The sequence below is a fragment of the Chenopodium album genome, chromosome 26 (assembly GCF_948465745.1).
Source record: "Chenopodium album chromosome 26, dcCheAlbu1.1, whole genome shotgun sequence".
Classification (NCBI taxonomy): domain Eukaryota; kingdom Viridiplantae; phylum Streptophyta; class Magnoliopsida; order Caryophyllales; family Amaranthaceae; genus Chenopodium; species Chenopodium album.
In genome coordinates, this window is record NC_137859.1 from 31,575,983 (window position 1) to 31,688,558 (window position 112,576).

Genomic DNA, 112,576 nt, shown 5'->3' on the forward strand with positions numbered 1-112,576 from the left:
AAATTAGAATAGCAAAAAAAAAAAAAAAAAAAAAAAAAAAAAAAAAAAAAAACTATACCATTAATCGCATGGGCTAACATTTATTTTTAGTAATCACTTTGTAAATTGATTATTTTCAGTGTTCCAAAATAAATACATTTATAATATATTTTAATAAGCTACTTTAAAGATACTCAATTTATCATTATTTTCTCCGTGTTTTAATAAGATGTTATACTTTGACGGTACATAATTTTACTGTTGGAGTATTAAAAAATTGTAAAGAAATATAGTGAGATTAATAATTTATTAAAAAGTAATGAATGTGAAAGGAGAGATATAATAATAATAATAATAATAATAATAAAAAAGTAGTAGTAGGTTTAGATAGATATTTTAGGATAAAAAAAAAGTTTTATTTTTAATCAAATTTGAATTTTAAGAATAAAGTTATTTGATTTTAAGTTTTATTTTCAATAAAATTCCAAATTTTCATATGTATAAATTAAAATCTAAATTTCAATAAATTTGCATACATAATAAATTTGTTAATTTTGATGTTGTTATTTATATGTAAATTTGCAGCATTATATCTAAATTTGCTAGTATTTTGTAGTTTATATAATTAGTTATTTGTGTGATACTAAGGTCATGTTTGGCAAAACTAGCGATAGCGGATAGCTTTTAGCTATCAGGTTCCGAGTAGCTATTCGAGTAGTGAGTAGCTGTCAATTAGTAGTGGGTAGAGGTTAGCTATCAATGTAGTGGTTAATAGTATAAGGGTCTGTTCTCATTGACTGAACTCAGCTGAACTGAACAGAACTGAACTGAAATGAATATTTTATAAGAGAAGGAAATTAGGAGCTGAACTGAACTTCAACGTATAAGAATAGGCCCTAAGTGGTTGACAAAATTAAGGTTTAAATGTTAAAAAAACAACAAAAATACATGCATAATAATTAAAAAATAAATAAAATTTGTCAAAAGTTATCCCTACCTTTTAAACGCTAATATTATTAACGTTTGACAAAAGCTACCTAAACACTACCTCTAGCACTAACCGTTACGTACACGAATCCCTACCATATCAAACACACTTTATTGTTTTTCCTACTAGTGTTTGACTTGGTCTAAACGTTAATCGCTACCGCTAAACAGGCCTAAAGATCACACATTCATCAAGGTGTGTCAAAAATTTCCACCCCTTGGATAAAAATTTTAGCACCCCTGTCATCAAGGCGAGTGAAATATAACCACTTTTCTTAAGGCGTGTCAATTTCCCACCCTTTGATCAAGTTTCTCACTCTATTCATCAAGGCGTGTCAGTTCACCCTTTAATCAAAATTTCTCACTTCTTTCATCAATGCGTGTCAATTTCCCATCCCTTTCCTCAAGGCATGTTAATTTTCCACCCTTAAATCAAAATTTCCCACTCCTTTCATCAAGGCGTGTCAAATTTCACCCATTTATTCAAGGCGTGTCAATTTTCCACCCCTTTGATTAAAATTTCTCACCCCTTTCATCCAGTCATCCAGACATGTTAAATTTCACCCCCTTCATCAAAGTATGTCAATTTTCCAAATTTCTCACCCCTTCACAAAGATGTGTCGATTTCCACCCCTTTAATAAAAAAGGAACTCTATTGTCAATGTATAGATATGATGAATAAGATAATATGTTCATAATTTATTTTAATTTTAATAAAGGAAAATTTGTAAATTATCACCCAAGTAGCAAACCTATTTTTAAATAACCACCCGTTAAATATGTATTTTTATTTTACCATCCCTTTAAATTAAAAACGCATTTATTTTCCCACCTTTTCAAAAATCTGGTGGCTTTTCCGTAGTGGGTCCCACCTAACGGCTACTAACAGCTATATTGAGCCTTTTTACTGTTTTTTCCCTCGATTTTTTTCTTTAAAATGGCTCTCAAATTCAATTCGCCTTGCCTTGACTAATTTCCACCAAATTCTCATAGATTTTGCTACTTAGTATTTGAAGACAAATCCCCCACAATTGAAGACGCTCAATTTGCAGTAAGATATGATTCCTTTTTTTTTCCTTCTTAAATTACGGTTCTTCGCCCATTGCAATTGGGGTAAATTGGTGGATTTGTGAATAAAAGTTATTGGGACAAATTAATTAGGGGTTTTCCACAATTAGGGTTCTTGGGAAAAATTAATTGGGGGTTTTCCACAATTAAGGTTCTTTGGACAAATTAATTGGGGGTTTTCCACAATTAAGGGTGGTTGAACAGTTGACAGAGAATTTATGAAGAAAGAGGGAGAAGATTGATGATTTTTCAGCAATTTATTGAAGAAATTGAATGAGTGAAGGGTTTAGTTGAGTGCAATAGAATTGTAAGAGGGTGAAATCGAGAGAAAAGAAGAAAAAAAAAACAGGGAAATAAGTTAGGTGGGGCCCACTGACGGAAAAACCATCGTTTTTTTTGAAAAAGGTGGAAAAATAAATGTGTTTTTAATTTAAGGGGTGGTAAATAAAAAGAAAAACTAGCTTACGCCACGTGCCATGCACGGTAATTTCAATTTTTTTTTAAAAAAAAAAAAATTAATTCTATTTAACAAATAAAATTTGATACAATACACACATCAACATATTGAAAATTATGTTGTAATAATCCATATAAAAACGCAAAGCAAAAGATTAATACGAAACATATAATACCATATTTTAGATAAAAATAATAATTATAAGGGTTAGTTGATCAGTGTTATAAGGGTTATTTTACTCTTTTATAAGCGGCTCTATAATGTAATATGCTAAAAAATTTAAGTGACGCTAGTTTTAAAGTAATTTCGCTAAAATAATTTATAATCAATTTTATTACTTCCTCCGTTTTTTTTATTGCACCATAAGGACTTTTACACTATTCACATAATCTTTTTTTACTATGTTTTGTGATTTATCCATTAAGAAAAATATAGTCATGTGAGATCTAGTTAGATTTGTCTCAAAATCTACTTTTCAAATATCAATTATTTATAATTTTTACAAAAGTATAATTTAAGATATTAATAGCCAAATTAATGCATTGGCAAGCGTGAAATCCCTCATGGTGCAATAAAAAAAGAACGGATCGGAGAAAGTATTACTTTTTTGGAAAAAATCTAATAATAATCTGTTTAAAAGAAAATTAAAAGAGTTAGAATAATATTTAAGGTAAATGTATATGGAAGAATTAAGAACACTAAATAAAAAATTAAAAATAAAAAAAATTTACTACAAAAATATTATAAAAAGTTGGAGTAATATTATTATAGTTATATTATACATATGAAGGTTTTCTCCCTGGGAGAGTTTTTTGGTTCCCTCTAGGTTTTCCCTTGGGAGGGTTTTTCTAGCCTCTAATGCTAGATTTTTCCTGCTTTTTTAAAGGTTTTCCTTCATTATATTCCTTATCTCTCTTTTTCTTTCATCTCTTTTTTTCTGATCTCAATTGTAAATTTTTTTAGAGGCTTCCACCGGTATTTTTATCGGTGGTAAGCCCCAAAAAACTTTTTAATTGCTTTCAATAAATGGTTCCCATCTTTAAGATGATGTTTATTCAATTAGGGTTATTTTCTTTGTTTGTTCATGTGCTTAACTTTGAAGATTTAGGGTTTCATCGTTTCCGAAAGTATCTAGAAGGCCGTATGAATTTTTTCACCCAAACAATTACTCATCCGTGGATCCCAAGCCGAATTAGTGCTAACTCACAGATTGTATTGCTTCGGATGAAGTTTTTTTATTAAGGCGATCGTTGATCGAATCTGCGATGTAACTAGTTCTAGGGTGATTTGTACTTGTGTTGGAATTTTAGATTTCAGGAATTGTTTGTAACTGCTGTTTAACTATCTTTCATAAATGAAATCATTTTTCTTCTCGTCAAAAAAAAAGTAATACAAATATTATAAAAAAAGATTTTCACTAAAAGGGAAGAGAAATCTATTAACTATTACTAAAACAAAACATGCTGACATCATTTGATGACACATGTCAATTTCTTATTAAAAAATTTCCTGCCTAAACTATTTTTGACATCATCCTTTTTTTTGTCTAATTTTTTCCTCATCTATTCCAAAACTAAATAAAAACAATGCTTCTTTCAAAATAATTAATGGATTATGATTTCAATTTTTTTCGAATATAAAATTGACAACTATTTAAACAAATAATAGCTACATAATCCGGGCAACGCACGGGGATTAAACTAGTTTGAAGGGAAAAAAAAGCACAAGGATGTGACATGTGTCACCCCGTTTTAGTATTAAGTTATTGATGATTATACTTTTCTTGCTTCTCGGTTACAGTCTGCTAGGTTGCAGACACATCTTTTACGGCATGTTGGTATTGTTGGTGTTGGACGAACCTTTGAGTATGCGTTGAGTCTGTTTACTGAGACGGTGGAGTAAGACATCTTGAGTAATCCTAGTGAGATCGCTGCCCCTAAAATTATAAAGGAATTTGCAGATATATATTTCACAAAGGTTACCGCTTCGAAAGAATCCACCTATTCTTTAATTCCTCGACAATCAGCGTTGTAGAAATCACAGCAGGGAGATCACACCCCTGTTTGGCTTCGGGCGGTCCCTATTTCGAGGTTAGGTCAGACAATGAACGCCAAGACTTACCGATGTGTGTTGTGCTACCGGTTGGGTATTCTATTGTTTTCTTTCACAACGTCGTGCTTTGCTTGTTCAAGGGTTTTTACTGGGGATATTTTCGGTGATTACACGGTATCGTGTGTTGGTATGGTGGGTATTAAATATCGGTATAATGTTGTTCGGGATACTCTTGTTAATGTTTGTTATCGATCCGGGATTTCAGCTAGAAAGGAGGTTGGCATAGGGTTGTCTGGAGGGAACGACGTGGCCCTCAGACCTGCAGATTTGTTACTTTATTCATGGGATCGTGGTCGTGATGTCTGTGCTGACTTGACAAGGTCTTCTCCTTTGACACAGTTTGGGTTATCTGACTTTGTTCCTGGACGGGTTGTGGCTGATGCGGCTCATCGGAAGCGAGTTAAGTACGAATCCAATTGTCTTGCCATTGGATATGGCTTCCTCCCTTTCTCTTTCTCTTCACTTGGGAATTAGATAAGGAGGCGGTTGCATTGCTGAAGCGGATCCAGATGTTCTCGAAGACTCAAGACATTGAAGCACGTGTTGCTGCTCATATCTTCACTAGGATAGGATTTGCTATAGCTCGAGGAGTGGGGGCCCAGATTGTATATCGGCTTCCCACTAATTTTTTGTAGGTTGTTTGACATTATATGTTTTTAAGATATAATAATAATAATAATAATAAATAGAATAATATTTATTATTATTCATAATAATAATAATAATAGTAAATATAATAATAATAATTCTTTTAAAAAAAAACTGACCTTAACCATGGTCAATCGGAGCTGGAAAGCGGTTACCGGCTACGTTACCGCATTTGACCATCGGTTAACCGTGGCTGGTAACCGATTTCCAGCTCCGGTTAACCATGATAATCGGCGCACCCAAAACCGATTATCGTGACGATTGACTGTCGTCACCAGTCACTTTTTACACCAAAATTCAACGTTAAATGTCGAAATTGTACTTGTTCAAAAGCTGACGGTGGAGATTGCGGTTGATTTTCCAACGAGCCACCGTAATCATCATCCATTTCCGTCGACTTTTCCATTCATGGTGGTGGTCCAATCTAGGCGGTTGACGCGGTGGTTTTAGTGGATGAATTAAATTTAGAAAAAAAAATTGGATAAATTTTTATTAAGGGCTAGAAAGTCCTTTTTTACTTGAAATGATGACAATTTGATAATATTTGATGGCGGTTTGATAATGTTTAGCAATCCACTAATTAAAGGGAAAATTGGCTTCAATAGCACCAACTATAGGTTGGGTGCAAAGAATAGCACAACCTTAATTGGGTGCACTCTACATCACAAACTATAAAGTTCGATGCAAAAAATGTCATACAAGACATTAGAGATCGAAAATTCTGTCAGAAAATTAAGCGTATTTTTATCATTCAAATATATTTAACAAATTTTTATTTTTAATTTTGTCTTACTTACTAAGTAAATGACTCCATTATTATTATTGTTATTCAGTAATTCACCTATTATCCCAATTAGTAATATTGATACTACTCCTTGAGGAACACCTAAGGTATATAATGAAGAAGACAAAGGCCAATCCTAAAATCATAGGCGATATTCTTTAAATTGTACTTTTTAAATTTTTTTTTAAAAATCGATAAATTTTAACATTCCATTTCTATCTCTGTGCTAAATACATGCATTTGATTAAAAGCCTTTTTTTTTTTGCTTCATTAAATTAAGATATTAGTTGGTGTATTGTTATGATGATTTGTTGAAATCGATGTGTTGTTTGGATGAATTTTTAATTGTTTGGTTAGATTTCGATTTATTTGCCAAACATTATCTATTCGTTGTAATTTATCATGAACGTCATTACAACATACGTTATTAGGGAGCACGTGCTAAGTATAAAGTAATTAAATAAATTAGAGAAGATTAAAAAAAAGCATGAAAATTGGAATTGTGCTATTTTTTGCATCTAACCTATAATTGGTGGCTTAGTGCTATTGAGATTAATTTTGTCCTAATAAAAAGGTACTTTTTTTTTTTTTTTTTTTTTTTTTTGTGAAAAAAGGTACTCTATTGTCAATGCATAGAGATTAGATGAATAAGATAATATTTTCATAATTCATTTTAATTTTAATAAATCCAAATAGTAAAAAAAGTTTAACGAAAATTGGAGTGCCTCCTTAGCCCCGTCCTAGGTGATCTCGACTCAAACCCCCTATATTCTCAATCCTTTCAGTCTTTCACTCAAAGCCCTAACAATGGCGAAACACGAGAGAAGCAACAGCAGAAGCAGAAGAGACAAACCATCTTCCTCGAGTAGAAGAAAACGCGACGATTCCGATTCCTATTCGGCCGACTCACAATCCGAGTCCTCCGACTATGACTCCGACTCCTCCCGCGACCGCAGCAGACACCGCCGGCGAAGCAACAGCCGCCGCCACCGCAAACGAGAATCCTCGCCGGAATCCTCCGAAGACTCCGGCGACCGGCGGAAGAGGAAGAAGAAGGTTTCGGAAGAAGCGATTAAGGAGTACCTCGCGAAGAAGGCGCAGAAGAAGGCCATGAGAGTAGCGAAGAAGCTCAAGACTCAGACCGTGTCAGGCTACTCGAACGAGTCGAATCCTTTCGGCGATGCGAACTTGAACGAGAAGTTTGTTTGGAGGAAGAAGATTGAACGAGATGTTGGTGAAGGAGTGCCGTTGGATGAGTTTACTGTGAGAGCGGAGAAGAAGCGGCAGAAGGAGCGAATGGCGGAGATCGAGAAGGTGAAGAAGAGGAGGGAAGAGAGAGCGTTGGAGAAGGCGCAACGAGAAGAGGAGATGCTTTTGTTGCAGAGAGAAAGGTCTAGAGCTGAAGCTGATGATTTTGAGAAGAAAGAGGAGGAGTTTCATTTTGATCAGAGTAAAGTTAGGTCTAGGATTCGATTGCGCGAAGGGAGGACGAAGCCGATTGATGTTCTTACTAAGTATCTTGATGAATCCGATGAATTCGATGTCGAGTTGGATGAGCCTTACATGGTTTTCAAGGTAACTATGAATTTGTTTTGGTTTGATGAATTTGTTTTGTTGATTGCTATTCAAGTAGTATGTTATAATTTCGAATTGTCTAATGCAATAACTCAAGTTTTGTTGATTATGTGTTGGAATATTGTATTGCCATTGTAGTTTGGGTGAGTTCTGTACAAAGGTATAGAAACTTGTATGATTAGCATTTTTAGGCTCGGTTTGGTTGGACGGAAAATGTAGTTGAAGTTCATCTTTTGATTGTTTTGGTGATAGATAAGTTAGAGAGAGATAATTAGAATGAAGTGAGGACAGATAGGAATTGGAATTTTAAGGATAGAGAGGAAGATGTGGCATCGTTTGTTACGAGAGCCTAGTGTTATGATACTTTGGAGAAACTATTTCTAGTCTATGGAAAACTGTTTTTCATCTCTTTATAAACCATATGTAGAGAAATGGAAATACTGAGTATTAGTTTTCCCTCCCAATCAAACACACTTTTAGTTTGCTATATTCTATCAAACAATAGTTCTACAGGGTTTGCAATGATGTAAGTACAGTGAGTCATTGCTCACTAAATTTGCTGTTTGAACCATAAACATTTCATGTATAAACATCCATGGACCCTAATTTTACCCCCTTAGCAAAAACATTCCCTTGTTTGAATGATACTCATCAAGCAAATTTAGGGACATTCCTAAGAAAATGACCCCATCAACGTTGACATTTAGTTACCACATTTGATGGTTTTTGCGAGTTGAAAATTTGTTAGACATTATCTGAAATCATAGAATTTTCAACTCTCATATCTGGTCATCTTATTGTTATATTCTTAGGGATGTTTGGGGGGTAATGGGTAGATTATAATGCTGGGTTTGTATTTGTTACCAGGATTCTACAGGACATTATTAGAGATACAATTGATTTGAACTTGTATTTAAAATTGTGTCTGCAATTGCCAAGTATGCATGAAGTAAATTTGCTCTGAATTTTTCTGTTTTGTATATTGTTGAAATCTGCTGCAGTTTTTCATGTTATTAAAACAATGCTCTGCAAGTTGTAAGACATCTACTTTGGTTAAATATTGCCAGTTTTGAAATTGGTGATCAGTTATTTGTAAAAATCTTGTGATTCTCAAATATTCTATCAGATTCACATGCTATACATAATGTCGTGGACGGTTTTTGCAAACCAACTAATCGTATTGTTATTATTTTGGATGATACAATCTAAGGCTGTTGTTTTGTTTCTCCATCCTGTCTCTACTGCAATTGATAGTTGCTTGTAAAGCTAGTTATGGCACTTAATTACATCCGATTTGAATTTGAGAAATGAGAACTTGCAAACCAATTTTCTCTATGGTCCCTGTCCATGCACAATCCTGCCAATACCACAGGTAGAGATACAGAAACCATAGACACATTGAAATTGATTTTAAGTCCTTCCTATTTGGTGGGGTCCAATAGGGGTAATGTAGCTTGATTAAGTTAGGCATTAGCGTAGTTTGGATAGAAAAGAATTCAGAAAAAGCTGAGGTGTGGATTTGAACCTAGAGATAAGAGAATGGGCTTTCCTTTGGAATGACCAGTGATTGTTGAGGAGCCATTCATCAAGTGGTAAGCTTCCTAGGCAGTGTCTAAAAATGAGGAGGGTGGAATTTGGACTGTTAGGGAAAAAGGGGCAGCTATTTGAGGATTCGAGAAACCTCTTCTATAGGTGAAGGTTTGCTGAAATGGCCTAGCCAGGTGAAAAGTTTTAAATTTTGGGAAGAGAGGATTTTGCCAAAGCCAATTAGATTTAGGGAAAGGTGAACCAGGGGCCTAGGGCTATACGAGTCATCAATCCATAAATACTCATATGCTTTTAACTTTCTAAGCCTCTTTGGTGTCCATAGTTTTACAGAACAATCAAACTAATCCTCTCTTATAGAAGGTATAGGGTTGATTTGCAAGAAGATAATGCTATGCGGCAAAGAATAGGTCTGGACTCTGAACGAAGAAAATTCCAAGATCCTTTATGAATGTAGATACAGGGATAGTTTATTTTATTATTGTTATGGGTACCCTGTCATAGATTGATAAAAGGGCCATGTTTGACTAGTAGTCTTTCCATAAACGCCCATCAGCCATTTATCCCATCGCCTAAGATCCATTCTTGAAAGTATAAATCCGAGACAGGACCACCCACATCCATGCCTTTCTACTTATGGATCCTTTTTCAAAGTTGAGGACCTGTAGTGAGGATCTGAAAAGCTATATTATGATAAAAGTTCATCTTTCAATAAGGCTTAGTTATTTTAAAATGAAAAGCTCTATCCTGTACAATAGCAGATGCAAGTCATGCAACTCTTTCTTCTTTGACCCAGAAAGTTTGAGCAAATTCGAATGATATCATGACATATTTTAAGGTAGAGCAATACCTTGCATGGAAATTAATTACTTTGAATTGTTGTTTTTTGAAATTGTGTTGGCTACACTAATTTAGTGATCAAGGTTACTTAATATGTAATACACTCCAATACACGGAACGCAATACACTAGGTATAAAGGTTTTATTATAAAATTCGGAAAAATTGGTTTGAAAGGCTTAATTCAGGAAACAAACTGAAACAGCCCCCCCACCCCAAAAAAAAAAATCTATGGTGTATGGTTGGAGTAATGGAGACAAATTAACAAACGACACTCCTTGTTGATCTATTCTTACTCTCTACCACTCCTCGTCAAATCCTATCTTTGTGCATTGAGATATCATAATATGGTGAATATGCTGATTAGGGAGTATTAATATACAAAAGTGATATCATAATATGGTGAATATGCTGATTAGGGAGTATTAATATACAGAAGTACTGGAGTATTGGAACAAAAGTACTTACACTGAATAGGGGGGGGGGGGTTTATTGGCTTAGAGGTTGACTTTTTGGATTGTCTCTGCTTTTCTTTTGTGACAAATTTGTGTGATTGTTTGCTTCACCTTATTACTTTTGGTGGATCAGACAAGCTTTACAATATTAGATATATACATGAAAAGTTAGTTTGTATGAAAGTGTTTCTTATGGTGTTTTGTTTGTGCTAAATCTTATACAGGGCTTAACTGTTAAAGAAATTGAGGAGCTACACGATGATATAAAATTGCATCTTGGCCTAGACAGAGAAACACCAACTCATGTGGAATTTTGGGAGGTATTTTTGCTCTACTCTGTCTTACATATGCCTATAAAATTTGGTTATTCTGCTTTTGATAATTAGTATCATTTTACGAGGCAATCTCAATAACTCTATAATATTTTTTGCGTTGAAGCTGTCAATTTAAAAGTCTAAAAAGTAAGCATCACAGAAGTTGCATCACTTTTTAAGTATTTTCTGGATGGAGTTGGGAAATTGAATGCCCAAACCGATTTCTTGTAGAAGAGACAAAGGATATTTCTTGCATAGCAAAAGCTACAAGGCATTTGGGCCTTTTTTTTTTTTTTTTTTTTTTTTTTTTTTTTTTTTTGTTGGGGGGGGGGGGGGGGGGGTTGGTGGGGTGTGGGGGGATTGTACTTTTTTTTTTTTAATATATATTTTTTACTACCTTTGATCTTTGTTATTTGCAACTTTGGAATATTTCATATCTCACAAATAATACCCCAAAGTTGCAAATAATAAAAATCGGAGTTAGTATATTTTTTTTTTATTACCGTAATGGGGGTATTGCTTTATTATCTAATAAGTGCATCTCTCCTTTTAATTTGCATCGCATACTTTTCCTTAAAAAAAAAAAAAAAAAAATTGCATCGCATACTTTCACTGTTATTCAATTGGTTTAAATAGTTATCACTGTTGCTTTCCTTAGTGGCTTCTGTAGTCAAGCTGAGCCTATTTGAGACATATATGTTTGAAGATGAAGTACCTGCAAATTATAGGCTTGGAACTTTGGAAGGGGACTCAATATAAATGCTGGATTAGATGTCCTGCATGTAAAGTGCACATGATTACATTCATATCTTGCTAATGATTTAGTGGTTGTTTGGTTCACATTAGGGAAAGGAATCAAGAAAGGAATTTTGGAAAAGGAAAGGAAATAGTATCCCAAATTACATGATTTTGTTTGGTTTTGAGTGGGAAATGACAGGTATTCACTTTTCATTCTTTTGTTGTTCAAAGAAATGAAACCCACTTTGTTCCCTTTTCCCATATATGTCCATCAGCAAGGTAAAACCCAGTGGAACAAACTTTTCGTTCTTCCCTCTTCCACCTTCCATCCAACACTTCCCTTCCCTGTTAACATCCAATGTCACTCATCTTTCTTCTCAACTCTCTCTGTTTGTGCCTATTTAGAATTTATAGCAAATTGGTCATTTGGTGGTCGAATTTGGTCATCAAAGCTTCGTTTCTCAAGTTTTGATGCTTGAATCAATCATCATATAGTCCATGATTATGCTTTCTCAGATTTTCTCACAATTCACTCAAATATAATGGCTGTCGAATTCGGTAAGTTGCAGTTTTTTCTCTGATTTATTTTCTCAGACTCCTAATGTGGTGGACTGCCGTTTAAGGAGGCAGTAGTGGTTTTGGGTTTTGAAAAGGGATGAGTATAGTGGAGACAGGGCTTATGACTAGTGGCCAGTATCTTTGATTTCTTCTTTTTCTACTTAAAACATCAAGTCAATAATGTGGTGGTTGAAAAGTAGCAAAGAAGATGGCGAGACTAGGTTTGATGGAGGCAGTATCAATGACCTATGGAAATGGTCAGTGGCAAGTTGGTATTTATGGTTTAGGATGGTTCTTGGGGGCGGATTTTTTTTTTGTTTGTACTGACTTTTTAGTTCTTTGGTTGCCAAGGTTGGGGAATTTTAATCTGGGTGCAAGATGTTGAGAAAAATCAGTGTGTTGTGGTGTGTACTGTGTAGAAGGTACAAAACAATGAACCAAACAAGCACTAAGGGAATCAGGGCATTTTATTCCATTTCCTTTTCTTGAGAAACTCCTCTGTCAAATAGCCCCTTAGAGTTGTCAGCTATTTAAAAGTCATTGTAATATTTTCCCCTAATCTAACCTTTGACATCATTATTGAATTTAAAGCATCTTTATCCATAAATTCTTTTGTCCATGAGACCATGACATTGACAAGTATCACCTCTGCCTTATAGTTTGCCGAAGATAATAAGACATGCCTAGACTGCAATCCCAACCAATTCACGTATCATAATAGCCTAGCTTCTTAGACTCTCGATTTTAGTAGTTTTAAGATGCAAGGTAAAGCAACTTTATGTGCTGTTAATATTTGGGTGATTTTTCTATGGGTTGTTGATCCCTTGATATATCAGCTTTCTATGCCATAATTACTGAGGTAATAGGGATTTATGATATTCGAATATTTTATCATTTTGAGAAGTCATTTTTGCATTTTCAGGGCTAGAACTTGAAACACAATGCAATGAACCGAGTTATGGGAGGGTTATCATGGGTAGTTTTGTTTGTTAGTACTTAGTAGTCATCAACTGTGTTACATAAGAGAAAATATGCAATGAACCAAGAGATGTCACCTGTGCACATGAGTCAAAAGCTAAGCCTAGAATCATCCTAGGGATAGAGAATGTAAATATAAGAGATTTATTGAGAAGGTAGACAGAAATTTGTAGTGGGAAACCTTAGAGAATTATGGCCTAAGGCCATTGTTAGAGAGTGATAGCCTCAAGCTATTTTGAGAGTATTAGCCTAAAGCTATTAACCCTATCATTTGTAATCCTTGCGCCATTATTTTTCAATATTCAAGCTTCCATCTTATTAATTCTTCTTATTAAAACAATTTACCAAAAATCAGATTATATATTTTAATCAAAGAACCAATCTTTTCTCTCTATTTTACTATTATTTGTGTAAGTTAGCAGTAATCCCAGTCTATTACACACGACATATTTAAGGAGGAAGTAATTTCCCTTTCTACCTCTCTAATCTCTGCAAGGAATCAATATTTGTGGGAAGGGCATGTTAGTCATAGTCTATTAGTAGTGACTTGGTGAATAAGTTAGAGGTTGGTTAGGACTTAGGAGAGATTTTCTGTAAATAGGCCTCATTAGGTAGAATAAGAACATGTTGAATGTTGTGAGGTTACTTATTGGGAGAGAGTGAGCCTGTCAAAAGCTCACACTTGGAGAGATTCCACCTCTCGAAAGTGGAATTATAATTCGATTTAGTGTAATTCTCATATTATCAACATAATCAACATCTTTCTTCTTATTTTCTGCCATTACTAGTGCTGTAATTATGTTAGTTCTTAGCAAATGGTATCAGAGCAGTACGATCCCCGGTGAGAAGTCCAGCTCCGGCGAACAGTGAGTTCACTGACATGGTCTCACAGTCAGAATTTAAGGAGAATAGATGAAATTACAGAGAGACTGTGGAAGAACATAGAGAAGGTAGTTGATAATGCATTTTCTCGAATTAGAGTGGAGCTAGGTCTGATTCAGGAAGGGCTCAAAGAGGAAGAACATCAAGTCAGTGCTAAGGAGCAGTCTGCCACCACTGAATTTTCACGTGATGAGGGAGAAATTGCATCATAGGAGGTATAGAAGGTGGAGGAGAAATTGTAAATTTCCAGATCTGATCGGTGCTTTTACTCCGTTGTTAGCAACTTCTCCGGTGGCACGATGATGGAGAAATCTGGTGGGGGTGCTGGTGGGTGATGTGGTTCCCCTGAAAATTTTGACGGTTTGATTGGCTGTGGAGTTGAGGGTTTTGCAAGAAAACTCAAATTTGGGGGAAGGCTTGTCGATTTTGGGGATGGGTTTGCCGGTGGAGGTCACTGTGAAATTGTCGGCGAGCTGGGTAGGTCCGTAGGTGGATTTACCGGTGCTAGTGAATTTGGTGGAGAGTCGAGCACGGGTGTGGTAGTATGGGTGGATCATTGGGAGATTGTTTCAAGAGGGGAGGGGCTGATGGCAGCTGGTCAGGAAGTGGCCCAGGTTTTTACGCCGGCGAGACTGACAGTCGTCTAGGTTGTTGGTGCGGTGAGCGTGGACAAGGAGCTGGTTGGGGCCCAGAAATTATGAACGTTGATTTGAGTAGTGGGGTGAGGAATGGTGATTTATCTGGTGGGTTTTCCGCCGGTGGTGATCTGGACGAAGGTGGTGGTCAGCAGCCGTACAGGGTCCTTGGTCAGCAGCGGAATCAATGGTGGAAACTTGAACTGTTGTTGCTTGGTGTTTTCCAGAATGGTCTAGAAAGAGAGGAGTATGAGAGAAGCTTGAGTGGGTCTCTTGTTGGCCTGGAGAGGAAGTCAGAAATGGACTATGTTAGTAAGGGTATTATGGTCATATCACTTGAAGCAATTACAAGTGAATATTATTAGCTAGGTCTTGTACTACTGAAACAGATAAAAGGCCAGCAGACCAATACAAATCAACACATTGGGCTAATCAGATTTATTGGCTTGCTTACCTAAAAAGCCCTTTTGCTTACAAGAAGGAAAGGCACAAATATGGACCTACTGACTAAAAGCCCAACTATCCTTCTCCAACACTCATTGCCCAATCTGTCATTTACCATTTTTCAACTTTACAACTTACCACTCCACTTTTTATACGGCCAACTCTTCAACCCGTAAAAGCCAGTCTTGTACTTTGTCAATTTTTAGAGAACATTGCAGCCCATTCTCAGTTTTGGTCTATTTTAGAGCCAACTTAGCAATCACTGTTTCTGAGGTCGAGAATCATTGCCAAGGCTGGGAATCCATTTCTGATTATAATCCACCTTGAGGACAATGTGAAAGTTTGGGAGGGGGGGTAATGCAAGGAATCAATATTTGGGGGAAGGGCATGTTAGTCATAGTCTATTAGTAGTGACTTGGGGAATAAGTAAGAGGTTGATTAGGAGAGATTTTCTATAAATAGGCTTCATTAGGAGGAATAAGGACATGTTGAATATTATGAGGTTAGTTATTGGGAGATAGTGAGCCTCTCGAAAGCTCATACTTGGAGAGAATCCACCTCTCGAAAGTGGAATTATCATTCGATTAAGTGTAATTCTCTTATTATCAATATAATCACCATCTTATTTTCTGCCATTATTAGTGCTGTAAGTATGTCAGTTCCTAGCAATTTCATCCTTCCGTGTAGGGATGTCAGTGGGGCGGGTCAAGTAGGAGACCCGCCCCATCCCCGCCCCAGTGGGGCGGGGATGGGTCTCGGTTTGGCGGGTGGTGGGGCAGGGATGGGGATAAAAACCATACCCGCCATGGGTGATGGGGCGGGGGTGGATTTTAAGTTGTACCCGCCCCATCCCCGCCCCGCCCCACTTCATACCCGCCCCATCCCCACCTCATACCCACATCTATATATCTTTTAAAGCAAAATTACATACTTTTATACTATTTATAAAATAATTACATGAAATACAATATTTATTATAATACTTTGTATGACACTTATATTATAACATAAAAATGTGTGTAGAATGTTTTATTTTATAATTCGTATTAATTATGTAAGATTGTTTATTTGAGATACGGAGATTAGGTGGATCTTGGGTGGGGATTAGGCGGGTCTTTGGTGGGGATAAGGTGGGGATGGATATCCAAGTGGGGGGTGGGGCGGGGATGGTTTTGGAGTTGTACCCGGTGGGGTGGGGATGGGGATGAAAATTGGACCCGCCACGGGGATGGGGATGGGGATGGGGATGGGGATAAAAATATTAGGTGGGGATGGGGATGGGAAGGCCAACATCCGCCCCGCCCCATTGACATCCCTACTTCCGTGTTAACAAAACAACCAACCACCACCATCCCACCTACCCCATTGACTGTCAACACTTGATAGTAAAACCATCCACTACTACACAACCAGTTCATCTTCCTCCCTTTCTTTTCTCCACGACCTTCACCAAATGACCAATTTATCTTCTTATCCCCCTCATCACCATCATCATTCTTCCCAACTTTAAATGGAGAAAAGAGAGCATAAGAGAGAAAGGATCAAGAAAGAGAAGTACAACACACCCTCCGCAGCTTTCACCACCATCCCACGTCATCACCTCGTGCAGCCACCATCACTGTCCTTTTCATCGGCATATTAGAAAAAGAAGATTTGGAGAGAAGGTAAGAGCAACATATGGCTGTATTCAGTGCTCGGATATTTTGTGCTCTCTCTTCTCAATCATTTTGGATTTGTGACAACTGACAACATGCTGTGAGCTATTGTTATGGATAAAGGAAAATTAGGTTGTGGAAAAGGGGATGAGTGGTATTGATGGTTGGCTGGTGTTTTAGGTGGGGGAGGGAGTGGTGTTGGCGGTTGGTCTGGATGTTCAGATGGAGAGAGGGAGTGTTGCTGGCGGATGGCTGACGGATGGCTGTGATGATTGTTCAGGTTAGTGTGGGAATGGTTTTGGGGATTGAGTTTTGCTGCCATGGGGAGAGTGGAGAGGACACAGTGAGTGAGAATTACAGGGCATTTAATCTCTTTGATTAGTTGGTTGCAATGGTAGAGATGTTGCAAATCTATGTATACTGCAATGCCTCCCTTCATCCTTTCATTTGGTTATGAACTGGAGTTTGAAACTCTTACCTACCAAATGACAAAACTCATGCCCGCCAAATAATGATGAACCGAAACTCGTACCTACCTAAAAAAAGCAGTGTGCACTGTTATTTTCCATCTTTCATATCTAATCGCTGTATTAATTTCTCAAACAAGTCACAAGTGTATGAAGGTTTAGCCAAAAGTTCAATTTTTTTTGGAGTGATTTGAAGGATCAAATGAAAGATGGGTAGATTATAATCCAACTTTCTTTTTTCAGACCACCTTTCATGAGACTTTAAGCTGTTACAAAAGATGCAATATTTACAATAATGTCATTATTAAAGGACCGAAAGAAGAAGATGCAATTATTTATGAAAGTGCCAATAATGAAATGAGTGGGGTTTGTATCTCCTCTCCATCTCAACTTGTTGGTGTATTTTGTGGAAACCAGCCTAGATCCTCATTTTAAGCTCCTATTTCAGTGATTGACATTACTTAATTGGGCTTTATTAAGTGTTTCAGTTTCGTTCTATGCGCCTAATCTTACTTGTTGGGCAGATTTTGTTGTCGACCCTTGACAGCTAATATTTTACGAGGTACCTGTGGTGTGTCCTCACTCATAGCTTTTGTCTCATTGTGCTTACCATAAAGCTTTGCTACTCAATTGTGGGAAATTGAGCACTAGTGTAGAAGGGATATGAAGGAGTTTTCTTGATAGGTCAATCAATATTTTATGTTTGGATTACTGTGGCATACTTAACTCTTTTGGCTGTATGATTTGACAGGCTTTGATGGTGGTTTGTGAGTGGGAGCTGGGTGAAGCTAGGAGAAAGGATGCGATTGACCGAGCTAGAGTGCGTGGGGAGCAACCTCCTGCCGAGTTACTTGCAGAGGAAAGAGGCATGCATTCAAGTATAGAAACAGATGTTCGAAATTTTTTGGAAGGCAAGAGCTACAAAGAGTTGTTAGAACTACAAGCACAAATTGAGTCAGAGATGCGCTCTGGAAAAGCCAAGGTGGTTGAGTATTGGGAAGCTGTGGTTAAACGGCTTCACATTTACAAGGCAAAGGTGTGTATGCTAGTTTCTCTGACACTAGGTTCTGAGTTTTAGGTTTGTTTTTGAAATTGGTGAACAGTTCGTTCAGTAGAAAATGATTGCCATTAATGTGCAGGCTTGTCTTAAAGAAATCCATGCCAAGCTGCTTAGGAAACATTTGCACCGCCTTGAATGTCCTCTTCAAGATGAAAACCTGAAATCCGAGGAGGAAAAGATAGAAGAGGAGGAAATTCAGGAAGAAGTTGAAGGTATGCATCACTTGCTAAGTATGGTAATAATATTAGATAACTTCTGCAAGACAGTTATCTGAAATATGCAGCATGTGTTGTAGATGTTCGAGCATTTTCTCCAGAACCCATCATTCGTGAGGAAGCTCCGGAGTCAGAAGCAGAGGATGGGTCCTTTTCTCCACAGCTCTTACACGGTGAAGACGCTGAAGAGGCCATTGATCCTGATGAGGATAGGGTTATGCTGGTTAGTTGACTGATCCTATGGTTTTATAATTTTTCAGCTATTTATTTATACCTTTGCCTTAATTTGTACTTACACTAGTTTTACTGCATTAACAGGAAAAGAAGCGTTTGGCGGTTACAGAGGAACAAAGGCTGAAGGAAGCTATGGCTTCGAAACCACGTGCTCAGCCAGAGGATGACCTTGAGGTCAGGGCAAGGAAACTTATGGGAGCCGTGGAGGATGGTGATGTGGTATTTGGTTCTGGTGCTGAAATTAATCTAGATTCACAGGTATTTACGTGTATCCTCTTACTTTACGTACTGTAACTTAAGTTTCCTTGAGTAAGAAACTCAAATGGATGTTGTTGCAGGTGTACTGGTGGCATGATAAATATCGCCCGAGAAAGCCAAAGTATTTCAACCGTGTTCATACCGGTTATGAATGGAATAAGTATAACCAGACGCATTATGACCATGATAACCCTCCACCAAAGATTGTTCAAGGCTACAAATTCAACATTTTCTACCCAGATCTTGTTGATAAAACTAAGGCACCCACATATTTTATTGAGAAAGATGGCGACAGCAGTGAGACCTGTATTATTAGGTTTCATGCCGGCCCTCCTTACGAGGATATCGTATGTATCTGGATTTCTGTGTTTTCTTTCTTTTCTCATAACTTGGATTTACTTCTTAATGTCTGCTACCAGAATACGTTTCCTAAGATATTATCTACTTTTGCAGGCGTTCAGGATCGTGAATAAAGAGTGGGAGTACTCCCATAAAAAGGGGTACAAATGTACCTTTGAGAGAGGGATATTACATGTGTATTTCAACTTCAAGAGATATCGTTATCGTAGGTGAAGATATCTCCACTCTGCAAGTGCATGTGGAAGTTTACAGCCTGATCTGCCCAATTTTGATACAAGTAATGTTCAAAGATGCAATTGTTCGAAGAAATGTAAATATCATATTAACAAGTTTTGTTTAGGAACTGTGACTCGGTGTTCTTACTGTTTTACCAGTATATGTCGCTCACTGACTGTCCTTTTTTACACCAAACAGTTTTTTTTTTTTTTTTCCGTCAAGTGTTCAAGTGATAGTGATTTCTTAGAAGCTCTAAGGTGCTGTTATTTAATCATGTTTCAATTTCCTTGAAACTTCTTCAGTTTTCACAAAAACTGTATAAATGAAAAAGAGAAATTAAAGGATATATGCAGAAAGTTAAGACAATCTTTATGACTGAATCTAGAGCCTTTTTAAAACAGGGTGTATTTTTTTTTTTTTTTTAAACTTTTCTGATATAGATCCCATTTTTCCTTTTTGGGCGATCTTAAATGTGATTCCTATTTCATTTCTTTCCTTTTATAGAGACACTTTGAAATACGGAGTAAATAAGTGTCTAAGTTACCCTCAATCCCTCATCTTTACTTTTCTTATCGAATCTCAAATACCTCCGACTTTTTGTGGCTTTGTGCCCCTTCATTTATTTTTCCTGGCATTTCACCACTTCATTGTACTTGTTCTGATTTTTATGTACTACACACACTCCCTCCTCTCTTTCCCGTGAAATATTACAATCAGGAATAATGTTTTGTGACGGAGAGAGAAGAAGTTACATTACTAGTTCAAAATTACAATATTTGCGTGATAACTAAATCATGACGAGTGAGTTGTTACTCTTGTTAGGTGTATCTCATGAGGTTACAGAAACAGGAGGTTTTTTACACTTACATCGATTATGTCTGTCATCAGAGTAAGAATGCGAGACTGGGTACGTTAAATTTTAGGCTTTAAAGGGAATTACTGTTCAAAAACTGAGATTAGACCAGTTGATATACATTTACAGTTCGATTCCATTGATTGTGGAAATTACATAAAAGATAATACAAGATATATAGATTGTATATATTTATGCATTTCGAATTTTTCAAAGCTTATTACGAAAATAGTACTGTAAGGAGATCAACCAGCACTTTGTCCACGAAAGTAGAAGAAATAATAAAGATAGGTGATCAAAGTAATTCAGAAGTGAATCCTAGTCATTCTGATAATCAAGCAAGAACGCAAGGAATTTGCATTATACTTTGTAGATCACAGTAGATTAGATCACCACAGTTACAATTATAGGTATATACGAAGTATTTATTTTTGTTCGTAGTCATTATGGGTGATCTAGATGGGATTTGATCTGAATAGCACACTACCACCTCAGAAGATTACAAGGCTTAGTGAGAACGAAGATGTTGAAAACAGTGATGAAATGTAACTATGTACACACACAGATGACCATAGGTATACAGTGGTACTGGTGTCTCATAACAGTTTAGGCGTTTAGCTGAGGATTAAAGATTACTTCCCTAATTTCCATATCTGTCAGTTGATAGTCCACGAAATCGAGAAACCTTAGATTCAGTTGCAGTCTGCAAGCACTTATTATATAACACTTGCAGGATTGGAGAACACGCATTAAGATCAAAGCGTTACAATTGTGTTGGCTGAAAAAGATGAAACACCCTACAAGAGGAAGTAGAACAAGATTAAACAGGATGATTTTGAACTTAGATACATAATAGTAAAAAGCTACGTTGATGCATAATAATAAGAATATCCAAGTATCAATTCTTAAATATTGGGAAGAAACTTTATACATAACAGAGAATTTCGCAAAATTATCTTTTGCCATCAGGCCATCTTAGTAAGAGATTGCACATAGAATAGCACCACTTCATCCTTCCACAAGCTTAACTGGCGACCTGCAGTTACAAAATAAAAACAAAACCAATTATGAAGATACTAATAAATAAAAGTAGATGGTTCAACAAGAGTTGGGACGATGGCGTACCCAAAAGGACTTTGCTTGATGGACAAAAGTTCCACATCCAGCTGCACATAATTATAGAAAGAGTATGATGGACAATTATTCCAATTGTAAATTTGTAATGCAAGGGAAAAAGAATCTAGTACTAAACATCAGAAAATTATCTCGAAAATAAAGGAGCACGAGTATAAAGGGAAGCTCAGAAGCACTTCGTTTCTAGTTGGATTCATTACCTAGATTGATTGGCTGAACCGGTTGAAGGTTATGTCAAGGACTTTTTATTATTCAGAGTTCATTTAATTCTTTAGAATAAAAATTTTCAGCTGCATGAATAAGTCCTGCTTAAAAGTAGAAGACTAGCAAGATTCTGAAACTCTTCAGTTGGGCGATACTCAAAATAGTCAGGTTATCAATGAACAGAATGTGGAATCCGACATTTTTACAAAATTGGGGTGTACAGAGAGAAGGTTTTCTGTATGCCTAAGAGTGAATTTACTATTTTAAGGACAAGCTGTTTTCAAATCCTAAATTGTTTGTTAGATTAGTTGATCAATCATAGCCCTGAATCCTGATCCATTGAATTCAATACATAAAACCCTTAGTTTACATCTCATAAAAGAAAATGTTTCACATACAACCAAGGCAAATCAGCGCCATATATTGCTTCTTACCTATAATCAGAACTTCAGAAGTTATAACTTTAGATGCTAGAGTATATCATACCTCTATTGTTGCATTTGGAGGGATTTCTTGGACTCCTCTGCTTCCATATGCTAGTTCAGGAGGAACTATCAACAGTCGCTGCATTTCGCAGTGAGCTCCAAAATTAGCATGGAAGAATTGAATATAATAACACTTGGAAGAATAGAAATTAAATCCATAAAAATCTGCAAAATCATCTAAGGATTAATTCTATCAATCAAGATTTTATATAGCATGAATGCATTCCAAAAAGCAAGCTCCACTTCAATACAGAAGAACCTAACTGTGAAGGTATTCCTGTCTCTTCTTGGCATTAATCGATGGCAGACAAGTATATAAAAAAAGGTCTCACCTGGCCACCCACTTTCATTCCTTGGACACCAAGATCTAGCCCCTTGAGAACATTGCCTTTTTCTGACTGGCCAACATCAAAACCGTAAGGCTGCAAGCATGAAAAAAGGTTCCAAAAAGGAAAGAAGAGTGTTGAGATCTTGACAAATTATTAGAAACATGTTTAAGCATTTGAAGAAATACTATAACATCTAAGCATATTCATAAAAAATGAACCCAAGAAAAGAACGTACAACTTCAATGCACGAGAACAACTCTAAGAGAAACATGATTTATCAGGATTGCAGTTGCATGAAGCACAACAAACCACTGTTAAGTCATGTACAGAGCTGTCAAATACAAGATCCTTATCTTATCTATACATGGTGTACAAAGGTGCAAAAACTGAGTATAATTGTAATTCATTTGCCTTCGATATTTCAACTAGTTTCATCACTTGGCTAGGTCTTTCTAGATAGGTTTAAGAGGAATAAAATAAAAATTTGAGACCACAAACTTCCAATTAGATAATAGGAACAATTTACAGTAGAAACGAGGCACCGGATGCTAAAAATTCAAAGCAAGGAAAGTGAAAGCCACTGAGGGAAGGTCATTTAGCCAAGGAAAAATCATATATACAAAAAGTAGTGCATATGAAAGGGATGAGTACGTTAGCCATCCATTACTTGATTTTAATCGTTTCTTCTAAAGAAAATTACATGTAACAACTCAGCAACTTTAGATCTTACCGTTCCACCACCAACTCCCATCCCTTGCCTACTAGTCATAAAAGTGATGTTCTTCCACTTTGCAACATAATGCACCTACAAAAGTTTCATATGATCAAGTAGAGCACGCTGAAGGATATGACAAATTACTGCATTTTCTGTAAACAACAGAAAGCAACATGAGAAGAGCTCAAAGAATTTGCAATACAACACCTAAAAGGGTTGCAAAAACTGGTAACACAAATTGTGAGGGTTAATCATCATCATCATGCATCACCAAAGCAAAGCCATAGCTTATACATTATAATGTTAAAAGCTTTTGTCAAAATCAAGAGTCAAAAGCATTACAATCTTCAATATTATACAGCACGTCCATTTTAAAGATGATAGTTACTTTAGCAAAAGCAATTAGACTTTAGACATACGATGTTTACATTGAAAATTAAGTGCTAGTAGATGAATTAGATTCAGAACTATGCCCTAGTTCTAGATATTATAAGTCCTTATGCTTTGTTGGTCCTATAGAGACTGAATAAAATATTGCATTTCTAACAACTCTTTTATTGTTCATATATATTCAGTCATAAACTATTTATACCCTTTTTATACACCATTCTTCTTATACCTTTTATAAGTTTATCAAGTGATGGGCATTGAGAAAATGGAAACATATATAACAAACCAAATTCTACTAATGAGGACTTTGTAGAATATAAGAATTCAGGGTAGCTGGATAGGTTGACACAAACTGAGTTTATTTTTTTTAATTTTATTTATTTATTTATTTTTTTTTTTTTTTTTTATGATAGTATGAATGTGCTAAAGATATGACAGTAGAACTTTTCTAAGCATAACCAAGTCAATATACAAAATTAAAGATGTATCATGCTTATATAGCAATAGCGACATAAAATTAAATTGAGTCACAACCGTACTGCTACACGAGATCCCTTTACAGCTTCTGCTCCACTTCCAACCTTCAAGTCATAATACCTACAAAATGTATCTTTAAAAGTTGAGCAAAGCAGCAAGAAAGAAAAGTGAACTAGTAATATGGATTTAGAACAAGATAAGCATCTCATTACATGTCAATAAGGATTTAACTATGACAGCCTTTATCAACTCAGAGATTTCTAGGACAAAGAAAAAAAAAATCTTACTGATTCAGTAAGTCAAGATTCTTAGACAATTGGCATTATATACCCAAAACTATACATAATGACACAACAAAAAATTCGTCAAAAACGACAAGAACAGATATGAAGATCCACAATAGAGTTTGGAGGTAGGGAGAAAGGTATAACAATAAAGAGATTTAAAGTGGATTCACCAACTTTAGACCGTTGGGAAGGACTGTAAATTCGCTCTCAGGTATTTTTGCTCCTTTAAGCTGTAAAAAAGGTAGAAAAAAAATCTTAAATACTATGGTAGTGAGATGCGCTAGTAAAAATAAAATTTGTAAAGCATACAGAAATCTTACAGCTCTTCTACTTGTGCTGACAGCCCCAGCCAGATCAGTGATACACAACCCAGCAGCTGTAACATAAAAGAATTAAGTCAGGGTGACATCCTAAATAACAAAGATCAACCAAGATAGTACAAAAAGACTATCAAACATCCATCATGGATGCAATACATACCCCAAAAATGCACATAGAGATATGCAGGGTCATATTAGACTTATACATTGAAGAAAAAAAGTCTAGTACAATATCTCAAGTTAGTACACGGTTTTAACAATCCTCTTTAGTTTCCTTTTCGTATCTGCTATTTGTCATTTAACATAGAAAATAGATTAAAGAAGATAACTACATTCATTTATTCACTCTGGACAACTTCCTACCACATTACATTATTCTTTATTTCATTACTGCAATTCCCTAATTCCTATTTCTCTAGGATTTTCCCAATTTTATCACTAAAACTCTGGGTATCCAAGTAAAGCACATTTATTTGTAAACCATCTTGCCATACCCCACTACAGTGTGGTAGCCACGCCTTCTGCAACAGCAGCGATCAGTCCTGTTAGGACACAATCCCAGCAAGCTCATCCTGTAGGCAGCGCGACTGCACCTCCATCAACCACCTAATATTGAGCAGTCTATGCACATTAAGTCTCTCAACCCTATAGTCCCTCCTGATGACAATTGGTACATGAATACCGCCACAACATCTCTTATGACCTCGAATGCAGGTACTCTCACATCATGTTACTTTGATGTGAGCAAAATTAAAGATATAATTGTTGGCAGTGGTCATGATATTCCAATTCATGGTTTCAAGTCAGACAAGCTACATAATCTCTAATACCACCATTAATTATTATCTACCAAATATGTATAAGAAATGAGAGCAATTAATAAAAGGAATCACCCATATGTAATTGGGTGTTCACAAATTAAATGTCAATTGCTCAAATTAAAAAAATGTCCATTTTGATAACAAAATTTCAGAGATATTACTTTTTATAACAAAATTTCAGAGCTTTTACTACACTGCGGATTATAGATTGAAAAACATAACCACCCAAATCACAATAGCATTACATCAAAGTAACCCCAACAAAATTTGACACAAAAATGAAAGCAAAATTCATGAAATTTAAAAAAAAAAAAAAGGGGGGGGGGGGGGGGGGGGAGAGAATTCAGAAATTTATGAACAAACCAGCTATGAAAAAACAACTGATGAATGCCCTTCTTCCCTCAATAGCCATAGATGATGTTGTTAGTTTAGCAGTATCATTTGATGATGATGATGAACAACTGCAATGAAATAGTTTTAAATTTCTAGTATTTGGTAAAGAATTCCTACTAGAAGTTGAAAAGAGGGTGGATTTGTATAGAAATTGTGAATGGTGGTGAGAGAAAAGGGTGAGTTCCATGGATTCAGTTGAAGTTGCAGTTGGGAATTATCCAAGATTACAAAATGGGGGGCTTTGCTGTGATAATGGAAAGAGTAATTATTCAAAGTCTCAAATTATGGTCCACAAGCCAGAATGTTTCATTTTAATCGTATTTATGAGTACGAGTATTATACTTTCTCCGTTTTTCTAAGACGTATAAAAGAAAATGAGGATACATGTACTCCGTAATATGGGAAAGATTTTTTTTTTTTTATTTAGAGAGCCATGAGGGTGGGGGTGAGAATCTGCAGGAATATACTTCCTGCCTTTCCATTATGATTGCCATAGTTTATATACAAATTACCTAGGGAAATATACGTGAACCTAGGGAAGGACTATAGACATGATAGTAAATGCATCATAATAATTACATAGCTAATACACCCCTGCAGTCGTAGCGGGAGGTAATCGAACGCTAAGGCTGGCACGAAACTCTTCGAAGAGGATTTGCGGCAGTCCCTTGGTGAAGATGTCGGCTATTTAGTAGCGAGATGGGACATGAAGCACACAAACTTGGCCACGGTCACCTTTTCGCGGACAAAGTGGATATCCATTTCAATGTGCTTAGTCCTTTGATGTTGAACGGGGTTCCCTGATAAGTACACAACACTTACATTATCACAGTAGACTATTGTGGCCTTTTTGATGGGACATCGAAGCTCCAATAAGAGGTTGCGCAACCAGCCGGATTCGGCAACTACATTAGCTACGCCGCGGTACTCGGCTTAGGCACTAGAGCGGGATAAGGTCGGCTGTCGTTTTGCGGACCACGAAATAAGGTTGTCGCCATTAAATACACAGTACCCCGAGGTGGAACGGCGCGTGTCTGGCCAGCCACCCCAGTCCGCGTCGGTGTAAGATGTTAGCCCCGAGAGAGAAGAAGGATGGAGTCCAAGCTTATATGAAAACCGATGTTAACATAGAAATTTCATTAAACATGTACAATTTATAGTAGTTATCATATGTCGATCTACAGATACATTAAGGGTCTGTTCGGCAAAACTGTCACTTGATATTAGCAAACTAACCTTGCCAATTATTAGATTTATTAATTACCATTTCAAATCAAAGTTTTAATTAATTGCAATTTTGTTTAAGAAAATTTAAAATAAAAATCCCAACTTTCATCAATTTTGCTACAATAATCCCAACTTTGGATTATTCTAGAATAATCGAACTTTGGGGGTTCCTCTTTTTCTTCAATCCCTAACCGGTTAACAAAAGTCAATGACCTATTATCAGGTCACTTGACACGTGTCAAGCCCAGATTTGTCTAATTTTTAAAAAAAAATTAAAAAAACAAAAACAATAAATTAAAAAAAATCACTAAACCACCAGTCAACCTCCTCTTCCCCCACTGGCCCATCCTAAACCCCACCCCACTGCCCAGCCTGACGCCCTTTTCTGGTCGGCCAGTCGTGTGAAACAATCTGTCGTGTCGCTGTCTTCCTCCCACCCCGAAACACCCTCCATTCCCCACGAAACCACTACCCCGAAACCACGAATCCACCAATGAAACCCCTCAACATTGCCAAAATCCTCAAATTGTTCCTCCTACCCCAAAACCCTAAGCGGTTAGGGTTTTTGACGGTGGGGAGGAGTTTTTAAGGGTTTTCGGGAGTGGGAGAGGTGGTTTTAAGGGATTTTCGAGTGGAGGAGGTTGGGGGTTTTCGATTAAGGATAGTTGGAAAACGGGAAATGGAGGATTGGGGAGTGGGGATAGGGAAACCGACATAGGGGGAGGGGAATTAGCGGCGTAGGGGGAGGGGGAAGGGCAACAACCGTCGCCGTTTGGGGTTAGGCCGGTGGTTTGGCTGGTTGTCGGGATTTCGGGGTTTAGTTGGTTTTTTTTATTTTTTTTATTAATTGTTTTAGCCAATTTACTTGTGACACGTGTCATAAAAAAAAACCCATTCAACCGGTCACCGGTTTTTGGGATTGAAGAAAAAGATAAAACCGCAAAGTTCGGATTATTCCATAATAATCTAAATTTGGTATTATTGTAGCAAAATTGATGAAAGTTGAGATTATTATTTCTAATTTTTCCTTTTTTTTTTTAATATATAGCAAACTATGGAGTATGTTCACTAAACTACTCAAAGGATTCTTACTAGCTCTAATGTTATACAGATTATAGATAAAACACATATCACATAGTTAAAGATTGAAATAATTAATACAATCTTTCAGATGAAAATTAGATAATACACCCGGGTGCACCATGCTCATGGTGCACCCGGGTAAACAAAAAAGGCGGAAAGAGCATATAGTAGTGTTTGATAAAGAACATACCTATGTTTGACAAAGAACATACCTTTAATATGTTCTTTGAGTGTGATCAATGTGTTCTTTGAGTAAAATTATATGTTCTTTACATTATAACTTTTGTTATTTAACATATGTTGATAAACATATATGTTTTTTTGGGTTTAATAATACATAGTATGTTCTTGGAATTTGGTGTGTATGTTCTTTAAGCTCATAATGACGCCCAAATTCTATTTTTATTAGGAAAAATTAGAAAAAAACAATCCCAACTTTCATCAATTTTGGTAGAATAATCCCAACTTTAATTTATACTGAAATAATCCGAACTTTGGGGGGTCTTCTTTTTCTTCAATCTCTAACCGGTCAACAAGTCAATGACCTATTATATCAGGTCACTTGACACGTGTCAAGCCTTGATTGGTCCAAAAATTTTAAAAAAATAAAAAACAAGTAAAAGAGAGAGAGAAAAAAAAAACCAGAACCCAGCCAACCTCCCCTCCCCCACCGTCTCACCCTTATCTCCGCCAGTACTGCTATGTCTGCCTCCGACCGCCTTGCTTCCCCATCGACCGCCTATCTCCCACGTTCTTTTCCCCCTTCCCCGAAATACCCTCCAACCCCCTGCACAACCACCTACCACAAAAAACCCCTTTCCTAATCCCGAAAACCCCAAAAAGACCTCCTCCACCTCGAAACCCTAGCGGCTAGGGTTTTCGATGGTGGGGGAGGAGCTTTTGTGGTTTTTCGCGAGTGAGGGTGGAGGTTTTAAAGGGTTTTCGTGAGTGAGGGTGGAGGTTTAAAGGGTTTTTGAGGTGGTTTGGGGTTTTCGCGAGGTGGTTTTTTGGGGGTTTTGAGTGGTGGTGGTGGTTGGAGCAGGTTGACGTAAGTTTGAGGGAAAATTTGAGGGTGGTGGTTCAAGGGGGAACGACGGCTGGGGTTTTCCGGGATTAGGGGCGGCGGGAGGAGGGTTGTGGACGGCGGGCAGAAGGTTGTGGGATTGTGGTGGCTGGAATTTCGGTGGGTAGGCTGGGTTTTTGATTTTTTTTATTTTTTTTGGCTAATTAGCTCTTGACATGTGGCACTTGTAAAAAAAAAAAAAAAAGAAATTAACCTTTTCAACAGGTAACCGGTAATTGGGAGTGAAGAAAAAGAAGACCCCCAAAGTTCGGATTGTTCCAGTATAAATCAAAGTTAGGATTATTCTATCAAAATTGATGAAAGTTGGGATTATTTTTTCTAATTTTTCCTTTTTATTATCATATGTAATAGAAAAAATTGAAAAGAATAATCCCACCTTTCCCCCATCCGCTCAAAATAATCCCACCTTTTCGAATTCCAGAAATAATCCCACCTTGTAACCCCATCTTCCCAAAATGAACCTTTTTCATTTAATGACCGGTTGTTTGAATTGGTAACCTGTTTTAAAAGGTAATTTAACACGTGTCACCTTTTAATTGGGTTTTTAAAAAATTAAAGAATTATTTTAAAATTAAAGAATTTAAAAAAAACCCTTTTTCTTCTTCCTTCCCTTGCCAGAGCCCCCTCGCTAGACCACCGCCGCTCACCAGTCAGACCCAACCATCCGCCAGAACGACCAGACCCAGCCGGCCAGCCGCCGTCCTTGATTCCCTCCCACCCAATTCACCAATCACCACCACATCGTTTCTCCGATCCTATTCCCGACTCACCCACCTCCAAGAGCTCGTTCTCGACATCAATGCTCTCATGGAGTCATGGGTCCTATCCCACCAAGCTTTTCGGAGTTAATCGCTTTAAAAGAATTGGAAATTCAGGGGAATCAACTCACTGGCGAGTTCCCTGAGTCAACTCAGTTCCCTCAACTCCCAGCGAGTTTCTTAACTCGCCCGAGTCTACTCCAACAACTCTCTCCATCGTCTTCTTTATTCACTTGAATAACAACTCAGAGGTGGGGTGAGAGGTGGGAACGAGGTTGACCTTGGAGCTTGACCGCCAGAACAACAAAGACGAAACTCGAAGCTTGACGTTGGAGCTTGACCGAAATGAAATCAATGGTGATGGGTGGGAACGAGGTTTCCGATTCAAACCTTGGAGCTTGCTGTTGAGGAGACTTGTGGGATTTGGGTGGGTGTGGCTCAGGTGGTGTGGCGGGGCGGGGCTGGTGTTGCATATAAGGCAGTCAGTTTGGTGGTGATAGTGGGAAGGTGGTCAGCGTAGTGGTGGTGGGTGGTCATGGTGGTTGAATGATGGGATGAGGTGGAAAAAGAAGATTAAAAAATTTTAAAATAAAAATTTAACCTGTAAAACAGGTAGAAGGTAAAAAGATTCATTTTGGAAAGATGGGGTTACAAGGTGGGATTATTTCTGGAATTCGAAAAGGTGGGATTATTTTGAGCAGAAGGGCGAAAGGTGGGATTATTCTTTTCAATTTTTCCTATGTTATATTTAAATTACTTTTATTATCGTATGTTCTTTGAGTTTGATTAATGTGTTATTTAGGTATTAACTATATGTACTTTGCAATATAAATTAGGTTCTTTTAACATATGTTATTTTGAAATTTGATATTGAAATCTTAAAATATTTTTAATTGAAAATAATAATAGAGTAAAAATACTAAATTATTATGGGAAGTTGAATTTTTTTTGGAGAGATAGAAAACTATTTTTTGGGGAAATGATATATTTGGTAAGGATTTTTAAGAGGTGATCAACATTGGCATGACTCGGCGACTCGCATCCCGACCCGATCCGGCCCGAAATAGGGTGGGTTTGGGCAAACCTAAAAATGCATTTTTAGTTAAAACTTGAACCGGGCTTGAAAAAAGCCCGAAACCGCTACTTTTCTACGGGTTTGGGCACGAGAAATTATGATATGGCCCGATCCTACTCGATTTTTTATAACCTCTAAATTTTTTCCGTTAATAATGTGTAATTTTTCAGAAAATTTTATTAAGTTTTTATCTCGTTCTTTTTATTAAATCTTTATGTTCTTTGGTAATGCATGTTTTTGTCAAATACAAACATGTTCTTTGTCAAATACATGTATGTTTTTTATGAAACATTGGATTTTCTTTCCGCTTTTTTTTTTTTTTTTATTTATTTATCCGGGTGTAGGATGAGCATTGTACACCCATGTGTATAAACCACAGATTACGTTCAAATAAAACAATGGTAAATAATTAGGGATAGAGGGAGTAGAGTCTTAACTTCTAAACTTGTAGTGTTTGCCAAAAGTTTAAAGATGCACAAAATTGACAATGCTACAACTGCAGAAATAGAAAGATGAAAGTTTGTCTGCAAAACCCCGTTAAAGGTAGCAGTGCAAGATCTCTAAACAAAACAAAATGGACATATTTTTCACTCCACTAACTTCCTCCACGAGTGGATGATAAAATCCAATGATGTGGCATAATTTAACTCAAACAATATTTGTAACAAAGGTCAAGTCAAAAATTGAACTATTATTCCTTCCTTTACCTAATTTTTTATTTTATTTTTTTCACTTAAAAAAGGTCACTTATTCAACGTAGATTTTCACCTTTCAAAAAAGTTTGAATGTTAAATGTTACTTAGTACTTACTACTTCTTTTCCTTTTTCTTTCTTCTTTTTTTTTTTTTTTTTTTTTTTTTTTTTTTTTTTTTTGTGGTTTTTAAACGTTTCATTTTTACTTTTGTACTAATCTACATACATACGTCTTTTCTCCATACTTGTCAATGCATAGTTTTAATCAGAATAAACGTGGCTTTTAATAAAAAATTTCCAAAATCAGGTAAGTTTTGACAAAAATAAAATAAAATTATACTGTGATTTTTTTACTAAATTTATGTAATTCATGACAAATTTTCCTAATTTAAAGACTAAAAGAGGAGAGTAAAAATGGGTCTTATTGTATAAGTAAAAAAATATAATTAAATCAACTCATTTTGTACAAATGAACAAATACAATAAAATTTTTTGTACATTGTAAGGTATAACCAGTTGTATAATTACATTGTATATATGATTGGTACATTTGGCAAAATATTGGTCATAACGGTGAATGTAAATAGTGAACAAGTTTAATTTAAACAGTGAAAAACAAACAGAGGGAGTACTCACTCACATATTAATTATCCACGGAGTCAAACTTATAAAACTTTTTAACCTTTAATACTATATAATATATATCAAACAAGAATTATTACACGTGATCTTTTCGTTATCATTTCAATGTGTGGTATACAAATACTTTGTATCAAATTTTCAACAAATTACAATAGTATGCAATTAGAGATATGTCAAACTTACCTTCGTGAGGAGGGCTTCCTAATGTTTATTTCTTCTTACCTTCTCAAAAAAAAAAAAAAAAAAAAAAAAAAGAGAGAGATGTGTCAAACATGTGTATTGGACACAATATAAAATGCAAGTGCATAGAACAAAAAGGAATGAAGAGAGTATAATTAAATCAAGACAAACCTAACAAGGTCACTCATGACTATTTTTTTCGTTTTAGCATATAGTTTAAGAGTTCTAAGTCAAAGTGTAACAAATTAAAAAGATAAAAGAAGTATGTGATTAGGCAATAAAGTTGATGAAAAAAGTAAAACGACCGAGAAATAAACCTGCATATGAAAGAAATAAACCTACATATATGATAAAGATGAAGGGATAAAGCATACAAGAAATTAAGAAGTGTAGGTATTGAGATCAGTGAAGACTATCCTAATTTCTTATTGTTCACCTTTTCTTACGTGCTTCGTTTTAGTCTATTATTATCTGTAAAATCTAATAGGTAAGATAAGGTGAAACCAAGCAATAATGCTTGGTTGATCGAGTCGAAAGGTTTTCATCTCACAACTTATTGTTGTGTAGGATCAAACCCCACTAGTGGCCCGAACTTTGGAACGGAAATTCCCCACATAATTTATGATGAATAAAAATTGAGTGAATGAAGAGAAAGTGCCCTTAATTAAATTCGTTGAAAAAGTAATTTAGGGAAAAAGAAACTATCAACCAATCATACTGAACTAAAATATTAGTTATCCAATCCTATTGATGTATTAGTAGGATTACAAATAATTTTTAAGTTCGAACTATTTGCAATCCAAATTTGATGATTAAGGGTTTGTTTAATTCATCTTTGTTTAATTTTCTTACTTATTATTGACAAAATATGTCCAGACAAATATATTTTTCAAACAATTTCAAGCAAAAGCACACGTACTACCTTAATTTCCAAACGTTCTTAATATTTATATTTTATTTATACCCCAAACGCCTAAACCACCGGCCGCCGCCCACGACCCTTCCTCTCTCTCTTATGACCGAGCACTCTCCTCCCACCGGTCACCGACCACCGCAACTACAACCCTCTTCTCTTTCTCCTTCTTCCACCGCAACCTCCCTCTCCTCCGCTAAGAGTTAGGGTTTGCAGAATGGCGGTGCTTCGAGACGAAATCAAGCATTTTCAGAGGCCATGGTTCTAAATTCAGCGACGACCGATTTCGAAGGTGTGGGAAGTGCCAATTAGGGTTTTGACTAATGTTATAGTTAGCTTAATATAAACAATTCGAATATACCAAAGATGATAAGTTTTTTTACAATTCACTACTGAGAAAACTTAAAACTACTGAGAAAACTTAAAAATACAGTTTTACCAAAGAGAACTTCCCTAAATAATTTGGGGTAACAGGGGTAAAGTAGCAAATGGAATTTCCCAAATTAGAATCAAGTGAAAACGTTAATAACTTTTGGGAACGTAAAAAAAAAAAAAGAGAAACTGTTAAGAACTTTAAGAAACAAAAAGTAGTATAAGATAATTTCAGACAAAACAAGATATATTAAATAGAAATAAGCTTAGACATAAATTAAAATAAGTACAAATTAGCACGCGGATAAAATAGTTTCAAACAAAATAAGTTAAACAAAAATGAGCCTAGTTATAATGAATAACCGGTACAGTGTTTTGAAATAAGTTCACACACAGTAATAAATAGAGCCCAATCATCATAAATGATGACCAATGTTTCTATATATTAGGTGCAATGTTACCCCTTGTATATATATATATGGATTCTTTTTGAAATCTCGTATATATAAGGATTCTAATTAACTGTACACAGTCTAGTCTCGATAATTAATAGAAAATACAGATTCATTTGAATTACGAATGACTAATGTTTTCTAAACTAGGTGTTACCCCCAATAATATGAGTATCAGAGTGGATTCAATCCAAATAAAGCCTAGTCATAATTAATGAATTACCAATGTTTTAAAACCAGGTGTCACCCCAATAATATATGGATTCTAATTAAACCTATAGAGTTTTGTCATAATGACTGACCAATGATATTAAACCATGTTTCACCCCCAATAATACATGAATCAGATCAAGACCACACAGAGTCTAGTCACAATGAATTTACCTCAGTTTTTAAATTAGGTGTCACCCAATAATACAAGTATTAGATGTAAATAAAAAAGAGTTCAATAGCAATAAATTTACCAATATTTCAGAAACAGGTGTCACACCCAATGAGATATGGATAGGATCGCATTCACACTATTCATTGGTCAATTAGGTAAAAATAATCTCAATTACATAGTAACATATCTTTATAATTATGAAAGATAATCACCATAATAATAATAAAGATATTTAATAAAAACTAGAAAAAAAATCAATAACATTTTAAAAAATAAAATAAAATAAAATAAAAAGGTAGTTTGGGTGTAGAATGTTTGGTTAAGGAGAGAATTGAAGGACAAAGGCAGCCCTCACTTCTATATATTTGGCTGATCCCATGCGTCTTTGTAATACTCTCTTGGAATCTCTTGGGAAGTTCTCAATTTTCTGTCTCTTTTCTCCTTCATTCTCTCTCTATCTCTAACTTGCAAAAACACATAAAAATATTATGTTTTCTTCTCATTATTGTCACTCTTACTCTACCCCTTCTCCTTCTCTTCTCTGCCTTTCTCCCACCACTCCATCTACTGTACCGCAACTCCCTAGTAAGTCATCATATATATATAAATATATGTTTATTTCTTTTTTGTTTTCGATATAAGTATTTTGTTACTTCGTAAATGATCAACAGATACATACATACTCACTAGTATGTATGCCGTTTATTTTAATCAATTGAAAGATATATAGTTCAGGTGGATAAAGCATCTATGTTTTCCGAATTTTAGGAGAAACTCGGATGTACTATGTTATTTCAAAATTATATGTTATGTGTATTGGTTTGATCATCACCATTGGTATTGTTGTTGTATATATATTCATTCACATGCATATTGTATATATGTAAGAGTTTAGTCATTGATAAGTTAAATATATAATTATCGATATTTGATCCATTTGAATTTGGTTTGTTTTATATGCAGGTGTTTGGTCACTCAAGAAAAGAAACAACAATCACCAACTTGGTTGGGCACTCAATCTGAGATGTAATGCAATCTCCAAGCCTACCACCCAAGGTACACATGATCATTTTTTTTTGGGAGTTTGCATTTTTTTTTCAATGAAGGGACCATGAGCGGGAGTTTCTGCTTCTTTTGTTTTTCGCCCTTTGAATTTATGTTCGGATTTTTTCTAGATTAAAAGAGATTTTTAATTCTTAGAGGGTAGAGAGAGTAATAAAGGACAACAATACCTTATCGGGTTTCTCTAGATACATTTATCTAATTCACCGCTTACCCAACCTGCTACTAATTAATGGGAGAAAATCCACTTTTTAAAAACATTTAATATACCTGTGTTTTAGAAGCTATTATAAATATATGTATAAGACAATCGAATTTAGCGGTTATTTGGTTGATTAGTACGCCGTATATTATTAACACTTCTTTTTTTTTTCAAGATACTAATGATATATCTATAAAAGTTTACACGTCCCATATCCGGATGATCCTTCCACATTTTCTTAATGTCATTAATTTAAATTATAAATGAGGTTATGTATATATTTAATTAGATGAATTTAGACACGCATGAATGACAAGATTAAATGTATCCACCAACAAATTATATTTTGCACCCGTGGATGTCTTTGAACTTTTTAATAAATTGATTTATTAAACCACATTTATTCACTAAAATTTTAAATTAATTATGAAAATACACTTCGAGGAAGAAATTACTAGAAAAGTTGAACAGTATTACTGATTTATTATGTAGTTTTGACTCTTTTTAGTGAAGGAGACAAGATATAAAGAAGTTATATTTTTCATAAAAAAGAAACATAACTTTTTAATGTGTGGGATTCTCATGTTTATTTTTGTTTTTATAAAGTTTTAAGGATTATTAACAAGGACATATCTTTTTTAATAATGGTTGAGTTGTCAACAGATTATCGAGAACTTCTTCAAGATGAACTTCCTTTGATTCAGAGGGAGCTTGAGATTGTGGAGGATGACGTTGAGGGGCTAGCTATCGAGGTACAACTATTTTGACGTGTGTTTATTCTTCTTTCATATATTTAGTCCATCACGACTTCGATTCGATTCGATCCGATCCCGTTTGGGTCAATAATCGTATACCCTTTGAATTACGAGGGAATATCAACTGTCGTGGAGTGAAAATAAATGATACTATGTTTTGAAAAAGTTTTCCGTATTTATAAAAAGAAAAAATATATTATTTACAATACGTGTGTAATGCAATGAACACGAAAAAAGTCAAAAGTTAACCATTTTATCTGTATTATAGGATATTGTCTATACTTACTAGATTTAATCTTTTTTTCCATATATGCATTCCTCATTTGGTAAAAATAATGTCAACAAAAAATATATCCGTTGTCCAAATTCATAAGTTGGTTTTCTTGCATGGATGCTTTGTATGAATGTGAAAAATTATATTAAAGTGACTCATAAAACAATTTGAAAGTGATTTTAAAAAATCTTTAAACAATAAGTATATAGGATAACAATCAACTTATAAAAAAAACAATTATAGAGAATGTAACTTAAAAAGGTGATTTATTATTATAGAGATTTTCAAAAGATGATGTACAAGAGTCTACAACTCTACATTTGATTTTGGACGCACAAAGAAAAAATAAATTACATTTTTTCTTTTTACAATTTTAATTTTATACTTATTCTTGATGGTCATTTTTTTGTCGAGAAAAACAAAAACATTTGATCTTTATAAAATTTTAAAATCAAAATCTAAAGTGATTCTAAAAAAACCCTTTTTGGATAAATCCACTAACTTAGCATCATTGTCTTTTTGCGTCTTTCTTTAAAGGGGAACCACAATCGAAATTAATTCTAAAACCCTCTTTGGGATAAATCCGTCTACAAAATATCATTGTCAATTGAAAACACAATCCAAAGAAATTCGATAAATTTGTTTTTGGGATATGTCCAACAATTTTGCATTGCCTTTCTTTACATTTATGCTAGAACTATATATTTAGTCACTTTCTAAGGTAATAATTTGGGTAAGAATTCTTTGATTGCAAAATCTCTTACAAAAATAAAATAAAAGCAAAGTTCACGCATTTAATGATCAAATGATATTTTTTTCTATAAGTGGTATAAAATACGAAATGATTAACTAGGGGAAAAGTATAATCTTAAATTATTATGAATAGCTTAATATTATGCATCAGCTTTGATATATTGCATTTGAAATTACTTGGCTATATTTAGAGGATCTCTTAGAAATTATCAAATTTAAGTTTTTGTAGAGGTGAACCAAAAAAAAAAAAATTTATGCGCCAAATTAAACACGAAGTATGTTGCTAAAACCAATGAAGTTGAATTTTTGGATATTTTTTTTTATGGTTTTTCGGACAACATTTAAATAACGTTCCTTATGTAACTCTTTTCTTATGAGCATCTTTATTACCTCACTGGAAATTGTTAGCCAAATCATTATTCTAACTTCTAAAGACCCAAAAAATATAAAATTATTGGTCCAAAATTTAAGGGGGTTTTTTTAAAATTTTTTTTTAAATTTTCTTTTTATTTTTATTTTTTGGACAAGAAAATTTAAGTTATTTGAATTACTTAAATACTCAATTTACTACATGCACGCTGAGAAATATCCATTGCGAAGGGAAAACTCAATTACGTTAAATATATTCCTATGCTTAACTTATATAATTTGTCCTGTTGTAAAAACTCCTCAAAAAAGTAGGTAGATTACCGATTAGAATGTAGTAACATTCTTACGGAAATATGCACCAAAATTAACTTGCAAACGTCCATAAAAATAGGAAAAAAAAAATTAATTTGGAAGAATGATCGGTATAGATTGAAGTCGAAAATGATAATATAAGGTCTAAAATAAGGTTTACCTTTGTTATTTAGTTTTAACAAAAGAAAAACACTAGCAATAAAACAAAAGAATACAACAAATGAAGCTAATTAGACTATTACATGCTACCTTAAATGTTTTTTGTTGTCTATGAAAAGGGAGAGATAAGGTGATGTCAAATTTCATTTGTCGCCAACACAAACAAAGATAAAAGAGATAATTTACTTATTTATATAGATAACTCGCATACTTTAGTATTGTTTGTCTTTGTGTCTATCTAAATATATGTGTATTTGTAAAAAATATAGCTTGCGCAACTTACATACTACCTAACCTTATATGCTTAATCAGAGTGTTCAATAACATACACATATAGCTATTTTTGTGCATTTATAGATATATTCTTTTCATTTGTCACTCGCGATTGTAAACAAGAGTTAATATGTCTCAATTGAAATTACTATTCATGGAATAAGAACTTGATTTTTTTGTGTAAACATTAGGTACTCACATCAAGTGAAATTAAGGAAAATGTGGAAAGAATTAGGGAAATATTGAAGTCTATGAATGATGGAGAAATTAGCATTTCCCCGTACGACACAGCTTGGGTAGCCCTAGTGAAAAACAGCCATGGCAGTCCTCAATTTCCTTCGAGCCTTCAATGGATCATCGATAATCAGCTCTCGGATGGTTCATGGGGTGATGATACCTTATTTTCAGCTCATGATAGGATAATCAACACATTGGCTTGCTTAATTGCACTTAAATCTTGGGAAATTCATCCTGAGAAGTGCCAAAAAGGTATTAATTTTATTGCCAATCATACATGCATTACTATCGTTCATTCTATGAACAACATGTTTTAGGTGAGACGGATTTATAACAGTTCATGCTTGACGGAAAAAGTTATTGCTTTAGCTTGTAGGAGTAATTGTTTAAAATTTGACATTAGTGACATTACATGATTATCTCAATAAGACTACCTTAATTATAAGTTTGATTACATATAATGATTTGAATATCTTTTGATGTTGATTAGAAAAAAAAAAAAAAAAAAAAAAAAAAAAAAAAAAAAAGAAAGAAATTGTAGGAGACAATTATAATCGGTTAAGGGAGTACTTTGAATTTTGATCGCATAGAAAAGAAAAAGTACATTCATCAAATACTTGAATTTCTTAGTAGATTCTAGCTTAGGTGTCGAACTCCATATTTGTCGTGCAAAACTTTCAACATTAATATGAGTGAAACCCCTTTTATAGTAACTAAAGTTGTACATTTATGTTGTCTTACATGCTAATTGAGGTAATAACTTTTTATCCGACAAGCAAAAGTGTTTTAATTTAAATATGTATTTGTATATATATTTTGAAAGGTAGCAAAAGTAATTGTTAGCTTCAAAAGAGCAATTTTGATATATTCAATTTTAGGTGGTAATTATGAATTAAATTATAAATACAATTTCTTAAGTGATTTAATGTTGAATTCATGATAAAATTACTTGTGAATCACCGCTATTACTAATGTTTGATTTAAATCATACGATTTAAAAAAATTTAGAGCAATAAATGGCTTCTTATAATTCATTTATTCGGGTCGTTTATGTTATATACCAAATAAATAATGCTTGTGTTTATAATATTTCCTTGAATTAGGGATTACATTTCTGAAGGAAAATATAAGCAAGCTACAAGATGAAAATTTTGAGCACATGCCAATTGGATTCGAAGTTGCATTTCCATCCCTAATTGAGGTAGCTCAAAACTATGGAATTGAAGTGGCTCAAGACACTCCTGCTATGCAAGAAATTTATGCCAAAAGAAACTTGAAGCTCACAAGGTACTTGCAATTACTATAATTTCGAAAACTAGTCGAGCTCATATGGGTGATAACTTCATTTTTGGAGATGGACAAAACTTACTAATCACAAAATCGACCATTATGATCGAGATTTAACAAATATAAAAAACATGTTAGACTGAATGATTTTGCCCATCTCTGAAATAAGTTAGAATGAACTTATTGACTGATCCAAATTACTCAACCCCAAATGAACTACAAGTATTATGTTTGTTTTACTACTTCAGTTACATGATTATATGAATGAATGAAGGAAAAGGTAAGCTTTAGCTTTTGGCAATAAGAAAACTATTTATTTCATTAATAATATAACACAGTAGTAAAGTTCAAGGCCCCAATATAATGCATGTGGTGTCATGTCCTCACATGTTTGCAATAATTGTGTAAAATCTTTGGTAGGATACCCAAAGAAATCATGCACAGAATGCCTACCACTTTGCTCCATAGCTTGGAAGGAATGGCAGGGCTAGATTGGGATAAACTTCTTAAATTGCAAAGCAAAGATGGTTCCTTCTTGTTCTCTCCTTCCTCAACTGCCTATGCTCTCATGCAAACCAAGGATCTCAATTGCTTCACCTACTTGAACAACATTGTTCGTCGCTTTAACGGGGGAGGTAATTAACCTAATCATATCGGTCAATACAATGATGCTTAATTAAAGTCACCTTATCATCTTTTGACTCAATAATAGTACATATCGATCTTGTTATATATAGATCAGATTGACTATTGTCCGAATTTAGTTGTTATACTGTATTGTTACAATAAGTCATGTTATCGATCGTATGTAGTTGGAAATCAATCAATATGACAATTAATTTTAGACATAGGTACATCATATCATATACAAGTATAATTAAGTGCATCTATTTATTGTTTAGGTTGGCTAAAGTAGGTTTGTTTTCCACAGTTCCTAACGTGTATCCAATAGACTTGTTCGAGCATATTTGGGTTGTTGATCGATTTCAGCGGCTTGGAATTTCTCGGTATTTTCAACATGAGATTGACGAATGCATGAGCTATGTTAACAGGTTTGTTTCTCTTGTATATTTATAATTTTTTCTTATATCTCCAAATTTTTTTTAATATAAATATATTTTGTTTTGTTTTATGTAGCCTAGACTACGTAACCAAATTTACACTTTAGTACCACCATTAGTATCTAACACTTTTTCATTGTACGGAAATTGACAAAGTATCATAGCAAACTAGTACATCATCTCCACTCAAGATTATGATTAAATATAATATTTCGTAAGAGTTTGTGATAAAGTGCAATTAAACAATAATTTTATTTAAAAAAGAGCCTTTCTAAAAATGATTGATACCGAGGGATTTAGCAATTAGAAGTGGCATGTCTGATTTTGAAATTTTAAACCTATTTTTATTAATTTTCGCTAGTGATACTATATGATTATACAACCCTCTCATAATTAATAAAGAGAAAAAGAGATAAAAAGGGGAGAAGCCAGGGGCAATGTGTTTTGAAATTGTCTGATTGATTAATAGATAGTTGATTGTGTCACGTAGAATTTTATAAGATTGGCCAGTTTAATTTATAACACTTGAGTAAGATATGGTATGAATTATATGAGGAATCATGTACAAAGGCTCCTTGATCTTTCATTTTTTTTAAGCCAATCATATTTTCTATGTCAAGATAATAAACATCACTATTCACAAATATCACAATTACTTTATTGATGTTGTATGTATCATCTCACCGGCCTATTTCTTGGCACATCAAGATTGTTGTTTAGTGGAGAAACTTTAAGCCTTGTTTTTTTTTGGCCAAACACCCATTTTGAACCCGAGCCAAGGCCTTGCTTCATCCTCTTTGTTACTTCATTTTCTATCCCATGCATTCTCATTATTTATCTCATTTTTACCCCTTTTTTGTTTGTTTTATTAAACATTCAATCATATTTCCATCTTTTTCAATAGCAATGATTTTGCTAGGATAATCTTTAGGATGTAGGAATCTATTGTAACTCTTTAGCATGTACGAAGTTATATTACTCAAATTGGTAATATTTTTGGACGCTAGTGTCCTAAAATGATAACCTTGTTAATTCTTATATGTGCATACATGTATTGTTGTCGTTTGTAGCACCTTATATACCCTTCTCTAAGAAAAGAAAAAACAAAACATGGTATTGCTTCATATTCAATGCATGTTTTCAAGTTTGTCCGTTGCTTTATACTTCGTATTGTACTTTTACCTACTTTATTTTATTCTATAATAAAAGACATATCTATTTTGTCTATAACCTAGAGTGGGTTGATCGACCTGTGAGAGGTTTCGGCTCAATAGGACCTTCTCCTTACCAAACAAATAATTATAATTTTCAAACACTATTACTCTACGTACCAATAATATTAAAACAAGCAAAATTTCAGGTATTGGACAGAGCATGGAATATGCTGGGCTAGAAATTCAAACGTCCAAGACATTGATGATACAGCTATGGGATTTAGGCTTCTAAGATTACATGGATATCAAGTTTCTGCAGGTATTTACTGGATTAAGTACACTAAACCTGATCATTTGAATATTTATTTGTAGACTAGTTAAACCTTACTAATTCCTATGTATATGCTTATAATGGTATCATATTTGCACTAAGGGCATGCTTGGATTGGAGGTAATACATTAAGGGGGTAATAAAAGTCAAACTAAGCAAAATGAATGTGAAAATAGGGAAGAAGGAGATAGTGATGGTGTGATTGTAAGAAAATTATGTAGTGATGGTATGGTGTGAGGTGAAGAAAGAGGAATCAATACCCTCATTTTGGGGGTAATAGTTACACTAGGGGGGGGGGGGGGGGATGGGTAACTATTACTCTCATTATAAGAGTAATAATTCCTCCATCTCTCTCTTTTCCTCATGGCACAACTAGTTTAATTCATTTGGAAGCACCATGTCTCCTACAACAACACCTCTAATTACTTTTGTTTTTTCAAGTTTGACTTTTATTACCCCCTTAATGTTTTACCCCCAATCCAAGCATGCCCTAATTGATACAATAAATAAGGCCATTAGGCTAATGTACAGGGAAAATTGATATATAGATGAAAAGTACGTACGTGTCAAAATTTAACCAAAGATCTAAGCTAATGATTAAACGCTAAAGATTAGTTTTATACCTTTCACGTCTTCTGACACATAAGTGACCTATGTTTCAATACCATGACAATGACAAAGGATTTACACAACCAAAAGTCTAAACTGATGGTCAAAGTCACACGACTGGTTTTAATTATATTCTCTACCAATCATTTATTTTAAATGACTCTCAATCATTTATTTTAAATAATTCTTTTTATTTTCACTTTGCGTTTATGAAACCAGATGTATTCAAGAACTTTGAGAAAGATGGAGAGTTCTTCTGTTTTGTTGGACAGTCAACTCAAGCAGTGACAGGGATGTTCAACCTTCTTAGGGCTTCTCAAATACAATTTCCTGGTGAAAATATACTTGAGGAAGCTAAAAATTTCTCTTCCAAATACTTGAAAGAAAAACGAGTTTCTAATCAACTCTTGGATAAGTGGACTATAACCAAGGATCTACCTGGCGAGGTAAGTATATATATTTACAACTTGTATTAGATACGATGGAATTAAGTTAATCCTTCTATACATACAAAAAAAAAAAAAAAAAAAAAAAAAAAAAAAAAAAAAAAAAAAAAAAAACCTTGATTTACATGGAAAGAATCTCACCGTAGATTATAAAAGTTTAGGGTTCGAATATAACCAAATGAAACTAAATAAAGGGGGGATCTCTTTATCCCCCGCCCCTACTTCTACATCCGGTCTAGTAATAAGTTGAGTTGGGAATGCCGTAGGATATTTATCAATTGTCATGTAATTTAATATGACATACCTAATTGGTTAACATTAGGCTTTTAGTGTTTAAATTAGAGATCATAATTCTTATACAAGAATAGGTTACACTAGTATAAACCATCTTTTATTTTCAGGAGATCCAGGGATCAATTCTCACCCCCCGCCCTTGTTGCTCTCTAAACACCAAAAAAAACATTATTGACACTACTTTTATATATGTATGTTTTATAGGTGACATATGCATTAGATATTCCATGGTACGCAAGTCTACCTCGCGTTGAGACAAGGTTCTACATCGAACAGTATGGAGGAGAAAAAGATGTTTGGATAGGAAAGACTCTTTACAGGTAATTTAGCATAAAACTTATTATCCATATTTATTTTTTTTTTTCTTTTACCAAACAAGAAATATTAAAGCATATACAAGTACATTATTCTTGTCAAATGAGATCATGACTTTCAAAACATTGTTGATATGTAGGCATGAATGAGCACATTCAATCAACAATCATGTATACTTTATCATTGCATAAAGTAAAAGAAAGAAAATAAAAAACAGTAAAACACCATATACAGATAAATAGCTGATACGACGAAATTACTTAGAATTAATTGTTACACTGTTTCCATACCTTTGTATATAATTATATATGTAAGGATATTTGTTGTACTGTTGTTCTTATCCTCTAGCTATTCAAATTTCCTATATTAGGGAACATAACATCTTTTCGAATATTTCATAGCCAAGTACATAGTAAATGCAATTATTAATTCTAGATGAATACGTTCTTTTCCAAGGATGAAGACGACATGCATACATATGTACTTTTTGCTTGAATCATAGACTACCTTTGGCTTATTGTTGTTTGACTCAGCCACAAATGGTCTGCCATACAAATCTTGTCCAATTTCCCACTTTAATTTGGACTTATTGTTATTGCTTGTATCTATAATCTATTTTGTTGATTTTCAGGATGCCTAATGTGAGCAACAATGCATACCTTGAGCTTGCAAAATCAGACTTCAACAATACCCAAGCATTGCATAGGCTAGAATGGAACAACCTCCTAAGGTTATTTATTAATTCGTAAATAATTTACCACCTTTGAAATTCGTTATACTCTCTTCATCTTTAAAAGTTTTTACTGTTTAGACGGTGATTACTTGTCTCACTAAAAAGTCAATGAAAACTTGCATGAATGATTTTCAAAGACGCAAGGAGTATGTAATAAATTATATATAATGGGTCGTTATTTAATATGATAATTTTATATAGGTGGCATTCAGAATATAATTTGAGAGAATCTGGTGTGAGCCAAAGAAGTCTATTAATGGCCTATTACTTAGCAGCAGCTACCATGTTTGAGCCAGAAAAGTCAAAGGATCGACTTGCATGGGCTAAGACTGCAGCCTTGATTGAAGCCATTGACTTTGAGTTTTCAAAGGAGAAGGCTTCAGCTGAAGAAAGAAGAGACTTTGTCAATGAGTTTCAACACTCTTACATTAGTCAAGGTTATGTAAGGCATAATGGAAGGTAAATATTGTATTTAAAAAATTCCTCTTTCTTTTTTTTTTTTTTTTTGAAAACAAAAAATTCCTCTTTCTAAATATATTGCCATAACTCATGAAAGTAAAAATGAAAATTTTTTATATTGTTTTAGACAGTAATATATGTCGATAATTTTAATTATTTGTTCCCTTCATTTGATTCTTTTTGTTCTTTTCGCTTTGACTTTTTTTTGTCTCACAAAAAGATTCTAAATGAAAAGAAAAAGTTACAAAAAAGTCCACTTCAATAAATATCTGTTTCATAACTTTTGTTATTAATTGTATTATTGTAAGTGAAAATGTTTTAGGAAAAAATAATAAAATTTGAAAATTTAGGGCTGAAGTTTTTATTATCATTAACATTGAGATGAAACTTATCGTACAATATTTTCATTCTTTATAACCGCTAACCATACGGATAATGTTTAAAATAGTAGATGCATGATATGACGACTTGCGTGACGTATAAGATGTCATACTGTACTTAACTGCTTATAGTCAGTTTTGATTTTATTATTAGCATTTGTTAATTTAGAGCACATGCTTTTTCTAACCCTATTTGTTTGCTCATATTTCATTTTGGATCGTTCTTAAAGATTGCCCCACCTTATATAGTAACATATCATCACTATTTACCCTATTGCATGCATTCATAAAACTGAAAAAAATAACAATTATACATTCATGACCAATTGCATCACAAAACTTTGTTCATTTCTAATCTTCTCGTCACATAATGATAGGCGATTTCTTTTAGGATATATATTGCATTAACAAAAACACCTGAATTAATTATTTGTGTGACGACAATTTCTTGTTTGCATCTACATAAATTGAAAAGGACAAAATTGCATGCTTTTAGTTACTCCATGAAATTTAATTGGCCTAGATTGGAAAAAAATAATTACTTGGTTTGATTGGTTTTTCTACTAATTTCTTAATAGGAAAATTGTAGTACAAGTGGGTGACAACAAAGGGCAAAACTTGATGGGCCCACTTCTGAGTACCCTAAACCAGCTTTCATTGGATGCACTTATGAACCATGGAAGAGACATACGTAACCAACTTTACCAAGCTGTGAGTATAATTATAATTACATTACTATTATTGTATTTTATTATATTATCTCATTATTATTATTGTACTATACTAGATGAAGCTCGTGCAAATGCACGGTTTATTTGATTTTTTTTTTATTTTTTTATTTATGAGCTAAAATTTGTTATATATTTATTTAAAATTCCTAATATTAAAAGATAATATTTAATATTTAATTAATTTAAACTTAAAAACCTCATTCGCCAATTTTGCTTACGTGGCATTTGAATTATTTATTTCTAAAAGAAATTAATAATCTCTTATTTAATTGGCTACTACTAAGATTTTTTATCCTACATGGCGTGCCGAAAAAATTAGATCCCACGTGGCTCTCTAAAAACTCGGGAAAAAACTCCCCTTTATACATACGTATTAGATTTTTAGAATGTTTTTTCTATCTGAAGTTCTGAACTTTTTAGAATGTTTTTTCTATCTGAAGTTCTGAACATTCACTTCATATATCCATGCAAACATACAATAAGCTAAACCTTACATTATACCTTCCAATAATTCAAATTCCAATGAATGTACATTATACTATCAATCAAGTTTATCTTCTTTCCATTTGGCTCTTTCTTTTATTGCCCTTTGAGGGCGAGGTTTGGCTACGTGGTTTTTGCCAAGGCATCTGCATCCCTTTTGATTTCAAAATATACACACGTATAAGTACAATCATGAAATTGAATCGAGTCCCATTTATAGTAAAATGGGATCTAGGATGTATTATTGTATTTTATGTTTTCTTCCTTCTCAAATAGGCTAAAACTTACATTATATATACTTACCTTCCAACAATTCAAATTCCAATGTATATTTTTTCTCTATCTAGCCCTTTTTTTTATTTGTCGTTTGAACATGTGAGTTGGTTATGTGGATATTTGCCAAGGCATCAGCATCCCTTTTCAATTATAGGATATATATACACACGTAAAATCATGAAATAATTGAATCAAGTCTCGTTTATAGTAATTTGGGATCTCGAATTATTTTATTAATTTATTAATTTGTGCTTGCATGTAGATTCTAACGTCATGCATTATGTAAATTTATATGATTTTTATATAGTGGGAGAAATGGCTAAAGACATGGGAAGAGGAAGGCGATAGGTATAAAGGAGAGGCAGAACTAATGGTTGAAACAATAGAACTCAGTGCTGGCCGTTGGATCTCTCACAACAATATGGCTTCTGATCCACAGATTCTTTCTCTCTTAAGCATTACTAATCATTTATGCCATCACTTTGGCCATCTTCGAAGCCACCAAAACTATAATAATAATAATAAGGTATGAGCTTTTTTTTATTATTTATTTTTCTTTACTTTTTTACAATTTGTTTGCTTGTGTGTTTGTACATGGAATAAATGTATAATAGTATTGTAATCCCTATTTTATTTATTTTGATAAGTTAGGATTTAGTCTTAAGAGAAGACTGTCCTAACTTCTTGTGTACTTTTCCTTCTAAAAAAACTAGTAAAATTTTTAACTCGATATTGAAACTTAGGTAGTGCATCAGTGCATGGAGGTATTAACTGTTGGCATCAATGGCAATCAAGCATATGATACTATATGACTTGAGTTTCTATGTTTGAGCTGAGTTTGGTTGTATTCATATTTTCATAAACACTAATATATGATATTTTGTGTATCGTAGATGTTCATAAGATCAGCTTAATATAATACCTGTAACTATCAACGTGACTATTAATTGTGAATATAGTCCAATATTATACTTGTATAAATGTGACTTTTCTAAGAAAAAACATCTCTCTTTTAGCAGGAGCGAGGTGCAACGAATGGTGGTGCAACAACAAATGGAACAAGTTACAACGACATGAAGATTGGAGAGGTAGGGGAAGACCTTCAAAAATTGATGAAAATAATTCTATCAAGATCCTTTAATGGTGCAAATCCAAGTCTAAAGCAAGCCTGCCTAGCCCAAGTGAAGAGTTTCTTCTATGCTGCTCATTGCACTCCACAAGAGATCAATTTTCACATTAACAAAGTTCTATTTGAGAAAGTCGATTGATTTTTCAAGCATTGGTGTAATTACTAAACATTTATAGTTACTTTATTAGTCATATCATACACAAAAGAAGAAGAAGGATCATTATTAGGTGATTGAATATGGTTTAATCAAGTTAACTATTGCAAGCGGCCAAGTTTTATACAAGTTAATTGTTTCACCAAGTATTTGAGCTGAGATATTCCTAATTTTGTTTAGACATAGTTTAGATTTATGTTATATATATAAGGAGGGGAAAAAAACATTAGGAAGTCTTTTTCACAAGGATTAATTTCTAATAAAGTTTAGACTGGTACTAAGTTAGTGGGGAACCTTTCTTGTGACTTATTATTCAATAAAATAATACTTGCTCTTAGGTTTTGTTTTAAACCGCTTTGCCCAAAATCCGCACTATGCCAAACTTTAATCACAGAATTGAGGATGGGTCCTATGCCCAAATCCCACATGCCAGATGAATGGGTCATGCCTAAACAGGCTAAAAAAAATGTTTATAATATTAGGCTCGTGTCAATCTTTCATAAAAAAAACTTAATTAGCATATGATCCACCGCCTTGCCCGCGCTAATGCGCTGTGGCATTCTAGACCTGTGGCTGTGGCATGCCCCTATATTATTGAATTGGGCCATTTTCATGTCTTGGTTGATCGATCCTCAGTCATGACCCATTCCATGCCTACCTCTACTTTTTAATTACTAGTATGTGATTAGCCATTGGCCAAACCCACTAAACCCAAAGGCATGTGAGAAGCCCAAAGCAACTCATGCAGCGGCCATGTCCAAATCGTCAACAAAAAACATTCACACACATTTTGAAGTGTATTGTAAGTTTTGTAATGGATCTATGGTTGATATATTATACGATATCATGAGTGAAGAAGTAACATGATGAAGTATGAACTTTTCCTTTATTTTTTTTTGTCCTTCTTATTGATAGTTTTAACTATAAATAAAATTATTAATACATACTAAGTATTATAGACTGACCCAATTTGACTAAATCCGACCAAATTTGAAAATGACCCGAAGCAAATTTCAACTTGGATGTGTCCTATGATTTAGTATTGCTTAAATCCAAATCAATTAAATCAAAATGGACTAAGCTAGACTTTACCCAACCCAATATCCCAAATTGACACCCGCTTGATGATACCATGGTTGTTAAGTGTTATGCATGATTGTTATATATGTCCTCTTTACTACAGATATTAAGGACCATACTTCTTTTAATTTACATCTTTGAGGTAGCATAAATTTTATTTTCTTTTAAGATTGTACACATATCCATCAAATAAATGAACTTGAAAAGAATTACGTAGCATTCATCGAAAATCTATATTGGTATATAATATGTAAATAAATTTTGCTTATCCTATAAATATTATTTTTGTAACATATATATTTTATATATATATATATATATATACTCATAAGTGATACCAACATGTTTTGTGTAGCGCCAGCTACATGATGTGACCAAATTTTATGTAATGAATTATAAGAGCATGGAAAATTTCACTCACAAATTAAACATAAAAATACGAAGAAAAAAAAACCCTTTCTTAATTCGAATTTCGAAGAGGAGGGGCAAATTAAGTTGATTTTATCGATTTTACATGAAACCACACTTTTTGATGTTATAAAGTATGATAAGATCACATCATTTATAGAATTGAAAGTTAATTAACAATACACAAATTAAATGAAGAGGCATTTGAAACTAAACACTAGAGTAAGACATCCTTTCATGAACAAATAAGTTATCATGAACCTCCTCATGAGAAACACAAAGCTTATTAACAAAACACTTAACTTCATCCTTTTCTTTTTCATCCATTTTTCCTCCTTCAACCCATTTCTTTACCTTACGAATAAATCGACGCCTCCTCGATGGATGACCATTATTAGTACTCAAACAAAGCTCATGATCATTATGAACCGAAAGTGCTTTGTTATTGCAATCATAATTGTCTTCATTTTCACCATGGTGATCTTCCAATGACTCGATTTCCTCGGCTTGGTTCCCATTTTCTCCTTTGTTTAGCTCATGGCACCTTAATAGTTCATGTCTTAAGCATGCATTGCTCCATTTTAGGTATGTTAATTCACTTGCCTCGGCTTCTCGATCTTTTTGAAGTTGTTCTAGCTCTTGTAAGACCCTTTCATGCTCCTCCTTTGTTACAACTTCTATCTCAACATTCTACATGCAAGTTTAAAGTAAGGTCAAACTTATAATATCAAGTGGCTTATTGTATAGAAAAATTTTCGATTATACGTTATGATGGTGCTATATATGATCATTATAATTGGTTGAAAAGTTATAAGAAATTAAGTAGCAATATGTATAAATTTTCCTAAGGTTAGATACTTGTATAAATGATACTTTCAAGCATGCACAATTGCTAATAAGTTATCTATAATTTTATGTTACGTTCAAAAATTCTTAATATCAATAAGAATAATTGATACTTTGTTGATTAATTCTATCACATGAATTATTGCATATATATATATATAGTTCTAAGCGCTTCAATTGGTGACAATATATAATTCATACTGCACCAAGATTTCACTAACAATAGATCAAATTGCAACAAGTCAATATTTTTTCATATTCGTACACTTTCTGAGCTCCAGTCAAAATAAATCACTACTACAAAATTTGGAAAAGAGATCCCTTATAATAGACCCGTCATCTCAATAATAGGTCTATTTGATGTAAGAGATCTAATATGAGGGGTAACGGGTCTCTTTAGTTGGGGGAAAAATAGTGCCAAAAAGAAGAGACCCGTTGTCAAATTTGACGGGTCTTTAAAATTTAGTAGGGCCCACTACTTTATGAATAAAAAAACAAAAAAGAGATTGCAGTCCTGTTATTAGATTAAACGGGTCTTTTACCTTTACCTTCTTGTACAATTTTATCACTTTGAGGAGCCTTCATATACTCACAAGTCTACAGACCACAGACTCCACTCCATTATTTACTCTCTTTCTTTTTAATTTCTTAGTTAATAACGCCTTTCTCCCTCTAAAGCCCATAAATTGGAACATCTTGATCTTACCAATTTCATCCTAGATTTCATCCTAGCATGTCACCACCGATTCAAGAGGCGATCAACCACACAATAATAACAACTTATTTTTGTATCTACTCTTAAATATTTGAAGGTAATTTTTGTATCCAATTGCTAATTTGTTCATTCACTGCAATTCATATCCAATGTTGTTAATTGCAATTTTTGTTGTTTTGAGTAAAATGGGAGGTTATTATTTTAATTCTTTAGATGATTTTTGTTTGAAGAGATCTAAAGATTGATATTTTTTGTTGAAAGAATTCGTATTTTTAATTCTTGGGTTTTTTTTTTTCACTTGGGAAGTATAATTTCACTAATATCCTATTCTATGTTTTATCACTAATACCTTATTCTATGTTTTAATTTCTCTATCTTGCCCTTCTGGGAATTTGGAATTTTTTTAATTGGATTTCTTTGATTGTATTATTTGATACATCAAAATTAATTAGATGGGCATAAGTCAGAACATGAATTTGATTGAGTGAAGTAATTATGAATTTTAAGTTATATTCATTATTGAGTGATTCCATTTAGTTTATGATGTACACACCTTGGACAAATGCTTTCTGAGATGAATTTGGTATGCATGTACCGTAAAAACGAGTTGTATTTGTTTAATTTCATTATATGCATGTACTGACTTTGAAATGAACTTGAATTGTAGATTTAATGATGACTTTGGATTTATCGAGTTTTGAGGAATGAGGATTACAAATCGGCATATGAAACTCCACCACCAAGTTTATTAGCTCATACTTGTTAATTTTTATTTAAGTTGGTGTAACCTTGTAGATGTTATTTATTATTTTTTTTTTTTTGAAAGACTTGTACTTTAGATGTTAATTTTACTTAGTCTATACTTGTAATTTTCAATTAGTTTGTAATTGGTTAATTAGTTAATGATTCGTATTTGTTTTATGAAATTTCACATTGGTTGATTTAATTTATTTACATTTCCGCCAATTTTAATCGAGCCTAAAATTTCAAATTTCAAATTTAAAATTCGAAATAACAAAAAAAAAAAGCGCTCTAAACCAATTTTGTTTTTAAAAATTCAAATATCTAAGAGACCCCTTATCTTTCAATTGGGGTCTCTTATATGTAATAAACAGACCCCATTTCTGTTATGACGGATCTCTTTCATTCAACAAACAGACCCCATTTTTCTAGTAACGGCTCTCTTTCAATATTTAGTTTTAATTCACTTTGTCGACATAACAAACCCCATCTCCGCAATAACGGGTCTCTCCTTTTTTCAAACAATCCACCCCATTTGGACGGGTCTCTTTATCAAACAGACCCCTGAGATAGAGACCCGTCCAAGAATGGTCTCTAAGGTATATTTGGACGGGTCTCTTTGCCTGTTTTTGTAGTAGTGAATTAGTCACGTTAATAATGTAATTTGTACATTTTTTATAATGTTACAGCTAGACTCGGATGACTACTACTCCATAATTGACTAACCTATACTTTACGGATATGGCATTACTTTCTTTAGCACAAAGTTTCTTATTTCTACATGCAGCTTTTGAATTTTTAAATCAACCAAAGGAGGTGTAAGTTTAACTTTACATTAAAGTGTGACAATTCAGAATGCTAAATGCTTATTTCCTCTATAATGACTTGCAAAAGCATGAAAAGAACAAAGATTCAAATGTTTTAGAATATTGTTTTTCTGTCTACACTTTACATTAATTACATATATAGGAGTATATTATTAATTTGTAATTCTTAAAGTTGGATTATGTTCTCAAAGCTTATATTCTAATGTTCTAAATTGTGTACTGTATAATTGCTATTAATATGCTAAATCAAAATGGTTTCATGAAATCATTATAGACTTTAAGTATAGAAAATGTTTAGTTGAATTGATCGATCATTTTAAAGGTTGACGCTAGGGATGGCAATTTAATTCGAGTTCGATTCGAATCCGATCCGATCCGAAGAAAAAAATCCGATTCGAATCCGTTTAAAATTAGTCCGAATCCGAATTCGATAAAATAGATCCGAATCCGAATAGGAGGCGGATCGGACTTGGACCCTACGCAAAGTCCGACGGAGTCCGATCCGAGTCCGAATCCGATACTATGAGCATATGCTTTATAACTTGGGACAATTGTTTGCTTGTTTGTAGCAAAAATTTGTTATATAACTTAGTACATTATTTAAATATGTTATAATTATACTTACCTTGGTATGACAATACAAGCAATTATAGGTATATGACATTACAAAATAAAAAAAAATAATCGGATCATTTCGGAGGTCCGTATAAACGGACCGGATTCGGATCCGAAAATTACGAGTCGGATCGGATTCGGACTCGGACTTTTCGGATTCGGACTCGGATTCGGATCCGAATCCAGGGTCCATTTACTAAACGGATCGGATTCGGATTTAGCCAAATCCGACCCGAATCCGATCCGTTGCCATTCCTAGTTGACGCACACTAATAACAGATAGCTAGATGGAGAAGCTTACAATTCATTAATATGTTGTACTTTGTACTAGACCTGTACAAAACTATCCGAGAATCCGATCCGCAACTGATCCGAATTTTTGGATATCCGATCCGAGTTTTCATTTCGGATCGGATATCCGATCCAAAAAAGCGGATATCGGATGCGAATTTGGATATTAATTTTCATAATTTCGGATATCCGATATCCGAAAGATATCCGAAATATAAAGCCTAAAATAGTGAAATATATATAAAAATTTTAAATTGTTCATATAAAACTAACCCTGTATTATTAACTTATTGTAATATTCTTAATATATTTTATGATAATATTAATTGCAAAAGCACTACTATTTTTGTTAAAATATTTTGTACAACTTAGCGATAAAAAACGGTAAAATTAGTGAAATTTAGAAAGTAATCATAACAATTTTACTTAATATTGGATAATGGATATCCGAAGCATCCGATCCGAAAATTTTGGATATCCGAATATCGGAAATCTGAATTTTTCAAATCGGATTTGGATATCAATTTTTGATATCCGAGTCTTCGGATATCCGATCCGAAATCACATTTCGGATTGGATATCCGATCCGTGAACAGGCCTACTTTGTACCCCAAATTCATATCCCAATTTAAATAAATGAAAGTGTAATCGTATTCATTTGTATGCTAGGATAAGCTAAGAAAGTACTCGTATAAAAAATTATGCCATGATGAATCACAATTATAATTCGGCATAGCTAATATAAAATTGTCACATTTTCAATAGTTTAGACATAAGATCATTAAAAAAAAAAAAAAAAAAAAAAAAAAAAAAAAAAAAAAAAAAAAAATGTGTATGTGTGTTGACCAATTATGATGTAATCCCAAATCTATTTTTAAAAATAAAAACAAAAAAAATTATGCATTTCTTTCAAACTTTTATAAATTGTCTTTACCCCTAATTTTTTTAATTTAATGCATGGAAGAAAGAACATACCGTTGGATTTGATGAACATAAATTTTCATCAATTTCAAGCTTATTATTGGAGACCTCAATTTTCTCTCTTTGTAAATGATCAATAACCTCTTTCATTTGATTAATTTCATCTTCCAATTCTTGAATTAGATCATCCTTTTTTTGAATCTCTTCTTGATTGTTTAACACCTCTTCTTCCCTTGCTTGAATCCTCAACTTCAATTCCCTTATAATCTTCAATCTTTGTCTTGCTCTTTTGCACAACTTCCTTGCTTTCCTCTCAAGCAACCCATTTTCCTTCTTAGATTCTTCAAGTTGTTGCACAATTTTAATGTACTCTAAGATAAAACTTCCAATCCTTTGGCTCTCTTCTTGTACAAATGACATCTCTTTTAGCAAGAACTCGGCTTGAGCTTTTTCTAACATCATCTTAGACTTCATCTCCATCAACATGAATTCTTTTTCCTTCATACCTCGATATCGAACAAATTGCCTCATCAAATCCCTTTCCCTCTTTTGAAGATTTTCGATATGAATTCCAAGCTCTAGTAACTTGTCCTCTAAGTTACTACTACTATCACCACCTTGAGCTTGCAAACTTGAATCATCTTCATTATATTGATCATCATAAATTGGATTAAGACTATCGTAACGATAATTTTCTTCATCCGATGGAGATGGTGTCGCATTAGTCCATTGTTTCGACATGATCCTTGCACAAACATAAGCTGCAACAGAAAGAGCAGCTGGGATTCCAGCTCTTACTATCAAAGGGCTTATCATCTTTGCTCTTGACTCAGAGCTAGACATTTTAGGAAACTTGATTGAAAGTTAGTTTAGAGAATATTTTGTACAATATGGTTGGGATTGAATAAAACATAGGTTTAATTTGTTTGATGATAATGTGTGTGTGTATATATATGCGTAGGGTTATTTAAAATGTGACGTATACTATTCTTTGCCTTTACTTGGTGTATTTCTTGGGATTTTCGTTTCTTTACAAGGAATTTTCATGGAAAATTAGCTTTTTGATTACTCCTTTAACATGTATCGTTTTTACTTTAATTTATCAATGTTTCATTATTTGATTCTTTTCATTATGATGGAGAATATGATTCCTTTTGTTAACACAATGTTTTTTTCTATTCACACCATTGATTGTCCATGTAAAGATATAGTTATTAATTTGCAATTCTTCTTTATGTTTAAGAATTGAATATTGTAATTAACATGTGTTACATATCTAAGTTCTGAGTAGGCCAGGATATTCAATACACCGAGAGTATTGATTTAAAGCTAAGGGGCAATTTTTAGACATGGCAAAATTGATCCGGCCTGATTTCTTCTTAATTATTATCACATTGGACCCAACATTTCGATCTATATCTATATAATTAGTCCAATTATACTTAAAAGTTAATAGGTAGCACACAAGTCCAAAAGTCATATGACCCAAATTCAAATATTTTCTTAAATAATTCATTGATAGTTTAGTTGCAATTTATTTTGACACTACCCTTAAAATTGTACCTTTTAATTGTATTTTGGTATAGTTTCGTACCATTGATAGATCTTAATTCTTAAAGCATCAAGGAATTAATGGAATGCATCAAGGAATTAATGGAATTTGCCACGAGATTATTTAGATTGATTTTCAATGTGTTAGAGATATGAGATATTGGAAAATATATATGTGTGATATATTTTTCGTTTTGACCTTATTAGTAGAATAACATATTTAGGTTTATTTTATGTTAAGATATTATTTAGTGAATATCTTTAGGATATATGATTATGGTAGGATATCTTTTAGGAATATTGTTTCCTATCTTATAAGCGTAGGTTTTGTATAAATACTCTACCTATGGATGAATAATAAGAAAGCAATACAAATCATTCTATTATCTCTTTCACAGCGGGACCCATAAATTTTACCCAAAAATTCCGCTGTGCAACCTTTTTTTTTTTTTTTTTTTTTTTTTTTGTCAGTTGATTCGAGCATGATTTTGCTCCTTTGGATATGAGTGTGGTTTACTTTAAAAGACCATTAAGAGATTTGAGTGTGGTTTACTCTGAAAGACCATTAAGAGATTTGAGTGTGGTTTACTCTGAAAGACCATTAAGAGATTTGAGTGTGGTTTACTCTGAAAAACCATTAAAAGATTTGAGTGTGGCTTACTTTGAAAGACCAATAAAAGATTTGAGTGTGGTTTACTCTGAAAAACCAATATTTGATTTGAGCACAGTTTTGCTCCAAAAAAACCAAACATTGTTATAATTGCAAGTTCAAAAAGAATGACGTTCCTGTTTTATTGATGACAGATGAGTTCGAAAAAGATGAACCTCATCATTGAAAAAGAAAAATTGAAGGCAACATCAATAGAGTAGTTGTTGAAGCTTAAAGGTTTTGATGATGATGAACTTAAACTAAAGCAAACTCAACTAATGAAGGTTTATAAGTGTTTGATTAGTATAGGTGAAATAGATCTTGGTGATGGAAGAAGTAACTTAAACTAAGAAGACATGAGGAAGCCTTTAAAGAGAAAGTTAAACAGAGAAGAAGAAGAAGAGTTCTCTAACAAGAACTAAGTTCCCTAACAGGATCGTTCCTTAACAGGAACTTGAAGACAGCATGCTGAGGTGTCAGCCTGGACTGCAAGTGAAGACAGTAAGTTCCTTGAGGAACTTAGTCTGCGTGAAGCCCAAGTAACCTACTTATCCAGATTCGCGGCGCAACAATATTATTTAGTTAAGATTTTATCTTCTAGATTTATTATTAAATATGTTAAGTAGGACATGCACGAAATTTATTAGAAGCGTGACTAGTTGTTTGGCAAATAAGATAAAATTGGAAAAGATAAAAAGATAGATTTTATGAAATGATTTTATTTAAAACTTGTTTCTTAAAATCAGTTTGTTAAAAAGATTTTATTCTTTTTAATATCTTTCTTTCTATCTTATTTTTCCGAAAAAGATTTTCTCAAATTGATTTACTTAAATCGTGTTTTTGAGATAAGGCAAGTTAACTTCTTTATCTTTTTGAAAATCTACTTGCTATACAAGTTGTACTTGTATAAATTGTAGAGATCGAATTTTATTACGTTTTTGTGAGTTTATGCGTGGAGAAATCACAGAGCTTTAATTGTGTAAGTTTTCCAAGCTTCTAACCTTGTCATATTAGTTTCGGGTTTCTTGCATAGCTTGCCTAACATATGCTAGGTATCATTACTTGTATTGGTTGGGTTATTTGGGTGTTTGTGTGTTTAATATTTACATACAGTTTTGTGTAAGCTTCTAGTGTGAAGCTGAGAGTTTTAGTACTTTGGGAGTACGAGTGAATCTAAGTGTGGGACTTAGATTGGGTAGGATAGGGTCCTACTGAGTAGCAAGTTCGTTCTGAAACTTGTGAGTAAAGGTCTGATTATAGTAGGTTGTAACTTGGTGTTTGCCCTATTATAGTGAAGTTGTTTTGTGGTTGGAATCCCTAAGATAGGGTCGAGGTATTACTTCCAGTTGGGCCCTAGAAGGTTTCCTCGTAAAATCTGTGTGTCTTTGCAAGTTCCTATATGCATTGTTTTATAATTCCGCAAAAGTACACTAGACGAAAATATCATTTGGCCACCGGTTCAAAACCCCCCTATGCCACCGGTTTTGAGCCGGTGGTCATTTGGGGGGTGGCAATGACCACAAGAAAGGCCACCGGTTCAAAACCGGTGGCAAAAAAAGGTATTGCCACCGGTTAACCGGTGGTAATATTATTTATTGCCACCGGTTAACCGATGGCAATTATCGCTTCGCGCTTTTTTTTTGGTATTAATTATTTTTGCCACCGGTTAACCGGTGGCAATAACATGTACACATAATTTTTTTTTTTTTTTGTCTTTTTTAAAAAAGAAATATAATAGGAAAATTAAGTCAAAAAAAAAAATATAAACATCAAAATATAAACCGAATAATATCAATCCATATATAATCGAAAAATGACAACATATAATTAAAAAAAAAATTTGCAATATAAATCAATATTGTTGAACAATTACAACATATAAATTAAAAAATAAAATTACAATATAAATAAAAAAAAATTACAACATCAAAAAAATATGAAACGCCATATGCATCTAAATCAATATTCCTGCATCTTGATTCTTTGATTTAAGATCTAAATCAATATACCTGCATCAATTAAAACAAAAAAATAAATCAATTAAAATACATAAGCTGCGAAAAAAAATACTCAGAACACTATGCATGTAAAAAAAAAACCCAGAAAAAAGCATGTACCATGTACCCATAAATAAAACCGAATTAAACCCACAACAAGATCGAATTAAAATCAATAAAAATCGAATTAAAACCAATTTTAAAACTCAGAAAATTCGATTTAAAAACCCAGAAAAATTCGATTGAAAAACTAGAAAAAAAAACCTAGAAGAAATCGAATAACATCGATTAAAAACACATATAAACTCAGAAAATTTAATTTAACAATCCGGAAAAGTTCTATTGAAAAACCCAGAAAAAATTCGATTTAAAAGCGCAAAAAAAAACCCAGAACACTATGCATGTAAAAAAACCCATAAAAAAGCAAACCCAGAACAAGATCGAATTAAAATCATTAAAAATCGAATTAAAACCAGTTTTAAAACTCAGAAAATTCGATTTAAAAACCCAGAAAAATTCGATTGAAAAACTAGAAAAAACCCAGAAGAAATCGAATAACATCAATTAAAAACACATATAAAATCAGAAAATAAGCCCAAAAAAAACCCAAAAGAAATCGAATAAAATCGAATTGAAATTGATTAAAATCAAACCCTAACCTCGAATAAAGTTGGTGTTGCTCATGCATGTGTTCGTGGTATTATAGTTGCGGTGGTGGTAAAATCGTTGGTGCTCATGCATGTCTTCGTGGTGGTTTTGATGCGGCGGTGGTCTTGGTGGTGGTGGAAATGAAAGAGAAGATGGAGGCGAGAAGGAGATCGATGAGATCAAACGAGATGAGAAAGAGGAGGAGAACTGATGGAGACAAACAGATGGAGGGGGTCGGAGTGCATGAGAGAGAACGAGAAGGAAGGAGGAGGAGGAGAGAGAAAGGAGGAAGGAGGAGGAGAGAGAAAGGAGGAAGGAGGAGAGGAGAAACGGCTTAGGGGCTAGGGTTTGGGAAAAGGGGGTGGGTTTTATAAGAAAAGGCCGTGTTTTTTTTTTTTTAAATAGAAAAACCACCGGTTCGAACCGAACCGGTGGCAATACTAATCCCTCAAAATCCCGCCCATTTTTTCCCCTATTTTTGCCACCGGTTTTTGAAAACCGGTGGCCATTGAGCGATGCCTTTTTGCTTTTTTCTACTAGTGGTAGTCACTAGGAACTAACATACAATTCCCCCCCCCTCTTGTAGTGTTCGTCTCAACTAACAGTAGTGTAACTCATTCGAGTTCAACAAATTGACGAATTTTCAATCCTAACGTTCGTGATAGTGTCGTTACAATTGCAGGAGGGTGTTAGAGATATGAGATATTGAAAAATATTTATGTGCGATATATTTTCCGTATTTATGTTATTAGTAGAATAATATATTTGGATTTATTTTATGTTAAGATATTATTTAGTGAATATATAGTTAGGATATATGATTATTGTAGACATCTACTTTTGGCCTCCTGTCCCGACAGGAAGTGTAATGATGATAAATAAAACCATCTTCGTGTTGGATCGAAGTGAAGAATGCTTATGGATAACTGGTTAAGCAACAAAACACAAAAGACTAGCCCAAATAAAAGAACAAGGCCAACACAAGGTCCAATCAACTAAACCCGATCATAATTAGGCTTAAGCCCGTGCTTAAAACCCAATAATGACGGATTTAGGAGCGTCTAAGTTAAAATAAAAGCTGCCGCGGAAAATGTCGCGCGCATCTCACAAAGTCGCGCTCAGCAGCCTTCAGTTGCGCGCGGCACCCCGCGCAATTTCTGGAGATATGCTCGCGAAAGATTCAGAATATTAAAATATTGGAAAATCGAATCTTACCATAGAGCTGCGCGCAAGACAAATAGGTTCGCGCGAGACAAATAGTTGCGCGCGACAGCCGCGCGCGACCTATTCACTTGCGCGCGACACCTGCTGCGGCAGAATGCTCTAAACCCTAAACCTAATCATTCCCTATAAATAAGACCTTAATACGAGGCTTCAATACACAGAAAATTAACCTAAATCCTGGCAGAATACTTGTGAACTTGTGCATCCAAACCCTCTTGTCCTAAACACTCACCCTTTTCGATATTTTGTTACTATGGTAGAGGTTCCCCAACAAGAAGAAGTCCATAAGTGTTCTAAACGGAGATCTAGCAAAGAGAAGTGGTAAATTCCCGAGCACTTAGTTAAATCACCATTATTTTCATTGTTTAAAAGAACTTTAATTAATTAATTAGTGTTGTTTGATCACCTTAAAATAATAAATTAATTAATTTCACATAGTATTCTTTCGTTAATCAAGATTAGAATTGAATAAAATAATTGTTGGTTGATCACTTAAGTCAAGGTGAACATTGTTTATTTTATTGTTCTTTTCACGAATTTAATTAAATAAGAATAACGACCTTACGATCTAATTCCTACGTGATTTAATGTGTGTAAATAAAATCAATTAACATAGTTTTAGGAATCACGTTGCATATATTGTTTGGTAATGAAATTATGCAAAGGAAGAGATGGTAGAGGCCGCACTAGGGCTAGGATCGCGATTCCCCTCAAAAGGGAACGTTATCTTAGTACCCTCGCTCCCCAACTCATTTCTGGTTTCTAGACCAATTTGGGCATGGGTAAACTTAATATCCCTTGAACTTTACTTGGGAGAAAGGCATGAACGAGGTTTATGGGTTTTCCTAAAACTCATTGGCGACTCCTACTTGTTTCTTGCAAAAAACCGTGTATGATAGAATCATCTCTAATTCAAGGTCTCCCAAACAGTCAGGAATTCAAATCCTAATACACCCTAACAAGTGTAAATTCCTAGGCTTTAAAGGGCCTTGGGCATCTAAGGAGAAGGATCCCCTACGATGGGAACACCCTCCTTACAGTGGCGACTCCACTGGGGACTTAGAGGTTACATGATTAGTTCGTAGTTATGGTTCAAGGTATCCAACACCAGGTTACCTATGGGTTGTAACGAGAGCTAACTTGGATAATCTCTAGTTAGAGAGTGAGACTTGAATGCATAATATCTTCCTTTTGCACGAAAGTAAAAGCCAAACAAGCAACATTGCATCATGCATAAGTATAGCACACTTAAACCTTGGGGATTGGCTCATTGACTAGGGGTTGCCAACACCAGGCTTTTATCCCGAAATCAATAACAATCATCCCACCCATATCACCAACAAAATGTTGGGAGAGCGATGTCATGAGTCAACTCGTTGAGTGATTGATTTGTGCGTCTTTTCTTAAGATATGGTACCTTGGACACCCAAGCCTTTTTCGACCTTAGAATGGCAATACGTGAATTATAAGTTGTGGCATGCTTATGTGATTACGTGACTATATGCAACGTGTTAGGATAGATTTCTTTCTTTTTTTTTTAGTTTTGTCTAGGTTCCCAATTACGAAGTCGTCTCTTCGTAATTTAGAGTCATATTCAACGCGAAACATAAAAAAAAACAAACAAAAAAAAAAAAGAACGATGTAAAAAAAAGGAGGGGAAAATAAAAACAAAAAAACGCTCGAATAAAAAAAGTCATACGAGCAGGTGGCGCGCGCAACTCACAGAGTTGCGCGACCACACCCAGCGCAAGAAAATTAGTTGCGCGCGACATCCGCGCGCAACTCTATTACTTGCGTGCGCCCACTGTACGAATCAGTTTTGATTTTGCAAAAAATAATTTGATTCGTCAAACCGATATCTTTATTCAAGAATTGTTAAGGGCAATGTTATCCGTTCGAATATATCTTGCGTCATTTCCTTTTTTCTTTCTTTTCCTTCTTCCCCTTCTAAGCAAGCATATTGGTTTACTTATCCTTTCATACTTCTTTAGGGCCAGTTTCCAATCCTGGGAAAGAAGACTCCTGGGCGCTCGCCTTCTACGTTTACCACCTAAAGATCAAACCCTTTCAAACCATTCTTCTTCGACAACTAGACCTAGTCCAATAATGATGTCAACCATTCAAGAACGTCAAGAGGAGATTCTTCGTTTTAGAGAAGAAAACGCTCAACAAGATGAGAAAAAAAAATTAAGAAAATCGAAAAGGCTAGTAAGAAAAATGTTGAAGCTTTAGCCTTACAAGAAAAGATGAAACAATTATCCATCAAAGAAAAGTCGTTAGAGAAGCTAGTTCTTCGTTCTACAATGGGGAACAAGTACTTTGACGCAGAAAAGTTTGCTCCTCCCGTAGGACTTGCTTTACCAGAAAAGTTCGTAGCTACGGACTTGCCAATATTCAAGGTGACCAATAATCCACAAAATCATTTAATGTGTTTTACTGGCACCATGGCACTAAACGGAGTTGATCCTAAGCTTTACGCTTTGACTTTCCCTTTATCTCTAGACCCAACCGCAAGAGAATGGTACTATGGGCTAAACCCAAAATTCAAAGCAACATGGGAAGATGTAGTTTCGGCTTTCATTACCCAATATGAGATTAACGTAGAGTTCAAGTCCACTCTACGTGAACTTGAAATGCTTAAGCAAGGCAACGATGAATGTTTCCTTGCTTTCTATGGTAGATGGCGAGAAAAGGAAGCCCACCTTTCCCAAAGGCCGCCCAAAATCGAGCTAGTACAAAAATTTAACAATTGTCATGAAAAGTACAACAAACATCTACGTTACCTTGGTTTAGACATTTTTCAAAAGGTCTATTCCGTGGCTACTAGGATTGAAGATGATCTTGCTAAAGAAAAAGAAAATAAGCCTCATCATCATCAACCTAAAAATAACTACAAGAAGGGGAATGATGGCACATCATCCTTTATTGACGTATTTGCGACCTCCACGCAATACCATAACACCAATCAATATAATGATCCTAGGAAAAGATGGACAAAAAAAAGAAAATTTACTCCATTTCCTGTAAGCTATAAAGAATTGCTAGAAAAGCTAAATGAAAAAGGCTTACTTGCACCAACAGGACCAACACCACCCACTCCACCAGAAAGAAGATTTCCTAATTGGGATGGTAATGCTTATTGTGTTTATCATAAAGGCAATGGACACGATACTGAACGTTGCTTTGTCTTGAAACACAAAATACAGGATTGGTAGACGATGGGAGAATTCCCACGCCTAAACCAAATAATAATGCATCCCCCTTAAGGGTGTTTCACATCGATGAGGACCATATGGGAAGCGATATATTCAATCCATTGAACTATATCACACCAGGAGAATCTCTACCCACAATACTCATAGGGGCAACTAATGAAGTATGTGGGCTATGGGACGACGACTTTCAAGACTTATATGTCTCTAAGTATGCCGCCGTCCCATCTCCATCTTGTTTACAAAATGAAACAAATGGAGCGCTTGATTGGGATCATTTCTTGGGGAAGTCACAAGACTTATAAAATCTCTCCTTAGATGAACAATGGCATCAAGCTCAACTCATGGAACATCTTGAAATGGAGGCACGCTCAAAGCCTCTAGAAGAAATTTGGTTCATAAGTCCTACAACCAATCCAAACGAGATAGATCATTTAACTCGTTTTGGACGAGTTTACCAAGCACAACCACCAAATGGATCTTCGACCACGCAAAATCCACATTTTTAGGTGATTCTTTTTTTCAAATTGGTTAATTTTTTGTCTAGTTTTCACCTGCAAAATTTGATAATTTTTCGAGCAGCATAGCTATTAAACTGGGTTCGTTCTTTACAATTGGTAAAAAACCGAATTAATCTGGCAGTGTTGAGAAAAAAATAAACTGAAATCACTTGGCTGGGAATTTTTTGCTGAATTTTTGTTCGAGTCTTTTAGACAAATAGGGCTAGCAGTATACAAAATTTCAGAATTTTTCGAGGTGTTTTCTTTGGGTTTTGGTCCTCATACTTTCGATCAATTTCTGGACTGGTTTTGTGTGTTTTCTCATCCACATAAACATGGATATAAAAGTTGGTTTGAAGCATTTATGATGGAAATCAAGAAAATAAATGAATGTTTGGATAGAATTGATGCTCGTTTTCAAATACGTGACGTGAGATGTGGTGTACAAGATATGTCTTATGAGAAAGAGAAACTAGAGCAACCAATTGTTGAGGCTATATACGAGGAAAAGATTGTATCTTTACCGAGTGATAATCTTACAAATCCAATTTTAGAGCAATCTCATGAACAACTAGTAGAAGAAAAAGAAATTATGGAGCACAAAAGTGTACATACGTCTAGTTTCGTTGATGAGGAGGTTACATTTGTGGTATCTAAGTTTTTAGCAAAAAGTAAAATTTCTACAACTTCCTTTTATGGTGATAATTGGGATACAAGTATTTTCACGTATTATTCCCATTATATTGTTTGAATTGGCAAAGGTGTGTCATCAATTAACATTTTGGAGCATTCAATTGAAGTTTGTGGTGCATTCAATGGTATAAAATATAAGCATGGCGTGGCTGGATGGAGACATATTCTTTTAGCTCATGTTCGATTAATTTGGATGATATCTTGGTTCCATGATTTGCTAAAACTTGGGACAAGTTTTTTTTCAAGAGGGGGAGTATGATGCGGTTCCAAGGCATCAACATTGTTATTATAATTATTTTTATTGTTATTTTTAGTTTATTATTAGATGACCGAATTTATTAGGATATTTTTGTTAGTTTAATTCGGTTAGTATAAGATAAGCTTAACTTTAAAGATCATATTTACAAAATATTATCTTTACAAGTTAGAGTTAGTTTCCTAGTTAGATTAGAATTTGTTTTACACGATTTTTAGGCTAATTATTTAGCTTATAAATACGTGATGGTGTTTAATGAAAAGTATGATTGATTGATTTGAAATTTATAAAGTTTTACGTAAGCTTGTGCTTGTGTATTCTTGGCCTAGTTTAGGTTTAAAGCTCGTGTTGCTTAGCGTTTCTTGATAGAGACTCAAGATTTCAAATCTCTCAATTGTGATTGAAGGCTATATCCATTAAAATGCATATCAAATTGGTGTGGCTGGTGTTTGACGAGGGACGAGTTTGACAACTTGTGTCAAAAAACTCGGTTTAAAGGTCATATTGATCGACTTGGTTCTCCTTCGTTTCTAAATATTTTGAGGTGATTCTTTTTTACAAATTAGTTAATTTTTTGTCTAGTTTTCACCTGAAACATTTGGGAATTTTTTGTGGAGCATATCTATTAAACTGGTTTCGTTTTTTGCTACTGGTCAAAAATCGACCTAATCTGGCAGTGTTGAGAAAAAAATAAACTGCAATAACTTGGATGGGAATTTTTTGCTGAATTTTTGGTAGTCTTTTAGACATATAGGGCTACCAGTATACAAAATTTCAGAATTTTTCGAGGTGTTTTCATTGGGTTTTGGTCCTCGTACGTTCGATCAATTTCTGGACTGGTTTTGTGTGTTTTCTCATCCACATAAACATGGAGAATCAAATTTGGTTTGAAGCATTTATGATGGAAATCAAGAAAATGTATGAATGTTTGGATAGAATTTATGCTCGTTTTCAAATACGTGACGCGAGATGTGGTGTACAAGATATGTCTTCTGAGAAAGAGAAAGTAGAGCAACCTATTGTTGAGGCTATATATGAGGAAAAGATGGTATCTTTACCGAGTGATAATCTTTACAAATCCAATTTTAGAGCAATCTCATGAACAACTAGTAGAAGAAAAAGAAATTACGGAGCACAAAAGTGTATATTTGTCTAGTTTTGTTGACGATGAGGTTACATTTGTGGTATCTAATTTGGTAGCAGAAACTGAAAGTCAATTTTCTGCAACTTCCTTTTACTGTGATAATTGTGATACAAATATTTCCATGTATTATTTCCATTATATTAATTGCATTGACGAAGGTGTGTAATCAATTAAAATTTTGGAGCATTCAATTGAAGTTTGTGGTGCATTCAATGGTGGTGTAAAATATAAGCATGGTGTGGTTGGATTAAAACATATTCTTTTAGTTCATGTTTGGTTGATTTGGATGATATCTTGGTTCCATGATTTGCTAAAACTTGGAACAAGTTTTTTTCAAGAGGGGGGAGTATGATGAGGTTCCAAGGCATCAATACTGTTATTATAACTATTTTTATTTTTATTTTTAATTTTATCATTAGGTGACCGAGTTTATTAGGATATTTTTGTTAGTTTAATTCGGTTAGTAGAAGATAAGCTATACTTTAAAGATCATATGTGCAAAATATTATCTTTACAAGTTAGGGTTAGTGTCCTAGTTGAATTAGAATTTGTTTTACACGATTTTTAGGCTAATTATTTAGCTTATAAAAACGTGATGGTGTTTAACGAAAAGTATGATTGATTAATTTGAAATTTATAAAGTTTTACGTAAGCTTGTGCTTGTGTATTCTTGGCCTAGTTTAGGTTTAAAGCTCGTGTTGCTTAGCGTTTCTTGACCGAGACTCAAGATTTCAAACCTCTCAACTGCGATTAAAGGTTATATCCATTAAAATCCATATCACTTAGACTCAACTAAGGACTAAATATGGTGTCTGCCATTAATAAATTGATTAAAAAGACTTAGCGTGAGGGCTCGAGCAAAAAACTGGGCCGTCGCCTAAGCAACGGAACTGTCCAAAATGCCAAAACCAGCGCGATGCGACATTATTGTCGCATAACGCCGGACACTAGCGTGTCGCGCCACAGGCCAACTTTTGCGTCATTGCTGAAATATTAGTCTGGATCTGTTTCCAGTGTTTTACTCTAAAAGGAGAAGTCTATAGTCGTACTAAGTCAAGTTTGACTAATTTATTTAGACTTTAATTACTAATATTAATTTATGAATTAATTAAGCAAAGTCCTTTAGTCATTAATTAGTTTATTTGGACATAGGCATAAGTCAAACAAACTGTTAGTGTAAACACACATAGGCTATGCACAAGCAAAGAATGCACAAGTAGTCAAGTAAGCACAATATGATGCAATGAGTTCGCAACCTAACCATGGCTCTAGTTCTCTAAAGTTCAAGGATAAAGGCTAGTCAAAGAGTGTTGACTCGAATGAACAATACAAGAGGGGGGGTGAATTGTATTGTGGAGGAACTAGGGTAATTTTTGCGGAATTCTTAAAGAAACTTAAACAAAAACTTTAAAGTGCAAGAGAGATTTTACGTGGAAAACTTCTTGGCCCTAATCAAGAAGAAAAACCACGACCACAAGGGATTTTAATCTCAACTCTTAATAATAATAATAGGGCAAACAACCTATTACAAATTAAGACTCTAAACTCAAGTTCCTCAACGAACTTAAGTTCCCCCTCAACTGATCCCTCAATCAGTTGAGCTCTCGAATATCTCTCTTTCTCCTTGCTTCACTCAAAGCAATTTAAACACTCTAGAGTTTACCCAAACTCTACCCCAATACAACTCAAGATAAAACTCTAAAATGCTAAGTACAAAGACACTCAAGGACTTAAGTGGATTTTTGACTCTTTACGAAAAACTAAGGATTGTAATGCTTAAGTGTGTTTTTTAAAACAGAAAACCAATCCTATTTATACTAGAGAAAAGAGGTTTAAAATCTTACGTTTGCCTTAACTCCCACTAAGCCACAACTTCCATGAAATAAGGAAGTGTAGTTCGTGGATGCTTGGGCAGCAAGCTGAAGCACACAACAAGGAAGTGGTTCCTTTATTTTCTCAACTTCCTTGACCAAGTAAAAAGCCGTTTTTCAAAATAGTTTTGCCAAGTCAGATTTTCCAAAATATTAGGATAAAATTAAACCAGAAAATCTTTTAATAAATAAGATATTTTTACTTAAAAGATAATTTTCCTAAATAAGATTAAAACTTGTTAAAGTATGGAAAATAAAATCTTTATAAACTGAAATTGAATCCACTTAAATCCTATCAATTAACAATGTACTTAACATATATACAAGAATCCTAAAATAAATAATAAAGATACAATAGACTCCTTGGAACACTGTGAAGCTTCGACTCTGGAGCTTCAGTTCCTCACTCAAGGAACTTGGCTTCTGATTGTCTTCTATGTTCATCCACAGCTCATCCTTAGACCTTGTTCCATGCTCCCATTTTGACTCTAGAACTTCTTAGCACATATGAACCTGTCAATTACATCAAAGCTAATAGACACAAGTTAAAGTCCTTATGGGTTTGCTTAGGTTCCTTGAGTCATCATCAAAACTTAAGATCAACAAAAAGGGTACATGGTTATGAGTCCTGATGCATCGCGCGGAAGCCTTACCTTTGGAAGGGTTGGCGCGTATGGATGGGACCCTGCAAGTTAAACTTGCTTCCATGGTTTGGTGAATTCACAAACTCGGATGTACCCCGTCATTGCCATGAGCGTTCGATTGGGTGGATGGAGCGTGCATTCCTAGAGGGTTATAGCCATATGTAGAACACATATAGGTTCAGATTAGAGGGAAAAGCTCAATAAGGAAGTAAAATTAAGCTAACAGTACTAAAAATGGTCGAAGCAAGAAGCTAAGGTAGATTTCTAGCACAGTATTGGAAGTACTTAGCGCGAGACAACAGGGCATGTCGCCAGATGATGAGTCTGTCGCCAAACGACATTGTTGTCGCACGGCGACAGAGCCATCGCACTGCTATGGGCACTGTTTTCTCAGCGCCAGGTCCTATATGCCTTGGCAGCGCAGCTTTCTGTTCTTAAATTTTCCAGTTTTTCGTAGTGTTTATTTTCAATTCTAGTTGTGAAAGATATTTTCCCAAATTTCCTACATGTAAAAATCCTATGTTTTTGACGCATTACAGATGGTCTTTCCAATGCGGACCTTTTTATGCTTTTGCCACAATGTCAATCATTATGTTTTTACACCGTACCAAACGGGCCCTATTTTCATATTCAAACCACTTTATGAACCACTTGCGCCACACATAATGATTAGAGTAATAAGATTGAGTAATTTGTCTTGTACGTCAAAGTATTATAATGGCTTTAAAATTCATACTTCCTCCGTTCCTTTATAAATTGTAACACTTCCCTAAAATGAAAATGTCACAATAGTTGCAACACACCATAAAAGGAAGGTTTTTATGGTGACAATTGTACTATTACCTTTAATTAAAGCACATGACCCACACAACCTTTTAACCTCATATTAAGTGTATTACAACATGTGAGGTCCACTTTTCTTAATTACCGTGATAAAGTGTGTTTTGCATCTATAAAGAAACGAAGGAAGTATGTCGTGTGGGAACTTCTTTAATTTGCTTGTTCAATAAACTACTAACTTTAAATGCATTTAATATGTGCTATAAATTTTTAAACAAAATGTACAACAATCATATTTTTATGAGTGCATAAAAAGAGCACATTAGGTATTATAGGTGGATAAAGTCATAAAACTTCTCATAATAAAGTTGGCTTATAATATTGAGATACACGAATTTTATTTTATTACTCGTATATTATTTTTATGGCTTAAATTGTTTCCTAAGTCAATCAATCATTTGTCAAATGTTTAATTTTTATTTTATTTTTTTATTTTTTTATTTTTTATTTATTTATTTATTTATTTTGCTTTTTTGTGATTTGTCAAAATCTCAAATCATTGATTTCCCAGAACGCATAGAAGAACGACTACCCAAAAACTCATTTTCACGGCTTGGTTTAATGCCTAAATAATTTTAAGTGTCTTGATTAAATATAAAATAAAGTGAATGAGAGTTATTTTAGGCGTTCCACAATTTAGACACGAATTCATTCCTACCCCCTTCAATTATCAATTATATATATATAAAAAAAATTGATAGGGGTTTTTTGATTTTGTATTGTAAAAGTAGAACCAACTTAATTAAAACCTTTATTTTAAACCCCATTACTATACATTAATTTTTGTTAAATTAATTTATATTGTCAATTACAACTAAATCCACTCAAATCAAGAAAAAATATCTACAATTAACCATCATCTGATCCCTATATCATTTACAATCATTATAGTAAATTTATACTCTCTTTATTTTTCTTAGTTTTACTCATACTATTGTAGCTACAAAAACCAAGAATAAGTGAATGCACGTGAATACTTTTACTTTATTTAAAAAGGAGAGCGATGGATAGTAAGGGATTTATTATTTAAAATTGAGTGCAAGAATGTGGGATAGTAAATGACAAAATATGAATAAAAGGTTTCTAAAAAAAGAATAAAATAAAAGTAAGTAGAATTTAAAAAACGGATGAAAACAAAAAGTGAGTAGAACTTGGATAAATGGAGGTGGTACAACTTTATGAATATATATAATTCCTCCTTTCCATTAATTGATACTTCTGCGTGTCAACTCTAGCTGGGCGGCTAAATGTGTAACACCCCGACCCCAAACAAATTAGGGAGGGGCCTATTGTCATGAAATGCGCATCGAGAGCCAACAACTGTCCCCACAAACCAACACAAGTCCTTCCGGCGCATTTTGTCCTCACTCATGCGCACCCCGGGAAAACTTCCCAGGAGGTCACCCATCCCAAGACTACTCCCAACCAAGCACGCTTAAATAAGGAGTATTCTTAGCATATGAGCTCCCTAAAAGGAAGATGCATCTTGTTGATATGAGTAGTTTATCAAACTCCTTTAAAACAATCATGACGGGTATTACATACACCCCCACTTGAGAACGGCAACGCCCTCGTTGCGCCTGTAAAGCTAGGGACTCCAGTATTACGCCTAACGGCAACTGGGTAGCCAAAGTGTTACATCCAGTCTGGCTACGGCCATATGGACCCAGAATTCTCCCCCGCTAGGCGACTGACATAGGATTAATTATCCACGATCAGCACGCGGTCGCAGGGTTGCTCTGATACCATTTGTAACACCCCAACCCCAAACAAATTAGGGAGGGGCCTATTGTCACAAAATGCGCATCGAGGGCCAACAACTGTCCCCACAAACCAACACAAGTCCTTCCGGCGCATTTTGTCCTCACTCATGCGGAACCCGGGAAAACTTCCCAGGAGGTCACCTATCCCAAGACTACTCCCAACCAAGCACGCTTAACTGAGGAGTATTCTTAGCATATGAGCTCCCTAAAAGGAAGATGCATCTTGTTGATATGAGTAGTTTATCAAACTCCTTTAAAGCAATCATGAGGGGTATTACAAAATGGGTCAGTGGTTGCATTCCTGAGTTTAAACCCAGAATTCCATTGGCCAATTCAGCAGCTCATACCGTCGATTTTTTCATCCGCCCTCAGTCAATGGGGTGAGATACTACTAAAGTTCTCGACTGGTTTGTGCCTGCGAATGCCTCAACAATCCTTGCATTGGAGGCCCCTAATACGACTCAGGAAGACTTCCGTTACTAGGAGAGTACCCATCGGGGAGGTACTCGGTGAAAACGGGCTATGCAATGCTTCAACAACTTCTTTCTCCTACTTCCACTCTTTCTTCTTCAGATTCTTTCTGGAAAGTTCTTTGGTCTCATCAGTTACAACCTTAATGGAAGTTGTTCCCATGAAAATTGCTGCATCGAGCTCTAGCAGTTAAGGTGGAACTCCATCACCGGGGAGTTTCGATACAAGATGTGTCTTGTGACCTCTGTCAGTGAGAACCATAGGATTTACAACATCTCTTCAGAATGTGCTTTAATGCACGCTCAGTTTGGAGGGGTGGATGCCTCGGTATCCGCTCAGAATTTAATGGACACCCTTCTCTCTCAGATTGGATCCAAGATTATATCCGACTTTTTATTAGTTAGGATGGGCCTTCCAGTGCTCGCTTAGATACCTTTGTCAGTACGCTTTGGAGTTTGTGGTTATGTCGGAATTCCAGAATCTTTAGGGATCCTTTTGCTTCCAGGCCTTTTGACTCACAGTTTGTGGAGGTCATGAAAACTCATTCAATCTTCGTATCCTCGGATGATGCTTCTAGTTCCCCTAATATTGCGGGAGGTAACGACAGAGCCTCTCCTCCGCCTAGTTTTTACATAACTCAGCTTGGTCATAGTACCTATGGGGGGGGGGGGGGGGGGGCGCTAGTTTCACTACAAATTGATGGCGCTTGGTTCCAAGCCTCTCAAGATGCAGGGATGGGTTGGTTCCTAGATAATGTTGACCCCTTGGATGATCGAATCATTGGAGGAAGTAACTTCGAGGTTTGTACTTCAGCATTACATGCGGAGGCTTTGGCTTGCTTGTATGGGATACAATGGACCTCAGATCGTCGGTTTCATTCAATCACGATGTTTACTGATTCATATAATCTTGTTACCCTTATTCGGGGGGATAGGTAAGGTAACGTGGCTTACCTTTGGCTCATCCGCAAGATTCAACAACTTGGCTCTACCCTTTGTAGTATACATAAGGCGGATCGTCAGCGTGTACATCGAGCTCATCACATTGCTAGGGAAGCAGCGGTTAATTTTATTTGCTTTAGTATGAGTATGTACTTTGTTTGTTTTTGTTTGTATCCTTTGTAAAAAATAATAATAATAATAAATAAATAAAAAATGATACTTTTATCCTTTTCACTAAACTTTATGAAGCATATTTCTTCTATCACTTTGTCAATACACAAATTCAATTGTAAATAACTTTTACTATAAAAAAAAATTAAAAAAAAACAAAAAAAAAAAAAATGGTTAACGCATATGAAGAGGAATCTAACAGTATTCCACAGGATTATGATTCACCTTATTCGTAATCTTAAATGTTAGGTAATGTTTAATTCATCGATCTTATTTTTTTTACTCATTTTAGATTATTTTGTTAAAAAAAAAATAAGTGAAGTTCAATCAGATAAAAAAGTTCTAATCATACTTATTGTTTCATGTGTGTTTTTTAATCACAAAATATTTTTTTTTAAAGAAAGATATTATTAATTTTGTAATGAAAAATATTACAAACATTACATATTAATAATATACACATTATTTAAATCTAACAACACCCCAATTGATACATTTTTTTTTCCTTATGGATTAGCTAGCGTACAGAAACAGTTGAATTATCAAATGAGATCATTAAAAAAAAAATTAGATCGGATCAAATAAGCAAAAATATGGTGAACTAAACATAGCTAGCCTAGTCAAAGTAGAGCTTAAAAATATTGTTACATAATTTAAAATGGAGAAAGTGGCTAATTTTGATATACCTTGAAAAATCGAATTGAGAGGTATCTAATAACATTCCACTAGTTGAGTTTTTCATATCTGTAAATTACACACACACAAAAAAAAAATAAAAATAAAAAATAAAAAATAAAATAAAAAGAAGGCCTTTATATATACTCCTTAACCTGTAAATAATGTTAAAAGTCAAAACAAATCTGATACCCCCTCTGTTTTTAGTTTTATATAAGTGTTACACTTTGATAGATAAATTGTAAAAGAAATATTGTGGGGTTAATAGTTAATTGAAAAGTAGTGGAGACCCTGGTAGAAAAAAGATATAATGTTAAAATGTACTCTCTCCGTTTTTAAATATTTGCTCCACTTTTCTTTTTCGGCCGTTTTTAAATACTTGCTCCATTTCCTTTTTTGGAAAATTTTATAATATTTAATTTATTTCTTACATTTAGTGGACCCAACATAATACTCTCTTTCCTTCCATTCTTCCATTATTTATGCTTTTTACAATTTTTTATTTTCACAACAACCCCACTACCTCTATATTTTATTACTTTCTCCGATTTCTCCTAAAACTCCGCACATGGAGAAATAGAGCAAGTATTTAAAAACGGATGGATTAATTTTTTGCCAAAAAAAAAATACTACATCAATTTCATATTATTTGCAGCGATTAGACATTTTTTCTCTCTACTTGATGTCAAATCGTTGCAAAGAATATGAAACGGGATAATATAACACTTATTAAAACACGGTTGCATTTAGTAAATGTAACACTTATTACTATAACATGGAGAAAGTAATTTGAACTACAAAAGTAGTTTACTGCACGTGTTTAGGCCACTTTATATTTTTTCAATGCATTTCGACCACTATATAATTTTTTTTTGTTGTTCCATCCGATTAATCTTTTGGGCTAATCCGGATTGAGGATTAGTTCTGGATGGTTAAGTTCCAGTCCCCTCCCAATTATTATTGCGGGAGATCAAATACGAGTCCACCCTATTAAATGTAGTCTTAATCACGACTACACCAACCACCAATTAACATTTTGACCACTATATATTAATATACATAATACATATATTGTATATACATACGTTTTCTATGCAATGAGTCCCACACTAAACTACAAACAAATACAATTTTGACTCTCACCATGTCTTTATCCTTCTTCACCACCACTGCCACGAATACCTCCCCTAACAAACGCCTGCTCTATCGTGGATGCCGCTACTCCGGCTTCGTGTTAAAGGCGGCTTCCATTTCGTCTTATAAACAACCACTTGTTTCTCCATCCTCGCCAATACCGGATGACGTTCTTAAGCTCGTTTCAGCGGATTCGCTGAAATACGAGAGCGGGTTCCTAGGCGCAGTTCCTCATAGACGGTCGACATCGGACTCATTGGCATCATCGGCCATAGAGAATTTGGCGAGCATATTGACGTCTAGGGTCTACGACGTCGTGGTGGAGTCGCCATTGCAATTGGCCGAACAGCTTTCTCAGAAGCTAGGCACTTACGTATGGTTCAAAAGAGAGGATGTACAATCGGTTAGTGTGACAAACTTTTTGCACAAATTTCTAACATTTTTTTTAAAAATAATTGGTTTGAGTTTTATGTGCTATAATATACTACGTGAATGGTATTTGTATCATATGCTTTGTTCTACAAGATTAAATTATACGTGAATGGTCAAGAGTGATGAGAAATTTGTGCTAACACATACTTTCTTCGTTACTAAATAATTGCATCAATTTTTTTTTTTTTTTTTTTAATTCCATCGGCCATGGGTTACTTATTCAGGAGTTACTCGTACAGGGTTACACATTTAGTGGTTACTTAATCAGGGGTTAGTCGATTAGGGGTTACTCGGTCAATTAAGGGTTACTCGATAAGGAATTACTTGGTCAAGGGTTACTAAGTCGATCAGGGGTTACTCGATCGCTCATGACCAGATTACTTGGTTGATCAGGGGTATCTCGGTCGGTCAGGGTTTACTCATTTAGGGGTTACTCGATTGGTAAGGGGTGCGGTTACCCCTAAATAAGTAACCCCGGTCGTTCGGTGTGGCCAATCACATATAAAAGTTTGTGTTTTAAAAATATATAATCCCTCTATCTCTATTTTTTTTCCATTGGACTTTACATGGCCTTCGAGGCATGTCTTAAAACGTATATAGCTTAATTTTTGTAAACCTAAAAATTATAAAAGCTGGTATTAATAAAATATACAATAAAACGAATTTAATAAAATCCCACATGACTATACATCTCTTATAGGTTAATGGGAATTTGCTGTCAAAGTTATTCAAAGTTCACCCAAATATTGGAATTGCATAAAGATGTTTCTAACAAAATCGCAATTGCGCCTATATTATCTTTCATACTAGTACTTGTATAATAGTTTATGAGAATCAAGCGTGTTTGTCAATTACACATTATTACACCCCAAATCTCATAAGAAGATTGTAAAAACATTTAAATAACAAATGAGCTAGGGCTTAATCTGATTGACTTAAGTGAGCTGAACTGAATATTTTATGTGAGAAGGAAATTAAGAATTGAAATAAACTGAACTAAATTGAAAATAATTTGAAGAAAACAGGCTATGAGTCAAACTTTTAGAAACACAGAAGGTACAAACTTACGAAATATTACTGTATTAGCTACGATTGTGGCTTGTTTTATTACTCCCTTCGTGTTTTAATAAGTGTTACACTTTCTTTTTTGAAAAAAAAAACTACATTAAAATATTATATTTCTCCTCTTATGGTCCATACCCAAACCCACTGCTACTTTTTTTATTATATATTTCCTCTCACATTCATTATTTTTCAATAAACTATTAACCCCACTATTTTTCTTTTACAATTTTTTAACACTCCAACTACCCCACTTACGTCTTATTTTACTTAAGTCAATTAAATTGCCTAAAATTATGTGTCGGTCAAACTGTAACATTTAAAAAAACACGGAGGGAAAATTAACATATGATGATAGTCGATCTCAATTGTAATTGAGTTCGAGCTAAGGGAAGTCCAAGCGAGCTTGCCTCGCATCATTGGTCCTCCTTTATTCCTACCACATGCATTTAATCCCTATCAAATTTCAACATCTACTTTAGGGCAAGTTTATGGCCAAGACGCTAAGACTTGGTTAAAGAGATCGAGCGATGTAGTCTTGATTAAGACTCTTGCATTGATGTCAAGATGAGAGCCTAGCGTTAGTTAGTATTGAAGAGGGTTTGACAAATGAAAACCATAATCAAGACTCTCCGTGTGGGGATTAATAAACGCTTGATTGCTGCAATAAAAATTTGCGTAATACGTAGCATAAAGTTATTGTCATTTCATCGTCAACTTGAGGATCATGGAGTGTCCCCCAGGAATGACCTGAGTTCGATCCTCACCGCACCCGTCCTGTGATAGGAGGGGCATCCCTGTATTAAACCATGTTAAATAAAAAAAATCATCGTCGACTTGTATGAATAATATATACTTCATATAATTACTCTGCAATGGCACATACGTCTTAGGATCGAAGGTACTAATTGGTTGTTGGTTTAGCGATAATTGGGGCTGCACTTGATAGGGAGAGGACTAGAGTCTAACTACCTAAAACTGAGCCTTGAATCTGAATTAGGCCAAAGAGTGAACTGAGTGGAAACACCAAAAAAGTAATAAAAAAAAAAAAAAAAAAAAAAAAAAAAAAAAAAAAATTGGGTTAGGAAGTAAGGATTTTTTTGTAATTTAATAGCGCAATGGGTGAGTATGGACGTATGGTACATTGGTACTATGGTAGTGGTGAAATCTACTAAGTTAGAGGGTTATTATTATTTTATACTAGTTCTTTATCTGAGCAACACTCAGATATTTACAGGAAAAAAAAAATTATATTTATATATTACTATTACTTTGTATTTAAATATAGATTGTATGTACATTTAATAGTTTACTAGATTAATCCCGTGCGATGCACGGATTTCTTTAAATTATAGAGTATATATTTTATGTATTCTTACGTATTAGAAAAATTATTGAGACATAAACATTAGTTGTAAATGCTATTTTTATGAAATCAATTTTGAAGAACACACCAAATATGAAAATTTAAGCATATACATAAAAGTTAGATTTTTAATGTACGATTTTAATTAAGAAAATAAAAATGATTTTAAACTTGTAATATATAAAGGAAAATAGAAAAAAATATATACATCAAAGTATTTTATTCGATGAAGCATAAGGGAAAGTTGTATTAGATACCAATAGTCGTTGGTGATAGAAGAAAAATAAATAAATTAAAGAGTATAGATAAATTGAGAGGAGGAGAAATTAAATTTGAAATTTGAAACCAAAAAAAATATAATGACGTCAGATTTTTATTTAGGCGGGAAAATTTTTCTTATAAAGCTGACACGTGGACAATATGATGTCAGCGGTTGTTCCTTTAGTTTATTTATAGATTTAGTTATTTAAAGTTTTTTATTGTTCTATTATTTAGGCCGTATATTCTCTCCTTTTTTTTATCAATTATCTTATTATTTATAAGGAAAAAAAAGTTTTTGGCAGGAAAATTTTTAATGTAAGTATGACATGTATAATTCTAGGATAATGCTGGTGATTACTTTAGTATATAGTACTAGATTAGAACCTGTGCGATATACGGTTTATATAAAACCTATTTGTAATTTGTACATTTAAAAATAAAATGCCGATTATACATGAACATAAATAAGTATTACATGTCAAAAAAAATATAAGTATTACATATAAATAATATTTTTAATTTTAAAATTTTAGATTTTCATCAAAATTATGACATAGTATCGTACCTGTTTAACGTCGTCTAATACATAGTTCATTAAATTTATTTCAATTTCATACAATAAATTGATAGGTACTAGTCGTAATGTAGAAGATTCTAATATTTAAATTTAAAAAATGTTTAATATGATAGCTCTAAAAAAAAAATGAAATCATCATTGCAGGCGGGAAAATTTTTATTAAGAAAGTGACACATGAGCAATGGTGATGTCAGCATACTTTGTTTCAGTAATGAGTTAATGGATACTAGATTAGTCTCGTGCGATGTACGATATTAGAAATTTCTTTGAAACATAGAGTATATATTGTTGTATGTATTCATATTGCTTAATTATCCCATATAAGAAATATAGAGTATGCATTGGATACAAATAGTTGGTGAAAAAGAAAATCAATAAATTAAAGAGTATTGATAAATTGAGAGGAGGTGAAATTAAATTTGAAATTTAAAACGAAAGAAAAATATAATGACATCATATTATATTTAAGCGGGAAAATTTTTTTGTAAAGCTGCCATGTGGACAATATGATGTCAGCGGTTGCTACTATAGTTATATTTATAGACTAGATTAACTTCCGTGCAATGCACGGATATAATAAAAGAATTTGAAATCTTGTAAACGTCACAGACATATCAGTTTAGATATGTACATAATTCTTTGTATTACATACGATATTATTAACATAAACCAAACTACAAAAATCAAAATAATATAAACAAAAGAAGATTCACGTCTACAATAAAATTTAGCGAACTTTGTAATTAGATGGAGTGTATAAAAAGTTGATATTTGTTTTCTTTAAGGTTTTTAAAAGAAAAAGTAATGAAAACTAAAAAGTTTAATGCACTATATTAAACTACTTTGCAATCAATATTCAGATTTTTTTTTTTTTAAATATGAAAAGGAACAAAAAAAAGTTTTGACACGTGTATAATTTGAAAAATGTGATGATGTCAGCGATTTTTATTTTAGTATATTTATAGATAGATAGATATATTGATTGATTCTAAAATTCTTCCGTGGTTGAAATGGTGAGGATCAAAAAGTAAGGCCATATTATTCAATGTACCAATAAGGTAAATGCTCTCTCCCTTACTAATACAACGCATGCAATCATTTTCAAATGTCTTAAATTGTTTTGCTTGTTTGGAATATCTTTAATTTAGTCATACCATCAATATTAGGTTTTTTTTTTTTTTTTTTTAACCAAATTATCCACAATACATTAATAATATCCCACGTTGCCCCTCATTGTAGTACTATTCATATTGAAATCATTTTGCAGTTTTTTAAAATTTTAACTAGTGTGTGGTTCGGACGATGCCCCAGGTTGCTAGTTTGTGCTTATTGATTTTGAGTTTAAATCTTACTATAAATATTTTTTAGTTGCCAAACCCAATCATTACATAATGGAAACAAATAGTATAATAAAACACCAATTAACTTATCTAAGTTAACTATAATTTTGTTGAATAAAAAAACACAATTAATTAATGGCTAAGATGGTAAGACTTGTAACTTAAGACTTGTTGGTCTTGAGTTCAAGTCTTGTTATAAGCATTTCTTAGATGCAAACCTAATATATGTTGTGAAGGTGACATGTAATGTTTATAGTGACATATGACACATATTGCTAACATGTCGAACTTAAAAAAGATGACACGTGGATTGCTTTTTAATATATAAGTATAGATTATTATTATGAAACACACGCTTTTGCATGGTTGATTGTGCAATGTGCATTATCGAAATACAATAATCTTAGCATACTTCTGAAACAAATCAAAGAGTTAGATTAATAATTTTTTCTTTGAAAAGAATTAGTAGATCAATACTCCGTAATTGTTGCATCTTTCATTCTTATTGGTGAAATCTCTTATACTCAACTTCCTTGATTCAGGTGAAATGAAATTACTAGTACTTAAGGGAATTAAAGCTTAATAAATCTAGTATAACTAGGATATTGCTAATGAGCACCCCGGAAGTTATATAAATAACTAATATATTACGTAAAAATAGAATTAAGTTAGGAGTGTATGATAAAATCACAAGTCAATCGGTTTAATTAATGCTAATTTTCTTTTAAAATTTTCACTGTTAGTTCTCTTATTTCTAACACCATAAGACGATCGTTAACTCATGTCAATTAATTATTTGATCATAGCATTAATCATATTGAATAGAATAGCCGCAAGAAGTTTTAAAATAGTAATAATTAAATAATGATAAATATGTATTTCCTACTATTGTAAAATATTTGTATAGATGAAGTACACTTCACTGCTTGTAAATTCATAAAATTAAAAGGGAAAAATGGAAATTAAAAATTCAACTTTTGCTCGGTCTTATCTTAAAAAGTCAACATTCAGTTAATCTCACAAAAATCCAACCTTTATACCCCCACCTTCATCTAAAGATTCATTACCTGTTAATGACTTATTTTTGTAAGTTAAATTATATGTCACGTGTCAGCTATTAATAGGTCAATTATCTTTTTAATTATTAAAAAACAAAAATAATTAAAAGAAAAATTACAAAAAACAAAAAAAGACAAAGAAAAAAAATAATAATTTAGAACCCAGCCCCACCCTCCTTCCCTAACCACCCCATCCCCAACGGCCACTGAAACCCAACAAGGCAGCAATCCCATCGGAAAAACAATTTTAAAAAATGAACAACCACCATTCCACTAACCTGCCGATAACACCACCACCTCCACCAGTCAGCCACCTTTTTTCCCTTCCCCTTTGTTGTCGGCGCACGGCACAGCTTCCCCGTCTGCGCCAAGTCATCCCCCAATCGTCGGCGACCCTAAACCGACACCCAGCCCCTTCCCCGGCATTTCCGGTTGCCCCCCCTCCAGGGGTCTGGTTGTCATTTGGGGTGCCCGACTCTTTCTCTACCTCGACCACCGCCTAAAACTCGCATCACCCATCCCGCCTAAAACTTGTGACCTCTCTCCAACCCCTTTAGTTGAAACCCGTAACCCATCCCATCCCATCCCCTTGCCTGAAACGGATACTCCTCCCGCCGGCAAACCGCGCACCGACATCCAGTTTGCACCACTGCCCAATCTTCGTTTCCACCCTCCATTTCAGTATCCCCGCAAATCACAACCACTGACTCCCAACCACTGCACCATTTACCTCACACAACAATCCACCAACCCAAAGGGAACCTCCATAACCATTATTGCCTCACATCACCATCCACCAATCGCAAACCGCACCCAACAACTCTCATGCATTCAATCAACCATTGCTGCCCCAAAATCAGAGCTAATCGCAGATTTAATCGACTCCAAGCTTATGGTTTTGAACCAAGGTAGGAGTGGGAGAAGGGTTTCAGTTCTGGGTTTGGTTAGGTTGGGGTAAGTGGTGGCGGAGGTGGTGGCGGCAGAGTTGCATGCTGCTCTGTTTCAATTTTGAGGAGAGAGGAGAGAGAAAGAGGAAGAGTGGGAAGGGAAAGTGATGAGAGAAATGAAAAAAGAAAAAAGAAAAAAAAAGACTTTTTAACTTGTTTAACAGGTTAAAGGTCAAATGGTCTGTTGGAGAACGTGGCGTATAAAGGTTGGATTTTTATGAAATTAATAGAAGGTTGGATTTTTATGAGAAGACCGCGCAAAGGTTGGATTTTTAGTTTTTATTTTTCCAATTAAAAATAAAACGTAATTTTCTACAAAACAAAATGTCCTTAAAAGTCTTGCATTGATTTGATCGAGCACCATAAAATGAGGGCTTATAAAGATTGAACACTTGCAACCATGTAACTTTGCTCCATCCAACTTGACATAATGAACATGCAAATTGAATTGAAGATGCCTTTTCAAACAACTAAGAGTTGGCTTTATATTACTGTAACAAATCATAAACAAGTCGTATTTTAGCACCCACCAAAAATAATCAACTTTTTCTTATACAAGTACTTTGTTATTTTTACGTTTTAACTTTAACTTTGCCATATGAAGTTGTAGCCAATAATACACCATAATTTTAATGTGTGTGGATTTGTGGGGATTTAATGCGAAGGTTTATTTATGATTCATCGGTCAAAAATTAGGAATACCACTTGAAACCAATTGACACATTAGAATATTGCAAGTGATTGATGAGGACAAACATATAGTCCTCTTTAATCACCAATTATTGTGTATTTTAAAGTAATATAAAATCTTTATTAAGACATCTTACATGAAAACATAGAAAGATTTATTATTTATAGATAGCGGAAGTAAGTTAATTGTCACTAGTTGACTAGTACTAGACCATGCTTATTCAGGATAATTCCAATAGAGAGCGAGTGAGAGATAATTAAGTTGGCTAGAGCTTCCCTTAGCTTTTAATACCAAGAATTTAGGAATCAATTCACATCACTCATACTTTGTGGCTCTCTAAACACCAAAGAATAACCATTAGGAAAAGCTTACGAATTAAAATATGCATTCATTATTGTCTTTATTAGAACAAGTGGCACAAGTTTTTTGAGAGCTAAAATTTACAAACATAGACCATTAAGCATTTGTTTACATTTACTTAATTTAAGTTCAGTTCAGTTCAGTTCATCAGCTCCACTCTATTCATTTTAGTTCAGTTTAGCTCTAATCAGTTCAGTTCAGTTCAGCTCTTTATTTCCTACTCTCATAAAATATTCATTTGAGCTCAATTCAGTTCAATTCAGTTCAACTCCAATCAGTTAAGTTCAGTTCAGTTCAGCTCCAATCAATTCAGTTCAGCTCAGTTCAGTAAATATGAACAGGCCCTAATTCTCGTCAATTTAAGAAATAATTTCGTCAATTGAAATTTTATTACCATTAATACTACTTTTAATATTTTATAGTAACTTTTTTCCAATACATAAAACATCATTTGACAATGTGGCGTTGTGACACATTGACGATGTTTTTTTTTTTTTGACAGTGAGAGCAAAGAAAGAAAAGTGCAAGCAAGAATTTAAAAAGACCATAAAAGACACTCCCGACCAAAATTGACAATAATGTTATTTGTATGTAACATTAGTATAGTATACAATTTTACCCTAAATCTTAGTAAGAAAGTAAATTTATTGTCATTTTCACCACTTTGAAATTTGAATCAATGCTATCATTTTTTTTTTTTTTTTTTGACAAGGAATCAATACTATCATTAAAAAGACATTAAACGTGACCTAAACATTTTAACATTTTTTTTTTTTTTAAAAAAAAAAAAAAAATAATGTATCTCCTAATTCCGAATCCCCCAATCAAACACACACAAATATTTATTTGTCACTTATATATACAACTCTTCCTCACTCTGCTCCACAAGTAATAATATTAATCATGTCTCTTTCATCACTCCATTGCACCACAATCACCCCTGCATTCAATCACCTCCTTTCCCACCACCTTCCAAAGCCGTGTCGCCGTCATGCTTTCGTCATAAAAGCCACCATTTCCTCTCCTCAAGAAACACACACAAACAAACCTCTACCATTATCATCATTGCAATCATCACCGGCTCCCCTTAAACTCGTTTCGGCGGATTCTTTGAAGTACGAGAGCGGATACCTTGGTGCCATTCCCGAATGCTTATCGTCCGAATACGACCCCGCCACCGCAGTGGAGTGTTTGACGAATGTAATGACCTCTAGGGTTTATGATGTTGTGGTTCAGTCGGCATTGCATTTGGCTGAAAAGCTCTCTGAGAGGTTAGGCACTAATGTTTGGGTTAAGAGAGAGGATACACAATCGGTGAGTGATGGTTTTTATAATATTTTTCTTTGATTTTGGTTTATGTTTATGAAGATTGGATGCTAGTACAAGGGCAAATATGTTGACAAAAATTTATATTTTTCGTTTTTTTTTAATGCATCAGTTGCATTTACATGGAGTTTTTTAAGAGTTTATTTGCTAGAATATTATATTATGCATGTAGGCAAGTGGATGATTAATCTATTTTAATAAAAGTACAATATTACTTCCTCTGTGTTATTTTAAGTATTACAATTTGACCGACACATAGTTTTAGGCAATTTAATTGACTTAAATAAAATAAAAGGTAAGTGCGGTAGTTGGAGTATTAAAAAATTGTAAAAGAAAGATAGTGGGGTTAATAGTTTATTGAAAAGTAATGAATGTGAAAGGAAACATATAATTTAAAAAAAAAAAGTAGTAGTGGGTTTGGGTGGAGACCATGAGAGAAGAGAGATATAATATTTTAATGTAGCATTTTGCCAAAAAAGGAAGTGTAACACTTATTAAAATACGGCCGGATTTGGTAAGTGTATTACTTATTAAAACACGGAGGGAGTATATTATAAAATGTTCCTTAAAAAGTGTTTGGGTCATGTGACACTCTCCTAGTCTCCTCTCAACTTTATTTCCTTCTCAATATTATATTATAAAACATTCCAAAAAAAAGTGTTGGGTCATGTGACACTCTCTCAGTCTCCTATTAACTTTATTTCCTTCTCAATATTATATTATAAAACGTTCCTAAAAAAGTGTTTGTGTCATGTGACACTCTCCTAGTCTCCTCTCAACTTTATTTCCATCTCAATTTCAATATTATTGGTCTTTGATATGAAAGGTAAGAACTTAACTACAATTCTAATATAACATCTATCACTGATTACATCATTGGTCAATAAAATTAGACATGTTTGCATATTTGGAAGATATGCTTTCATTATATGAGTGATATTTACATTTGAATGGGTGCTAATGAGATGACACAACTTGTAATTTGTAAGGGATTTATATTTGTTTAGTGAAATTATTGGTTTGTCAAATTGAGCATAATTTTTTACTACTAATTTAACCAATAATTTCACATTAATGTATGTTGACCATATTCAATTTAAAATTAATTAATGTATCTTGAAATTATTTATTTTCAACTAATAATTGAATACGGTCAACATACATTAACTAATTTTAAATATAGAAAGATTTATCAAAATAAAAGTATTTAATATAGTTTGGTAGATACAAGTAATCAATAATTGTTATTTACTCTAAACATATTCGAAATTGTTTTTTATTTTCAATTTTCTCTGTTTTGGAAAACAAAAAACCAAAAATAGGAAACAAGAAAAATGTGTTTCCACTTTTCTATTGTCAGTTTTCAAAATTATCATGATTTTAATATGTTTGTCTAAGGTTTAAGTTTTAGTTATCAAACAATTACCTAGTATAGTACGTTGTAACGTTAATTTTTCTTCACTAAAAAAAATTCAAAAATTAACAACCCGAGAAATTACTCGAAACACATATATACTAGTTTGATGTTAACTCTTTAGATTCCATCCCTCCCTACCTTTTGTTTTTAGAAAAAAGTATAAGAAAACACTTATGAACAATGTGAGCATTATTTTATCCTTAAAATATTTGTTTACCTATATGCTCCTATTGGTATTATAAATGCCTCTAAAATTTTCCCTGTATATGATTTAACGATATTATATGAATAGTGTTTGGACTATTGTACTCTCTAAAATGTTGTTTTTTATTATTTGCCCTCGTTAATGTTAATTGTCTTCCTTTTTACTTATCACTTAATAAGAATAGTTTATGGACATTTATACCCCTAAAATTTTTGTTTAGATGTTTTCCCTCATTATGTTGCCAACTGAAAGAGCTTCCCAAACACGACAAGCTATAGTGCGCACGCTAGCCACCCTAATAATGTAAAAAATTCTACTTCTTACGTGTTTTTTAAGTGTTACACTTTGACGATTTTTTTCACTATTCACATAACGATTTTAATTTGACTTAATTATTATATAAATATATATATAAATATATTGTACAATACATCGTTAGATTCGTCGTATGTATACTTTCGTAAAACTAATTTTCCGATAATTTTACTTACACACAATCATATAAATTAATGGTTAAAATCGTGTCTCAATATCCGTATCTAAATGTAAGTGTGTAACCCTTAAAAAACATATTCCCCCTCCGTGTTTTTTTAAGTGATACATATTCCATTTCCGGCCGTGTTTTTTTAAGTGATACATTTCCTTTTTTGGCAAAACAATACATTAAAATATTATATCTCTCTCCTCACATGGTCCCCACTCAAACCCACTACTACTTTTTTATTATATCTTTCCTCTCACATATATTACTTTTCAATAAACTATTAACCTCACTATCTTTCTTTAACAATTTTTTAATACTCCACTACCCCACTTACCTCTTATTTTATTTAAGTCAATTAAATTGCCTAAAACTATGTGCCGGTCAATATGTATCATTTAAAAAAACACAGAGGGAGTATTGGGAGTAACAAAATTCCACTCATTAAAAGGGTAGGTGAAATACAACAATCAAAATATTTTTACCGTACATTCCTTGTCGTCTAACAAAACAAAACAAAAGGAATAAATAAAAACGTGAAAAAACATTAGATTTTTTCACAACCCCTTTCTCACAAACTTCCCCAATATAAAAAACACACAAATCATTCATCACTTTCACAACTTTACACCCCTTTTTCCTCCGCCACCTCTCAAACACAACAATGTCCCTCTCATTCCTCCCCTCCTCCGGAACCGCCGCCACCACCTCCAACTCTCTCTCCTCCCTCCACCGCCCCACCATCCACCCATCCTCCTCCCTCCTCCACCTCCCCAAACTCTACCGCCGCCACTCCCTCGCCGTCAAAGCCACCGTCCTAGAAACAATCACTCAAACTTCACCCCCTCCGCCGTCATCACCGCTTTCATCCAATTCATCTGTTCCGCTAAAACTCGTGTCGACCGATTCTTTGAAGTACGAGAGCGGCTACCTCGGGGCTGTTCCGGAGTTTCCGGCCACGTCGGAGAATGACTCTGCTGTTGCTATGGAGTGTTTGACTAATATATTGTCGTCTAAGGTTTATGACATCGCGGTTCAATCGCCATTGCAGCTTGCGGAAAAGTTGTCTGAGAGGTTAGGGACTAATGTTTGGCTTAAGAGGGAGGATTTACAGCCGGTGCGTTATGATTTTTTTCAATTTAATTTGTTTGCATTTTAGTTTTTTGAATGATTGTTGATGAATTCGATTAGGACAGAACAGAACGAAACTGAACTCGAGACTTTAACCAATTAAACTAGTTGACTCGGACGGCTATTTGAGAGTATTAATTAATTATGAGTTAATCGTTAGTGGTTGCTGAATTTTTTATATTTTTTATTTTTATTACTTAGTATTACATTCTGCATATCTTGAATCGTTTATAATTATTTGTTATTTGGTGATTATGATAATTGTTGTCTGGAAATCTTGAATAAGCTGAATTTAGGTCATTTTTTTTTTAAAAAAAATTTGCTGTTTCAATTGAATTCAGGGTAATTAGAGAAGTTATAATCTGAAAAAACAAATATTTAGCTGAATTTGTTGAGAATTAAATTTTGTTACTTTATGTGGTTAATTTTGTTTTTATTGTTTGTTTTGATGAACAAGGTTAATTTTTCTCTGTAAATTTACTTGTTTTGATGAACCAGGGTAGTTTTAATTTTTGAACTTTTAAATTTGTTATTTTTATTTTTTGTGTGTAAATTTGCCTGTTTTGATCAACTAGCATAGTCAGTGGAAGACAGTGTTTCAAAGATATGCAAGGTAGTAATCTACTGATGTAAAGTTGCACTTTTGTCGTGACAAGGAATTTGGAGCATAGCAATTCTAGTGGTATTGTCATTTTAGCTCATGAGTAGCCCACATTAACAGTTTCGCAATAAAAAAAAAATCTTTCTATTTGATTTGGTCTGCTGAAAACGTTGAAAAATAAAATTAAAGATGTTGAAAAAAAAAATTATCTTGTATAATGGAAAGGAATGCAGAAAAAAAAAAAATTGTTTGTAGAGGAATTAGATTGTGGATTATGAAATATTGCGCAGTAGCTGAACCACTACAAGATGTTAAGTGTAATTCTTAATCTTAAAGAATTAGTCTATTGAACCTCTACTCCTCCCGTCATAAATTTTTATTTACCATTAGCAAATGTCTTAAATATTGAGAGAAAGTGTGAGAGGATAGCGGGAGTAACATAAAAGACTTTCTTTTTTGGGGGTGGTGTGGGTTGCCAGACTTGGTAGGTAAAAACGCAAAAGTATGTAAGTTTTACGATTTTTAGGACTATTTAAAGTAAACATAATAGCCTTTGACCCTAAATGCACCTTAGTGTTTGTTCCATAATTCTAGCTTCAATTTTTCCTATATATATAAGAAGTATATGTAGTACATATTTTGTTATCTCTAACTTCACCTTGGGGGACCCTATATTAGGTTATACATCTCTTACTCTCTGTCACTTTTATCCTAAGAAAAAACATACTCACATAGGCGGTCCTGAGTTTTCCTTGATTTTTGTTGCTACGGTAATGAGTATTATTCGTGAAGATGGAGGTTATAAATTCTTGTACAATATGCAGTTACAATTTCATATAAGTGTCGTCCTTTGTACTCCCATATTTGTTCATTTAGAATATTGTTTCCTTTTCTATAAAATAATTCTACATTTTTTAGGGATAAAAAACTTGAGGTTTTTTTTTTTTTTTTTTTTTTTCTCCTGGAAGCTTCTAATTTATCTTCCTTCATGCCATGCAGTTTTTGAGGGTTCTATAATTCTTCTTTTGCAGGTCTTCTCATTCAAGCTAAGGGGTGCTTACAATATGATGGTAAAGCTTCCGAAAGAGCAATTGGAAAGAGGGGTTATATGCTCATCGGCTGGAAATCATGCCCAGGGGGTGGCTTTGTCAGCTAAGAAATTGGGTTGTAATGCTGTAATTGTTATGCCTGTGACTACACCAGAAATCAAGGTTTGAATATTTGTGACATTTCTTATGCCTTTGCCTCATAGATTATGACTTCATCTCTGAGGTGTCTTATAACTGATGATATCCGTATTGTATTCAGTGGAAATCTGTAAAGAGGCTGGGTGCAACAGTTGTTCTTGTGGGCGATTCATATGATGAGGCACAAGCATATGCTAAGAATAGGGCGGAAGAGGAGGGGCGGACATTTATCCCCCCATTTGACCATCCAGATGTCATAATGGGACAAGGGACAGTAGGCATGGAGATTGTGAACCAGTCCAAAGGCCGTCCTCTACATGCGATCTTTGTTCCTGTTGGTGGTGGTGGACTCATTGCTGGTATTGCTGCTTATGTAAAGAGAATTCAACCAGAGGTTGGTTTTTGGCTGTGTATTTTTGTTTTGTTTTGTTTTTTGTTTACTGTATGACTACCCTGTTCCATGGCCTTCCTGCCCTAAGTGATATTCAGGGAAAAAACATTTCTCTGTAGTTCTTGTTGTTATTATTTTTCTTTTCCTTTGAAGAGCTGTGGTGCACTTATGTCTGTATGCTTTCTTGCTACTATGTTTGCAGTGTATGCTCTTTCCACTTTGCTTTTACTGATTTCTTAACCTTCAGATTCCCTTGTAGCAATGTTAATTTATTCTTATTTTGATGATATATGTGCTACATCTCTCATCAGGTCAAAATTATAGGGGTGGAACCAGCTGATGCCAATGCAATGGCTCTTTCATTACATCACGGACAAAGAATTATGCTCGATAAAGTTGGAGGGTTCGCGGATGGTGTTGCTGTTAAAGTGGTTGGGGAGGAAACTTTTCGCATATGCAAGGAATTGATTGATGGTGTAGTTCTTGTTAATCGTGATGCCATTTGTGCCTCTATAAAGGTTAGCAAAAAAGTTTTAACACAGGACCTGCAATGTAGATCCATGCTATTTTTCTTCTGTTCAATACTTGTAGCACACTTTGATTGCTTTTTCCCTCTTTTGTAGATTCATGTATCTATGAAAAATTTACATCTTTCTGAACCTAGTTATTTGATTTGAAGCCACGGAAGTAACTGTGCTTTACTCATTGCAGGACTCACTGACTTTTTGTTGCACAGTTCTATTGAATATGAATTAGGATTATTAGAAGCCTTAGTTCATAAATGGAATGCCCAATTTCGGTTCTTTTGTTATTAAGAATCACTGCTAAGCTAGATTAGTGAACTTGATTTCAAGAGGGATGCACATCATCATCTTGAGGTTTATAAGATTCTCATTGTCATTATAAATATCAATAACAATTAATTGCTGAAATCTCTACTCTTCTATACCCTGATTATGTTGTGATTTAATTTTTCTTAACCTTGACCACACATCTAATTCTATCAAAAAAAAAAAAAAAAAGGCTTTAATATATTGAACTTAATGACTACTTTCAGCTAATCTGTCACATTTTATCATTGCCAAATATTATATTGGTTCAAGGAAATTGGAGTTGCTACTTGCCAGAACTAATATTCTGATTTGTTGAATGTAGAACATGTTCGAGGAGAAAAGGAGTATACTGGAACCAGCAGGTGCTCTTGCTCTTGCTGGTGCTGAAGCCTACTGCAAATATTATGGCATAAAGAATGAAAATGTTGTTGCAATCACCAGTGGAGCTAATATGAACTTTGATAGATTGAGATTAGTTACTGAACTTGCAGACGTTGGTCGGCAACGGGAAGCAGTACTTGCAACTTTTATGCCTGAAGAACCTGGTAGCTTCAAAATATTTGCTGAGATGGTAGGCCACTCATTTGAAAGTCAACCTTTTGCACTTAAAGTAGCTCTTGTTTATATTCAAAGAATTTTGGTTTTACAGGTGGGGCCAATGAATATTACAGAATTTAAATACAGATATAACTCCGCAAAACAAGAAGCTTTAGTTCTCTACAGGTAAGCACTTCTGAAGTTGTCTTTAAAGCCTCAATCTTGATGCCTGATGTCGGCTTCTTTTAAAAATATCATTTCACTTATTCTGAGTTTTATCTTGTTGATTGCTCTAAATTTCCAATTTGCTAGCATTCTATTCTAGTACAGAATTTATTGATGGACCATGACAAGGAAAACTACCAATTGGAAAAAGTAGGAAATTGTTGAAGTGATTTACTCTGTCTCAAATTCAATTTTGTGACTTAAGCCAACAAGTTACTCTGCTTTTCTAGATTTTTCTATCTTCCTTTGTTTTGTTAGTCTGTTTAATATACAATATTCCACTCACAATTACTAGCTCAACTGCCAGTATCCTTTTATTGTTTTAGTTCGTCTTCCAAATCCATTGAAATAAAGGGATGACATGAAACTTGAGGGAGCCTTGAAAGGAATATTTGTTAGTCTGGATATCTGTCTTTTTGAAACTTGCTGGTGATGTCATTATATCTATTGCTCCAATCATTTATTATAAGTCCTAGAGGTCCATTTTGAGCCTTTGGCATTCATCCTTGTGGTGCCTTTTAGAATTTAAAATTTGTCCAAGGTAGGCAAATTCATGTAGAACATTCCTTGAGCATTTTAGAAATCTGTTGGAATTGATTGTTAGAGTTGGCAATTGGGTTGTTTAGTTCAGGTTTGGGTCAGGTCAATTCTGGTCAGATTATGTTTGAGTCGAGTTGTATTCGATTCTATTTCCATTTTGCAAATTAAAATTATATTCGTTAGTACACATTGATTGTTTAGGTAAGTTTAGTTTGGGTCAGATAAAGTTCGAGTCAAGTGATATTAAGTATAGTTGGGGTTTCTAGTCAGGTAATAGGGTACGGGCCGAAACTGCCATCATGATTCTCAAGTCAAGATTATGAAAAGTTAAATTATAAATTGTAACATGCCACCCATGTCTTCTAGAAGATTACAATTATTTTCAAGTGAATTGTTACAGCCTTTGGGCGGTCTTGTATTACTACAAAGAAAGCTGTAGAAAGGCAGATTCTCCTTCTTGCTACATAGAGAAAATGAGTGTCTTTGAGTAAGGTTTGTACTATTTTCACAGTTGGATGGTTTCACATGCGTAAACCCGGATATGATTAGAGTACCATGATAAAAATAATTTAGATTATAAGGGTGTGGTGCACTTTTTTGTTTGTTTGTTTGTTTTTGTTTTTGTTTTTTTTTTTTTTTCAGGGCTAGGCTGAGAGCAAAAGGTTTCATGTGGTTACAATAATGTTTGCTTCCAATCTTCCATCGTTGAGATGAATTATTGTATTTACTGAAACCTACTGTTCGTAAGCCATACTTCTTACATTAGCTGGGAATAATATCAGTGTAAATTTGTGCTTTGGCATTGAGGAGCTAAGTAATTGGGGTAAATCGATGCGCGTTCAACAAAGAAAACCCGAGTTGTGCCAGAAACACATTGCGCCCCCCTTGTACAAGGCTCACATTAGTCAATTTCTTATGTACTACCTCCGATTTTTTTTAGTTGCAACTTTGGGGTATTATTTGAGAGAGATAAAATATTCCAAAGTTGCACCAAAAAAAAAAAAAAAAAAAATCAGAGGTGGTATAAAATTTTACAGTGCGCCTCACTTCACTGAGGCGACTGAAGTGCACCCTAGGCACAACAGGATCCCTCTCACCTTGTGCACCTTAAGCTTTTTTTATACATTGAATTGGTTAGGCAGTATATGTATCACTGGTCCTTTCAGGAATGCATTATAGATAGTCCACTGGTCTTGCATATGAAATAAGAGGGCTTACTATGGGAGCTTCTGAAAACTTTATTTGATTTCTAAGGTCTTTCTATATGGGGAAAGTCTTCTTTTCCAATCAAGTGAAATGTTTTTAGAGTTGAGATTAGAGATGGAGTTTCTTGCAACATCTTCGATGTTTTCTGTTGGCTGTTTGGGAGTGTGGTTTGCTTTACTTGTAATTGGGTGTGTTGATTCCATCTTTCTGCTTGTTCTCTTGCAGCTTGTATATTCTGATAATAATTTGTAAAATCAGCAATTAATTCTCTTGTCTGAGGTTTTAGGTGCTCTGTTTGTAAATCGAGAAGCAGTTTAAGTTTTCATTTCTAATGAAATTATTGCTTGAACTGCTAAAAATTGTTGGCAATCGTCCAAATTTGATCTTAGTTATACAGTTTGAGTTTACGAGTGAAAAATAGTTTGGAGTGTGCTGGTTGCTAGCAGAACTTTGATTATGCAAGCTGCAATTGATGCCTCTGCCCATCCTGAAATAATTCTAATATGCTGCATATATTCCAAAACTCCCAAGCCTTCTCTTAAACCAAGGGACAATGTTATCTTGTCCTAACTGAATTTTCAGTGATTTCGCATTGTCAAAAGCTGCTGTATAGTCCAGTACTTAACTATCTTGCAGCTTGCAGTTGGATTAAACCAACAGGCATAAGCCTGAACTAGTGAAGTATCTAAATTTTATACAGTGCGCTCTTTTGTTTTGATTCCTCCTACATGATCACATTTTTATACACAATGCACAATGTTGGGGGCGGATTTATACAATTACATAAACACTAATGCACCATAGGAGTGTATCTAACACTAAATTGAAGTTGTATGATATTCTTTATAAGCTTTAAGTCTTAACTATTTGCCCCCTTGAGATTTAGCCTCATTTTTTTTTCCTTTCCTTTTGCAAAAGTCCTTTGATTATGCTTGTCATCCAGGAGTGCCTATAACTTCTATTCATGCCGAACAATCCTATATAAAGAACAATTTGTGATATTTTTGCTGGTTTATGTTTATTTTTGCAGTGTCGGCCATCATACTGTTTCTGAACTTGAAACAATGAAGGAGCGCATGGAATCTTCTAAGCTTCGAACTATCAACTTGACGGATAATGATTTGGTTAAGGATCATTTACGGCATCTGGTATGCATCTTCCTTATTTTGAAGTCAAAATTTTCATTTATAGATGATTACGAGTACATTGTATCCAAAATTGTCATCAGGAACTTCCTAAAAGAGCCATTTTGGTGCTTGGAGGAGGGGAGGGGGGGGGGGGGGGGGCGGCGGAATTTACAAAGAGCAAATTGACAAATTTATTTGGCCTAAATCAAGCAAAAATGAAAGAAATTCAGATACTAAAAAATATCACTTTGTTGCAACTAAAACGTAACGGAGGTAGTATATTTTATTTTGAGGAATTTACGGAGGTAGTATATAAAAATCTATCAACGATATAAAATAATATAAATAAATAAATTGCTTGGCATAGAAAGCCCCATTTCTAGAAGAGTGATTTACTAGATGTGCTTTTTAAAGGTATCTTAAAACATAAATATATTGTCACACACTCACACTGTTGCACTCACTACTCCTGAAGAAGGCCATGACTATAACAAGATGCACTTTTATTGTTTAATTACTTGTCTCACAAGGTAGATGTCACTAGAATTAAACACTGATTACCTTTTTTGTAGATGGGAGGCCGGTCAGATGTCCAAAATGAACTACTTTGTAGATTTATTTTCCCAGAAAGACCAGGAGCTTTGATGAAATTTCTGGATGCATTCAGCCCACGATGGAATATTAGTTTATTCCATTACCGTGCACAGGTGAGTTTTTGCATTTTTTTTTTCTTCTCAAAATCTATCTTATACTGTCTTATTTTTATTTTTCTCAAATTACTTTATCATATGTTTTAGGGTGAAGCTGGTGCAAACGTGTTAGTTGGAATCCAAGTTCCTTCATCCGAGATGGACCAGTTTCAGCAGTGTGCTGATAACCTCGGATTCATGTACGCAATAGAGAATGAAAATGAAGTTTATGAGGTATTGATGCACTGACTTGTAGGCGTCGATAAGAGCTTTTTGACATCGGAGAAGTGATGGTGCAAGTACCAAATGTGATTCAAACATCTTCAATTGAGAAGCAAAGCATAGTTTATCTTGTAGCACAATTGTTTGATGATTTGTTGGTACACCATCCACTCCCTTTTGTTGCCTAACCTTTATTAAAAAAAATTCTATGTAATGCTACAAATTTGTGTAAAATGGGTTCTCTCGAAATCTAGTTTGTAGTATAGTGTTATAAATTCTTGATTACTAAATGATTTAGTGAATGTTTCATGTTTGTAATTTTTTTCAGTAACTTGGATATGCAAGTTTTCCTTACCTTTTTTATTTACTATGTCAAGCAACTCGCTTTAAGAAAATAATGATTGTATCACTACCAATGTCCCACTAAAATTGTTCTACTATTAGGAGATTCAGATTTTAAGAACTTGGTAGAAGACTAGCTTGTAATCTTGTACAGCTCTTGTTTTGTTCCTTTCCAAGATTTTATATTGGCCTCTCTCTCCTCAAAAAATGTATGAGATATACTCAATGGGATTACCATGAAAGATAACCTGGGGCGATCTTAGTGGTGTACCGGTGTAATTGTTTTTTTTTTTTTTTTTTTTTTTTTTTTGACAAAAGATACTATTAACGAAAAGCGTTAGTACAACACATGAGAACCAAATAAACAGAATGCTACATCAAAATATATCTTCTTCCGCAGGAGGTTGTAGGAGTCGTCTGTAGTTGACAAAACTCGCTTACGTTTGTAGCCCATCTTAACCCTGCAAAATAAGAAACGGTTGGGAATATGCATTCTGCTACTTGATCTCCGAAGGCCTAGCGATGAACGACGACATGACGTGGCTGAATGATTCGATGATCGGGACTGCGCTGACAATCGAGCATCCCAAGAGGGATTAAAATCCAAATGCGGCAAGACAACTAGATGACTAATTTGGGTCGACGTACAGAGAGAAGCAACTAGCAGGGGAGGATCTAGCTGGATAGGAATCGAATCACCTATCATCATGGTATGCGGGGAAACATCCTGATGACTCAAGGAAGGAGATTCCTTGCACTGAAAGGGGGCCTCTGCTTCCCAAGATTCGTGACCTTGGAGGACCTCCGCCAAGATAGGTTTTGATACCCGAACAGCTCGGATAGTGACAAAAGAAAAACAGGCAGGATTATAAAACTGGAGCTCTCTGCCTGAAGTAATTTTCCCCAAAGCTTCTGTCGGAACCATCATGGAAGACTTACGGTTCCGTGAATTAACAAACTTGTGATGACGCTTCTCATCCATAACGGAGTCGTCTAAATCGTTATTCTGTGACGCCAACGGAATGGACCTAGTAGACAGACAATCTGGGGATACACCTAAACATCCCACATTTGGATTCGGTTTCTCCATGCCTTGTAGAGGGTCAATCTCCATGGGAACCGAAAGAGAGCCATCTAAAGAAACACAAGAAGAATTTTCCTTATTCTTCTTAGAGGAAGCAACATCAACAACATCCAAACTCCTTTTCACACTACCCCCTGAGTGTAGCAAACTGGATTTGTACACAGAAGGAGAAGCCTCGACACCACACTTAGGCTCCAAGCTCGGGAGTGAACTCACACTACAAGTATCAGTACCACGAAAACAATCCCCTGAAATTTTGGACAAAACCAAATTCTTAACACGATCCAGTTCTTGTGAAATTTCCCGATTAGTAGGGTCTAACCGAGAAGCAAGTGACAAGTCATCATAAGCATGAGGTAAGCATCCCAACTTTAACGCAGCGGCAGCTCGCCGAAATAAACCTTTAATATTATTGCCATCAAACTCAAGCACTAGAGAACAAAGTTGTGAGGCTTGAGAGAATTGATTATTACGAAGAGCACATGCAGCAAAATTCAAATTTAAGGAAACGGCAAGGTCCAAGTACAAGGAATTCCCATCACTCGAAAGGGGCACAGTAAAACAGAGGACTTTAATAGCCATGTGATATTGCAAATAAGCATCTCCAAACTCATGTCGACGGAAATAACTATTACCCGTTTCTTTTAAGGATTGACAAAACGAAAGAACTCCATCAGGATTTCCAATTCCCATAAGAACATTAGCAATGGAATCATGGTCATCATCATCATTTAAGTGGAACATCAATAACTTTGATTTAACCAAACTAAAATCCATCTTAATACTAGGCTTAAACACGGTAAACACACTCCACCCCTAAGTAAAACTAACACACAGAAGTTCACAAAGCCCAACCACAACAAGGCTCCTTATTAAGGTCAAAGAGTTCAACCATAAACAACCAAACAACACCACAAGAGACAGGGTATACACGGTATACCTTATAAACTGACAAAGGAGAAAACACCACTTATGAGAAAAAAAATAAAATTGAACCACCGCCCAACTCACCAAACGAAGACCAACCACCGAAGGACTCCCCCGAGAGCAGCGAACTTAAAGAGCATCTGGTTGCAGTAAATACTTACTCTGCCCAAACCCAAACACGAGAACGGCAACCCAGGTTGAAGGGGAAGCTAGCTCGCCGGCGACGGCAGAATAATTGGGCAGATAAGCTAGTCGCCGGCGAGCAGTGAACAGTGGAGTTGGTGGGTTGGCGGTGGGTCGGTGGGATAAGATGAAGGGTTGGCGGTGGAAGGATAGGCTAGCACTTTTAGAGAGAGAAAGACCTTTTTAATTTGTTTGTCAAAAGTAATGCACTACTGTTCAACAAGAGTTGTACCGGTGTAATTGGCTAATAAATGGAATGCTTTTGAAAGTAGGCTTAGGAAACATTGGATGTTTTTTTTTGAAAGAAGTCCAAAAGGACATTAAACTTCATTGATAATAGCCATACGGCATCTACAATTGACAATTAACGATAATGAAAACGAATTTAACTAAATCAAACAAGAATTAATCGGGGAAGTGCTAAGAATCCATATACATAAATATAACAATTCGGCACATTTTCGGTTCGTTGTCTCATACAACTTTTTGAGTGGATCCGTCGCCGCTTCGCAATTTTGTGAGCAAGTAAATTCTTGTGTTGATTCCGTAACCCGAATCCGAGCCATAATCAATAGTAGCCCCACACGACCAGAGACCAAATTAAACACAAATAAAACCTTGTCTTTCGAAGGAGTCCGAAAAACCTTGTCTTTCGAAGGAGATTGAAAAAACCTTGTCTTTCGAAGGAGATAAACCCTTTCTTTCGAGGGAGACATTATTGTAACCTAAGAAACAAAAAACTTAAAAGAAAACAAAGATTGGGGCTTTCCACCGGTGAAATCCGATGGAAGCCCCTTCAAAATTGACAATGGAGGCTAAAGTTTAGGAGAGAGAAGAGAGAGAGGAGGGTAGGGTATTTTTTTTTTATGTTACATACTTTGGGAGCGTTTGGTTAGAACGAACAATGGAAACGAAGTGAAAAGGAAACAAATAAGAGGGGGAAAAGAAATCATGTAACTATTACCTTTTCATTTGTTTGGTGTAACTATGGAAAGAAATCAATTTTTGTTTGAGGAGGTTAGGATATCTGTTACCTTAGGTTTTAGAGTGGTAACAAATGGGATGAATCTCTTACCCTTATTAGGTAAAGGTAATTATTATCAAATCTCTAAAACAAATATTGAATAATGTAATGATTTAACCGAATTCGTTTCCAACCTAAAAAATACACTAACCAAATATTGGATAACGGTAATGTTTTCACCTCCTTTATTAATGGTTGCAGAATCGGAGATGTCTACACATGACGATTTATGTAGAAAAAGTCTAAAACATTTTTTAAAAACAAATTGATTGTTAACTACGAGAGAGTTATAATGTTATATTGAACGCTCTACTATATTATAAAAAGGTTAAAAGTCTTTTTTTTTTTTAATTATTTTTTGTTTTTAACAGCAGAAGCAAAATAAAACAAACAATGGTGCTACAAGTTCCTTACTTGGGAACTTAGTTGCTTTTAAGTCCTTTCCGTAGTTTCCTTGTCAAATGTCAATTTAGTCATTCTTGCCAAGTTCATGCTCTTCATCATAGAACTTATCTTGTTTATATTATGTAATCACATGTTCTATAGCCAAATGCATAACACTGTAAAAGTAATAGTGAAAATACAATACATTGATATACATGACACTGAAAAGAAGCATCTATTTTATGAATCAATTTAAGCAAGAGTTAATAAACGTTGCTTATTACAAAAGACAAAAACAAGTGATTCCATATTATACACATTTTATTTATAATAAGATGGTTCGTTGAGATGAATTTCAATCGATCAACCATCCATTTTTTTTAATTTAAACAAACTTAGCTTTTAAAAAAGATATCATCTAACAAAAGCTCCAACTCTTCTAATTCCACTTACAATTCTAGAAATAGTTACAACCAACAATATGAAAGATGTAGGTAAACGAATCGTCTCGCTGATCAAATGGTGGATGAAATTCTTAAGTCTAATCCATTTGAAATCTATCAAATGTTAAAATCAAGTTCTAAGGGTACCAAGTCCAAAGGACCGTGAAGATGGACACAAGCTTTTATGAAATGACTACTTTGCTGACTTACATGTATTCCCCCAAACAATTATTTTATTAAAGATTTTGCATGAACAAACATGTCTTTCTCTGTATAAAGAAAACGTAAGAAGAACATCATCAATTCTCTCAGCAAATGCAAGATGCTAAGGGTAGATATGGTGCCTCGACATTGCAAAAATTCACAACCAATATGAGGCTATAGCTTGCGGAACCGCTGGTGATTTCATGGATGATTACATTCGAATTAGTGCATCTCTTGCAAGAGATTTTCTACAACACTAATTGTCTCTTACATTAGTGATGAATGCCTTAGAAAATTAAATGAAGAAGATTTGGTAAGAATACTATGAATTGGAGAATGTCGAGGATTTCTAGGCATGTTAGGTTCTATCGATTACGTGCATTAGCGATGGAAAATTGTTCACTTCGAATTAAAGCTATATTTTCGTGAAGAATAGGTAAACCCACATTAATTTTGGAAGTTGTGACATCATTTGACTTTTTGATCTGGCGTGCTTTCTTTTGCATACCAGTAGTCATAAATGATATTAATGTTCTTAATAGATCCCCTCTACTTAACGATATTTTTGAAGGTCGTGCACAACCTAGTAACTCTGTTTTGAATTATCGCTAATACAATATGAGTTATTATCTCATTAGGGGTATATCGATTCTAAGTGGACGACATTCATTCCTACAATATCACTACCACACAATGAAAAAAGTCTTTTGCAAAGCTACAAAAAGCTAGGCGAAAGGATGTTGAGCTTGCTTCTGGATTACTACAATCTCATTTTGCAATAATAAAACGGAATCTGGCGCTAGCTCATGATGTATGAATGTTAGGAAAAATATTTATAGCTTGTATCATTATACACAATATGATCATTGAGGATTTTTTTTCTTTTTGAAGAAATATAATCATAGAGGATTAAATACATACATATAGAATGTATTACAATCCAAATGAATATACAAGCTCATTTTGCAATAATATGAAATCTTGCGCTATCTTATGATGTATGAATGTTAGGAAAAGTATTTATAATTTGTGTCATTATACAGATGAAAAAGATACATATAGTTATGTTACAATCCGAATGTATACTATCAATCTAGGTGTTCAAGTAGTGGAAATAATGAAGAGTTTAGTTCTAAAACAACAATAACAGAATTGCAAGTTTGGAAAATTACATAACTAACAGAGCTCGTATTCGTGATGAATCACTATGCATAAAACCATATGAATTAATACACGTGTTATCTTAACATCTATACTAATATATTAAAAGGCGTTCCTAAAAACACTTATGTGCCACATAGACTCCTCATTGCGCCACGTCATATACTCAATTCCTCAATACGCCATGTCATCCATGCAACTAACAATAACACTATATAATGCCTCAACTAAATTAAGAAAATATGTGGATGAAGAGGTTCGAACACTCAACATCTAAGAAGAAAAGTCATTGTTTAACCATCTAAGTAATTGTCACTTATGTTATAATCTTGCACATAAATTTGTGTTATACTACATAAGTATTGAAAACACTTACAAAATTACTTGTATTAAATGTCTTTTAAAAAATTAATAGTTGCATACCTAAAAAAAGTAGAATCCCGGGGCAACGCTCGGGTTATACACTAGTTGAAATTATATGTTTTCTTTCGAAAACTCTTGTTTACTAAAGTTAGATAACAAAGTAACCCTTAAATAACCTCTTAATATAATTACTAAAAAGAAACCTTAAAATAAATCCAGGATTATTGTTATTTCTTAATTAACGACTAATTATTTACTAATCAAATCTCAGTTTACATTATTGTTTTATTATAAGTCATTGTTTGGGCCTATTCCATGTTCTATGCCCATTATGCCTGAAATGATGAAAATACCCCTCCATGATCAGCCTAGCCAGTCTCGTTCCTGATATATTAAGGGCTCTAGGCATAATGTTAGAAACCGGCCCCTCATAGCCTCACATAACTAATCTTCTTCTTTAAATATAGTAAAACAAAAAATCGACAAAAAAAAAAATTTATTTGATTTAAATTATACTTCATGATACAGAATAATAATTCCCACTTCAAACAATTTATGGCACAAGTATTTATAATTAAGGACATGTTCACATTTACTTAATTTCGCTTCAGTTCAGTTCTGTCCAGTTCATTTCAACTTCAATCAATTCAGTTTAGTTTAGTTCAGCTCTTAATTTCCCTCTCTCATAAAATATTCATTTCAGCTCAGTTCAGCTCAATTTAGTTCACTTCAGCTCAGTTCAGTAAATGTGAACAGGTCCTAACTCAAGGTTGATTTTCTTGCCTCTTTCTCAATTAATTAATGTTGCCAAACCATTCAGCATTTCTTGCCAAACATACATTATTCAATCATTCAAACGTATAAAATTAAACTAATGATTATACTAGATATGACTAGAGTTTAGAATGATAAAAACATACTAATAATTATATTATAATGATATACTATAATTAGAATAAATCAAATCCCTAAAATCGGCACAATATTTACGAACAATGGTGATTCCAGTATGGGTTCAGTGGGTTCAGCTGAACCCATACTGGACTTCTAAAATTTCAGCAAAATCTGAAAAAAAAAAAAAAAGGATATAATACTAATTTATGTTCCATAAATGTGTGTAAACAAGGAGGTGGATCAATGGTTAAGACCCGCGTACAATATGATGTTTCAGCTTACACCTCTGATGCCGGTTCAATTATAGTATTTTATGAAGTATAATGATAAATTAGATAAGAATTGTTTGTTAAATAAAAGTACGAGTAAAATCACTACTCGAGTACTCGTAGTATATATATTAATTTCTAAAAATAATTACTTTGATATCTCATACCATTATGTAGTTTATGTTATCGTAATTATTTTTTATAAGTATAATATATCTTAGTAATTGTTTTCTCGGTCAAATGTATACATGTCCAAAATCACATTGTCAATTAATAAGTAGCACACAACAATATACTAACACATTGCATTGCATCAATAACACCACTTAGTTTATTATTTTGCTAATCCTTTTTGTGAGAATTTTTCAACATGAATAGCTAAAATAAAGTCTGGTTTTAATTTTTTAAAATTTTCTTAAACAACTACGCTATCCCTACTTGAAAATCCTGGATCCGCCAACTGAAGGTGGGAGTTGAATAATTAGTGATAGATATTTTATAGAACTTACTTCCTCCGTTAACTATTATTTGCAACATATACTATAAATGAATATTATCTATTATGTACAACAAATGTTTTCTTTTCTTTTTAGGTTATCATTTCTCTCTATCTCTCCCCTCATCACATGCAACCAACTTTTTCTCTCTCTATTTTACACTCACAAACAACTTTTGCCTAGGAGTCTGCAAACACCCCCTTTGTTGCAAATAATAGTTAACGGAGGAAGTATTAATCTTAACCATTGCCATCATCTAGAGAACTTGAATTTGGGCAATAGAAGAAAGAATGTGAATCAATATTTTGCGAATCTATACCAATTGGTAAAATAGTAAATTGAGAAGCTAAGCTATTATTCACGTAACCAAATAAGGAGATGAAGAGGTGCATTAACTGTCAGCTATTTAATCAATTCATAAAGGTAATTAAACACTACAATTTTCTATATAATTATATTTGACTTGTAGAAATTTACTTACATTACAGACTGCTTACTAATGGGACAAATTTGAAGCGTGTATATATATATGGATTTTATACATAGCCCTAAGGGAGTAAGGGCTATGCATAAAAAACAACAATTTCATGTTATTAATACCCTTTTCTTGTTTCAATGGAATCTAATTATTTTAACATTAATGATAGCTTATAATTCTCTTATATTTTCTAGAAAACAATGCAAAGAATATAACTGATAAATAAATTCACCCAAATTAAATATATAATTAATCTATACTCTATACTTTATTAGTATTTAAAAAGATAAACCACAATCACCTATATGACACATGTCATCATAATTCACCCATATGCCACATAACACATTCATATATATTTCCTCTTTATACTCCCTTTTAAAGTAAAAGATAAAATAAAATGTTATTGAATGCTAAAGTCTTTATGCATTCCTAACTTGCAAATTTGAGTAAGAAAATGGAGTATTTCATTTTCACTATAAAAAAAGTTGTACTCCTCTCTATACCCCTTTTAATGTAAAAATTAAAATAACAAATTATTTAATGTTAAAATCTTTATATATTCCTAATTTGCAAATTAGAAGTAAGAAAATTAAGCAAATTATTACAAAAAATCACCAACACATAAAACACAAATAAGCAACACATTTCAAGAAAAATAAAATGAGCTACAACCTGTTCGTTGAACGGGCCAAAAGGCTAGTTCTTTTTTAATTAGCATTACAATTTCAATTATAAATCCCAATGAATGATACCCATATGAATTTGGGATAACAAGTGGTATGTTTGGAGTTTTAATTGGGACAAAATTGGGACGAGATGGAGTTTTTGATTAGCTTCTGCTAAAATTAAAAGACACCAACATGATTACATACATGATATTTCACATGATATTGGATGATATTTTTTGGGTTTATTAATTTGGGTTGATTGCTTTAAAAATAAATAAATAAAAAATTGGGTTAATTTTTTATTGAGTTTATTGGTACTGTAATATATATGCACAACTTTTGTTTGAGATGTTCTAATTTATAAATGCAGTAGTTATATTTTGTTTGTAAAACGCTTATTAATATGTAGTTCATTTTTGTTTTTAGATAGATTGTATTTTACCTATTCTTTTTTACATACTCGTAATTTTTGTAGACATACTCAGTAATTTTTTTTTCTGTACTGTACTATGACAGATTACAGTTGATCTAATCGAAAATTAATTAGAAAAGATGAGTATAAAAATTTTGGACTACATAAAGATGGGGCTTGAAAATGAGAAATAAAGATTTTTATGTACTACTTAATAAGTAAGAAAAACGATTTGTAAGAAAGTTTATTGTGGGTTTTATCATTTTTTTTTTCCCTTTGAATATGATGTTAGTTCTACTACTAGGAATTAAAAAAAAAATAGTTATAATGGGCTAATAAATGTAGTTTGATGAAAAATTATCCTATCAGCAATACTACATTAATTAAATAAGTTTTCTAAGTCAATAATAAATTAGATTTTATTAAAACAAGGAAAAGGACATTAATAACATGAAATTGTTGTGGAATAAGCTTTTTAAGTCAATAATAAATTAGATTTTATTGAAACAAGGAAAAGGCATTAATAACATGAAATTGTTGATTTTTATGCATATGTATAACAAAACCATATATTATATAAAATATGGTCCCTAGGCGGCACTCCCGGCCTACCCTCGGGGCCGGGCCGGATCTGAGCCCAACATCCTTAACCATCCATTAATCATCATACAGTATAGATGCAATTCCGAGTTCAACGTTGATTATGTTTATTATCCCTAATATGTGCACTAAACTACAACCTTTCCACCCGAAAGTACATTTATATATAGCTCACAAACGATTAATTATGGTAACTTTTTCTAATTCTCTCTGTAGAAATTACACTCTTTCTCTACTTTCTCTCTCTTGAAAGTATGTTTCGCTAACTTAACCATCGGAGGGGCTTTCCCGGGTCACACCTCTGGGAAAGCTAACCTTTTCTTGTAGGCTGAAAGGCAGATGTCAAGGATTTTCTCAATGACTTTTAACAATTAGACTTAGATTCTAGGACATCTTGATACCTGAATAACATTAACGGTTTAAGGAGTATTCTGTTTCCAGAAACAATCATTATATCTAATATTAATGTATATTATTATTAGCTTTGACTTTGCATTATCTTTCAATTATAAGTAAGAGAGAACTAATAACCAAAAATTTATAGGTGATCGATAAATACTTCGAAATGAGTAATAACCACAAGATAATGATTAATCATTGGATATACTATTTTGTTAGGTTGTTGAATGCACAACAGAAGCAAGTTAAAAATGTAAAGATTGATAAAATAATTAGGAGAAAGCTAAATAAAACCAAGATAAGTATTAAATAAATAAACACACAATATTTAATGTGGGAAAAATTATATAAAAAAAATAAAAAAAAAAAAAAACCCCACAATGACGAGCACCAAAATATTTCACCATATGAAGATAGGAGAGTATAAGAACTTGAGTAATACAAGAGAACTCTCATTCTAGGAACTCTCAAAGTAGTAGGTAAATTGGTAGAGAATTATAAGAAGGTGAAAGACTTAAATGTATAGTATGGCTTCATGTGTATGTATATATGTTGATTGAATGCCCATGACATATTTATAGTTGAAGATGGAGCTGGGAAGAAATGGCCGAAAGATTCTATAAATTCCTCTATCATTCTTGTATCCATAATATTCTCAAACGTTCACGAACTATGTATTCTTTTTGTTTCCAATATCAATAACTAGATGAAGCCCGTGCGATGCACGGGTCGATCTATCTTTTTTTTTTTAAATATTTTTCATATATGATTACATTTGTTATTTTATTAGTTGTACGTAATATATCATTTTCTCCGTATTTGTTTTAAAATATTAGATAAAATTCGTAATCTCAAAAGATAATATCCTATTGTAGCATTTTAAAAATTTAATACTATGTGTCGCTCTAATAATTTTTTAAAAATGAAAATCCTACGTGGCGCTCTAAAATCTCGGGAAAAAACTTATATATATATATATATATATATATATATATATATATATATATATATATATATACTCCCTCCGTGTTTTTTTAAGTGATACACCTTGACCGACACATAGTTTTAGGCAATTTAATTGACTTAAATAAAATAAGAGGTAAGTAGGGTAGTGGAGTATTAAAAAATTGTTAAAGAAAGATAGTGGGGCTAATACTTTATTGAAAAGTAATGAATGTGAGAGGAAAGATATAATAAAAAAAGTAGTAGTGGGTTTGGGTGGGGACCATGAGAGGAGAGAGATATAATATTTTAATGTATTTTTTTGCCAAAAAAGGAAGTGTATCACTTAAAAAACACGGCCGGAAATGAAAAGTGTATCACTTAAAAAAACACGGAGGGAGTATATTAGATTAGTTAGTTGTACGTAATATATCATTTTCTCCGTATTTGTTTTAAAATATTAGATAAAATTCTTAATATCAAAAGATAGTATTTCGTACGAGTATTTAATTAATGTAACCATTAAAATCTCATTGGTCAATTATGCTTATGTGGCACTTGAATTATTTATTGTATAAACTATAATTTATAATCCTACGTGGCACGTTAACTAATCTTATATTAGGTGGCATAATCCTATTGTAGCGTTTTAAGAATATTAATCCTATGTGACGCTCTTATAATTTTTTAAAAATAATAATCCTACGTGGCGCTCTAAAATCTTGGGAAAAAACTCCCCTTTATATATATATATTAGATTCTCTAAACTGTTCAAGTACATAATTCTAGAGAAATATGAACGAGAATTAACCTGGCTTGATTTTTTTTTTTTTTTTTTTTTTTAATGAATGGCTTAATTTTCCCTAATACTTATAGAATGTGCACTAATATTCCATCAAAATAATAGGCCTATTAAAATTTGGGTTACACTCAACATATTATGACTATATTTATTATCTATCTATACTAATATATTAAAAGGCGTTTATAAAAACGTCTATGCGCCACGTAGCCTCTTCCAAATTACGCCACGTCACTTCACCAACAATTCATGACGCCACGCCACTTCACAAACATTTGACGGCGCCATGTCACCTACCCAACATCTCCACATACCACACCATCACTAAATAAAAAAAAATGATGATAAGAGGATTTGAACCCCAAACCACTTACAACAAAATTTACTCTTTGGCCATCTAAGCTAATTATCAAACACATTATAATTGTGAAAAAGAAATGTATATAACTTTAAACCGTATGGTTTAATTATTATAAAAAAAAAACACATATTTATTTCCTACTTCACTCTTTATTCCCTACTTCGTACTCCGCACATTAAAAAGCGTTCCTAAACCTCTTATTACACATATTACTATTTCATTATCTAAGCCAATATCAACTATGTTATTTGTATAGAAAAAATTCATACAAGTGCAAACCACAAGTTCAATTAAAAAAAAAAAAAAAAAAAAAAAAAAAAAAAAAAAACTATATTTAAAGAATAACTCAATTTTTGTTTGACAATGACAATTGCAGTTTTGAAAAGCCTTCTAAAAAATTTATTGATTGTACGTCTACAATAGTAGCAACTCGGGGCAACGCCCGGGTCACTCACTTGTTTTCCTTCAAAATCCAAAAAAATACCATTCTGAGTCCTATGGTCAAGCAAGTACCCTACTTGTATGAAAAATAAATATGGTTCTGGCAAAGCAAGTGAAAAGGCAAAAATTGCTTGGCAGAAAAGCCTGCCAAGAAAAATAAATGTGATTAGCAATTGCAAATTGGTTTAAATGCAAGTTCAGATTAGCAGAAAATGAGGTCCATTCACATTTCATGCACTACACTTCACTTAAACTCTTTCGTATTAAATAGATCTCTCTCTTTATTAATTCCACTTTTGTGGTTTTTTGGGTTACCACCATAAACCCTGGCCAAATATGGGAGACTTCTCTGTCAACCGATGTTGAGCATGTGAATATCAAAAGAATTAAATGTTTCAACTTTCAAGCACATTACTTACCAAATACGGAGTATTGAATTATAGCAACGACATAGGGTCTGTTCTCTTACGTTGAAATTCAGTTCAGTTCAGTTCAGTTCAGCTCAGCTCAATTCAGTTCAGTTCAGTTCAGCTCCTAATTTCCTTCTCTTATAAAATATTCATTTCAGTTCAGTTCAGTTCAGTGCAGCTGAGTTCAGTTCAGTTCATCTGAGTTCAGTCAATGAGAACAGGCCCATACTCCCTCAATTTTACTTTTCTTGACTGATATATAGTTTTAGGTATTTCCTCCGTGTTTAAATATATATAATCTTGTGAATACTTGTAAAAATCGTCTCAATAAATAATTTATTAATATTTTTTTTAGGGAGATTTATTACTCTCTCCGTCCTCGATTGATAGTCACTTTTAAAGAAAAATCACAGGAATTAAGGAGAATAAATGAAAGTATGTTGAAAAAGTAAATTTATATTGGGCATGCAAAAAATTAGAGAGATAAAGTAAATAACATACATGGGAAAGTAAAATTTATATGGGAAAGTTAAATTTGCACAAACATTTTTACAAATGTTAAAGAATTTTGATAAAAAAAATAATATTAATGGTACTTGAAAAAAGCAAACGTGACTAATATTTTGAGTCACTAAAAATGGTAAAAGTGACTAACATTCAGGGACGGAGGGAGTAATATTCAATTGTTACAAGTTTTACTTAGTGATTATTGAAGATATTATCCGTCTAAGTAATGCATGGACATACGTGCACAAAAAACATTTCATTTAGTTAAACATGGAAAGAGTAATTAGTAGTTCAATTAATTTTAGGAAAAGTGGAAAGAATAAACATAAAATTAACATTTATTTTTATACTGACTCCGTCCCCGAAAGAATGACCCATTTAGCCTAATTTTAGTCCCAAAAAGAATGACCCATTTGCATTAAAACACCCACCAATTTGCAACAATATTTGTGCAAAATTAGCTTCTCCATATAAAAATTTGATTTTCCATGTAATTTTATTACTTTTTCTCTCTATTTTTTTACAAAACCCCTGTAAATTTATATTATAAATATACTATTACTTCCTTTATTTAACTTTCTTAATACCCGACGTAATCAACCCAAATGGGTCGTTCTTTCGGGGACAGAGGGAGTAGAAATGTTAACTTTCTGTTTATTCTTTTCACTTTTAGTTTCTAGAGCTGCATATAGCATTACGCTTAATTTTAATAAAAATGGATAATTTTAATAATATCACAATATAATTTCTTTCTTTCAAAAAAAAAAAAAATCTCTAAACAAACCAAATTATATACCAAAAAAAATACGAGTAGTACAAATATTATATAGAAGAGAGATAAGTCAAATTCAGAGAAAATTATGAATGTTTTATTTCTTCGTAAGTCATTTTTCATACCAAACAAAAAAAATTTACAATATGTCCTTGGAAATGGTACATGCACCTTATAATGCATAGGGCTGCAAACGATCCGAGTCGAGCCGAGTTTTATTATGTTCGAATTCAGAGCTTCATGAACATAAAAAAAGAAAAGTAAAGTTTATGTTAATACGGAGTATTTATTAAAAAAATATTCTCTCTTTCATATACATAAATCAAACAAATAATTTCTAAAATCCTCCTCTTAACCATGAATAAAAAAAAAAAGTATTCATGTTTTTATTCACATACGCCACCTCAATTTATCTTTTATTAAAAATTAAAATATATACATAATTAATAATATTATGATCTCATGGATGGACAAACAATTTCCACGAGTGGTTTGGAAAACCAAACCATTCATACTTGTTCATCCCACTATTCACCATCACCTAATATTTTTTACGTTATTTAATTCAAATAGTAACCCAAACAATTTTATTTATTCATGGTTAAGGTTGCTCTAAGCTTGATAAGAATTATTCGTGTTCGAACTATCTCGACCTTGAACGAGCTTTTGTAAATCTTGTTCGAGCTGGGCTCGTTAAGAATTTGGCTTGTTCGAGCTTTGTTCACGAACGTACTCGTTTGCATTTTGAGTTTAATGGCTTGTTCACAGTTACTTAATTTCACTTCAGTTCAGCTCCAATCAGTTCAGTTCAGTTCACCTCCTAATTTCCTTCTCTCATAAAATATTCATTTCAGCTCTAATCAGTTCAATTCAGTTTAGTTCAGTTCAGCTCCAATCAATTCAGTTCAGTTCAACTCAGTTCAGCAAATGTGAACAGATCCTAAGTTCAATCTTGAACGGGTTTAAATCGGGCTTGATAAAATAAACAAACCCCAATTTAATATTCTAAAAAAAAAAAATTCTTTCAAATTTTAACACATCAGTGTAATTTAATATTTTTATATTCTTCTATAGAAAAAGATAATGACGTAACTTTCATGCCTTTATATGTATGAATAAAAGATATATAAATTGTTCGAGTTTTAATTGGGTGTGTAAAAACTTTCGAATGGACTTAATCGAGTTGTTCATGAATATTACCAAGTCGAACATGATGTTGTTCATCTATATTACGAGCTTAAAATTTTTGTTCAAATTTGTTTGTTAGCTTAACAAACGAGTTTTGACCAAGCTTTGGCCGAGCTTGTTAGGAGTAGTTCACGAACGTATCAGCTCATTTACACCCCTAATAATACATAAAGTTCAAACTATTTTGATCTTTCTTACAGCAAATGATAAAGGAAATTAAACTCTCTATTACCAATCATAATGCGTTCTAAATCTATCACCTTCACTTTCTCTCTTCTCAACACCCTATCAAATCAAATCAATGTTCAAATGGAATTGAGTAAATGATCTTTGTTTCACAAATAAAATCTTGTTTATCACCATTTCAACAATCGAAAACCACCTTCATCTTCAAATGTAATTTTTTTTGTCGCGTGTAATTCATATTATTGGATAAAGAGTTGTCATGTTTCTGGTGGCTGGTGCTTAGAGGTATTGTCACGTTTCAGACTTTCTGGTGCTTAGAGGGGTGACACATGATGCATATACTTAAATAGAAATGTATTTTAATATTTTAGTACTATGAAATAGGAAGCATTTATACATACATCTAAGTCACTTGACAAAATAACAAATAAAAAAAATTCACCAAATCTGCAACATAAAGAGGTGGACATGTAGTTTAAGGAAGATTTTAGACAAGTTGTTCTCTTTAACACATTTCAAATACTTATTACTTATTCCTTAATAAATTCAGATCAGACCAGACAGAAAAATCCACATCAGACCAGATTAGAACTTTTGATTATCATTTACTTATCGTTAAA

General features: G+C 33.7%; 5 protein-coding genes across 7 annotated transcripts; 3 read left to right on the plus strand and 2 right to left on the minus strand.

The window, feature by feature from the left end:
- The first annotated feature begins 6,772 nt into the window (after window positions 1-6,772).
- On the plus strand, window positions 6,773-19,844 carry LOC145617292 (splicing factor Cactin-like). Its single transcript, XM_081671986.1, has 8 exons — window positions 6,773-7,610; window positions 10,673-10,768; window positions 17,871-18,155; window positions 18,259-18,391; window positions 18,475-18,617; window positions 18,713-18,886; window positions 18,967-19,233; window positions 19,340-19,844. Exons 1-8 carry the CDS (start codon window positions 6,843-6,845, stop codon window positions 19,457-19,459), a joined length of 1,986 nt encoding a protein of 661 aa, XP_081528112.1. The 5' UTR covers window positions 6,773-6,842; the 3' UTR covers window positions 19,460-19,844.
- A 1,146-nt stretch (window positions 19,845-20,990) lies between these two features.
- On the minus strand, window positions 20,991-26,171 carry LOC145617628 (peptidyl-prolyl cis-trans isomerase FKBP16-4, chloroplastic-like). Of its 2 annotated transcripts, XR_014107766.1 has the most exons (10): window positions 25,841-26,171; window positions 24,657-24,712; window positions 24,511-24,566; window positions 24,112-24,169; window positions 23,198-23,272; window positions 22,471-22,560; window positions 22,140-22,217; window positions 21,441-21,481; window positions 21,247-21,351; window positions 20,991-21,112 (listed from the first exon to the last, which is right to left on the minus strand). XR_014107766.1 is itself a non-coding variant. In XM_081672353.1 (9 exons), the coding sequence occupies exons 1-9, from the start codon at window positions 26,055-26,057 to the stop codon at window positions 21,324-21,326; spliced, it is 699 nt and encodes a 232-aa protein (XP_081528479.1). In that variant the 5' UTR covers window positions 26,058-26,171; the 3' UTR covers window positions 20,991-21,323. The 2 variants fall into 2 exon arrangements, 1 of the variants encoding a protein (XP_081528479.1); XM_081672353.1 differs by having other exon boundaries at window positions 20,991-21,351.
- An 8,936-nt stretch (window positions 26,172-35,107) lies between these two features.
- On the plus strand, window positions 35,108-49,102 carry LOC145617396 (ent-copalyl diphosphate synthase 1-like). Its single transcript, XM_081672095.1, has 15 exons — window positions 35,108-35,319; window positions 35,698-35,790; window positions 36,662-36,750; window positions 39,085-39,382; window positions 40,234-40,417; window positions 40,838-41,052; window positions 41,349-41,469; window positions 42,839-42,951; window positions 43,792-44,018; window positions 44,517-44,632; window positions 45,259-45,357; window positions 45,562-45,819; window positions 46,778-46,910; window positions 47,997-48,215; window positions 48,709-49,102. The coding sequence occupies exons 1-15, from the start codon at window positions 35,223-35,225 to the stop codon at window positions 48,955-48,957; spliced, it is 2,511 nt and encodes an 836-aa protein (XP_081528221.1). The 5' UTR covers window positions 35,108-35,222; the 3' UTR covers window positions 48,958-49,102.
- A 1,568-nt stretch (window positions 49,103-50,670) lies between these two features.
- On the minus strand, window positions 50,671-56,307 carry LOC145617022 (uncharacterized). Its single transcript, XM_081671725.1, has 2 exons — window positions 55,471-56,307; window positions 50,671-51,150 (listed from the first exon to the last, which is right to left on the minus strand). The coding sequence occupies exons 1-2, from the start codon at window positions 56,257-56,259 to the stop codon at window positions 50,671-50,673; spliced, it is 1,269 nt and encodes a 422-aa protein (XP_081527851.1). The 5' UTR covers window positions 56,260-56,307.
- A 19,496-nt stretch (window positions 56,308-75,803) lies between these two features.
- On the plus strand, window positions 75,804-96,330 carry LOC145618640 (threonine dehydratase 1 biosynthetic, chloroplastic-like). Of its 2 annotated transcripts, none has more exons than XM_081673414.1 (9): window positions 75,804-76,203; window positions 90,087-90,266; window positions 90,364-90,636; window positions 90,945-91,151; window positions 91,789-92,037; window positions 92,116-92,189; window positions 95,005-95,122; window positions 95,674-95,808; window positions 95,899-96,330. In XM_081673414.1, exons 1-9 carry the CDS (start codon window positions 75,811-75,813, stop codon window positions 96,037-96,039), a joined length of 1,770 nt encoding a protein of 589 aa, XP_081529540.1. In that variant the 5' UTR covers window positions 75,804-75,810; the 3' UTR covers window positions 96,040-96,330. The 2 variants fall into 2 exon arrangements, with proteins under 2 accessions (XP_081529540.1, XP_081529539.1); XM_081673413.1 differs by lacking the exon at window positions 75,804-76,203 and adding an exon at window positions 87,903-88,440.
- Window positions 96,331-112,576: the final 16,246 nt, after the last annotated feature.

Coding starts and splice junctions, on each gene's coding strand:
- LOC145617022 (XM_081671725.1), bottom strand. CDS start 56,259: ATGTCTAGCTCTGAGTCAAGAGCAAAGATGATAAGCCCTTTGATAGTA. Junction 51,151..55,470: donor TATGTTCATCAAATCCAACG/GTATGTTCTTTC, acceptor ACTTGCATGTAG/AATGTTGAGATAGAAGTTGT.
- LOC145617628 (XM_081672353.1), bottom strand. CDS start 26,057: ATGGAACTCACCCTTTTCTCTCACCACCATTCACAATTTCTATACAAA. Junction 24,713..25,840: donor CAGTTGTTTTTTCATAGCTG/GTTTGTTCATAA, acceptor TTTATGTTACAG/CTGCTGGGTTGTGTATCACT. Junction 24,567..24,656: donor TCAGCACAAGTAGAAGAGCT/GTAAGATTTCTG, acceptor CCTTTTTTACAG/CTTAAAGGAGCAAAAATACC.
- LOC145617292 (XM_081671986.1), top strand. CDS start 6,843: ATGGCGAAACACGAGAGAAGCAACAGCAGAAGCAGAAGAGACAAACCA. Junction 18,156..18,258: donor TTCACATTTACAAGGCAAAG/GTGTGTATGCTA, acceptor ATTAATGTGCAG/GCTTGTCTTAAAGAAATCCA. Junction 18,618..18,712: donor ATGAGGATAGGGTTATGCTG/GTTAGTTGACTG, acceptor CTGCATTAACAG/GAAAAGAAGCGTTTGGCGGT.
- LOC145618640 (XM_081673413.1), top strand. CDS start 87,988: ATGTCCCTCTCATTCCTCCCCTCCTCCGGAACCGCCGCCACCACCTCC. Junction 88,441..90,086: donor AGAGGGAGGATTTACAGCCG/GTGCGTTATGAT, acceptor CTTCTTTTGCAG/GTCTTCTCATTCAAGCTAAG. Junction 92,038..92,115: donor TCAAAATATTTGCTGAGATG/GTAGGCCACTCA, acceptor TTGGTTTTACAG/GTGGGGCCAATGAATATTAC.
- LOC145617396 (XM_081672095.1), top strand. CDS start 35,223: ATGTTTTCTTCTCATTATTGTCACTCTTACTCTACCCCTTCTCCTTCT. Junction 41,470..42,838: donor TGCATGAGCTATGTTAACAG/GTTTGTTTCTCT, acceptor GCAAAATTTCAG/GTATTGGACAGAGCATGGAA. Junction 44,633..45,258: donor ATAGGAAAGACTCTTTACAG/GTAATTTAGCAT, acceptor GTTGATTTTCAG/GATGCCTAATGTGAGCAACA.